This window comes from Anolis sagrei, chromosome 8 (genome assembly GCF_037176765.1).
Source record: "Anolis sagrei isolate rAnoSag1 chromosome 8, rAnoSag1.mat, whole genome shotgun sequence".
NCBI classification, from domain to species: Eukaryota; Metazoa; Chordata; class Lepidosauria; order Squamata; family Dactyloidae; genus Anolis; species Anolis sagrei.
The window spans coordinates 9,263,962-9,408,140 of record NC_090028.1 but is presented as its reverse complement, the minus strand read 5'-3'; the positions used below and the strand labels follow the sequence as shown (position 1 = coordinate 9,408,140).

Here is a 144,179-nt window from a genome sequence, read left to right as displayed (position 1 = left end):
GAATTTCTCAAGAGTGAAATACTCAAGGCGCAATTGCAAACTGTGCCAACAAAGAGAGAGAAACAGGACAAGTGCAAAGAAGCCAGAATGGATGTCCAAAGAACTTCTAACTGTGCTAAAACACAAAAGAGACATGCACAAGAAGTGGAAAAAGGGAGAAATCACCAAAGAAGAATTCAAACAAATAGCCAACACCTGTAGGGAAAAGGTCTGCAGGGCTAAAGCACAAAACGAGCTCAGACTTGCCAGGGACATTAAAAACAATAAAAAGGGATTCTTTTCTTATGTCAGTAGAAAAAGGAAAAACAAGGAGGCGATAGGGCCTCTTCGAGGAGAAGATGGGGCAATGCTGACAGGGGATAGGGAAAAGGCAGAACTACTTAATACCTTCTTTGCTTTGGTCTTCTCACAAAAAGAAAGTCATCTTCAACCTCAGCAAGATGGAGTGGATGAGGGATTAGAGGACATCCAACCCCAAATTGGGAAACAATCGTCCAGGAATACCTGGCCGCTCTAAATGAGTTCAAGTCCCCAGGACCAGATCAACTACACCCAAGAGTATTGAAGGAACTAGTGGAAGTCATTTCGGAACCATTGGCAATCATCTTTGAGAGTTCTCGGAGAACAGGAAGCTTTTAAACAGAAGCTGGATGGCCATCTGTCAGGGGTGATTTGAATGCAATATTCCTGCTTCTTGGCAGGGGGTTGGACTGGATGGCCCATGGGGACTCTTCCAACTCTTTGATTCTATGATTCTATGATAAGGACAATGATATGTTGCATGTTCCAGAGTAGGCAAACCAGACACTTTCCACATCAACACTGACAAAGAAACAACAAGAAATACTGTTTACCCACAAGCATAAAGAAATTACATATATCAGAAACCAACACATTCTCATTACTCTATTTTCCAGATCACTAGAATGGGCCACAGCAACGCCTGGCAGGGGATGGCTAGTTAATTATATAATGTAGATGTACGCTATAACATGTTTACATCCAAGTTGATGATATCTCACCCAACCTATTTACTTTCTCCAGAAATCCAGCACTCATTTCCATCCCACAGTGAGGCATCTTTTCGAAACAGAGAGCCTCCAGGATGATCTCCTGGCAAGGAGACTGCTGCGATTGCAAAATGGGGTGATGATCAAACATCTCGCCGGCGCCAGGATGTGACTGGCAGATTTAATCTTGAATCCACTTTGCATGGTCCAGAAGGATCTGGTGAAAGGAAGCAAGCCAAAACCGGGGAGCCTTTGATGAAATTCAGTTGGGAAGAGCAATATACATCTTTTAGGGTTGCCAAGACTATTCCAGGCCATGAGATTTTGGATGCAACTACAGGAGCGTCACGCTTATAAAGCATAAACGGGATGCCAGAATGTCAGATGAATACCCGATACGCCCAAATCTGAGTACTGGTGGAATTGGGGGAGGGGGTTGATTTTGTCATTTGGGAGTTGTAGTTGTTGAGATTTATAGTTAACCTACAATCAAAGAGCATTCCGAACTCCACCAAGGATGGAATTGAACCAAACTTGGCACATAGAACTGCCATGACTAACAGAAAGTACTGAAAGGGTTTGGTGGGCATTGACCTTGGGTTTTAGAGTTGTAGTTCACCTACATCCAGAGAGTATTGTGGACTCAAACAATGATCGATCTGGACCAAACTTGGCACGAATACTCAATATGTCCAAATGCAAACACTGGTGGAGTTTGGGGAAAATAGACTTTGACATTTGGGAGTTATAGTTGCTGGGATTTATAGTTCACCAACAACCAAAGAGCATTCTGAACCCCACCAACGATAGAGTTGGGCCAAACTTCCAACACAGACTCACTGGCATAAGAGACTCACTGGCACAAGCCTCCCTCCCACCTCGCACGCTCTCAGTCACCCACACATGCACACTGTACTGCCATGCGCTAAGCACGCCTGCTCTCCCCTCCCTGCTTGGAGCCTCAAAAACAGCCCTCCCCTTGACTGAGAGGCCAGTCCATCATAGCGGAGGAAGGCTTTTGGTCTAGAATTCACCATCTGTTTCCAAAATGGAAGAGAAGGAGAGGCAGAGAGATCTTCAGCCTTCTCTGCCCAAGAGGTTCCTAAGACCATCAGAAATATATGTTTTCTGATGATCTTTGGTGATACCTCAGAAACCCCCTCGTGACCCCCTAGGGGTCCCAAACCCCAGGTTGAGAAACACCAATCTAGATACACTTTCCAAGGTAGCACTTTGTGGTTTGACAACAGTTTAACAGTGTACATGCACCCAAAATTAATTTTGTTGTTCATTCGTTCAGTCGTTTCCAACTCTTCGTGACTTCATGGACCAGCCTACGCCAGAGCTCCCTGTCAGCCGTCATCACCCCCAGCTCCTTCAAGGTCAAGCCAGTCACTTCAAGGACACCATCCATCCATCTTGCCCTTGGTCAGCCCCTCTTCCTTTTTCCTTCCATTTTCCCCAGCATCATTCTCTTCTCTAAGCTTTCCTTTCTTCTCATGATGTGGCCAAAGTACTTCATCTTGGACTCTACTATTCTTTTCTCCAATGAGCGGTTGGGCTTTATTTCTTGAAGTATGGACTGGTTGGATCTTCTCGCAGTCCAAGGCACTCTCAGAACTTTCCTCCAACACCACAGTTCAAAAGCGTCTCTCTTCCTTCGTTCAGCCTTCCCTATGGTCCAGCTCTCACATCCGTAGGTGACTATGGGGAATACTATTGCTTTGACTATGCGGATCGTTGTTGCCAGTGTGATGTCTCTACTCTTCACTATTTTATCGAGATTGGTCCTTGCTCTCCTCCTAAGAAGTAAGCATCTCCTGATTTCCTGGCTGCAGTCTGCATCTGCAGTAATCTTTGCACTTAGAAATACAAAGTCTGTCTCTGCCTCCACGTTTTCTCCCTCTATTTCCCAGTTGTCAATCATTCTTGTTCCCATAATCTTTTTTTTTATGTTTAACTGCAGCCCAGCTTTTGCGCTTTCTTCTTTCACCTTGATTAGGAGGCTCCTCAGCTCCTCCTTGCTTTTGGCCATCAAAGTAGTGTCATCTGCATATCTAAGGTTGTTAATACATTCAACATTGACCAGGGCGGGTCAGCGCTGCTCGTGCTATTGGATCTCACAGCAGCATTTGACACAGTCGACCACAATCTCTTGACCCACCGCCTTGCTGTTGCTGGAATCAGGGGGACAGCTTTAAACTGGCTGTCCTCCTTTCTTCACAACCGTGGACAGCGAGTGGAGAGGGGAGGCCTGGTCTCTGAGAGGTCCCCTCTCTCTTGTGGGGTTCCTCAGGGGGCCATTCTCTGCCCTCTGTTGTTTAACATCTATATGCGACCACTTGCTCAGCTGGTTCGAGGTTTTGGGCTTGAGTGTTATCAGTATGCCGATGACACTCAGCTGGTGCTGAAGATGGAAGGCCAACCGGACTCTGTACCCGATTGTTTCCATCAGTGCCTCATTGAGGCCGTGACTGGATGGCTGAGTGCCAGCAGGTTGAGGGTGAATCCAGCAAAGACGGAGATCCTATGGCTGGGTGGACCGGGCAGTGGGGACATCCATCTGCCCACCCTGGATGGCGAGGCGTTATGCCCGTCATCATTGGTAAAGAGTCTGGGAGTCCTTTTGGACCCTCTGCTGACAATGGAGGCCCAGGTCTCCGCCGTGAGCAGAACCGCCTTCTTTCACCTGCGGCAGGCTAGACGGCTGGCCCCCTCCCTGTCCAGGGACGACCTAGCTACGGTGATCCAGGCCACGGTCATCTGAAGACTGGACTACTGTAACGCCCTCTACATTGGCCTCCCTCTGTCGGTGATTCGGAAGCTCAAGTTGGTACAAAACGCAGCTGCTCGGCTTTTTGCGGGAATTCCGATGAGATGCCACATAACACCAATCTTACTACAGCTGCATTGGTTACCAATTGAGCACCGGATCACTTTCAAAGTGATGGTACTCACCTTTAAGGCCTTGCATGGTCTGGGGCCAATGTATCTGAGGGATCGTCTCACCCCCTACCAACCCCAGAGATCCCTCCGTTCTGAGGACCAAGATCTATTGGAAGTCCCCAGTGTCAAGACCTTGCGTCTAACGGCAACCAGACGTAGAGCCTTCACAGCAGTGGCACCATCACTCTGGAATGCTCTGCCACCTGAAGTTTGTGCCCTACGGGACTTACCAGCTTTCCGCGGGGCCTGTAAGACATACCTGTTCCGACAGGCTTTTAATGTTTGATACTGTTGTTTTTAAATTGTTTTAAATTGCTTTTAAACTTTGTTAGATTTTAGCTATTCTTGTAAGCCGCTCCGAGCCCCAGGGGAGTGGCGGCATATAAGTTTAAATAATTAATAAATAAAAAAAAACATATTCCTGAATTTTGCTTTTTAACAAAAAATATTGGTACCCAAATACAGACACAACATGGAGAGCAGAAGGGCAGGAAGAGAAGGAGGACTAAGAATACATCTACATTAGGCCTTTCTTCTAGAGAACCATTATAAAAGTATTGGAGGCCTCTCCCATGTTTAACCCAATGGAGGAGGGTGGAAAAAAAAGTAGTTCATCAAGTTTTGGAGGAACAGTTTCTCTGGCTCCGATGGCGAAGGAAATTTTCTGCTTTCAGGATCAAATTATATTCTTATTGCCTTCATTATACAGTGACTGGGAATTAATTATAGTTGGTGCATATGAGAGAGGATGAAAGAAAATTGCACAAGCGTTAATGGATTGCCTCAGCTTATGTTTACAAGCAGTGAATGAATGAAAGGTTGAGCAATGTGGCAATCCTCCAAGGCATGTGTCGCCTGGGGAGAAGGAATATCGTAGAGGGATATAAGGAGAGCCATGTTGAAGTCGAACATGACACCCCCCCTCCCAATAAAAGATAGTAACTTATAGTTTTGCTAAGGACAAGGACACCAGACTGGATAATAAGGATTAAGCCTTGGTCAATTTGCCAAGACACTAACAACAACAAGGACCCTTCCCATGTTAGATAGTGTGTATCATTTAATCAAGGTTTTATGCCCTAGGTTTCATATATAGCAGAAGGTAACATATTTATTACTGAGAAACCACCTCCCTTTACACTTATGTACTTTCTTGAACTTCTATGGGACTCTGGTGGGAGGGATAAGTGGGTATGTTTTCTATATCATGATTTCTATATTTCTCCCTATGTATCTGACCTTTTCCTGACCCTTTTTGCCCAATTCCCCTTTATTGAAAAAATGTATAAAAGTATAAGAAGCAACCTCTGTGGCCCTGGAAAGAAGGAAATCCTGAGTTATAAAAAATGCTTATCAAAAGACACTTTTTGCATGGACAATAACAAAGGATCGTGACCTTTGGGGCTCGGAGTTGGTCCCCTCAGGGGAGGAGGTCGCTTGGCATTAATGATCCTATCTCAATAAGACAAAGGAGGCCTTTGGAAAGCCACACTTTGTCCTGATCTGTTACTCATTCAGCTCTTCCTCCACTGAAACTTCAGCCAAAATTCCCTCATTGTTTCTATATCTCAGCACGGGAAAAATCTGGATTATGGCAGGCTTGCCAGACATCAACATTTATTGCAGCCATTCAAAGACAATAGAAAAGGCTGGCTCGCTTGGACATTTCATATCACCATAATCCACGCAATAATGCATTGTTTCCCCCTTGTCCCGCCTTCTCTCCTGATTCGTCAGGATGCCGAGGTGGCAGAAGCCCAGTGATTGGCTCAGGTGCTCGGCGATTGGCCCAAGCCTCCTCCCAGCAGTAGAGTGCCAGCCAATCATCGTCAAGCTGGCAGAGGGGCGGGGAATGGGAGATTCAAACCTGACAACTCTGTTTTTGTATTTAAAAAAGGCTTTTATTTGTACACATGTTATGCTCAGCATGGCGAAATATTGCTGCTTTGAATCCTTTTCAGCTGAATTGCAGTAAAATCATCTCGGTGGCGCTTCCTTCAACTTTGGTGAGATTTCTTTTGGGAACTTAGGAAAAACCTTTTAAATTGGGCTTCTCTTTGTAGCGATCCCTCTTTGGTGGATCTGCAGGGTCTCTCCTACAGGGTCAGACCCTTCTAAAATCCTCCATGATTTCAATGTTGGATCAGGCCAAAAGGTTGGGATCTTGACCCTTCCAGATGTTTTGCCCTAGAGCTCTCACAACTCCCTGTTGCTGGCTGAGTTTGATCACAATCATAGACCAAGAGTTGTTCTATTGATGACATTTCAGGAAAAGATGTCTAGCTATACATTTCTGCATGACATGGGGTTGGACTAGGTGACCCTTATGGGCTTGTTCAACTCTCTGGTTGCATCTACACCATGACTTCTCATCTAGTGCAGTGTTATGAGGCTCATGTAGTGAAACACTGAGAGGGAGGGTGCATCTACATGGTCTCCAGAGTCATAGGGTACATCAACACTGTAGAATGAATGCAATTTGAGACCACTTTAACTGCCATGGCTCAATGCTATGGGCTCCTATAATTTGTAGTTTGGTAAAGCACCAGCATGCTTTGGCTGGGAAGACAAAAAAAAATTGTGAAAGTACAACTCCAAGGATTCCATAGTATTGAGTCCTGGAAATGTAAGTGGATTTATAGTTCATCCACAATGAAATAGCATTCTGAACCCCACCAACAATAGAATTGGACCAAACTTTCCACACAGGACCCCCATGACCAACAGAAAATACTATGTTTTCTGTTGGTCTTTGGCGACCCCTCTGACACCCCCTCGCGACCCCCACAGGGTCCCGACCCTCAGGTTGAGAAACATTGCCATAAACAATCATTGTTTCATGATGGCAGGTTTTGCCATGCTGGCTCGCCGATGCTTCTACCTACGCTTTGTAAGCCTGAATGATGGGATATGCTGCAGGTCTGGTGGAGATAAGACAGTTAAACTGCATTATAGGAATCTATAATTTTTCAGACTATCATCCGAAGCTTGGAATCATGAGCGGATGGGAGGAACTCCAAGTTGCCAAGGTCATTCCGGTGAGATGACTTGGTATAAGAGAGGAGCGAGAAGGTTTGGGAAGACTGAATACTTCAGGTTGTTGGCAAATGATGACTACCTTTATTTATATTCCACCCTATCTCCCTGAGGGAGATAAAATCTTGAATGTACTGGGTAAGGCCCCATCTGCACTGCCATATATAGCAGTTTGAAATATCATTATATGTTTAATGTAGATCATCTAAGTCATTTAAACTGCATTATACAAGCCTGTAATGTTTCAGTCTCAACAACAGTGCTGTGCCGAGATCAACTCTATTTCCTGAAGGAAACTATTTGAAAAATGGTGTTGACAGGACATTACACATTGCCAGCGGTGAGCAGCTCCAGGGGAGAAGGATGGCTGGGGAAAACATGACCAAAGGGCCCAGGGCACTTCTGCTGAAGGTTCTCTTAGCAATCTGATATCTGTATGATTTGCTTAGAGCTTCTGAATGATGCATGACATCTTCCTACCTATGGTTGAGCAAGTGCATTTCCCAGGCAAAGGACACACCTCTGGCAGGTGGAAAATGCTGTCTGCTGGGTGATCTTGTCTGGAGGGATGCACACTTGGCAAGACGTTTTGCAAGTGTGCATCCCCAGGCGCGATTCTATTAACTCGCTTTGAAAAGATACCTCCATGGAAGAATCTATACCAGAGTTTCTTCACCCTGTTGGGCAGTGGTTCTCAACGTTCCTAATGCCGCGACCCCTTAATACAGTTCCTCATGTTGTGGTGACCCCCAGCTATTAAATTATTTTCATTGCTACTTCATAATTGTAATTTTGCTACTGTTTTGAATCATTATGTAAATATCTGATATGCAGGATATATTCTCATGCACTGGACCAAATTTGGCACAAATACCCAATATGCCTAAAATTGAATACTGGTGGGGCTGAGATGGGAGGATTGATTTTGTCATTTGGGAGTTGTAGTTGCTGGGATTTATAGTTCACCTACATTCAAAGAGCATTCTGAACTACACCAACAACACCATGACCAACAGAAAATACTGGAAGGGTTTGGTGGGCATTGACCTTGAGTTTTGGAGTTGTAGTTTGCCTACATCCAGAGAGCACTGTGGACTCAATGATGGATCTGGATTAAACTTGGCACGAATATTCAAAATGCCCAAATGTGAACACTGGTGAAGTTCAGGGAAAATAGACCTTGACATTTGGGAGTTGTAGTTGCTGGGATTTATAGTTCACCTACAATCAAAGAGCATTCTGAACTCCACCAACGATGGAATTGAACCAAACTTGGCACACAGTTCTCCCATGACCAACAGAAAATACTGGAAGGGTTTGGTGGGCAGTGTCCTTTGGTTTTGGAGTTGTAGTTCACCTACATCCATAGGTCAGTGTGCACTCAAACAATGATGGATCTGGACCAAACTCTACACGAATACTCAATATGTCCAAATGTCAACACTGGTGGAGTTTGGGGGAAATAGAATCTTGACATTTGGGAGTTGTAGTTGCTGGGATTTATAGTTCACCTACTACCAAAGAGCATTCTGAAGCCCACCAATGATAGAATTAGGCCAAACTCCCATGACCAACAGAAACTACTGTCTGTGATGGTCTTTGGTGACCCCTCTGACACCCCCTCGTGACCCCTTCAGGGGTCCCGACCCCCAGGTTGAGAACCACTGCTGTAGGGGTCACAAGGTGGTTTCAGAGCGGTCACCAAAGACCATCAAAAAAACATCTATTTCTGATGGTTTTAGGGACCCCTGTGGCAGAGAATGCGGAAGATCTCTCCACCTGTCCTTCTCTTCCTTTTTGGAAACAGACGCAAATCCTCCCATCAAAAGCCCTCCTCTGCTGTGAATGGCGGCCTCTCAGTTGGCCTTTCAGCCAAGGGGAGGGCTGTTTCTGAGATTCCAAGCAGGGAGGAGAGAGAAGGCATGCTCGGCACATGGCAGTGTGGTGTGTATGTGCGTGTGAGGCTGGAGGAAGGCTAGTGCCAGTGAGTCCCTTCAAGGCATGGGGGTTCTGTGTAGAAAGTTTGGCCCGTGTCCTGAGTTGCCCTTCAAAAACAGCCTTTAGACAATGTTGAAAGTAAAAGAAAATGCTTTACTTCAGTTAACACAAAGGATAAGGAAATGCAATTGAAAAGTGCAAAAGAAAACAAGGAAGTCTTAATCCAGACACATATTAAAGTCTCTTACAAGGTCCCAAAAGAAACATCAGTCTTCCATCAGACAACGGATGATGAACTAAGTTTTTAGCAGCAGACACAAAGCAGATTCCATTGGAGTGAAAACGACAGTATCAGGTTCATTGTTACCAGCATAAGCTGACTGCTCCTGCTACTGATTTATAGGCCTAAATTCCTCATGAAGGAGTTGCTAGGGAGTCTCCCAATTAGTTCAGCGTTTTTAGCAGCTATGCCAGCAGAATGCCGTCTGTGCTCTGTCTCTTTTCGTCTCTCTAGAAATGTGGGCACTTTCAAACCCTCATTGTCCGATTCTTCTTCTCCCTCCAATTCCTGAGCACTTTCCTGCTCCCCTTCCTCCTCTGAAGATGAGGGATCCCTAACAGCCCAATTCTATCGTTGGTGGGGTTCAGAATACTCTTTGATTGTAGGTGAACTATAAATCTCAGCAACTAAACTTCCAAATTTCAAGATCTATTTTCCCCAAACTCCACCAGTGTTCACATTTGGGCATTTTGAGTATTTGTGCCAAGTTTGGTCCAGAACCATTATTGTATAGGTCCACAGTGCTCTCTGGTTGTAGGTGAACTACAACTCCAAAACTTAAGGTCAATGCCCACCAAATCCTTCCAGTATTTTCTGTTGGTCATTGGAGTTCTGTGTGCCAAGTTTGGTTCAATTCCATCAGTGGTGGAGTTCAGAATTCTCCTTGATTGTAGGTGAACTATAAATCCCAGCAACTACAACTCCCAAATGACAAAATCAATCCCCTCTCCAGCCCCACCAGTATTCAAATTTGGGTGTATTGGGTATTTGTAAATTTGGTCCAGTGAATGAAAATACACCTTGCATATCAGATATTTACATGACGATTCCTAACAGTAGCAAAATGACAGTTATGAAGTAGCAACGAAAATAATGTTATGGTTGGGGGTCACCACAACATGAGGAACTGTATTAAAGGGTCACGGCATTAGGAAGCGGTTTGACTCTACTTGAACTGCTATGGCACAATGCTATCATTGGAGTTGTATATTCTTTAGCCTACTCTGCGAAAAAAGATTGATGCCTCACCAAACTATAACTCCCAGGATTCTATAGCAACAAGTCATGAATGTCAAAGTGGTTTCAAAGTGCATTAATTCTAGGGTGTAGAGGCACGCCTACTTGGGCTCCAAGTCATTTGTACCAACTTCTATTTAAGTCCTCAGTTCTGCAAAGAGGCATTTTAGGGTGTTACGATGCATGGTGTTCAGCCAATCCCTCCCTCCCCTGAGTCCATTAGGAGACTAAAAGCATTGGCTAGTTGGTTGTACTGCATTTCCCATACTTGTGCTTTACAATTACTTCTAGGTTTTCTGGAAAGACGCAACTAGGGATATTGAGATGGGCATTGAGAACTTCCCCTTTATGAGAATCGATCCATTTCCAACAAACCACCACACCGTACCTCTTCAGAGAGAGCAGAGTTGAATACTAAATGCATCTAAAAGATGCATATGGAACACTAGGTGCTTCTGCTTCATAGTGTTATCTTTGAATGCGGTTTTATTGTTACTGTTGGCATACTACCATGCTTTAAGCAGAAAAGTTACGAAAACAGAAACACTGCCAGGGATAATCCTGGGGAAGAGAGTGGGGGAAACTCTTTAGGTCAGTGGTTCTCAACGTTCCTAATGCTGCGACCCCTTAATACAGTTCCTCATGTTGTGGTGACCCCCAACCAGAACATTATTTTCATTGCTACTTCATAACTGTAATTTTGCTATTGTTACGAATCATAATGTAAATATCTGATATCCAGGATGTATTTTCATTCACTCTACCAAATTTGGCACAAATACCCAATACAACATTTGAATACTGGTGGGGTTGGGAGGGGGGTTGATTTTGTCAACCCCAGAGAGCAGTGTGGACTCAGTGATGGATGCAGACCAGACTTGGCATGAATATTCAATATGCTTAAATGTGAACACTGATGGAATTTGGGGAAAATAGACCTTGACATTTGGGAGTTGTAGTTGCTGGATGTGGTGAAGTGTGAATTTTAATCTACAGTTATGTATGATTATGGTGTTTAAAAGGGCAAGTATTTAAACTAGCATAGCTGGGTAAGATGGTAGCCAGCTCAACTCACTTTGAGCTGGGTTGCCATGGAAAAGGGGGCGGAGCCACCTGTCATTTGGCAGGGCAGTCATTTTAAAACGGTTAGTCTGTAGTCAGCGAACTACAGGGAAGGCTGGTTCTGTTGTGTGCTGAGAACCAGTAAGGTAGTCTGTAGCCAGCGAACTACAGGGAAGGCTGGTTCTGTTGTGTGTTGAGGACCAGTAAGGTAGTCTGTAGTCTAAGAACTACAGGGAAAGGCTGATTCTACTGTGTTGAGAATCAGGAAGGTTTTGGCTTTTAGCCTGTGTAGTTTAGATAGGTTGAGTTGACTTATTTATATTATTAGTTAGCGTATGAGCAAAAAGGGGGAGAGAACCCTAATAAGAATCTTTACGGCAACAGAAATAACATAAGGAAAGAATAAGCTTGTGCCTGAAGTAATCTGTTAAAGAAAGAAACACATTTTGAAGGAAAATAAGTTTGAAACCTCTTTAGTGGAAGGAATAGTCATCTTAAGAGTTGTTTTATGAAAAGTTATAAATGTAACCTCTGAAGATATGTGCCTCTAAGAGTTAAGAAACATTGAAACCATCAATCTCCTTCTATACTTCAATAAACTTGTTACAGTTTCTTCTAAAGCCAAGTCTCTGTTACAAATACTTCCAAGTTAAGCCACACTACACATTGAAGAAAGACCAAATCAACATTACAAATTGGAGGCATTGTTACAAACTGGTGGCCTCTTTACACTGGGATTTATAGTTCACCTACAATCAAAAAGCATTCTGAACCCCGCCAAGGATAGAATTGGGCCCAACTCCCCACACAGAACCCCCATGACCAACAGAAAATACTAGAATGGTTTGGTGTGCATTGACCTTGAGTTTTGGAGTTGGAGTTCACCTACATCCAGAGAGCACTGTGGACTCAAACAATTATTTATTTATTTATTTTATTTCTGCTACTTATACCCCGCCCTTCTCACCCCCGAAGGGGGACTCAGGGCGGCTTACAAAGAAGGCACAATTCGATGCCCTTATACAAATACATACAAATATAAAAACAGTAATTAAATAATTAACAGATTAAAAACATCAATATATAGCACCATAGCACAACAGTAAGCAATCTCATGGTCAGTGTTTCGCGTTCCATAGGTCCAATAGGTTAAAATAGGTTCCTACAATATTTGCCCTTCATTATGGTCCTTCTTTTTAGCTGCCAGAGTTTCCGAAAGCCTGGTCCCACATCCAAGTTTTCAGCTGTTTCCTGAATGAGAGAAGGGAGGTCGCTGTTCTAATCTCCCCGGGGAGTGAGTTCCACAAGTGGGGGGCCACCACTGAGAAGGCCCTGCTCCTCGTCCCCGCCAGTCTCACTTGTGATAAAGGCGGGGTCGATAGCAGGGCCTCCCCAGAGGATCTTAAACTCCGAGGTGGGGTGTAGAGGGAGATCCGTTCGGACAAGTACACTGGGCTGGAGCCGTACAATGACGTACCTGCACCAAACTTACCACAAATACTCAATATGCCCAAATGTGGAGTTTGGGGAAAAGAGATTTGACATTTGGGAGTTGTAGTTCTTGGGATTTATGCTTCACCTACAATCAAAGAGCATTCTGAACCCCACCAATGATGTTACTGAACCAAACTTGGCACACAGAACTTCCGTGACCAAGAGGAAATACTGGAAAAGTTTGGTGGGCATTGACCTTGAGTTTGAGAGTTGTAGTTCACCTACATCCAGAGAGCTTTGTGGACTCAGTGATGGGTCTGGACCAAACTTGGCATGAATACTTAATATGTCCAAATGTGAACACCGGTGGAGTTTGGGGAAAATAGACTTGACATTTGGGAGTTGTAGTAGCTGGGATTTATAGTTCACCTACAATCAAAGAGCATTCTGAACCCCACCAACAATAGAATTGGGCCAAACTTCCCATGACCAACAGAAAATACTGTGTTTTCTGGTGGTCTTTGGTGACCCTTCTGACACCCCATCACAACCCTCCCAGTGGTCCTAACCTAACTCCCAGTTTGAGAAATGCTGCCTTAAGGCCATCAAGTCCAACTCCTTTCACCAGGGAAGAAAATATAATCCCGGTGGCACAGTGGGTTAAAGCGCTGAGCCGTTGAGCTTGTTGACTAAAAAGTTGCAGGTTCGAATCTGAGGAGAGGTGTGAGCTTCCGCTGTCAGCCCCAGCTTCTGCCAACCTAGCAGTTCGAAAATATGCAAATGTGAGTAGATCAATAGATATCGCTCCAACGGGAAGGTAATGGTGCTCAATGCAGTCATGCTGGCCATATGATCTTGGAGGTGTCTACGGACAACGCTGGCTCTTTGGTTTCGAAATGGAGAAGAGCACCACACCTCAGAGTTGGACATGACTGGACATGACTGGACCCCATGTCAGGGGGAAAACCTTGGCGATCCCTCTGACATCCCCTTGAGACCCTCCCGAGGACCCGACCCCCAGGTTGTGAAACACTGCAGTAGATGGAGTTTTCTCATTTCATTTTAAATATATTGCTGGAGTGAATTGCCATCAAATTGGCTTCGACTTATGGCAACCCTTTGAATGAGAGAATGCCTGTGAGTGCATCTATACTGTAGACTCAATATAGTTTGATACCACTTTAACTGCCATCGCTCAATGCTGCAGAATCCTGAGAGTTATAGGTTTACAGTATTTTCCCTTCTCTGCCAAAGAGTGTGGGTGGCTCACCAAACTACAAATCCCATGATTTCATAGCATAGTGGCATTTCTTCCTGGTAAGGCGTTATACTTTTCTTAGGTGTCATCAATTTCAATCTCAGTTGGCAAACCTTTAGTTGCAGTACACAAATTAAATCGCATAAAATTATGCTCCTGAGTCTGGACTTCATTAACTGAATGTAAATTAGATTTTTTAAAAACAGTTTCCCACTATTAAGGCTGCATTTTGTCACCCGGTCTGCTTAATTTCCATGCAGATCGTATGTAAAATGTGACTAGACTCAGAGGAATGAGATGTGAAAATGACCGAAAGGGAACAGTAACTAAGATATGCAGGTGACTCCACCAGACTCCATGGTTTTAAATAAGTGGTTTGAATGTTTGATATGCTTTAATGTATGTTTTATTTGATTTTATGTATGTTCATGTTGGCATCGAATTGTTGTCTATAAATGTATATATGTATGCTGCTCTGAGTCCCTTAAGGGATGAGAAGGGTGGGGTATAAATATGGCAACTAACTAACTAACTAAATATTGTTTGTGTATGTCACACCACTTGGACTGTGATGGCCCAAGGCTATGGAATCCTGGGATTTTTAGTTTGCTGAGGCACCAGCAGAGAAGGCTAAAGACCTTCTGAAAACTAACAAAATGAAGTTCAACAGTGACAAATGCAAGATACTCCACTTAGGCAGAAAAAATGAAATGCAAAGATACAGAATGGGTGACGCCTGGCTCGAGAGCAGTACGTGTGAAAAAGATCTTGGAGTCCTCGTGGACAACAAGTTAAACATGAGCCAACAATGTGATGTGGCGGCAAAAAAAGCCAATGGGATTTTGGCCTGCATCAATAGGAGCATAGTGTCTAGATCTAAGGAAGTAATGCTACCCCTCTATTCCGCTTTGGTTAGACCACACCTCCAATTCTGGGCACCACAATTCAAGAGAGATATTGACTCTAAGCTGGAATGTGTCCAGAGGAGGGCGACTAAAATGATCAAGGGTCTGGAGAACAAGCCCTATGAGGAGCGGCTTAGGGAACTGGGCATGTTTAGCCTGAAGAAGAGAAGGCTGAGAGGAGATATGATAGCCATGTATAAATATGTGAGAGGAAGCCACAGGGAGCAAGCTTGTTTTCTGCTTCCTTGGAGACTAGGACGCGGAACAATGGCTTCAAACTACAAGAGAGGAGATTCCATCTGAACATTAGGAAGAACTTCCTGACTGTGAGAGCCGTTCAGCAGTGGAACTCTCTGCCCCGGAGTGTGGTGGAGGCTCCTTCTTTGGAAGCTTTTAAACAGAGGCTGGATGGCCATCTGTCAGGGGTGATTTGAATGCAATATTCCTGCTTCTTGGCAGGGGGTTGGACTGGATGGCCCAAAAGGTCTCTTCCAACTCTTTGATTCTATGATTCTATTATTCTGAAGTAACAGCTCCCAGGGTTCCACGGCCTTGAGCCATGGCAATTCAAGTGGGGTAAAACTACATTAACTCTACAGTGTAGATGCACTCTGAGTCCTCCATGGTCATTTCTGGCTAATGTATAGTCAAAATAAGATTTGCTATTATCGATGGACAGTCTTGGAATGTAACCCCTATAGACATGAGGGTTATGCATTTTATTTGTATTGCTTCACACTCTATTGAATATATACTTACTTACTTTACTTACTAAGGTGATCCCTCTTTGTCTGAGTTAGATTATCCTCCAAGGTCGGTGTCCTGGCGGTGAATCCGTAGGTAACTGTGGAGCCATGTTCTTGACCTGCATGTTCTCGGTCAAAGTTGGAGTTGGCTTGATGTGCCTTCCTCTTGGCATGTTTCTCTCTTTCGCCCTTCATTTGTGCCTCTTCAAATTCTACAGCACTGCTGGTCACAGCTGACCTCCAGCTAGAGCACTCAAGGGCCAGGGCTTTCCAGTTCTCAGTGTCTATGCCAGTGGTTCTCAACCTGGGGGTCAGGACCCCGAGGGGGGTCACGAGGGGGTGTCAGAGGGGTTGCCAAAGACCATCAGAAAGCACAGTATTTTCTGTTGGTCATGGAGTTCTGTGTGCGAAGTCTGGCCCAATTCTATCGTTGGTGTGGTTCAGAATGTTCTTTGATTGTAGGTGAACTATACATCCCAGCAACTACAACTCTCAAATGTCAAGGTCTATATTCCCCAAACTCTACTAGTGTTCACATTTGGGCATATTGGGTATTTGTGCCAAATTTGGTCCAGATCCATTATTGTTTGAGTCCACAAGTGCTCTCTGCATGTAGGTGAACTACAACTCCAAAACTCAAGGTCAATGCCCACCAATCCCTTCCAGTATTTTCTCTTGTTCAATTCCATCATTGGTGGAGTCGAGAATGCTCTTTGATTGTAGGTGAACTTTAAATCCCAGCAACTACAATTTCCAAATGACAAAATCAATCCCCCCCCCCCCAAGTATGCAAATTTGGGCGTATCAGGTATGTGTGCCAAATTTGGTCCAGTGGATGAAAATCCATCCTGCATATCAGATATTCATATGACGATACATAACAGTTGCAAAATTACAGTTATGAAGGAGCAATGGAAATAATGTCATGGTTGGGGGTCACCACAACATGAGGAACTGGATTAAGGGGTCGCGGCATTGGGAAGGTTGAGAACCACTGGTCTATGCCATTGTTCACAGATATAGTATGATAAATTTGAAAGGGATCCCTAAATAAGGACAATTCTATGTTGCATGTTCCAGAACAGGCCAACCAGACAATAACTGCATCAACACAAGCATAAAGGAATTACATATTTTAGAAACCAACACTTTCTCATTACTTTATTTTCCAGATCACCATACTGGGCCACAGCAACGCGTGGCAGGGTACAGCTAATATTACAATATACAATGGTATAGTACAATATAGTAATATATAATTCTGATATGGTACTATGCTAATAACATAATATATTCTATGTATATATATTTTGTAAGCTGCTCTGAGTTCCCTTCGGGGTGAGAAGGGCAGCATATAACTGTTGTAAACAATAAATAAATAAATATCCTTGACCTGCATCATCTCCCGCAGTGAGGACATTGGTTTCCAGGTGGAAGGTGGTCCCGGTCGGGGTTGGCTTGACGCGCCTCCCTCTTGGCACATTTCTCGTTTTTGCCCTCCATTCGTGCTTCTTCAAATTCTGCAGCACTGCTGGTCACAGCTGACCTCCAGCTCAAGCGCTCAAGGGCCAGGGCTTCCCAGTTCTCAGTGCCTATGGCAGAGTTCTTAAGGTTGGCTTTGAGCCATTCTTTCAATCTCTTTTTCTGCCCTCCAACATTCTGTTTTCCATTTTTGAGTTCGGAGTAGAGCAACTGCTTTGGGAGATGGTGGTTGGGCATTTGGACAACGTGGCCGGTCCAGCAGAGTTGATGGCGGAGGACCATCGCTTCAATGCTGGTGGTCTTTGCTTCTTCCAGCACACTGACATTTGTTCGCCTGTCATCTTTCTTTCGCTCTCCATTCGTGCCTGTTCAAATTCTACAGCACTGCTGGTCACAGCTGACCTCCAGCTCGAGCGCTCAAGGGCCAGGGCTTCCCAGTTCTCAGTGCCTTAAGTTTCGCTTTGAGCCAATCTTTAAATCTCTTTTTCTGCCCACCAACATTCTGTTTTCCGTTCTTGAGTTCAGAGTCGAGCAATTGCTTTGGGAGACGGTGGTTGGACATTTGGACAATGTGGCCAGCGGGGTTGATGGCGGAGGACCATCATTTCAGTGCTGGTGGTTTTTGCTTCTTCCAGCACACTGACATTTGTTCGCCTGTCATCTCTCTTTCACCCTTCATTCGTGCCTGTTCAAATTCTACAGCACTGCTGGTCACAGCTGACCTCCAGCTGGAGCGCTCAAGGGCCAGGGCTTCCCAGTTCTCAGTGCCTATGTCAGAGTTCTTAAGGTTGGCTTTGAGCCCATCTTTAAATCTCTTTTTCCGCCCACCAACATTCTGGTTTCCGTTCTTGAGTTCGAAATAGAGCAACTGCTTTGGGAGACGGTGGTTGGGCATCCCGACAATATGGCCAGTCCAGCGGAGTTGATGGCAGAGGACCATGGCTTCAATGCTGGTCATCTTCCAGCACGATGGCATTTGTCCACCTGTCTTCCCAAGAGATTTGCAGGGTTTCCCGGAGGCATCTCTGATGGAATTGCATGTGACGTCTGTAGATAGTCCACATCTTGCAGGCTTATAGCAAGGTTGAGAGGGCAATAGCTTTGTAAACGAGCACCTTGGTATCCCCAAGGATGTCCCAGTCTGCAAACACTCTGTGCTTCACTTGGAAAAATTCTGCACTCGCAGAGCTCAGGCGGTGTTGTATTTCATTGTCAATGTTGACTTTTGTGGAGAGATGTCTTCCAAAGTAGTGGAAATGGCCAACATTTTCTAATATTACACCATTAAGCTGTATTTCTGGCACTGCAGGTGGTTTGGCCAGTGACTGCTGGAAGAGCACTTTGGTTTTCTCAATGTTCAATGATAGGCCAAGCTTCTCGTATGCTTCTGCAAAGGTTTTTAGATTATATGTTGAATATATAATGTATACAATCAATATAGTTATTGTGCTTGCCAAAGGCCATGACGAAGAGCTGCAGAATGTACAGAACAGTCAAGAGATTGAATACAAATATAGAATCATAGAATCATAGTGTTGGAAGAGTCCTCAAGGACCATCCAGTCCAGCCCCCTGCCAAGAAGCAGGAAAATTGCATTCAAAGCACCCCTGACAGATGGCCATCCAGCCTCTGTTTAAAAGCTTCCAAAGAAGGAGCCTCCACCACACTCTGGGGCAGAGAGTTCCACTGCTGAACAGCTCTCAAGGTCAGGAAGTTCTTCCTCATGTTCAGATGGAATCTCCTTTCTTGTAGTTTGAAGCCGTTGCTCCATTGCATCCTAGTCTCCAGGGCAGCAGAAAACAAGCTTGCTCCCTTCTCCCTATGACTTCCTCTCACATTTATACATGGCTATCATGTCTTTTCTCAGCCTTCTCTTCTTCAGGCTAAACACGCCCAGCTCTTTAAGCCGCTCCTCATAGGGTTTGTTCTCCAGACCCTTGATGATTTTAGTCGCCCTCCTCGGGACCTATTCCAGCTTGTCAATATCTCTCTCCAATTGGTGTGCCCAGAATTGGACACAATATTCCAGGTGTGGTCTAACCAAAGCGGAATAGAGCATGGGTAGCATGACTTCCCTAGATCTAAACATTATACTTCTATTTATGCAGGCCAAAATCCCATTGGCTTTTTTTGCCGCCGCATCACATTGTTGGCTCACGTACACATTAATATTCATGTTGCACACTTATGTAAAAGGTAAATGTAAAGGTAGTCCCCTGACATTAAGTCCAGTCATGTCTGACTCTGGGGTGTGGTGCCCATCTCCATTTCTAAGCCGAAGAGCCAGCGTTGTCCGTAGACACCTCCAAGGTCATGTGGCCGGCATGACTGCATGGAGCGCCGTTAGTATCACATATGAATTTTTGTGTTATTGTTGTGTACCACTCTGAGCATTGGATCTATGTTTAGGTGATAAAAGTAGCCTGTTGGTGTTGATGTTTATAAAGAAATAATAAATAGCAGCTCAAACGTCCTCCATTCATCCAGGGAAGGGAATATTCAACAAGATCAGGAGAATGCCAAGGATTGCAGAAGTGTTCGCAGATTCATTTTAATTTCTCAAACAGGCTTAGAGTGGGAGGAATAATGAAGACATGAGCAAACTCAAGGGTTACAGGATGTCACCGGTTGGAGGGGAAAAACCAGACAATCTGGCGAATGGGGAAATGGAGCGGAGGCTGTTTGAGCAAGTAGTCCGTGCTGCAGCATTTTGTGACAGGACTCACATCTAACATTGTAAAGAAGCCTTTTTCAAGTTGGATGTCTATGAAGCCTTTGTTCTTCTGACCACTCGCTAGCCATAAGGGGAAAATGATCTTAGGTTGAGTATGCGCACACAAGCATGCGGAGGGAAGCAACCTTATCTCCTCCTCTTCCATTTCCACCTCATTGAAGCCTCACCTTGAGGAAACTCTGGGCACATCTGCAGAATTAATGCAGCTTGACACCAGTTGAGCTGCAATGGAATCCTGGAAGTCATAGTTTTACAAGGGCTTTAGCGTTCTCTGGCCAAAAGTGCTGGTTCCTCATCAAACTACAATTCCCAGGATTTCAATGCATCAAGACCTACGGCAAGCCCACCTTTCCTCTGAAAATATCTTGCTTTTGTAAGTCCTGTGGAATTCATGGGATCAAATAAGTTGGCAGGCAGATCAAAATCTGGGGCCAGATTTAGTTAGTTTTGAGATTTTTTTTTCGTGTCAAGAGTGCTTTGAGAAACTGCAAGTCTATTCTGGTGTGAGAGAATTGGCCATCCACAAGGATGTTACCCAGGGGATGCCCAGATGTTTTAACATCCTGTGGGAGGCTTCTCTCATGTTTCCGCATGAGAAGCTGGAGCTGACAGACAGGAGCTCACCCCGCTCCCCAGATTTGAACCTCCAACCTTTCAGTCAGCAGTCCTGCTGGCTTCATATCCCACCTGAGAAGATACTGTGTGGCTGATATTTCAGTCTTAACCTGCATGAAAATGAACCAATACTCTGGATTGGTTGTCAGATACCTTGAGCAAGACACATTGACTGCCCACATTGGCCAGGTGGAGCCATTTTTCAAAAACATTGTTGCATTCCAGGACAGGAAAAGCCCCCTGACTGTAAACACCACACCGTTGATTGGAAAACAATCCTTTTATTGAAGATATTTTTTTAAAAAACAGCAAACTAAAAAGCACTTTAAAGAAATAGGTAAATCCAATTCAGTAAGAAGATAAGCAGGAGCAAAAATAGTCCAGGGTAAAGTTCAGCAAAGTTCATAAAAGCAAAGTCCACACTTCTCTAATATAATTCAGAAAACCAGGAAACATTAATCCAAGGCATGAGTAGGCATTCATACAATCCAAAAATCCAAACCATGAAACAAGAAAGACTTAGACAAGAATCTTCCAAGCAAGGCTTCCATGAAACAAGGGCGAGAATTACACTTGATTCCAAACGATGCTTCATCTGACTATATTTCCCATACTTAGAACTTTTATCCCCTCATCAAGCAATCCCAAGCACTCAGAAATTGGTTTCACTTTAATTGAGATTCCCTTATCTTTTTCTGTCGGATCCTGACAGACCACTGAAGGCACTGTTCGCTTTGCCTGTTTTGACTAATCTCCTGCTGCCTATCTATTTGCTCATTAAGTTTTCCAGCAGGACCAGGTGTCCAGTTGTTTTCAAGCCCCAAATCCTGGGAACTCTCTGGTAGCAATTCAGAGAGTACTCTATCATCCCCACACCCTTCAGGGACATTCTCATGGGAAACTACACTTTGCACAGGGGCCTCCTGGTTCTTCTCTGCATCAGTTCCATTGACTAAACCATTGCCATCTTGAAATTCATTGGCATTACTTCCCACATCCAAAGCACCCTGATCCTGAAACACAATCACAGACTGAACTCCAACAAACATAAGCATCTTTTCACATCCAGTAGTTTCTGAGTATTTTCTTTTCTCAACCACACATTGCTTCATGTTCAAACAGGACGAGTGTTCCCAGAAGCTGACTGACATCAGAAACAGATGCTCGTAATTAGCATTCGAAACAGGTGTTTCCTATCCTTCAACGGTTCACAGTTGAAAACCAGGAGATGTGTGGCCAAGATGGCAAAAATTATTGAGAAATGGCAGAAGGTTGCATCTGTCTGAACCTCATGAAAGACGCATGATTTTGTCCTCTCTTTTACTCCCTGCTGAATAAGCTGAGTGTACGCGATATTAACCTTTTGAGCTCAATTTGCAGCGATACTTACTTACTTACTTAGGCGATCCCTTGTTGGCTGAGTAGGATAGTCTTCCAGGATGAGTATTCTTGTGGTTCCGTAGGTGGCTGTGGAGCCCTATTTTTGACCTGCATCTTCTCCCGCAGTGAGGACATTGGTTTCCAGGTGGAAGGTGGTCCTGGTTGGGGTTGGCTTGACGCGCCTTCGTCTTTCAGCCTCCATTCGTGCCTCTACAAATTCTGCAGCACTGCTGGTCACAGCTGACCTCCAGCTGGAGTGCTCAAGGGCCAGGGCTTCCCAGTTCTCAGTGTCTATGCCAGAGTTTTTAAGGTTAGCTTTGAGCCCATCTTTCAATCTCTTTTCCTGCCCTCCAACATTCCATTTTCCATTCTTGAGTTCAGAGTAGAGCAACTGCTTTGGGAGACGGTGGTCGGGCATCCGGACAACGTGGCCGGTCCAGCGGACTTGATGGTGGAGGACCATCGCTTCAATGCTGGTGGTCTTTGTTTCTTCCAGCATGTTGACGTTTGTCCGCCTGTCTTCCCAAGAGATTTGCAGGATCTTCCGGAGGCAGCGCCGATGGAATCGTTCCAGGAGTTGCATATGACGTCTGTAGACAGTCCACGTTCTGCAGGCGTATAGCAGGGTTGAGAGGACAATAGCTTTATAAACAAGCACTTTGGTCTCCCTACAGATGTCCCGGTCCTCAAACACTCTGCTTCATTTGGAAAAATGCTGCACTCACAGAGCTCAGGCGGTGTTGTATTTCGGTGTTGATGTTGACCATATAACACAGAGCAAACTACATTTCACAGCAGTGTAGATTCCGCCTATGTAAGCATCACCCTAAGGAGAATGGGATCATAATTAATATGCTAATATATGGTAAAGTAACATAAATCCACATAAGTGCCATTCCGTGCCTGTCTCGCGATTTCCATTTTAAAGGGCAGAGGATCTCCATATTGCAAAGCAGAAAGAGTGAGTCAGGTGTGTCATTGCTAAACCTGAAACTGCCTGTCTGGACAATTGAAATGATATATTGAAAAATATTCCTGATCTCCTTGATGGGTGAGCCTTAAGGATAGTGTGCCGTAATAACATTAATACCTATCGAGTTGGAGATCTAAAGAAGTGTTGAAAATTTGCTTTATATTTAATGTATATCCCACTGTTTCCTCAATAAGGGATCCAAAGCACTTTGCAATATTGGGAAACATGACATCACATTTTTGCATGTAAGCAAATTCAATGAGGACGTTTGGAGATCTTTTAAACATGCTTGTGTGCTTTTGCCATAGCTTTTTATTAAGGTCTCACCAAACCATTTGTGAACATCCTGAGGCTCCTCCATGATGACATGATGGCAACAGTCTTGGACAGCGATGGCTCCCAAAGCGACCCATTTAAGGTGGAATCAGGTATCAAACAGGGATGTGTTATTGCCCCAACCTTATTTTCCATCTTCATCACTATGATACTCCGTCTTGTTGATGGGAAGCTTCCCACTGGAGTGGAAATTATCTATCAGACAGATGGCAAGCTATTTAACCTCAGTAGACTGAAAGCCAAAACTAAGGTTACAACAATATTGGTTATAGAACTCCAATATGCTGATGACAATGTTGTTTGTGCACATTCAGAAGACCTACAAATCACTCTAAACACCTTTGTGGAAGCATACGAAAAGCACGGCCTGTCATTGAACACTGAGAAAACCAAAGTGCTCTTCCAGCAGTCACCAGCCAATCCCTCTCCAATGCTAGAAATACAGTTTAACGGTATAACATTAGAAAATGTTGATCATTTCTGCTACCTTAGTAGCCACCTCTCCACAAAAGTTAACATTGACACTGAAATACAACACTGCTTGAGCTCTGCAAGTGCAGCATTTTTCCAAATGAAGCAGAGAGTGGACATTTGAGCTGCTACTTATTATTTCTTTATAAACTTCAACATCAACAGGCTACTTTTATCACCTAAACGTTTAGACCCAATGCTCGGAGTGGTACACAACAATAACACAAAAATTGATATGTGATATATAAGTGTGCAACATGTATATTAATGTGTACGTGAGCCAACAATGTGATGCGCGAGCAAAAAAATCCAATGGGATTTTTGCCTGCATAAATAGGAGTCTAGTGTTTAGATCCAGGGAAGTCATGCTACCCCTGTACTCAGCCTTGGTTAAACCACATTTGGAATACTGTGTCCAATTCTGGGCACCACAATTGAAGGGTGCTCAGAATTGACAAGCTGGAATGTGTCCAAAGGAGGGTGACTAAAATCATCAAGGGTCTGGAGAACAAGCCCTATGAGGAGTGGCTTAAAGAGCTGGGCATGTTTAGCCTGAAGAAGAGAAGGCTGAGAGGTGACATGATAGTCATGTATAAATATGTGAGAGGAAGTCATAGGGAGAAGGGAGCAAGCTTGTTTTCTGCTGCCCTGGAGACTAGGATGCAATGGAACAATGGCTTCAAACTACAAGAAAGGAGATTCCATCTGAACACGAGGAAGAACTTCCTGACTGTGCAGTGGAACTCTCTGCCCCTGAGAGTGGTAAAGGCTCCTTCTTTGGAAGCTTTTAAACAGAGGTTGGATGGCCATCTGTCAGGGGTGATTTGAATGCAATATTCCTGCTTCTTTGCAGAATGGGGTTGGACTGGATGGCCCTTGAGGTCTCTTCCAACACTATGATTCTATATTTGTATTCGATCTCTTGACTGTTCTGTATATTTTGCAGCTCTTTGACATGGCCTTTGGCAAGCACAATAACTATATTGATTGTATACATTATATATTCAACATATAATCTAAACACCTTTGCAGAAGCATACGAGAAGCACAGCCTGTCATTGAACATTGAGAAAACCAAAGTGCTCTTCCAGCAGTCACCAGCCAACCCCTCTCCAATGCCAGAGATACAGTTTAATGGTGTAACATTAGAAAATGTTTTGTCGAAGGCTTTCATGGCCGGAATCACTCAGTTCTTGTGGGTTTTTTCGGGCTATATGGCCATGTTCTAGAGGCATTTCTCCTGACGTTTCGCCTGCATCTATGGCAAGCATCCTCAGAGGGTCTGGTTGCAATTAGTACAATGGGTTTATATATCTGTGGAATGGTTGGGGTGGGGCAAGGAGCTCTTCCCTGCTGCAGTTAGGTGTGAATGTTAGCTAATCACCTTCATTAGCATTTGAAGGCCTGCCTGAGTCTGGGAAAATCTGTTGCTGGGAGTTGTTAATCTGTGCCTGGTTTCTTCCTCTCTGATGTTTAGCTGTTAAAATTTTAGAGTTTTTTAAAACTGGTAGCCAGATTTTGTTCATTTTCATGGTCTCTTCCTTTCTGTTGAAATTGTCCACATGCTTGTGGATTTCAATGGCTTCTCTGTGTAGTCTGACATGGTGGTTGTTGGTGTGGTCCAGCATTTCTGTGTTCTCAAATAATATGCTGTGTCCAGGCTGGTTCATCAGGTGCTCTGCTATGGCTGACTTCTCTGGTTGAAGTAGTCTGCAGTGCCTTTCATGTTCCTTGATGCGTGTCTGGGCGCTGCGTTTGGTGGTCCCTATGTAGACTTGTCCACAGCTGCATGGTATACGGTAGACTCCTGCAGAGGTGAGAGGATCCCTCTTGTCCTTTGCTGAACGTAGCATTTGTTGGATTTTCTTGGTGGGTTTGTAGATTGTTTGTATGTTGTGTTTCCTCATCAGCTTCCCTATGCGGTCAGTGGTTCCCTTGATGTATGGCAGGAACACTTTTCCTCGGGGTGGATCTTCATCTTTACTCTTGTGGTTTGTTCTTGGTCTTGTAGCTCTTCTGATGTCTGAGGTGGAGTATCCATTGGCCTGGAGAGCCCAGTTGAGGTGGTTCAGTTCATCTTGGAGGAGGTGGGGTTCGCAGATTCTTTTTGCACGGTCTGCCAAGGCTTTGATGGTGCTTCTTTTTTGACTTGGGTGATGGTTGGAGTTTTTATGTAGATATCTATCTGTGTGTGTGGGTTTTCTGTAGACGGTGTGACCCAATTGTTGATCTGGTTTGCGGATGACTAGGACATCTAGAAAAGGCAGTCTTCCTTCATTTTCTTTTTCCATGGTGAACTGGATGTTTGGATGGATGCTGTTAAGATGGTCCAGGAACCTGTTGAGTTCTTCATCTCCATGGCTCCAAATGGTGAAGGTGTCATCCACATATCTGAACCATATCGTGGGCTTTTTCGTTGCTGTCTCCAGGGCTTGTTCTTCAAAGTGTTCCATGTAGAAGTTAGCTATGACTGGGCTGAGAGGGCTCCCCATAGCTACTCCATCTTTCTGTTCGTTAGGGTTAGGGTTAGGGTTAGGGTTAGGGTTAGGGTTAGGGTTAGGGTTAGGGTTAGGGTTAGGGTTAGGGTTAGGGTTTGAAGAACAAGCCCTGGAGACAGCAACGAAAAAGCCCACGATATGGTTCAGATATGTGGATGACACCTTCACCATTTGGAGCCATGGAGATGAAGAACTCAACAGGTTCCTGGACCATCTTAACAGCATCCATCCAAACATCCAGTTCACCATGGAAAAAGAAAATGAAGGAAGACTGCCTTTTCTAGATGTCCTAGTCATCCGCAAACCAGATCAACAATTGGGTCACACCGTCTACAGAAAACCCACACACACAGATAGATATCTACATAAAAACTCCAACCATCACCCAAGTCAAAAAAGAAGCACCATCAAAGCCTTGGCAGACCGTGCAAAAAGAATCTGCGAACCCCACCTCCTCCAAGATGAACTGAACCACCTCAACTGGGCTCTCCAGGCCAATGGATACTCCACCTCAGACATCAGAAGAGCTACAAGACCAAGAACAAACCACGAGAGTAAAGATGAAGATCCACCCCGAGGAAAAGTGTTCCTGCCATACATCAAGGGAACCACTGACCGCATAGGGAAGCTGATGAGGAAACACAACATACAAACAATCTACAAACCCACCAAGAAAATCCAACAAATGCTACGTTCAGCAAAGGACAAGAGGGATCCTCTCACCTCTGCAGGAGTCTACCGTATACCATGCAGCTGTGGACAAGTCTACAGAGGGACCACCAAACGCAGCGCCCAGACACGCATCAAGGAACATGAAAGGCACTGCAGACTCCTTCAACCAGAGAAGTCAGCCATAGCAGAGCACCTGATGAACCAGCCTGGACACAGCATATTATTGGAGAACACAGAAATGCTGGACCACACCAACAACCACCATGTCAGACTACACAGAGAAGCCATTGAAATCCACAAGCATGTGGACAATTTCAACAGAAAGGAAGAGACCATGAAAATGAACAAAATCTGGCTACCAGTTTTAAAAAACTCTAAAATTTTAACAGCTAAACATCAGAGAGGAAGAAACCAGGCACAGATTAACAACTCCCAGCAACAGATTTTCCCAGACTCAGGCAGGCCTTCAAATGCTAATGAAGGTGATTAGCTAACATTCACACCTAACTGCAGCAGGGAAGAGCTCCTTGCCCCACCCCAACCATTCCACAGATATATAAACCCATTGTACTAATTGCAACCAGACCCTCTGAGGATGCTTGCCATAGATGCAGGCGAAACGTCAGGAGAAATGCCTCTAGAACATGGCCATATAGCCCGAAAAAACCCACAAGAACTGAGATTAGAAAATGTTGACCATTTCCGCTCCCTTGGCAGCCACCTCTCCACCAAAGTCAACATTGACACTGAAATACAACACCGCCTGAGCTCTGCGAGTGCAGCATTTTTCCGAATGAAGCAGAGAGTGCTGTGGACCGGGACATCCGTAGGGATACCAAGATGTTTGTTTATAAAGCTATTGTCCTCCCAACCCTGCGAAAGGTGGATGATCTACAGCTGTGACATGCAACTCCTGGAATGATTCCATCAGTGTTGCCTCTGAAAAATCCTGCAAATCTCTTGGGAAGACAGGCGTACACATGTCAGTGTTCTGGAAGAAGCAAAGACCACCAGCACTGAAATTATGGTCCTCCACCATCAGCTCCACTGGACCGGCCACATTGTTCGGATGTCCAATCACCGTTTCCCACAGCAGTTGCTCTACTCCGAACTCAAGAACGGAAAATTGAATGTTGGAGGACAGGAAAATATATTTAAAGATGGGCTCAAAGCCAACCTTAAAAACTGTGGCATAGACACTGAGAACTGGGAAGCCCTGGCCCTTGAGCACTCTAGCTGGAGCTCAGCTGTGACCAGTAATGCTGTAGAATTTGAAGAGGCATGAATGGAGAGCGAAAGAGAGAAACATGCCAAGAAGAAGGCGCATCAAGCCAACCCGGACCGGGACCGCCTTCCACTTGGAAACCGATGCCCCTCACTGTGGGAGAAGATGCAGATCAAGAATAGGGCTCCACAGTCACCTACGGACCCACCCCCAAGACACCGGACTTGGAGGACAATCTTACTTGGACAATGAGAGATCACCTAAGTAAGTAAATAAGTAGCAAGCCATCCATTTTGGGGTTTTCATTGGGATGTTTATCCTTTCAGGGAATTTCCACCCCAAAGAGTTCATTTGTTTGTCACTAGTTAAACACTGGGGGATTCAGCAAACAGATTAAACAAGTCACGTGTTCTGCAGTGTTGGCTTTTTCACAGCAAAGGTTGGTGAACTCCTCGCTGTACTGAGTCATGGTGCATCTACACTGCAGAATTAAAGCAGTTTGACATCGATGACTCAATGTTATGGAATCCTGTGAATTGTAGTTTGATAAAGTCACGGTCTTGAGCCTTCTCTGGCACATCATGCTGGTGCCTCACCAAACCACAACTCCCAGGAATCCATAGCATTGTGTATGGTAGTTAAAGTGATGTCAAACTGCATTAATTCTACAGTGTAGATGCAGTACAGCTTAACAAAACTTCCACTGCTCCTATATCAAAGCTTAACAAAACTTCCACTGCTCCTGAAGATGCAGGTTCGCAGCTTGGGTGTGACCCTGGATTCATCGCTGAGCCTGGAGCCCCAGGTCTCGGCGGTGGCCAGGGGAGCATTTGCACAGCTTCGGCTCGTGCGCCAGCTGCGCCCGTACCTCGGGAAGTCTGACTTGGCCACGGTAGTCCATGCTCTGGTCACATCCCGCATAGATTACTGCAACGCGCTCTACGTGGGGCTGCCCTTGAAGACTGCCCGGAAGCTTCAGATGGTCCAGCATTCGGCAGCCAGGTTGCTAACAGGAGCGGCACTCAGGGAGCACACCACTCCTCTGTTGAGCCAGCTCCACTGGCTGCCAATCTGCTACAGGGCACAATTCAAGGTGCTGGCGCTAGCCTACAAAGCCCTAAACGGTTCCGGCCCCACTTACCTCTCTGAACGCATCTCCACCTATGAACCTTCGCGGACACTAAGATCTTCCGGAGAGGCCCTGCTCTCGGTCCCGCCTGCGTCACAGGCACGGTTGGCGGGGACGAGAGACAGGGCCTTCTCGGTGGTGGCCCCTCGGCTATGGAATGCCCTACCCACTGACATCAGACAGGGCCCTTCGCTGCTGGCGTTTCGGAAGAAGATTAAAACCTGGCTCTTTGAGCAAGCGTTTGGCTAATCAGTACAATCGAATATAGGAAGACGGTAAATTGAACATAGGAATGGCACAAGGATTATGAGAATGGATTTTGTTTTGTTATCGAGGCATCATGAATGGATAATAATTGTGTTTTTTGTTATTGTGTATGATGTGTTTTAACTGTTAGTGTTGTGATAATTTACATTGTGTAAACCGCATTGAGTCGCCTAATAAGGCTGAGAAACGCGGTATAGAAATGAAGCAAATAAATAAATAAATAAATAAATATATCAGAGCCAGGGAATCAATATCAGGAGCCGGAATGCACAAAAGGAATAATCTGACTCTGTATAAAGGGTTTGGATTACACATTTACTTAACTCATTCAGCCATGAGCTCACGGTCACCTGAATGCAATGGATTTATTTATTTATTGTGTTGGTAAAATCATTTATTTGGCTGTTAACCCGTGCTCAACCATGGAAAACTACTGGAGTCATTTGGGCAAATCATGCTGTCTCAGTTTCAGTAAACCAATGCCGCCTCCTGAGAAAAATGTATAATATCACAAAGGATTACCACCTCACCCGCCTCATAGGAAACCTGCTACAAAACAGGAGCTTTTTTGGAGAGTCCAGGGCCAGAGAAGCAGATGGCGGAAACAGAAGAACGGCCTGCCTCAGGGGAGCGTGCTGTTCCATCCATGTTCAACATTTACACAAATAACCAGCCACTGCCAGAAGGGACAGAGTTTCATCTATGCTGATGATCGTGCCATCACTGCTCAAGCAGGGAGCTTTGAAATGGTTGAACAGAAGCTCTCCAAAGCTCTAGGTGCTCTTACTGCCTATTACAGGGAAAACCAGCTGATCCCTAATTCATCTAAAACACAGATATGTGCCTTTCACCCCAAGAACAGACAAGCATCCCAAGCTCTGAGGATCACGTGGGAAGGAATCCCACTGGAGCATTGCAGCGCACCCAAATACCTGGGGGTCACCCTCGACCGTGCTCTGACCTACAAGTAGCATTGCCTGAACATCAAGCAAAAAGTGGGCGCTAGAAACAATATCATACGAAAGCTGACTGGCACAACCTGGGGATCACAACCAGACACAGTGAAGACATCTGCCCTTGCGCTGTGCTACTCGGCTGCTGAATATGCATGCCTAGTGTGGAACACATCTCACCACACTAAAACAGAAGATGTGGCTCTTAATGAGACATGCCGCATTATCACGGGGTGTCTGCGTCCTACACCACTGGAGAAACTACACTGTCTAGCCGGTATTGCACCACCTGACATCCACCGGGAAGTAGCAGCCAATAGTGAAAGGACCAAGGCAAAGACGTCTCCAGCTCATCCTTTGTTTGGGCATCAGCCAGCACGCCAACGACTTAAATCAAGAAATAGTTTTCTAAGATCTACAGAGACACTCACTGGAACACCTCAGCAAGCGAGAGTCCAAAAGTGGCAGGCTCAAACCCAGAACCTCAACCAATGGCTGATACCAAATGAGAGACTCCCCCCTGGGTACACAGAAAACTGGGTGACTTGGAAGGCACTGAACAGACTGCGCTCTGGCACCACGAGATGCAGAGCCAACCTTCAGAAATGGGGCCACAAAGTGGAATCCTCGACATGCGAGTGCGGAGAAGAGCAAACCACTGACCACTTGCTGCAATGCAACCTGAGCCCTGCCACATGCACAAGGGAGGACCTTCTTGCGGCAACACCAGAGGCACTCCAAGTGGCCAGATACTGGTCAAAGGACATTTAATCAACTACCAAGCTTGCAAACTGTGTGTTTTGTCTGTTTGTTTGCTTGTTTTTGTTAAAAATGTAATACAAATGTCTGGTTGCTGATGACACAATAAATAAATAAATAAAAATAAATGAGCAGATGGGAGGAAATCCAAGTTGTCAAGGTCATTACGGTGAGATGACTTGGTATAAGAGAGGAGCGAGAAGGTTTGGGGAGAGTGAATACTTCAGGTTGTTGGCAAATGATGAATACCTTTATTTATATTCCACCCTATCTCCCTGACGGAGATAAAATCCTGAGTGTACTGGGTAAGGCCCCATCTGCACTGCCATGTATTGCAGTTTGAAATGTCATGATATGTTTAATTCATACGAGGCTTGAATGAAAAGTAATGCCTCCACCTTTGTAACTCCTCAACAGACGGCAGTACTGGTATGCGGCAGGTACTGGCTTGTTCAGAAGTAATGGCTTGTTCAGTGGACAAGTCAACATAGGGGCCACCAAACGCAGCGTGGGTCAAACATGAATCAAGGAACATGAAAGGCACTGCAGACTACTTCAACCAGAGAAGTCAGCCATAGCAGAGATCCTGAGGAACCAGCCTGGACACAGCATATTATTTGAGAACACAGACATGCTGGACCACACCAACAACCACCATGTCAGACTACACAGAGAAGCCATTGAAATCCACAAGCATGTGGACAATTTCAACAGAAAGGAGGAAACCATGAAAATGAACAAAATCTGGCTACCAGTATTAAAAAAAACTCAAAAATTACAACAGCAAAGCCACAGATATGAAACAATCAGGCACATCTAATCACCTCTCAAAAAATGACTGCCCCAGACACTGCCAGGCCATCAAATGCTAATCAAGGTGGTCGGTTGAGACATTCACACCTAGCTCCAGCAGACAAGAGTCCTTTGTCCCACCCTGGTCACTCCACAGATATATAAACCCACTTTCCTAGTTCCAACAGACCTCACAACCTCTAAGGATGCCTGCCATAGATGTGGATGAAACATCAGGAGAGAATGCTTCTCGAACATAGTCAAACAGCCCCGAAAATTAACAGCAACCCAGTGATTCCAGCCATGAATACCTTCAACAAGACATAATTGGTAATGACAGGGGCTCATCTAATCACCTCTCAACAAAAGATTGCCCCAGGCACTGCCAGGCCATCAAATGCTAATCAAGGTGGTCAGTTGAAACATTCACACCTAGCTCCAGCAGACAAGAGTCCTTTGTCCCACCCTGGTCATTCCACAGATATATAAACCCTTTTTCCTAGTTTCCAACAGACCTCACTACCTCTGAGGATGCTTGCCATAGATGTGGATGAAACATCAGGAGAGAATGCTTCTTGAACATAGTCAGACAGCCCCAAAAACTAATAGCAACCCAGTGATTCCAGCCATGAATACGTTCGACAACACATAATTGGTAATGATAGGGACTCATCTAATCACCTCTCAACAAAAGATTGCCCCAGGCACTGCCAGGGCATCAAATGTTAATCAAGGTGGTCAGTTGAAACATTCACACCTAGCTCCAGCAGACAAGAGTCCTTTGTCCCACCCTGGTCACTCCACAGATATATAAACCCTTTTTCCTAGTTCCAACAGACCTCACTATCTCTGAGGATGCTTGCCATAGATGCAGGCGAAACGTCAGGAGAGAATGCCTCTAGAACATGGCCATATAGCCCTTAAAAAACCTACAACAACCCAATAACAACCTTCTTGCAGGAGTTGAGCTTGACTCGGTTTGCGATTGCTTTTCCTTGGGAGAGACTAGCAGGCGGTGTTTTTGTTTTGGTCCTGTTCGATAAGCTCCGCCTCTCGACTTATCATTCTGGGGTGAAGTGGAATAGCAAAAAAGAGGAAATAGGCGGACCGCCCCCTGCTCGCTGATTGGCTGTTGCGCCGCCGGTGAGAACGGGATTGGCTGGCGCGCCCCCCTTATAGAGGTCCCCGGGGCGCGCGCCGCCTCAGTCCGCTCTCCGCCGCCGGAGGAGGTGGTTGTCGTGTAGAGGGAAGGGGAAGGTGGAGTTTCCCCGTTACTGCGCGATGTGCTGAGGCGATGGTGCCGCCGTCCTCCCCGCTCCTGGCCCTCCTCGTTCTCCTCCTTCTCCCCGGCGACCAAGGCCTCTCCCAGAGACGCCTGAGGGGCGGAAGAAGAAGGGCCCCGGGGCCCCCCGTCGTCTTGGGTAAGGGCCCCTGCCCACGCGCGGGTTTCTGGGTGTGTGGGAGGCCCCTGGAGTGGGCATTGCGCGTGGGAATGGAGTGCTCGTGTGCCTTTCAGGGGGAGGTGGCGTGTATGCCTGGCTGGAGCTACGCGGGCAGAGAAAATACGGATTATCTGCTTTGAATCGGATTATATTTCAGAGTAGGCTCATATAATCCGGTTTAAAGAAAATCCGGATTATCTGCTTTGAATCGGATTATATGTCAGTGTAGGCTCATATAATCCAGTTTAAAGGAGATCACCTGCATTATTTGCTTTGATAATCTGAATTATGTGATAGTGTACAACGGGCCAAGGAAAATCGATTATCTGCTTTGAATCGGATTATATTTCATCATATATATCATATAAATCAGAGGATTAAACCGGATTATATTTATATTTGGAGGTGTCTATGGACAACACCGACTCTGGTTTAGAAATGGAGATGAGCACCAACCCTCAGACTCGGACCCGACTGGACGTACTGTCAGGGGAATATCTTGACCCTGCATATGGAGGTTGTGTTTATGTGTGCATGTATGTGTGGGAGGTAGGTTGTGTAGATATTTTTATGTAGAGGATGTGTAGATTTACAAGAAAGCCCAGTGCAATTATAGATATAGGGAGAGAGAAAACGGCACGTCTATATAAATAAAAATGTAATATTCGTTTGTGGGATTAACAGAACTCAAAAACACTGGATGAATGGACACCAAATTTGGACACAAGACACCTAATAACCCAATGTATGTCCTTCACTCAAAAAAATTGATTTCGTCATTTGGGAGTTGTAGTTCCTGGGATTTATAGTTCACCTACAATCAAAGAGCATTCTGAACACCACCAAAGATGGAATTGAACCAAACATGGCGCACAGGAAACACTAGAAAACACTAGAAGAGTTTGGTGAGCATTGACCTTGAGTTTGGGAGTTGTAGTTCACCTACATCCGGAGAGAACTGTGGACTCAAACAATGATGGATCTGGTCCAAACTTGGCATGAATATTCCATGCGTCCAAATATGAACACAGATGGAGTTTAGGGGAAATTGACCTTGACATTTGGGAGTTGTAGTTACTTGGATTTATAGTTCACCTACAATCAAAGAGCATTCTGAACTCCACCAACGATAGAATTGAACTAAACGTGGCACAACAGGACTCCCATGACCAACAGAAAACACTAGAAGGGTTTGGTGGGCATTGACCTTGAGTTTTGGAGTTGTAGTTCACTTCCATCCAGAGAGCACTGTGGATTCAAACAATGATGGATCTGTACCAAACTTGACACGAATATTCCATATGCCCAAATATGAACACTGGTGGAGTTTGGGGGAAATTGACCTTGACATTTGGGAGTTGTAGTTACTGCGATTTATAGTTCACCTACAATCAGAGAGCATTCTGAACCCCACCAATTACAGAAATGGGGCAAACTTCCCACACAGAACCCCCATGACCAACAGAAAATACTTAATGCCATCCAGTCCAACTCCCTTCACGAGGGCAAGAAAACGTAATCAAAGCCCTCCTGACAAAGAGCCATCCAGCCATAGATAGAGATAGATATGATTCACACACACACAGAGATATAGTATCATAGATTTGAAAGGGACCCCTAAAGAAGGACAATGATATGTTGCATCTTCCAGAGTAGGCAAATCAGACAATTTCCACATCAACACTGGCAAATAAACAACAAGAAATACTGTTTACTCACAAGCATAAAGGAATTACATATATTAGAAAACAATACTTTCTCATTACATTATTTTCCAGATCACCAGACTGGGCCACAGCAATGCGTGGCAGGGGACGGCTAGTAAATAAATATAATCACGATCTGTCAACTGCAAAAGGCCACCTTACTTGGATCATTTGAAAATACATCACACAGTTCTAAATGCTTGGGAAGTGTTCGAATTGGGATTTTGTGATTCAAAATCCAGTATATATCTCTCATTTGCTGTGTTATACTGTGTTTTTGTATCAGTAAAACAACAACAATAATAACAGACCTTGGCCTGCACTTAAACACAATTGGCCCTGACAGAATTACCATCTGTCAGCTGCAGAAGGCCACACTACTGGGATCTGCACACATTATGCGCCGATACATCACACAGTCCTAGACACTTGGGAATGTCTGATGTGTGATCCAATTCAACAGCCAGCAGAGTGTCTGCTGTGGGCTCACCTTGTTGTGTTTCAAATAATAATCTATATAAATAAAAATGTAATGTTCGTTTGTGGGACTAGCAGAACTCAAAAACCACTGGACAAATTGACACCAAATTTGGACACAAGACAGCTAGTGAATGCATGTCCTTCACTAAAAAAAAATTGATTTTGTCATTTGGGAGTTGTAGTTGCTGGGATTTATAGTTCACCTACAATCAAAGAGCATTCTGAATCCCACCAATGATGGAATTGAACCAAACTTGGCACACAGTTCTCCCATGACTAACAGAAAATACTGGAAGCGTTTGGTGGGCAGTGTCCTTTGGTTTTGGAGTTGTAGTTCACCTACATCCAGAGAGAACTGTGGACTCAAACAATGATGGATCTGGACCAAACTCTACTTGATTACTCAATACGCCCAAATGTGAACACTGGTGGAGTTTGGGGAAAATAGAATCTTGACATTTTGGACTTGTAATTGCTGGGATTTATAGTTCACCTACAATCACAGAGCATTCTGAACCCCCACCAACAATAGAATTGGGCCAAACCTCCCACACAGAAACCCCATGTGGGCCACAGCAACGCGTGGCAGCGGATAGCTAGTTTGTATAAATAAAAATGTAATGTTCGTTTGTGGTATTAACGGAGCTCAAAAACCACTGGACGAATTGACACCAAATTTGGACACAAGACACCTATCAGGCCAATGTATGTCCATCAAAGCCGGAATTGAAAACTTGACTACAGATTCCAAGTGTAGACTCTTCAAGGAAGCAGATGAAACAAAAGATCACACCCTGAGCTGCTGCAAGAAGATTGCGCAGATAGACTACAAGCAGAGGCACAATACCGTTGCTCAGATGGCCCATTGGAACACAAACACCATCTGCCTGCAACAAAGAACTGGTGGGATCACAAGCTGGAAAAAGTTACTGAGAATGAACACGTCAAGCTACTCTGGGACTTCCGAATTCAGAGAGACAAGAGTTTTGGAGCACAATACTCCTGACCTCACGATCGTGTTAAAAAACAAAGTATGGATTGTCAATGTCGCAATCTCAGGTGACAACAGGATTGAAGAGAAACAAGTGGAAAAGCTGACAAGATATGAGGATTTAAAGATCGAACTGCAAAGACTCTGGCACAAGCCAGTCAAAGTGGTCCCAGTGGTGATTGGTATACTGGGTACAGTGCCTAAAGACCTTGGCCTGCACTTAAACACAATCGGTACTGACAAAAGGCTGCAAAAAGGCCACCCTACTGGGATTTGCACGCATTATTTGCCAATACATCACATAGTCCTAGACACTTGGGAAGTGTCTGACGTATGATCCAATACAAAAACTAGCATAGTGATCTTAGAATCATAGAATCATAGAATCAAAGAGTTGGAAGAGACCTCATGGGCCATCCAGTCCAACCCCCTGCCAAGAAGCAGGAATATTGCATTCAAATCACCCCTGACAAATGGCCATCCAGCCTCTGCTTAAAAGCTTCCAATGAAGGAGCCTCCACCACACTCCGGGCAGAGAGTTCCACTGCTGAACGGCTCTCACAGTCAGGAAGTTCTTCCTAATGTTCTTCCTAATCTTGTTTGCTATGTACTACTCTTGTTGTTTTTCATAATAATAATAATAATAATAATAATAATAATAATCAAACTGCAAAGACTGTGGCACAAGCCAGTCAAGATGGTCCCAGTGGTGATCGGCACACTGGGTGCAGTGCCTAAACACCTTGGCCTGCACTTAAACACAATCGGCACTGACAAAATTACCATCTGCCAGCTGCAAAAGGCCACCTTACTGGGATCTGCAGACATTATTCGCCGATACATCACACAGTCCTAGACGCTTGGGAAGTGTCCGACGTGTGATCCAGTACAACAGCCAGCAGAGTAATCTTGTTTGCTGTGGACTAATCTTGTTGTGTTTCAAATAATAGTAATAATGAAATCAGAGTACGGTTAGAAAGTGGAATTGGTTGAAAAGCGGAACTCAGGTTATTTTAGTATTCAGATGCATTCAGGTTGCAGAAAAATAGAAATGGCACCCTCTAGGCAAGAAGAATGGATGAAAGATCGGACCTCTCATTAAATTAACGGCACGTCTCTATAATTTGCAAGCTTTGCAAGGCAGGAGACGCCTGCATCCTGTCATTGCTTATTTCTCAAGGTTGAAATCCCTGGTAAAAGCATTGTGAGACAACGGTTGAATTTCTCAAGCAGCTCTTCAGAAGGAACTGGGGGGGATAGAGCCTTGACAGTCAAATCTCCAGAGTGCTGCTGCCACTCAGTTCCGAATTGCCCAGTGTTCTTGTATGCAAATGGGCAAAAGTTCTAAATCAGAGTTGGAAGAGACCTCGTGGGCCATCTAGTCCAACCCCATTCTGCCAAGAAGCAGGAAAATTGCATTCAAAGCACCCCGACAGATGGCCATCCAGCCTCTGTTTAAAAGCTTCCAAAGAAGGAGCCTCCACCACACTCCGGGGCAGAGAGTTCCACTGCTGAACGGCTCTCACAGTCAGGAAGTTCTTCCTTGTGTTCAGATGGAATCTCCTCTCTTGTAGTTTGAAGCCATTGTTCCATTGCGTCCTAGTCTCCAGGGCAGCAGAAAACAAGCTTGCTCCCTCCTCCCTATGACCCTCTCACATATTTATACATGGCCCTAATCATGTCTCCTTTCATCTTTCTCTTTTTCAGGCTAAACATGCCCAGCTCCTTTAGCTGCTCCTCATAGGGCTTGTTCTCCAGACCCTTGATGATTTTAGTTGCCCTCCTCTGGACACATTACAGCTTGTCAATATCTCTCTTCAATTGTGGTGCCCAGAATTGGATACAATTCTTTGATTGTAGGTGAACTATAAATCCCAGCAACTACAACTCCCAAATGTCAAGGTCTATTTCCTCCAAAATCCATCTGTGCTCATGTTTGAGCACATTATTGAGTATTCATGCCAAATTTGATCTACATCCATCACTGAGTCCACACTGCTCTCTGGATGTCGGTGAACTACAACTCCCAAAATCAATGTCAATGCCCACCAAACCCTTCTAGTGTTTTCTGTCAGTCCTCCTCCCTATGACTTCCTTTCACATATTTATACATGGCTATCATGTCACCTCTCAGCCTTCTCTTCTGCAGGCTAAACCAGCCCAGCTCTTTAAGCCACTCCTCACAGAGCTTGTTCTCCAGACCCTTGATCATTTTAGTCTCCCTCCCCTGGACACATTCCAGCTTGTCAAGGTCCAGTTGTGGTCTACTTACTTACTTAGGCGATCCCTTGTTGGTTGAGTAGGATAGTCTTTCAGGATCAGAATTCTTGTGAGTCTGTAGGTGACTGTGGAGCCCTATTCTTGATCTGCATCTTCTTCCACAGTGAGGGCATTGGTTTCCAGGTGGAAGGCAGTCAGGGTTGGCTTGATGCACCTTCCTCTTGGCACGTTTCTCTCTTTCGCCCTCCATTCGTGGCTCTTCAAATTCTGCAGAACTGCTGGTCACAGCTGATCTCTAGCGGGAGCGCTCAAGGGCCAGGGCTTCCCAGTTCTCAGTGTCTGTGCCAGAGTTTTTAAGGTTGGCTTTTAGCCCATCTTTAAATCTCTTTTCCTGTCCACCAACATTCCATTTTCCGTTCTTGAGTTCGGAGTAGAGCCACTGCTTTGGGAGACGGTGGTCGGGCATCTGGACAACGTGGCCGGTCCAGCGGAGTGGATGGCGGAGGACCATCGCTTCAATGCTGGTGGTCTTTGCTTCTTCCAGCACGCTGATGTTTGTCTGCCTGTCTTCCCAAGAGATTTGTAGGATTTTCCGGAGGCAGTGCTGATGGAATCGTTCCAGGAGTTGCATGTGACATCTGTAGACAGTCCACGTCTCGTAGGCATATAGCAGGGTTGGGAGGAAAATAGCTTTATAAACAAGCACCTTGGTATCCCTACAGATGTCCTGTCCTCAAACACTCTATGTGTCATTTGGAAAAATGCTGCACTCGCAGAGCTCAGGCGGTGTTGTATTTCATTGTCAATGTTGACTTTGGTGGAGAGCTGGCTGCCAAGCTAGAGGAAATTGTCCACATTTTCTAATGTTACACCATTAAGCTGTATCACTGGCATTGGAGACGGATTGGCTGGTGACTGCTGGAAGAGCACTTTGGTTTTCTCGGATGTTCAATGACAAGCCGAGCTTCTCGTATGCTTCTACGAAGGTGTTTAGAGATGCTTGTAGGAGAGCGACTAAAATGATCAAGGGTCTGGAGAACAAGCCCTATGAGGAGTGGCTTAAGGAGCTGGGCATGTTTAGCCTGAAGAAGAGAAGGCTGAGAGGAGATATGATAGCCATGTATAAATATGTGAGAAGAAGTCACAGGGAGGAGGGAGCAAGTTTGTTGTCTGCTTCCCTGGAGACTAGGACACGGAACTACAAGAAAGGAGATTCCATCTGAACATGAGGAAGAACTTCCTGACTGTGAGAGCCGTTCAGCAGTGGAACTCTCTGCCCTGGAGTGTGGTAGAGGCTTCTTCTTTGGAAGCTTTTAAACAGAGGCTGGATGGCCATCTGTCAGGGGTGCTTTGAATGCAACATTCCTGCTTCTAGGCAGGGGGTTGGACTGGACGGCCCATGAGGTCTCTTCCAACTCTTTGATTCTATGTTTCTTCTGAATGCGCACATACTGTGTTGTCATCAGCATATTGGAGTTCTATAACATGTTGTAACCTTGGTTTTCAGTCTGCTGAGGTTAAATAGCTTGCCATCTGTCTGAAAGATGATTTCCACTCCGGTGGGAAGCTTCCCAACAACAAGATGAAGTATCATATAAATGACTAGCCATCCCCTGCCACGTGTTGCTGTGGCCCACTCTTATGATCTGGAAAATAAAGTAATGAGAAAGTGTTGGTTTCTAATATACGGAATGTCTTTCTGCTTGTGGGTAAACAGTATTTCTTGTTGTTTCTTCGTCAGTGTTGATGTAGAGATTATCTGGTTAGCCTATTCTGGAACATGCAACATATCATTGTCCTTTAGGGGTCCCTTTCAAATCTATGGTACTATATCTGTGTGTGTGGGAATCATATCCATCAATCTATATCTATGGCTGGATGTCTCTTTGTCAGGAGGGCTTTGATTACGTTTTCTTGTCCTGTTGAAGGGAGTTGGACTGGATGGCCTTAAGTATTTTCTGTTGGTCATGGGGGTTCTGCCCCAATTCTGTCGTTGGTGGGGTTCAGAATGCTTTTTGATTGCAGGAGAACTATAAATCCCAGTAACTACAAATCCCAAATGTCAAGGTCTATTTCCTCCAAACCCCATTTGTGTGCATATTTGGGCGCATGGAATATTCACGCGAAGTTTGGTCCAGATCCATCATTATTTGAGTCCACAGTACTCTCTGGATGTAGGTGAACTACAACTCCCAAACTCAAGGTCAATGCCCACCAAACCCTTTTGGTGTTTTCTGTTGGTCATGGGAGTTTTGTATTGAATGTTTGGTTCAATTCCATCATTGGTGGAGTTCGGAATGCTCTTTGATTGTAAGTAAACTAAAAATCCCAATTGTAAGTAAACTACAACTCCCAAATGACAAAATCATAATGTTTTGAGTGCGATTTCGTTCATTGGTTCTTTTGTTTTTAAGGTACTCATTATGCACAGAGCATTTTTATATATATAGAAGATGGAAAAATAACGTGTTCTTGTATGCAAACGGGCAAAAGTAGGGTGCATTCTTTTTGTTCTAATTCCCGTGTTTGCAAGGAAATGCCAGCCATAAATCTGGAGAGCTGCTGCCAGTCCGTGCCAGTACTGAGCTTAAGGGCTCTGTGTCTGACTCAGTGCTAAGCAACTTCTTATGCTTTTGTAACAACAACAACAAAAATTCCCATAGCATAGTAAACATTGATACATTTATTTTGACAGAACCTTTAATGGACCTGAGTCTCCACTTCGTGAGCGAAGGGCAATGGCATTTTGTTTAGATCTCCGGAGAGTCAGCAAATACCTTGGCTGAACTACTCAGGGATGCCTTGTTTTTGCGCATGGGAATTGTTAGAGTCACTGTTGTGGGGAAACCGTTCGGAAGTAAACTCTAGGTTACTTTCGGACAGTGCTCCTCAACCTTTGGCCTTGCGATGTTCTGACCGGCCAGTGCGGCCAATGCTCAGGCATTATGGGAGCTTATGTGCAAAACATGGTGAGGGCCAAAGGTTGGGAATCACTTGGGTGATTGTTTTTTTGTGTCACAGCTCAGCAGATCTGTGGTATGGGGCAGGGCCAGTCTTATCAGAGGTTAGATGATCTCTTCAGGTGTGTGTGTGTGTGTCTTGTGTATACTTGTGCACACATAGTACGGTATTTTGCATTTAAGAGTGAGATCCATTAGAATTGAATGGGCACAGTATGTACTGTAAATACTCGAGTATAAGCCTAGTTTTTCAGACTTTTTGGAGGGCTGAAAAAGTCCCTCTCAGCTTATACTCGAGTCAAGGTTATTTATTATTTTACTCTGTGCGGTGTTATCTGTACGCAGATGACGTCCAACTCTGTCACTCCTTTCCACCAACTACTAAGGTCCTGAACCGGTGCTTGGCCGCTGTGTCGGACTGGATGAGGGCTAACAAATTGAAACTGAATCCAGACAAGACAGAGGTACTCCTGGTCAGTCGAAAGGCCGAACAGGGCATAGGGTTACAGCCTGTGCTGGACGGGGTCGCACTCCCCCTGAAGACGCAGGTTCGCAGCTTGGGTGTGACCCTGGATTCTTCGCTAAGCTTGGAACCCCATGTTTCGGCGGTTTCCAGGGGAGCATTTGCACAATTAAAACTTGTGCGCCAGCTGCGCCCGTATCTTGGGAAGTCTGACTTGGCCACGGTAGTCCACGCTCTGGTTACATCCTGCATAGATTACTGCAACGCGCTCTACGTGGGGTTGCCCTTGAAGACTGCCCGGAAGCTTCAGATGGTCCAGCGTTCGGCAGCCAGGTTGCTAACGGGAGCGGCACTCAGGGAGCATACCACTCCGCTGCTGAGCCAGCTCCACTGGCTGCCAATTAGCTTCCGAGCACAATTCAAAGTGCTGGTGTTCACCTATAAAGCCCTAAATGACTCCGGCCCTGTTTACCTCTCCGAACGTATTCTCCCCTACGAACCATCAAGATTATTAAGATCATCTGGTGAGGCCCTGCTCTTGATCCCATCGGCCTCGCAAGCGTGCCTGGTGGGGACGAGGGACAGGGCCTTCTCGGTGGTGGCCCCTCGGCTATGGAATGCCCTACCCGTAGACATCAGGCAGGCCCCTTCGTTGCTGGCATTCCGGAGGAAGGTCAAGACGTGGCTCTATGAACAAGTGTTCGGCTAACAATGCAACTGAACTCATGAAGACGGTATATATGAACAAAGGAACGGTAGAAGGATTATGAGAACGGAATCTGATTTTTACTGAGGCGTTGATGACTATGTTGTGTTGCTTGTATTGTCTGTCGTGTATGTTGTGTTTTAACTAATTGTTATTGTTATATAAATTGTATTGTAAACTGCATTGAGTCGCCGAATTAGGCTGAAAAATGCGGTATAAAAATAAAGCAAATAAATAAATAAATACTATTATATTTATTACATTTATTACATATTTATAACATTTATTATTTTACTTTATTGTTGTTATTATTACATTTATTATTTTACTCTATTTATTTTTATTGGAAGAGTACGCAAGCACATTGAAGACGGTCAGAACGATTTACTCGAGTATAAGCCTAGTTTTTCAGCCCCTTTTTTAGACTGAAAAAGCTCCCCTCGGCTTATACTCGGGTCAAGGTTATTTATTCTTTTACTCTGTTATTAGTATTATTTTATTACATTTATTATTTTACTCTATTATTATTATTATATTTACATTATTTTGCTCTATTATTATTCTTTTTATTATTTTGTTCTGTTATTATTATTATTATTACATTTACAGTATTTCACCCTATTATTATTGCATTTATTATTTTAATCTATTTATTATTATTATTATTATTACATTTACAGTATTTTACAATATTATTACATTTATTATTTTACTCCATTATTATTGTTTTTATTGCATTTTCATTATTTTGCTCTTTTTTATTATATTTATTATTTTAATAATAAGTACATTTACATTGAAGGAGGTTAGAATAATGCCTTAATAAGAGTTGGACAGTCTTATCTTAAATTACAGTTTTATGTAAATATTCAAAAACATTTAACCTCCTGATGCCTCAATTAATGTAATTTTATTGGTATCTATTTTTATTTTGAAATTTACCAGTATCTGTTGCATTTCCCGTCCTCGGCTTATACTCGAGTCAATCTGTTTTCCCAGTTTTTGTGGTAAAATTAAGTGCCTCGGCTTCTATTCGGGTCGGCTTATACTCGAGTATATACGGTAAGTTACTAGCAGTCTCCTGCCACACATTGCTGTGGCCCAGTCTGGTGATCTCATTACTTTAATTTCCAGTCTGGAAATTTAGGGGTTCCTTCCAAATCTTTGATACCGCATCTGTCATGTATATATGTGTGTGTGTGAATGGCTGGATGGCCCTTTGTCAGGAGGGCTTTGATTATGTTTTCTTGCCCTGGTGAAGGGAGTTGGACTGGATGGCCTTAAGACAGCATTTCTCAACCTGGGAAGTCAAGACCTGGGGGGGGGGGGGTCACCAGGGGTGTGTCAAAAGGGTCACCAAAGACCACCAGAAAACGCAGTATTTTCTGTTGGTCATGGGGGTTCTGTGTGGGATGTTTGGCCCAATTCCATCGTTAGTGGGGTTCAAAATTTATTTATTTATTTATTTATTATTTAAACTTACATGCCGCCACTCCCCTGGGGCTCGGAGCGGCTTACAAGAATAGCTAAAATCTAAAAAAGTTTAAAAGCAATTTAAAACAATTTAAAAACAACAGTATCAAACATTAAAAGCCTGTCGGAACAGGTATGTCTGACATGCCCTGCGGAAAGCTGGTAAGTCCCGCAGGGCACGAACTTCGGGTGGCAGAGCATTCCAGAGTGATGGCGCCACTGCTGTGAAGGCTCTGCGTCTGGTTGCCGTTAGACGCAAGGTCTTGACACTGGGGACTTCCAATAGATCTTGGTCCTCAGAGCGGAGGGATCTCTGGGGTTGGTAGGGGGTGAGACGATCCCTCAGATACATTGGCCCCAGACCATGCAAGGCCTTAAAGGTGAGTACCATCACTTTGAAAGTGATCCGGTGCTCAATTGGTAACCAATGCAGCTGTCGTAAGATTGGTGTTATGTGGCATCTCATCGGAATTCCCGCAAGAAACCGAGCAGCTGCGTTTTGTACCAACTTGAGCTTCCGAATCACCGACAGAGGGAGGCCAATGTAGAGGGCGTTACAGTAGTCCAGCCTTGAGATGACCGTGGCCTGGATCACCGTAGCTAGGCCGTCCCTGGACAGGGAGGGGGCCAGCCGTCTAGCCTGCCGCAGGTGAAAGAAGGCGGTTCTGCTCACGGCGGAGACCTGGGCCTCCATTGTCAGCAGAGGGTCCAAAAGGACTCCCAGACTCTTTACCAATGATGATGGGCATAACGCCTCGCCATCCAGGGTGGGCAGATGGATGTCCCCACTGCCCGGTCGACCCAGCCATAGGATCTCAGTCTTTGCTGGATTCACCCTCAACCTGCTGGCACGCAGCCATCCAGTAACGGCCTTGAGGCACTGATGGAAACAATCGGGTACAGAGTCCAGTCGGCCTTGATTGTAGGTGAACTACAAAATGCTCCTTGATTGTAGGTGAACTACAAATCCCAGTAATTACAACTCCCACATGTCAAGGTCTATTTCCCCCAAACTCCATATGTGTTTATATTTGGGCATATTGAGTATTTGTGCCAAGTTTGGTCGAGATCCATCATTGTTTGAGTCCTCAGTGCTCTCTAGATGTAGGTGAACTACAACTCCAAAACTATGTCCTCTCGTTCAAATCCTCATCTGTTCCATCGTCTTGGCCAATGAACGGATCATTTTCTGATTCAAGTTTGTCTGTTTATCCTGAGATTCCGAATGCTTGCTCGAAGAGCCAAGTTTTCAGTCTTTTTCAAAAGGTCAGGGGGGAGGGAGTTGGTCTAATATTCCTAGGCAAGGAGTTCCACAGCTGAGGGCTCACCACAGAGAAGGCCCTGTTTCCCGTCCCCGCCAAACATGCAGGATCGAGAGCAGGATCTCCTCCGACGATTTCAAGTTCCTGGTGGGTTCATAGGAAGAGATGTGTTTGGATAGATAAGCTGGGCGGGAACCGTTTAGGGTTTTATAGGCTAAAGCCAGCACTTTGAATTATGCCCAGTAGCAAACTGGTAGCCAGTGGAGCTGATGCAACAGCACCGCTCCTGTCAGCAACCTGGCTGCCGCACGCTGGACCATTTGGAGCTTCCGAGCCATTTTCAAAGGCAACCCCACGTAGAGCGCGTTGCAGTAGTCTATACGGGATGTAACCATTACTGTGGATTACTGTGGCCAGGTCAGACTTTCCAAGGTACGGGTGTAGCTGGCGCAAAAGTTTTAACTGTGCAAATGCTCCCCGGGTCAACACCAAAACCTGGGGATCCAGGCTTCCTCTTTTTGATCAAATCTCCAACATTTTCTTGTATTTCTTTATGGTGCCATTGAAATACCTTCCTGCTGAAGCGGTACCTATTTATCTACTTACAGCTATTTTCAATCTGCTAGGTGTGCAGTGAGCCTGGCTGAAGGTCAGGCACTCACCCCTGACCCGAGCTTCGAACTGCCAACCTTTCAATTGGAAAGATTTATTGCAGTTGGTGGTTAACCTGCTGTGCTAAAACCCTGGTTGGTCTTTAGGTTGCCACAATTCAGAAATAATTTGAAGAACACCATTAATCTTACTGTTATACTCATAACGTTCAACACCTATGACCTACTTTGCACTGACATAGTAAAAGGAGAATTCAAGGTTGCATCTGTCTGCGAAGTTAGGAAAATGGAAATTGGTTTTAAAAAAAGAATAATGGGGAAACCGGGTCAGTAGTCAGGGAAATGGTAATTACCGTATATACCCGAGTATAAGTCGACCCAAATATAAGCTGAGGCACCTAATTTTACCAAAAAACCCTGGGAAAATGTACTGACTTCAGTATAAGCCGAGAGTGGGAAATGAAGATGCTACTGGTAAATTTCAAAATAAAAATAAATACCAATAAATTATATTGAGGCATCAGTAGATTAAATGTTTTTGAATATTTACATAAAGCTGTAATTCAAGATAAGACTGTCCAACTCTGATTAAACCATTATTCTAAACTTCTTCAATGTAAATATGCTTACATATCCTTCCAATAATAATGAATAAAGTAAAATAATAACAAAAACAAATAATAGTGTAAAATAATAACTGTAATAACTGTTCTGGGACGACTGTTCCAGGGGCTCCAATTTTGTGCTTTGCACTGAGTGTTTGTTCATAGTCCTAAGTTGCAGGGATTTTGCAGATAGGTGGCTCCTTTGGCTGCATTCATAGGGCAAGCCACCTGTCAATAATAGTTAGGATCCCTGGTCCCGCCCCTCTCTGGGTCTTTTGGAGTTAGTCTCAGCAAAGGAAGTCTATGCAGAGGATGTATACAGACATCCTCCTGTACAAAGGCTTCGTTCCTTAAGACTTCCCAGGGGAGAACAGTCTTAAGAGCCTCTAAAGATTCCCAAAGGTTCTGGGGAAACAGCCTTACAGCCCTGAGGAATTCCGGAGGGAATAACAGCTCTAACCATCAAGATCTCCAGCCAAGTGACTACAGGCCTGCTGGTATGTCTGCTCGGTTCTGAGACGCAGTTCAGCCAGTGGTAGATCGAAATCAGTCAGGTTTAGGTTCACAGTAGCCTGGGAGGAGCGAAAAAAGGGGAATTTTCCTTTGAACAAAGTTATTGAAGATAGTGCCTGTTCCCTGTGAACAAATTTGAGAGAACTGGTTTCTTTACCAAGCAAACTTTACAATTCCTGTTTGTTCATCAATAAAAGACTTATATTTAAGCTCAAGCCTCCTAAAGACTGTTTAATGAGGGAAATTTCTTTAAAGGCTCCTTTTCGGGGGCCCTGGCTTCCCACTGGATTCAAGCCATACATCCTCTCTTAAAGGCACTTCATTTCAGGTCCAGCAACGACAGAACAATAGCAATACAGTAAAATAATAAATGTAACAGTAACAACAATAATGAAATAATACATTTAATAATAACAACAAAGTAAAATAGTAAATAACCCTGACTCGAGTATAAGCCGGGGAGACGTTTTCAGCCTTAAAAAAGGACTGAAAAACTAGGCTTATAATTGAGTATATACAGTAAAATATGCTTGTGTGATGACTTTTTGGATAAGCAGCTGAAAAAGGACAGTCAGCACCTGTGACAGTTGGAACAGAGAAGAATATTCAGGCAGTTTAATGATACACACCCATTCTGCAATATCTTTAAATGGTTTGGAATATGTTCATTAACCGCTTGTAAATTTGCCTGTAGGCGATACCATTGCTTTATTATGGTGTAGATGCTTCAGCATGCAAATGAACTGGAATCAGTTTCAGTTAATGATGTGTGTGTGTACGCACACACACTATTTCAGCAATCTAAAGCATTTTAAGATCATATAGTCATGCAGATTTGAAGCCAAGATCCTTACATTCCAAAGAATTTTTATTTTGGGGCCAAAATGCAGACATCATTGGCAATAAATAGGCCTTCAAGAGTCAAATGTTCAACAATCTGGGTGTAGAAGCAACATAAGCCTGCCTCATATGTATATTTCCACAAATCAGGGCCCCCAACAAAAGCTGGGACATAGAACAGGTCAAGGTTTACCCTGAATGCATGTCTACTACACATACACAGTTTGCTAGATACAGAAACTGCAACACTTCCCTCTACCTCAGTGGGTCTTAACCTGTGGGCTGTAGACACCAGTGGACCATAAGGATGTAAATCTGAACCGCGAGCCTCCTTCCTCTTTATTTAATTTCCGCTCCTTTCACGCCACCTGCCACTATTTCCCTGTCACTAACTATGGCATTTGTTCTGTATCAGAAATTAGAGTTGATGTGGTCTATACAATGCAATTTTCTAAATCAGCACCCCAAACCAAATCTAAAGTTGACCAAAAACTGATTCGTAACCCTTTTGGTTGGAAAGTTATTTATTTATCGTCTTGGGAGCGAACAAAAACAGTTGTGTTAAAAAAAAACTCGACAATGTTTGCAAACTTGGCATTCTATTAAATGTCCTTTGACCAGTATCTGGCCACTTGAAGTGCCTCTGGTGTTGCTATAAGAAGGTCCTCCATTGTGCATGTGGCAGGGCTCAGGTTGCATTGCAGCAGGTGGTCAGTGGTTTGCTCTTCTCCACACTCCCATGTCGTGGACTCCATTTGGTAGCCCCATTTCCCAAGGTCGGCTCTGCATCTCGTGGTGCCAGAGCACAGTCTGTTCAGCACCTTCCAAGTCGCCCAGTTTTCTGTGTGCCCAGGGCGGAGTCTCTCATTTGGTATCAGCCATTGATTGAGGTTCTGAGTTTGAGCCTGCCACTTTTGGACTCTCGCTTGCTGAGGTGTTCCAGTGAATGTCTCTGTAGATCCTAGAAAACTATTTCTTGATTTAAGGCATTGGTGTGCTAGCTGATATCTAAACAGGGGATGAGCTGGACATGTCACTGCCTTGGTCCTTTCACTATTGGTTGCTACTTCCCGGCGGTGGTGCAATACCAGCTAAACAGTGTAATTTCTCCAGTGGTGTAGGGCGCAGACACCCTGTGATAATGCGGCATGTCTCATTAAGAGCCACCTCCATTGTTTTAGCGTGGTGAGATTTGTTCCACACTGGGCATACATACTCAGCAGCATAGTAGCATGGCGCAAGGGCAGCTGTCTTCACTCTGTCTGGTTGTGATCCCCAGGTTGTGCCAGTCAGCTTTCGTATCATATTGTTTCTAGTATCATATTGTCTTTACTAAAAATGTAATATAGTATACTGTATAAAAAAGGTAAAGGTAGTCCCCTGACATTAAGTCCAGTCATGTCTGACTCTGGGGTGTGGTGCTCATCTCCATTTCTAAGCCGAAGAGCCAGCGTTGTCCGTAGACACCTCCAAGGTCATGTGGCCAGCATGACTGCATGGAGCGCCGTTACTGTACTACAATATAATACTAGTAATAATAATACAATACTATAGTTATAATTATATATTTACATTACATGTAACATTGCTAATGATATTACAATATAATGGCATAGAGCAATATAGTAATATATAAACTGATATTGTACTATGCTAATAATATACATTGTATGAAAATATATATTGTAAGCTGCTCTGAGTCCTCTTCAGGGTGAGAATGGCAGCATATAAATGCTGTAAATAAATAAATAAATAATAGTACCCACTTTTTGCTTGATATTCAGGCAGTGCTTCTTGTAGGTCAGAGAACGGTCCAGGGTAACTCCCAGGTATTTGGGTGTGTTGCAATGCTCCAATGGGATTCCTTCCCAGGTCATCCTCAGAGCTTGAGATGTTTGTCTGTTCTTAAGATGAAGAGCACATATCTGTGACGGTTGAGCAATGTTGGAGAGTGGCCCCTGGTCAAAAAAAGATTGGGATCCATTGTATTAGAGAGTCCAAGAATCATAGAATCATAGAATCAAAGAGTTGGAAGAGACCTCATGGGCCATCCAGTCCAACCCCCTGCCAAGAAGCAGGAATATTGCATTTAAATCACCCCTGACAGATGGCCATCCAGCCTCTGCTTAAAAGCTTCCAAAGAAGGAGCCTCCACCACACTCCGGGGCAGAGAGTTCCACTGCTGAACGGCTCTCACAGTCAGGTTCTTCCTCATGTTCAGATGGAATCTCCTCTCTTGTAGTTTGAAGCCATTGTTCCATTGCGTCCTAGTCTCCAAGGAAGCAGAAAACAAGCTTGCTCCCTCCTCCCTGTGGCTTCCTCTCACAATTTATACATGGCTATCATATCTCCTCTCAGCCTTCTCTTCTTCAGGCTAAACATGCCCAGTTCCCTAAGCCGCTCCTCATAGGGCTTGTTCTCCAGACCCTTGATCATTTTAGTCACCCTCCTCTGGACACATTCCAGCTTGTCAATATCTCTCTTGAATTGTGGTGCCCAGAATTGGACACAATATTCCAGATGTGGTCTAACCAAAGCAGAATAGAGAATGGGGAGCATTACTTCCCTGGACCTAGACACTATGCTCTTATGGATGCAGGCCAAAATCCCATTGGCTTTTTTTGCCGCCACATCACATTGTTGGCTCATGTTTAACTTGTTGTCCACGAGGACTCCCAAGATCTTTTTCACACGTACTGCTCTCGAGCCAGGCATCCCCCATTCTGTATCTTTGCATTTCATTTTTTCTGCCAAAGTGGAGTATCTTGCATTTGTCACTGTTGAACTTCATTTTGTTAGTTTTGGCCCATCTGTCTAATCTGTCAAGATCGTTTTGAATTCTGCTCCTGTCCTCTGGACTATTGGCTATCCCTCCCCATTTGGTGTCGTCTGCAAACTTGATGATCCTGCCTTCTAGCCCTTCATCTAAGTCATTAATAAAGATGTTGAACAGGACCGGGCCCAGGGGGGAACCCTGCGGCACTCCACTTGTCTCTTCTTTCCAAGATGAAGAGGAAGCATTCGTGAGCACTCTGTGTTCGTCCACTTAACCAAGAAGAGTGGTGTTCTCTAGAAATCTATAGGTCCTCCAGCATAACCACATTGTCAAAGTGGTGAACCTAGAGAGATGTTTTTTTAGAGAGAACATTTTAATCATACCTACAAAAGTCAAATTTGCAAATGTGGAGTAATGACAGTGCTTAAATGGGAAATACATTTTGAATGACAACACTGAGAACATCCTGGTGAGAAGGATCCTCATGATAACTTATATTAAAAGCAAACAATCTATCAGCCATGGATATTTGATATGATTAATTACTAACATGCCTTTGGCTTGTCTGCCTGGGTGGTTTAAAAGGGCGAGTCTTCCCCATCAGATGCATTGGATCAGTATGTAGATGGTTTTAATCTACATTGGTTAGGATGAATGGTTGCTTTTGAATAATGCAAAATGCAAATGTTGGGTGCGTTTTATGGATAGCAGTAAGGTATTGGGGGGCCGGAGGAGTAGGGCTTTGCATTTGTGGAAGGAAAAGTTGAAGACAAGAGCATTTCAGAATGTCTCCTGGAATTCGGATAGTACATATGCTTCCTGAGGTATGAGAAATACAAGTGAAGGAATGAATTCTCTGAGCCCTTTCAGGCATCTAAGCAATTGAGATATAGGGTTGTTGTAGGTTTTTCGGGCGGTATGTCCATGTTCTAGAAGCATTCTCTCCTGACGTTTCACCTGCATCTGTGGCAGGCATCCTCAGAGGTTGTGAGGTCTTTTGGAAACTAGGAAAATTGTGTGTGTGTGTGTGTGTGTGTGTGTGTGTATATATATATACACACACACACACACACACACACACACACTCAATAGCCGTCCCCTGCCATGTGTTCTGTGGCCCAGTCTGTGTATTTGTTTTGTTTGTATGCAAACAGACATATATTTGTGTATATGTCTGTTTGCATGTATGTATGTATGTATGTATGCATATGTATGTAGTTTGACGCATATATTGTAATGTAATTGTTGTTTTTTGGCTTTCTAAGTCTCTTCTGCTGTGTTTTTAATGTTTTTATGAGTGATGGTCGTTTGTTGGCCTGATAGGTGTATTGTTTCCAAATTTGGTGTAAATTCGTCCAGTGGTTTTTGAGTTATGTTTATCCCACAAATGAAAATTGCATTTTTATTTATATAGACTAGCTGTCCCCTGCCTCGCGTTGCTGTGGCCCAGTCTGTGATAACGTGTTTTGTGGTGTGTATATATGTGTGTATATGTGTGTTTGTGTATATGTGGTTTTGTGCATGTGTTGTAAAGTACTTTTTCTTGTTTTTTGGCTTTTAAAGTCTCTTCTGCTGTGTTTTTCAGTGTTTTCAGTGTTCATTGTGGCAGCCGTCCCCTGCCACACATTGCTGTGACCCAGTGTGGTGATCTGGAAAAGAATGAGAAGGTGTTGATTTCTAATAAATGTAATGTCTTTATGCGTATGGGTAAACAGTATTTCTTGCTCTTGATTACGTTTTCTTGCCCTGGTGAAGGGAGTTGGACTGGATGGCCTTAAGTATTATCTGTTGGTCATGGGGGTTCTGTGTGGGAAGTTTGCCCCAATTCTGTCACTGGTGGGGTTCAGAATGCTCTTTGATTGTAGGTGAACTATACATCCCAGAAACTACAACTCCCAAATGTCAAGTTCTATTTTCCCCAAACTCTATCTGTGTTCATATTTGGACATATGGAATATTCGTGCCAAGTTTGGTCCAGATCCATCATTTTCTGTGTCCAAAGTGCTCTCTGGATGTAGGTGAACTACAACTCCCATACTCAAGGTCAATGCCCACCAAACCCTTCTAGTGTTTTCTGTTGGTCATGGGAGCCCTGTGTGCCATATTTGGTTCAATTCCATCATTGGTGGAGTTCAGAATTCTCTTTGATTGTAGGTTAACTATAAATCCCAACAACTCCAACTCCCAAATGACAAAATCAAGTTTTTTAAGTGATGGTCACTCCTTGGGTTAGTAGGTGTCTTGTGGCCAAATTTGGTGGCAATTCGTCCGGTGGTTTTTGAGTTATGTTAATCCCACAAATGAACATTAAATTTTTATTTATATAGATTGGATAAATAAACCCAATTTTACTAGTTTCCAACAGACCTCACAACCCCTGAGGATGCCTGCCATAGATGCAGGCAAAACGTCAGGAGGGAGTGCTTCTAGAACATGGCCATACAGCCCAAAAAACCCCACAACAACCCAGTGTTTCCGGCCATAAAATCTTTGACAATAAACTGATATAGACAGAGAAGTGAGAAGTTACAGGCGGTTTTTGTCTTGCTCTTCTGAATTTGAAAATGCAATTATGAAAGAGCAACAGAGGCAGGTTTGAGGTTCTCTTAGATCCTGAGACTGAGAAGAAAGAGTTATTGGGTGAGGTTTAAATTGTTTTTTTTTTTTAAGGAAGAGAATATCTGAGTAGGATTACTTGGGCATATGACTGGGTGAGGATAGACAATCTTGCAAAGGGTGGAGTCCCTAGAATCACTGGGTTGTTGTGGGTTTTTTCGGGCTATATAGCCATGTTCTAGAGGCATTCTCTCCTGACGTTTCGCCTGCATCTATGGCAAGCATCACCTCGCTACCTCTGAGGATGCTTGTCATAGATGCAGGCGAAACGTCAGGAGAGAATGCCTCTAGAACATGGCCATATAGCCCGAGAAAACCTACAACAGCCCAGTATTTTCTATTGGTCATGGGGGAAGTTTGGTCCAATTCTATCATTCAGAATGCTTGTTGATTGTATAAATCCAAGTAACTACAACTCCCAAATGTCAAGGTCTGTTTTTTCCAAACTCCACCAGTGTTCACATCTGGGCATATTGAGTATTGGTGCCATGTTTAGTCCAGAACCATCATTGTTTAAGTCCACAGTTCTCACTGGATGTTGGTGAACTACTACTCCAAAACTCAAGGTCAGTGCCCACCAAACCCTTCCAGTATTTTCTGAGGGTCATGGGAGTTCTGTGTGCCAAGTTTGGTTCAATTCAATCGTTGGTAGAGTTCAGAATGCTCTTTGTTTTAGGTGAACTATAAATCCCAGCAACTACAACTCCCAAATATCAAGGTTTGTTTTCTCCAAACGCCACCAATGTTCACATTTGGGCATATTGAGTATTGGTGCCATGTTTGCTCCAGAACGATCATTGTTTGAGTCCACAGTTCTCTATGGATTTTGGTGAACTACTACTCCAAAACTCAAGGTCAATGTCCACCAAATCCTTCCAGTATTTTTTGTTGGTCATGTGAGTTTTGTGTGCCAAGTCTGGTTCAATTCTGTTCCTGGTGGTGTTCAGAATGCTCTTTGATTGTAGCTGAACTATAAATCCCAGCAACTACAACTCCCAAATGACAAAATCAATCCCCCCAACCCATCCGGTATTTAAATTTGGGCGTATCGGTTATTTGTGCCAAATTTGGCCCAGTGAATGAAAATACATCCTGCATGTCAGATATTTACATGACAATTCATAACAGTAGCAAAATTACAGTTATGAAATAGCAACGAAAATAATGTTATGGTTGGGGGTCACCATAACATGAGAACTGTATTAAGGGGTCACGGCATTAGGAAGGTTGAGAAACACTGTCATAAGTTAACTTTTGCTTTGTCATTGGGAAGTAGGCTGTTAGACTACCATCGGCATTCCATATTCCAGTGGTTCTCAACCTTCCTAATGCCGTGACCCCTTAAATAGTTCCTCATGTTGTGGTGACCCCCAACCATAACCCTAACAGTATGAATCGCCATGTAAATAATGATCTGCAGGATGTGTTTTCATTCCCTGGGGCAAATTTGGTACAAATACCTGGTATGCCCAAATTTGAATACTGGTGGGGTTGGGTTGTTGTAGGTTTTTTCAAGCTATATGGCCATGTTCTAAAGGCATTCTCTCCTGACGTTTCGCCTGCATCTATGGCAAGCATCCTCAGAGGTAGTGAGGTCTGTTGGAACTAGGAAAAAGGGTTTATATATCTATGGAATGACCAGGGTGGGACAAAGGACGCTTGTCTGCTGGAACGAGGGGTGAATGTTTCAACTGACCACCTTGATTAGCATTTGATGGCCTGGCAGTGCCTGGAGCAATCTTTTGTTGAGAGGTGATTAGATGTGCCTGATTGTTTCTCCTCTGTATTGTCAAAGGCTTTCATGGCCGGAATCACTGGGTTGTTGTAGGTTTTTTGGGGCTATATGGCCATTCTCTAGAGGCATTCTCTCCTGACGTTTCTCCTGCATCTATGGCAAGCATCCTCAGAGGTAGTGAGGTCTGTTGGAACTAGGAAAAAGGATTTATATATCTGTGGAATGACCAGGGTGGGACAAAGGATGCTTGTCTGCTGGAGTCAGGTGTGAATGTTTCAATTGATCACCTTGATGGCCTGGCAGTTCCTGGACCAATCCTTTGTTGATACTGGTGGGGTTGGCGGGGGGATTGATTTTGCCATTTGGGAGTTGTAGTTGCTGGGATGTATAGTTAACATGTAAACAAAGAGCATTCTGAACCTCACCAACAATGGAATTGAACCAAAGTTGGCACAGAGAACTCCCATGACCAACAGAAAATACTGGAAGGGTTTGGTGGGCATTGATCTTGAGTTTGGGAGTTGTAGTTCACCTACATCCAGAGAGCACTGTGGGCTCAAACAAGGATGGATCTGGACCAAACTTGGCACAAATACTCAGTATGCCCAAATGTGAACACTGCTGGAGTCTGGGGAAAATAGACTTTGATATTTGGGAGTTATAGATACTGGGATTTATAGTTCACCTACAATCAAGGAGCGTTCTGAACCCCACCAATTATAGAATTGGGCCAAATTTCCCACACAGAACCCCCATGACCAACAGAAAATACTGTGTTTTCTGATGGTCTTTGATGACCCCTCTGACACCCCTTTGCGACCCCCTCAGGGGTCCCGACCCCCAGGTTGAGAAATACTGCCATATTCACTTATTTTGTATCGTCCTCCATTTCCCTCTTCCTCAACACTTGTGAATTTCCTAGGTTGTGAGGCAAAGATTCTGTACTTGCATGTCTCTTTATAAACATGAGCTCCTAACTCAGCTCTCCCTTCTTATTGTTTTGCCTCTGCCGAAAACAAACATGCTTTGTTATTGATTTCAGTGCAGGGATCTGCGGAGATACTCAGGTTACAGCCACATGAGAAGTAAATGTTGTTAAATAAGTCATGTGCTGCGCAAATGCTCCCTGTGTGGTTGTAATTGTAGCTAATCAATCCATTATGTCTACACAGAGGAAAGTTCTGTGAATGTGTCTTGTTTATATGACGATTAGAAATATCCTAATCCTTTGTCCAGGAGTAGTTGAGGAAGCCACCTATCTTTGCATACACACAATGAATCTGATGATTATCTGGCTTGGGAAATAGCCAGTGGGATTTGCCCAACATTTTCCATTCCCAGGAGATTATCTGAACGGGATCACAGTGGGTGGCTTTTTCTAAGTTATGTTTTGATACATTTCTAAGAAGAGTTTATAAACATTCCATATGTAAGAAATAGATACAGTACACAGTTGAAAGATACAAATTACACAAAATCATAAAGTAAATGCAATTTATAGGGCTGGGCAACCACGGAAAAATTCGTTTCTAAACTCGATTTGTTTTAAGGGGGTTTTTGCGTTTCGTTTTTTAAAAGAATTCCGAAATTTTTCTTTAAAAAAGTTCGAAATATACGAAATTTCGTAAAATTACGAAACAATAACGAATCGATTCGTTAATGGCGGACGCGATTGCGCAATATGCTAAAAAACCCTCCAAATGGGACAGGGGGAACTTCTGAAGCTTCCCTCTCCCTCTGTTGTTGACTGTTCGTGTGATAATTTATTTTTTATCACTGATAAAACAAACAATAACCCTAAAACAGACATACGGAAATAATTACGAAACAATTTCGAAACAATTTCAAAACAATTACGAAACAATTACGAAATAAATTGAAAAATTTGTTTCGATTTTTAATTACTCCTGCATGGCTCAATATCGGATCGTAAGCTAATTTAAATACGAATTACGAAATTAACGAATGAAACTGCCCAAGCCTAGCAATTTAGTAAAGGGTTAGATATGATAGAGTTAAGAGGTTTACCGCTGCTGCTGGTTCGGTCTCGATCTTCTGATGCTTTGAACTTGTGCAAGTCTGGAAAATGTTTATAACTAAAATGTTGAGCTCAATATCCATTACAAATACAATTGAGTTCTAGGATATAGATTTTGAATGACTGCTGAAGACATGTACACTTGGTTCTCCACATTTGCGGGTATAACTTCTGTGGATTTGATTAATATGTTCTCTGTAGTAATCTCTCTAGATCAGTCTTTCTCAACCTGGGGGTCGCCAAAGACCAGCAGAAAACACAGTATTTTCTGTTAGTCATGGGAGTTGTGTGTGGGAAGTTTTGCTCAATTCTGTCGTTGGTGGGATTCAGAACACTCTTTGATTGTAGGTGAACTATAAATTGCAGCAACTACAACTCCCAAATGACAAGTTCTATTTTCTAAAACTCAGCCGGTGTTCCTATTTGGGCATTGAATATTCGTGCCAAGTTTGGTCCGTAGTACTACAACTCCAAAGTTCAAGGTCAATGCCCACCAAACATTTCCAGTATTTTCTGTTGTTCATGGGGGTTCTGTATGGGAAGTCTGACCCAATTATGTCATTGGTGGAGTTCAGAATGGTCTTTGATTGTTGGGGAACTATAATTCTCAGCAACTACAACTCCCAAATGACAAAATCCACCCCCCCCCCCACTATACAAATGTGGGTGTATTGGGTATTTGTGCCAAATTTAGTGCAGTGAATAAAAATACATCCTGCATATCTGATATTTACATCACAATTCATAACAGTAGCAAAATTACAGTTATGAAGAAGCAACAAAATAATTTTATGGTTGGGGGTCACCACAGGGGTTGCAGCATTAGGAAGGTTGAGAACCACTGCTCTAGATCTTCTACTAGGACCACACTGGACAATTTAGTGATTCCTAGAGAGAACCATTCTATAGGAACCTATGAGTCCCCTTGGCTGATTCTGTTGTCAGCTTCGTGGCTTTCCCACTTTTGTGGGGATCTTGTCCCACCAACTCTTCCGAATGTGGAGGTCTATAGTACTGTCATGCTTGAAGCTGAATGTACATTATCAACTCATTGAATTCATTATCAACTGATTCTTAACCTGCTGCTTAAGTGTGAGTTGATATTAGCTTTTTCTGTCGCTCAGAGTAACAGAATAGTGCTGTCTGGTCATAAGGCAGCTGGAACTTTTTGAAAAAGAAATTAAAATTATTCATTTTTTTGTAAAAAAAAGAAAAGAAGGATGTATTGTATTTAAATTTTGCTTAATAATACTATGGGAGTAGCTATTAAAGTGTCCTTACAACCATGAAACCATTGTTAAGTTCATTAACCGTTTCAGCGTAGAAAAGCTATAATCCTCTTAGTATTCTGTTTCTTAAGCTGCAGTCCTCTGCACACTTCTCTGGAAGCAAGTTCTATTTAACTCCAGAGTAAAGAGGTACACAGCTGCAGGGTGTTGGAGGGGCAAAATAACCTTAGAAATACTCTTAGAAAAGCACATTTCCTCCTCTTCTGATGACTCCGGAGTACTGATTTGTTGGAAACAACCTCAATGCCTTTGAGCGAAGTTCATATCGTTGCTTTCGTTTTAATTTGTTGCTTCATTCTTAAATGCGGTTAAGCAATTGGTGATTTACGTCATGGCGTTTTTGATGGGTTCATTGAGTTATTTCTGTGCTGTTGAATGTCAGGCATTTAGAGCTACGTTTTTTGACCAGGGACCACTCTCCAACATTACTACCAAAAGGGTTATGATTCAGTTTTTGGTCAACTTTAGTTTGGTTATTGGTGGTGCTGATTCAGAAAATGGCATTGGATAGACCACATCAGCTCTAGTTTCTGATACAGAATATATGCCATCCTGTAGTCACCATCTGCTCGCCCACAGAAAACCATATTTAATAATCTAGAGCTGAATATCAATCAAAAAGCGGGCGCTAGAAACAATATGATATGAAAGCTGACTGGCACAACCTGGGGATCACAACCAGACACAGTGAAGACATCTGCCCTTGCGCTATGCTACTCTGCTGCTGAGTATGCATGCCCAGTGTGGAACACATCTCACCACATTAAAACAGTAGATGTGGATCTGAATGAGACACGCCACATCACGAGGTGTCTGTGCCCTACACCACTGGAGAAGTTACACTGTTTAGCTGGTATTGCACCACCTGACATCCGCTGGGAAGTAGCAGCCAACAGTAAAAGGACCAAGGCAGTGACATCTCCAGCTAATCTCCTGTTTGGGCATCAGCCAGCATGTCAACGACTTAAATCAAGAAATAGTTTTCTAAGGTCTACAGAGACTTGCTGGAAGACCCCAGCAAGCGAGAGTCTAAAACTGGCAGGCAAATACACGGAACCTCAAGCTATGGCTGATACCGAATGAGAGAATCCTCCCCTGTGCAACTTGGAAGGTACTGAACAGACTGTGCTCTGGCACTACGAGATGCAGAGCCAACCTTAAGAAATGGGGCTACAAAGTGGAATCCACGACATGCGAGTGTGGAGAAGAGCAAACCACAGACCACCTACTGCCATGCAACCTGAGCGCTGCTACATACACAAAGGAAGTATAGTAACACCAGAGGCACTCCCAAGGACATTTAATCAACTACCAAGCTTGCAAACTTTGTGTTTTGTTTGTTTCTTTGTTAAAAAATGCAATACAACTGTTTGGTTTGCTCCTGACACAATAAATAATAAATAAATAAATTTAGAGCTGATGTATAAGTAATCTTTTGTGGGTAGTCAACCTGTTGCCTTGGCACTATAAGTGGTTTTCATGAGACCAGTCGCTCTTGTTGCCTTTGAACATTTTTGTTTATTTATTTACGACATTTCTATGCCGCCCTTCTCTCCCCGAAGGGGACTCAGAGCTGCTTACAAGATATACTGTATATACTCGAGTATAAACCTAGTTTTTCAGCCCCTTTTTTAGACTGAAAGGCTTATACTCGGGTCAAGGTTATTTATTCTTTTACTCTGTTATTAGTATAATTTTATTACATTTATTATTTTGCCCTATTATTATTATATTTACATTATTTTGCTCTATTATTATTATATTTACTTTATTTTGCTCTATTATTATTCTATTTATTATTTTGTTCTATTATTATTATTATTACATTTACAGTATTTCACCCTATTATTATTGCATTTATTATTTTAATCTATTATTATTATTATTATTATTACATTTACACTATTTTACCCTATTATTACTAAATTTATTATTTTACTCCATTATTACTGTTTTTATTGCATTTTCATCATTTTACACTATTATTTTTATTATATTTATTATTTTAATAATATGTACATTTACATTGAAGGAGGTTAGAATAATGGTTTAATAAGAGTTGGACAGTCTTATCTTAAATTACAATTTTATGTAAATATTCAGAAACATTTAGCCTATTGATGCTTCAATTAATGTAATTTTATTGGTATCTATTTTTATTTTGAAATTGACCCATAGTGGATGCATTTCCCACCCTCGGCTTATACTCGAGTCAATACGTTTTTCCAGTTTTTTGTGATAAAATTAGGTGCCTCGGCTTATATTTGGGTCGGCTTATACTCGAGTATATACGGTGTGTGTGTGTATATATATATATACACACACATACATACATACACACAATATATTATATTATTAGCATAGTACAATATTAGTATTAAATATTATCATATTGTATGATACCATTATATTATAATAATATTATTAGTAGTATTACATGTAATATAAATATATAATTATAATATATTATTAGCATTATATTGTATTACATTATAATATAAATATTATTTGTATATACAATATATTATATTATATTAGCATAGTACAATATTAGTATTAAATGTTATCATATTGTATGATAGTACTATACTATAATATTATAAGTAGTATTACATGTAATATAAATATATAATTATAATAATATATTATTAGCATTATATTGTATTACATTATAATATAAATATTATTTGTATATACAATATATTATATTATATTAGCATAGTACAATATTAGTATTAAATGTTATCATATTGTATGATAGCACTATATTATAATATTATAAGTAGTATTGTATGTAATATAAATATATAATTATAATAATATATTATTAGTATTATATTGTATTACATTATAATATAAATATTATTTGTATATACAATATATTATATTATATTAGCATAGTACAATATTAGTATTAAATATTATCATATTGTATGATAGTACTATACTATAATATTATAAGTAGTATTACATGTAATATAAATATATAATTATAATAATATATTATTAGCATTATATTGTATTACATTATAATATAAATAATATTTGTATATACAATATATTATATTAGCATAGTACAATATTAGTATTAAATATTATCATATTGTATGATACCATTGTATTATAATATTATTAGTAATATTACATGTAATATAAATATATAATTATAATATATTATTAGCATTATATTGTATTACATTATAATATAAATATTATTATATTATATTAGCATAGTACAATATTAGTATTAAATATTATCATATTGTATGATAGCACTATACTATAATAAGTAGTATTACATGTAATATAAATATATAATTATAATAATATATTATTAGCATTATATTGTATTACACTATAATATAAATATTATTATATTATATTAGCATAGTACAATATTAGTATTAAATATTATCATATTGTATGATAGCACTATACTATAATATTATAAGTAGTATTACATGTAATATAAATATATAATTATAATAATATATTATTAGCATTATATTGTATTACATTATAATATAAATATTATATGTATATACAATATATTATATTATATTACAATTATATTATTAGAATAGCACAGGAGACAAGGTGGAATATGAGAGGTCAACATCTTTAAAATAATTAAATCCATGGTTCAGTTTTGATACTGTCGTCTTATTCAACCCTGTGAACTAACAAAACTTGTGAAAGAGGAAGTAAAAGAAGATGACATAAATGGTTCCATTTTTCCAAGAACCATGGCCATTTCCTTATTATTCAACATTTTACGCAAGGACTTAATTCTCATATGCAAAAGTAGAGTTTGGCAATGGGACATCTGCAGCAATGTTAGGCATGTGATCTTCGGGGAAATCTGCACATCATGTGTTAGATATCCTTCTATCACATGATAGCCTTCCTGCTTCTAATGATAGCCTCACTTAGCTTTTAAGTCAATTTATGACAGAGTAGGCAAAGTGCGCCCGTCCAGATGTTGTTGAGCTGTACCTTCATCAGTCCTAGTCAGCATAAGCAGGGATGAGGAATGCTAGGAGTTGTAATTTTGGGGAATCCAAAGGGCCACATTGTGCTCAGCCTGTGGTAGGAATGGTTTTTGGCTAATGGTAGTAAGTAACATTCTGTGACTCGTGAAAAAATGAAATCAACGCAGATCCATTACCTCTTTTTTTCCCTGTTACTTCTCTTTACATCTCTGCTTTGAGCAATAAATTCACACAGGTGGGAAGAAAAAATCTGGAGAACTGTTATTTATTTATTTATTTATTTATTTATTTACTATTTATTTATTTATTTATTACTTGCACTTATTGACCGCCACTCTCAGCCCTAGGGCAACTCGTGGCGGTGAACAGCAACATAGAAAAGACAGTATACAATAAATCACGACAATACATACAAACTACTACTACATAACATATACTTATGCTAAAAATCCGCTTCGTCAAATCCCGGGGTCATAGTCAATTTCATAGTCATAGTCCATTGCAGTATCGTTCCAATGATAAACACTCAGTTGAAGGCCTGCTCGAAGAGCCAAGTTTTCAGGCTCCTACGAAAGGCCATCAAGGAGGGCGCCTGTCTAACTTCAACAGGGAGGGTGTTCCACAGTCTACACTTGTAGACCGCCGTTCTCAGCCCTAGGGCGACTCACGGCGGTGTACAACATATAAAAACAATTTACAATAGAGGCAATATCACAAATAACAATAACAACATCACTATCAATAATACAATTACACTAAATCATTCGCGACGTCTCATCATAGAATCACAATCCAATCTCGTCCATATTCCGTTCCAATCATCATTACCAATTGTTGTAGCACTTAGTCAAACGCCTTCTCAAATAACCATGTTTTTAGTCTCTTGCGGAATGTCATAAGGGAGGGTGCCTGTCTGATGTCTACAGGGAGGGTGTTCCACAGCCGGGGGGCCACCACCGAGAAGGCCCTATCCCTCGTCCCCGCCAGGCGCGCCTGTGAGGCAGGCGGAATCGAGAGAAGGGCCTCCCCAGACGATCTCAAAGTCCTCGTGGGCTCGTAGGCCGAGATGCGGTCAGACAGGTATTTTGGGCTGGAACCGTTTAGGGCTTTGTAGGCCAACACCAGCACCTTGAATTGGGCCCGGTAGCAGATCGGCAGCCAGTGGAGCTGGAACAACAAGGGCGTTGTGTGCTCCCTGCGTCCCGCTCCTGTTAGTAACATGGCTGCCGCGCACTGGACTAGCTGGAGTTTCCGGGCCGTCTTCAAGGGCAGCCCCATGTAGAGAGCTGTACCTTCATCAGTCCTAGTCAGCATAAGCAGGGATGAGGAATGCTAGGAGTTATAATTTTGGGGAATCCAAAGGGCCACATTGTGCTCAGCCTGTGCTAGGTATGGTTTTTGGCTAATGGTAGTAAGTAACTCATGAGAAAATGAAATCAACGCAGATCCGTTACCTCCTTTTTTCCCCCTCTTACTTCTCTTTACATCTCTGCTTTGAGCAATACATTCACACAGGTGGGAAGAAAAAATCTGGAGATCTATTACCCATCATTGAAGCAGATGTGGCAAAACCTCAGCATAAAGGACAGGGAATAATAATAATCTATATAAATAAAAATGTAATGTTCGTTTGTGGGATTAACAGAACTCAAAAACCACTGGGGGGGGGGGGAATTAACACCAAATTTGGACACAAGACACCTAACAACCCAATGTATGTCCTTCACTCAAAAAAATACTGAAAAACACAGCAGAAGGGACTTAAAAAGCCCCAAAAAGCTAAATGATGGAAAGCTAAACGACAATACAGAAAAAGGGAAGAAAGAGGTAGGGAAGGGGAGAAAAAAAGAAAGAAAAGAAAGAGAGAGGGAGGGAAAGAAAGAAGGGGAGAAGGAAGCATGGAAGCCAAGAGAAGAAAGGAAGGAAGGAGAGAAAGAGGGAGGGAAAGAAAAAGGAGGAAGGAAAGAGGGAGCGAAGGAAGGGGGGAAACATGTAGAGAAAGAGGGAGGGAAAAAAAGTGACAGCAGAAGAGAAAGAAAAAGGGGGAAGGAAGGAAAGAGATAGAGAAGGAAGGGAGAAGAGGAGGAAATAGGGGAAGGAAAGGGAGTGAAGGAAGGAGTAAAAGAAGGAGAGAAAGAGGCAAAGTTGGCCACAGATTGCAACTCCCATCGTCTCTTGTTTTGTTCTGCTGGCTGGGATTGCTGGACCACACATTCGACTCCCATTGATACCACAGCTAGCCGGTTGAGGGAGTTAAAAAGCAAAAAAGAGTGGATTTTCTGTAATCTTCACCCCTTTTGCCATCTTTACAGTGCCAGGAGATTTGGGTAATCAGCTAGAAGCGAAGTTGAACAAACCATCAGTTGTGCACTACCTCTGCTCCAAGAAGACGGACAGCTACTTCACCATATGGCTGAACTTGGAACTGCTGCTTCCGGTCATCATTGACTGCTGGATCGATAATATCAGGTAGGGCTGTAGCATTGTTATAACAACTCAGTTTGAAATTGGAAAAAAATGATTCTAACATTGTCGAAGGCTTTCATGGCTGGAATCACTAGGTTCTTGTGGGTTTTTTCGGGCTATAGAGCCATGTTCTAGAGGCATTTCTCCTGACGTTTCGCCTGCATCTATGGCAAGCATCCTCAGAGGTTGTGAGGTCTGTTGGAAGTAGGAAAAATTGGTTTATATATCTGTGGAATGGCTGGGGTGGGGCAAGGAGCTCTTCCCTGCTGCAGTTAGGTGTGAATGTTTAGCTGATCACCTTCATTAGCATTTGAAGGCCTGCCTGAGTCTGGGAAAATCTGTTGCTGGGAGGTGTTAATCTGTGCCTGGTTTTTTCCTCTCTGTTGTTCAGCTGTTATAACAGAGAGGAAAAAACCAGGCACAGATTAACACCTCCCAGCAACAGATTTTCCCAGACTCAGGCAGGCCTTCAAATGCTAATGAAGGTGATCAGCTAAACATTCACACCTAACTGCAGCAGGGAAGAGCTCCTTGCCCCACCCCAGCCATTCCACAGATATATAAACCCATTTTTCCTACTTCCAACAGACCTCACAACCTCTGAGGATGCTTGCCATAGATGCAGGCGAAACGTCAGGAGAAATGCCTCTAGAACATGGCTCTATAGCCCGAAAAAACCCACAAGAACCTAGATTCTAACATTGCTTTTCTTTTTTTTCTTCACCACCTCCCTTGTTAAGGCTTGAATTGGATCTTTGCTCTCTTAAGGCCGGAGTGCATAAGCTTAACATTTCATATGAGAAGAGACTTCTGGAAATGGAAGATGAGAGTATAACACAACAATGCTTTTTGGAGCAATATAAGCAAGGAGGTTGGGCTCAACACTGGTCAACTCTGCTCCACCAGTATTTTGATGGGTCAACAACAACCCTAATGCAGTTGAACAAGAAGGCAATTAGAGACAAAATTTTTGAGATAGATGTAATTGACAACTTGCAGACTAGTAAACAGCAAGGTTTCTCCACTTGGTATCCTCTACTAAAGAGTGACCAATATTGCTAACAATATCTTCGAGATTAAACATCTGTAGCCCTTAGAAAAGCATTTACAGCCCTGTGCTTTCAAACAATGCCATCAGGCTGGTTAGAGGGAAAATATAGAGGGATCCCTCATGTTCAACGTCGTCGTATTTGTGGGTCCGGGGAAAGACAGGATTTAACACACTATCTGTTACATTGCCCACTGTATAATGACTCTCGAAACAATCTTCGGGGAGCCCACAGATAACTGCTGACTGGCAACAGTCAGCAGTTATCTGTGACTTGTTAGCGGATTATTCCAAAAATATAAGATTAAAGGTTGCCACATTTGCAGTTGCAGCCCAAAAAATCTGAGCCAAACTACTAAAGTCCACAGCAAAAGCTAGAAATGGAAATTAAGATATTGTGGGGATGATACAAATCACTACTACTATAATTTTAAAGAGCCAGTATACTGAACTTGTTTTAATACTTGTATTGGAAAGTGCTTATTGTACTTTTAAAGGTTGTATATTTTATGTCATGGCCTATGGCTAGTACAATAAACCATTCATTCATTCATTTCTTTTTTTTCCATCTCAGAAAATTTATTTGTGGAATTCTACTGACATAAAACTCAAGTCTATATAATTAAACTCTTTTTCCAAATTCTTTGATTCAAAGTTGGCGACCATGCTTGTGTTAGAAGTACCAAGTATTTCCATTGTTATTCTTCTAAAGTTTGCTAGCACAAATCATTGTTTAGGGTTTGTATTGTCAGAAATATTAAAAAATAACTAGGTATTTTTAATTACAAAAATGTGAGTCAAGCACTGAAAGGGTTAAATGAATACAATGACTCAGCAAAAGCTGCAGTTCTATAGAAGCAGGAGTGCGTGTAGCTTAGTAGCAGTCAGTCTGAGGTAAACCTCAGTGGGAGAAAGCTCTTAGTCTGTGAGAAGGGCTCACAGTGTGAGGTAGGCCTTAGTCTGGGAGAAAGTCCTCAGTGTGAGAAGCTTTGGTGAAAGAAGAAGCTCCAGGTTGACAGCCTCACGTGTGAAGCTTCAGTATAAAGCAGTGGTTCTCAACCTTCCTAATTCCGTGACCCCTTAATACAGTTCCTCATGTTGTGGTGGTGCAGTGGGTTAAACCCCTGCGCTGGCAGGACTGAAGACCGACAGGTCACAAGTTCCAATCCGGGGAGAGGCGGATGAGCTCCCTCTATTAGCTCCAGCTCCTCATGCGGGGACATGAGAGAAGCCTCCCACAAGGATGATAAAAACATCAAATCATCCAGGCGTCCCCTGGGCAACGTCCTTGCAGATGGCCAATTCTCTCACACCAGAAGCGACTTGCAGTTTCTCAAGTCGCTCCTGACACGACCAAAAATGTTGTGGTGACCCCCAACCATAACACTTTCAGCTACTTCATAACTGAAATTGTGCCACTGTTATGAATCGTAATGTAAATACCTTATATGCAGAATGTATTTTCATTCACTGGACCAAATGTGGTACAAATACCCCATACACCCAAATTTGAATACTGGTGAGGTTGGTGGGGATTGATTTTCTCATTTGGTGGGCATTGACCTTGAGTTTTGGAGTTGTCGTTCATCTAAATCCAGAGAGCACTGTGGACTCAATCAATGACAGATCTGGACCAAACTTGGCATGAATACTCAATATGCCAATATATGAACAGTGATGTAGTTTGGGGATAATTTACCTTGGCATTTGGGAGTTGTAGTTGCTGGGATTTATAGTTCACCTACAATCAAAAGAGCATTCTGAATCCCACCAATGATAACATTGGGCCAAACTTTCTATACAGAACTCCCCATGACCAACAGAAAATATTGTTTCCTGATGGTCTTTGGTGACCCCTCTGACACCCTCTCGCGACCCCTCCAGGGGTCCCGACCCCCAGGTTGAGAAACACTGGTATAAAGGCTACTGTGTGAAGCTCCAGTGCAAGTTCGTTGTGAGAGGTGCCTCTGTGAGAGTGTAGCTGTTTATCTGCATGAGGATTAAGCCCAGCATGAAAGCAAAGAAGGAAGTATAAAGGACTTTATTTGTGTAACAGAAAACCTGTTCTTGTAAATAGTGCAACCATATTATTTTGCTATAAAGAAAAATCTCCTATGGAAGAGATAACATTGTTCTGTGTGTTTTTTTGTTCTTTTTATCTCTTTGGGCTACTGGTGCTAGGTCACGCTGCTGCTGATAAGTTACTCTGCTGTGCATTTACGAGGAGGGTCTTTTGTTACTAAGCCCACTCACCCAACATGCATTACTCCTGAAATAAGCCAGCATAAGAAAATTTGTAGGATTCCTATTATTGCCATTACATTCTGCCTGATTAAGGAAGAAACCTCCCATTTCAATTGCTACTGAAGAATGAGTACACACTATTTACTTAGACTGTGGTTTAGTAGCTTTTACGCTTTTGAGTTAAGTGTCGATAACACTTAAATGCTGTTCCTCATGCTTGTCAGACTGCTAGCAATGAATGAAATGATACATCAATCTGTCATTTGTACATGGAAGTCTTCAAAAGAGCAAACATTACAAGCAAGGTATTGGAGATGAAAATGTAATCTGTCCTATTTGAAAAGTAAATATATGTCCGCGGAACTCATTTTGAGAACGCATTGGTTAACACTTCCATTTAAATTCTAGAATAGTTAAAACTGAACCATTAGTATCTACATTTGCCGATAATTTCTGATTGTGAAAATCAAAATTGATTACTAGCAGTTTGAAGCCAGCATCCCCACTGCTTGCATGTATTTGTTGTTGTTGTTGTTGTTCATTCGTTCAGTCGTTTCCGAGTCTTCATGACCACATGGACCAGTCCACGCCAGAGCTCCCTGTCGGCTGTCACCTCCCCAGCTCCTTCAGAGTCAAGCCAATCACTTCAAGGATGCCATCTTGCCCTTGGTTGGCCCCTCTTCCTTTTTCCTTCCGTTTTCCCCAGCATCATTGTCTTCTTTAAGCTTTCCTGTCTCCTCATGATGTGGCCAAAGTACTTCAATTTTGTCTCTAATATCCTTCCTTCCAATGAGCAGTCAGGCTTTATTTTCTGAAGTATGGACTGGTTGGATCTTCTCGCAGTCCATGTATTTATATTCCATAAAATAAACTGAAGCAGAATTCTGGTGACCAGAAAAAAACTAAAAAATAATAATAAAAATAAATAAATAAATAAATAAATATTTTTTATTTATATTCCATAAAATAAGGCAGAACTCTGGTGACCAGAAAAAACTAAACATAAATAAATAAAAATAAATAAACAAGAATAATAAAAATAAATAAATAAATAAATAAATAAATAAAATGTATTTATATTCCATAAAATAAATTGAGGCAGAACACTGGTGACCAAAAAAAAAACTATTTGGCATTGGAGATGAAAACTCACCCATTGTTTTTCCAGAAGCCCTTTCAATGATTAGAGTTGGCTTTTTCCAACTGTACTTTACAGCTAAGTAGATAATTATCTTAAACTACGCTATTCTTATAGTGAGTTTATAGCCTTATGTATAGGGAGTCTTATAGCTGAACTGCTGAACTTGCTGATCGAAAGGTTGGTGGTTTCAATCTACTGTTAGGTCTACCTTCTGCCAACCTAGCAGTTCGAAAACATGCAAATGTGGGTAGATCAATAGATATGCGGGAAGGAGCTTGACCTTGGAAGTGTCTACGGACAACGCTGGGTCTTTGGCTTAGAAATGGAGATGAGCACCATCCCCCAGAGTTGGCCACAACTAGACTGAGGGAGCTCTGGAATAGCCTAATGTTGTCTACCATTTTTTTTTGCTAACTTTATGGTAAACCACTAAAGAGTGTTGATGGCTTTAGACTTAGTGCCAGGACTAGAGACTGAAGCTTGATTTCACCTGGGAGAGGCCTAAAAGTAGGTTTTCCAAGCCTGATTTAAATATATTTAAGTACAGTTTAAGCAGATAGGTATGTTTTTTAAGGTGATACTACTTAAATACATCCTTATCTTCTTGTTGTTCTTTCTTTTCAGGCTTGTATACAATCAGACTAGTGGTGCCACTGGACCACCAGATGGGGTTGACATCAAAGTCCCTGGATTTGGACACACTTTCCCCTTGGAATTCCTTGACCCCAGCAAAAGAAGTGTTGGTATGTATTTTAAAATCCAAACAGTATCCTATATAAATGTTTCAAAGCACAGTATCCCATTTGTTCACATATTTTTGAACACAAAACTACTGCTAATAGTTTGCATGTATTCTGGAACGGTTTGGAATATGTCGTCCTTCGAGGAGAAAAGAAACAGGTCTTCTTGTTTGTTTATGCCCAAATGTGCACACTAGTGGAGTTTGGGGAAAATATACCTTGACATTTGGGAGTTGTAGTTGCTGGGATTTATAGTTTACCTAACATCAAAGAGCATGCTGAACTCCACCAACGATGGAATTGAACCAAACCTGGCACACAGCACTCCCATGACCAACAGAAAATACTGGAAGGGTTTGGTAGGCACTGACCTTGAGTTTGGGAGTTGTAGTTCACCTACATCCAGAGAGCACTGTGGACTCTAACAATGATAGATCTGGACCAAACTTGGCACAAGCACTCAATATGCCCAAATATGAACACAGATGGAGTTTAGGGAGAATAGACCTTGACATTTGGGAGTTGTAGTTGCTGGGATTTATAGTTCACCTACAGTCAAAGAGCATTCTGAACCCCACTAATGATAGAATTGGGTCAAACATCCTACATGGAACCCCAATGATCAACAGGAAATACTGTGTTTTCTGATGGTCTTTGACACCCCTTCGTGACCCCTCCAGGGGTCCTGACCCCCAGGTTGAGAAACGCTGTCATAGAGAGTGTTTCAGGCAATTTATGTGTGGAGGGAGAAGAGGTTGGGCTCTCCCAAGTTTCCTTTGAAACGCAAATGCTAGTAGGGATCATACAGTTCATTGTTTCTTCTGTGAGAAGTTAGTGCAGCAGGGAGAAAGTGAATATTAGAAGGCGTTGACATTTGGATTAAAAAAGAAGTGTTCCCCCTCCCACTGAACAAATGTGCTATTTCAATTTGTGTCGTCATTGCTTAAAATAACCCATCTGCAAGTACACTGCCTTTTCTCTTCTGCAAATGCAATACCCTGAGACGCCTATTTATTGTTTTACGACATTTATATGCCACCCTTCTCACCCAAAAGGGGACTCAGAGCAGCTTACAAGGTATATAACATACAATATATTATATTATTAGCATAGTACAATATTGGTTTTAAATATTGCTGTATTGTACTGTACCAATTATATTGTAATATTATTAGTAAGATTACATGTAATATAAATATATAATTATAATATATTATTATTAGTAGTAGTATAATGCGTTACATAGAATCATAGAATCAGAGTTGGAAGAGACCTCATGGGCCATCCAGTCCAACCCCCTGCCAAGAAGCAGGAATATTGCATTCAAATCACCCCTGACAGATGGCCATCCAGCCTCTGCTTAAAAGCTTCCAAAGAAGGAGCCTCCACCACACTCCGGGGCAGAGAGTTCCACTGCTGAACGGCTCTCACAGTCAGGAAGTTCTTCCTCATGTTCAGATGGAATCTCCTCTCTTGTAGTATTATAAATATTATATGTATATACAATATATTATATTATATTATATTGTTAGAATAGCACAGGAGACAAGGTGGAACTGCTTACAAGTGGGGAAGTAATACTACTACTTTGGTTAGACCACACCTGGAATATTGTGTCCAATTCTGGGCACCACAATTCAAGAGAGATATTGACAAGCTGGAATGTGTCCAGAGGAGGGCGACTAAAATGATCAAGGGTCTGGAGAACAAGCCCTATGAGGAGCGGCTTAGGGAACTGGGCATGTTTAGCCTGAAGAAGAGAAGGCTGAGAGGGGATATGATAGCCATGTATAACTATGTGAGAGGAAGCCACAGGGAGGAGGGAGCAAGCTTGTTTTCTGCTTCCTTGGAGACTAGGACGCAGAACAATGGCTTCAAACTACAAGAGAGGAGATTCCATCTGAACATGAGGAAGAACTTCCAGACTGTGAGCTCCGTTCAGCAGTGGAACTCTCTGCCCCGGAGTGTGGTGGAGGCTCCTCCTTTGGAAGCTTTTAAACAGAGGTTGGATGGCCATCTGTCAGGGGTGATTTGAATGCAATATTCCTGTTTCTTGGCAGAATGGGGTTGGACTGGATGGCCCATGAGGTCTCTTCCAACTCTTTGATTCTATGATTCTATTCTATAATTCTAAGTGCAGTATCAAATACCTGGTGTGAATATCCGGTTTAAGAATAGAGTTACTTTGCCACAGTCCTTTGAAATAATAATAAGAAAAAGTTTGAATTGGAAGAATTGCACTGTATCGTTCCTGCAGGGACAATGCATCTGTATGACAGCTAACTTCAGTGGACAGCATTATATTGCTGTGATGCATTCTCCTCTCCAAGTTGACCCTGCAATTCCAGTATTTTATGTTAGTCATGGGAGTTCTGTGCGCCAAGTTTGGTTCAATTTCAACATTGGTGGAGTCCAGAATGCTCTTTGATTGTTGGTCAACTATAAATCCCAGCAACTACAACTCCCAAATGACAAAATCATTTTTTTTGAGTGAAGGACATACATTGAGTTGTTAGGTGTCTTGTGTCCAAATTTGGTGTCATTTCGTTCAGTGGTTTTTGAGTTCTGTTAATCCCACAAACAAACATTACATTTTTATTTATATACTTGCTATCCCCTGCCAGGCGTTGCTGTGGCCCAGTCTGGTGATCTGGAAAAATAAAGTAATGAGAAAGTGTTGGTTTCTAATATATGTAATTTCTTTCTGCTTGTGGGTAAACAGTATTCCTTGCTGTTTCTTTGTCAGTGTTGATGTGGAGATTGTTTGGTTTGCCTACACTGTAACATTCAGCATACAATTGTCCTCCTTTTGGGGTCCCTTTCAAATCTGTACAATATCTCTCTGTTTGTGGATCATATATATCTATGGTTGGATGTCTCTTTGTCAGGAGAGCGTTGATTACGTTTTCTTGCCTTGGTGAAAGGAGTTGGACTGGGTGGCCTTTCGTATTTTCTGTTGGTCTTGGGAGTTCTGTGTGGGAAGTTTGCCCCAATTCTTTCGTTTGTGGGGTTTGGCCCCATTCTCTAGTTCAGGGGTACACAAACTTTTTAAAGAGAGGGCCAAGTCATAGTCCCTCAAACTGTTGGAGGGCCGGACTATAATTTGAAAAAAATATGAATGAATTCCTATGCAGAGTGCACGTATCTTATTTGAAGTGCAAAAAACACTTTAGAACAATACAGTTATTAAAATGAAGAACAATTTTAACAAATATAAACTTATTATTATTTCATTGGGAAGTGTGGGCCTGCTTTTGGCTGATGAGATAGGATTGTTGTTGTTCTTGTTGTGTGCTTTCAAGTCTTTCAGACTTAGGTTGACCCTGAGCGAGGGCCGGCTAAATGACCTTGGAGGGCCGTATTTGGCCCCTGGGCCGTAGTTTGAGGACCCCTGCTCTAGTTAGTGAGGTTCAGAATGCTCTTTGATTGTAGGTGAACTATAAATCCCAGCAACTACAACTCCCAAATGTCAAGGTCTATTCTCCCTAAACTCCATCTGTGTTCATATTTGGGCATATTGAGTGCACGTGCCAAGTTTGGTCCAGATCATTGTTAGAGTCCAGTGCTCTCTGGATGCAGGTGAACTACAACTCCCAAACCCTTCCAGTCAGTGCCTACCAAACCCTTCCAGTATTTTCTCTTCTGCTGTCTCTCTTTTCTTTCCTTCCATCTTTCCTTTTCTTTCCTTTTCTTCTTCCTTCTTTCTCTAACTTTCCTTCCTTCCCCCTTTTTCTTTACCTCCCTTTCTCTTTCTTCCTTCTTTCCTTCCTTCCTGTCTTTCCTGGATTTTGATGGGGCGGGAAGGGGCGGGGTGGGGTTTGGAGGTGGCGTGAAGTAAAAGGAGGTAAGATTGCGGCAGGGTAGTGATGGAGCGTGGGGTTGTGTATGTGTGTGCGGCGGCGGGGGGAGTGATGGAGCGTGGGGTTGCGTGTGTGTGCGCGGCGGCGGGGGGAGTGATGGAGCGTGGGGTTGTGTGTGCGTGTGCGGGAAGCGGCGCGGCGGGGCTTGGAGTGGGCATGGCTTCCGCAGAGGGAACGTTGGCTGGAAGGCTGTGTGCGCGTGCCAGGGAACTTGCGGCTGGGCGCCAATGCGCATGCTCAGTTGTTTTGCCGTTTTGTGAGTGTGTTGTTGTGTTGTTTTTCATTTTGAGTAGATATGTTTGTACCTTGTGGGTTGTGTTATGGGCATGGGAATTTTGGTTAAGTTTCGTTGGGGGGGGGTTGAGTTTTGTTGTTTTGCCATTTTGTGAGTGTGTTGTTGTGTTGTTTTTCATTTTGAGTAGATATGTTTGTACCTTGTGGGTTGTGTTATGGGCATGGGAATTTTGGTTACGTTTCGTTGGGGGGGGGGTTGAGTTTTGTTGTTTTGCCGTTTTGTGAGTGTGTTGTTGTGTTGTTTTTCATTTTGAGTAGATATGTTTGTACCTTGTGGGTTGTGTTATGGGCATGGGAATTTTGGTTAAGTTTCGTTGGGGGGTTGTGGAGTTTTGCTGTCCCGTTGAACCAACCTAACAGATTTATATATATAGATTGCTCATTGCCAACAAAAAAAAAAAGGGGGGGGGGGAATCTGATTCGTAAGATTGATATGTATAGTACTGACTTAACTAACATTTCTGCTGTTCCATTTCTTCTTTGTCTATAGGGACCTACTTCTATACCATGGTGCAGCATTTGGTTGACCTGGGCTATCAGCGGGATGAAGATATTAGAGGGGCGCCATACGATTGGCGGAAGGCACCAAGTAAATAAAACTTCTTTATGGGGATTAGGGTCTTATCACGGGATGAATTGAAGATCTAGTTTAAAAGGCCTGACTTGAACTGGCTTGTTCAAACCTACTTAACAACCAATCGTGCTGCGTCCCATCTAGACTTAGAAGTTTGATCCCTTGCTTTGAAATGTAGATTCTAAGGGGGGAAGGTTTATATTTTTCAAAATGCTTCAAATCCTTGTGAGTTGTGTTATCGAAGGCTTTCATGGCCAGAATCACTGGATTGTTGTGTGAGTTTTTCGGGCTGTATGGCTATGTACCAGAAGCATTCTCTCCTGACGTTTCGCCCACATCTGTGGCAGGCATCCTCAGAGGTTGTGAGGTCTGTTGGAAACTAAGCAAGTGGGGTTTATATATCTCTGGAATAATGTCCAGGGTGTGGGAAAGAACTCTTGTCTGTTGGAGGCAGGTGTGAATGTTGCAGTTGGCCACCTTGATTAGCACTGAATGGCCTTGCAGCTTCAAAGCCTGGCTGCTTCCTGCCTGGGGGAATCCTTTGTTGGAAACTGGGCAAGTGAGGTTTATATATCTGTGGAATAATGTCCAGGGTGGGAGAAAGAACTCTTGTCTGTTGGAGGCAGGTGTGAATGTTGCAGTTGGCCACCTTGATTAGCACTGATTATCACTAAATAGCCTTGCAGCTTCAAAGCCTGGCTGCTTCCTGCTTGGGGGAATCCTTTGTTGGAAACTGGACAAGTGAGGTTTATCTGTGGAATAATGTCCAGGGTGGGAGAAAGGACTCTTGTCTGTTGGAGGCAAGAGTGAAAGTTGCAACTGTCCACCTTGATTATCATTGAATAGCCTTGCAGCTTCAAAGCCTGGCTGTTTCCTGCCTAGGACAACACTCAGAACACAGGGGAATTCCAGACAAGAAACAATCAGGGATAGCTAACACCTCCTAACAAAGGATTCCCTCAGACAGGAAGCAGCCAGGCATTGAAGCTGCAAGGCTATTCAATGATAATCAAGGTGGCCAGTTGCAACATTCACTCTTGCCACCAATAGACAAGAGTTCTTTCTCCCACGCTGGACATTATTCCACAGATACATAAACCTCTCTTGCCCAGTTTCCAACAAAGGATTCCCCCAGTCAGGAAGCAGCCAGGCTTTGAAGCTGCAAAGCTATTCAATGATAATCAAGGTGGACAGTTGCAACATTCACTCTTGCATCCAACAGACAAGAGTTCTTTCTCCCACCCTGGACATTATTCCTCAGATATATAAACCTCACTTGCCCAGTTTCCAACAAAGGATTCCCCCGGGCAGGAAGCAACCAGGCTTTGAAGCTGCAAGGCTAATCAGTGATAATCAAGGTGGCCAGTTGCAACATTCACTCTTGCCTCCAACAGACAAGAGTTCTTTCTCCCACCCTGGACATTATTCCACAGATATATAAACCTCACTTGCCTAGTTTCTCACAGACCTCACAACCTCTGAGGATGCCTGCCATAGATGTGGGTGAAATGTCAGGAGAGAATGCTTCTGGAACATGGCCATACTACCTGAAAAACTCACAGCAATCCTCGTCAGTTAACTGTATGTCTTTGAGACGATTTTTTCGGGACTTTCTGTGTGTAAACATATGTTCTGTTACTGGTTATGATCCTTTTTTTTTGCAAAGCAGGGCTTTTTCTATTGCAATACTCACTGTAATCTGCAGAGAAGTTCACTTAAATAAGCAGAAGCCTTCCAAGTGAACGAGAATGGAGCTGCTTACATCAGTTTTTTTAGATAGACTTCTGTGATCAGTAGGCAAATTTGAGATCAGTGCAAATAGTGGAGATATGCATGTTGAGATATACAAATGCACTTGAGCCAAAGTTTCCAAAAGTGTTTTTAATGCTTCTGTATTGTGTGCTTTTTGCCATGATTTTAAAGGCTGTGAACAGGCATGAGAACTTAGTCGTGGCTCAAAAACTGAGCAATAGAAGTCCTAAAATAGAAAGATTCCTCTGTCTGAATGGATTGTCATCATGCTTCCCTTTTTTCCATACAACACTATCTCCTTTTTAGTTTTTGAGAGGAGAAATCGGAAAGCATGCTTCTCGTTCAGTCCGCCCTCTTCTCGAAATAGATTTGAGCTTTGAAATAATTCTAGGGAGCCTCTCACTCTTTCAAGCTTCCTGCCCTCAATTGCCAAAGCTGAAACCAAGTTCGGAACATGGCATTCTCGAAAAGATCTTGACAAACACTCCAGCTGGCTTCAGCTCCTGATGCAATGGAGTGTCACCTGATCATTCCACGGTTACAGGCCTGCTGACATTTATGCTTCATTGAGCCAAGATGTTGCAACAAGCCCGGTTTCTACCATAGAATTCAGAGCTGAAGATGTTGGAAAAGGGATGGCTTTCGAATACAGTAACTTGATTTCAACTTGGATAGAATGTATAACATGCAGCTACGGACAAATCAGGAACCTCACATGGTGCAGTGGATTAAACCGCTGAGCTGCTGAACTTGCTGACCAAAAGGTAGGCAGTTCTAATCCGGGGAGTGGGGTGAGCTCTGTCTGTTAGCCCCAGCTTCTGCCAACCTAGCAGTTCGAAAACATGCAAAAGGGACATGCAAAGTCAATGGTGGCCCCTCGACTTTGGAACTCCCTGCCATTAGAGATCAGAACTGCCCCCTCCCTCATGACGTTCAGGAAACTAACAAAGACCTGGTTGTGGAACGCGGCATTTGACAACTGATTTAATTCTTTGCCCACATGAAAGAAGGATGATGAATGGGATTGTGATGGTGTCGGACGATTTGGCTCTTTTAACTGTGATGATAATGTTTTAACATGTATAGTGCTGATATTTTAACCGTGTAATGAAGTAGCATTGTGTTGTCTTTGTATATTTTTTGTATGTTAACACATGTTGTGAACCGGTCCGAATCCCTCTTTGAAGGTGAGAGGATCGGTATATAAAACCTCGAAATAATAATAATAATAATAATAATAGATCAATAGGTACTGCTTCGGCAGGAAGGTAACGGTGCTCCATGATGTCATGCTGGCCATATGACCTTGGAGGCATCTATGGACAACGCCGGCTCTTTGGCTTAGAAATAGAGATGAGCACCACCCCCAGAGTTGGACACAACTAGACTTAATGTCAAGGGGAAATTTATTTAATTATATATTTACAGTATTTATATACTGCTTTTCTCACCCTTAGGGGGACTCAAAGCGGTTTACACATAGATAATGGCAAAATCATAGAATCATAGAATCAAAGAGTTGGAAGAGACCTCATGGGCCATCCAGTCCAACTCCCTGCCAAGAAGCAGGAATATTGCATTCAAATCACCCCTGACAGATGGCCATCCAGCCTCTGTTTAAAAGCTTCCAAAGAAGGAGCCTCCACCACACTCCGGGGCAGAGAGTTCCACTGCTGAACGGCTCTCACAGTCAGGAAGTTCTTCCTCATGTTCAGATGGAATCTCCTCTCTTGTAGTTTGAAGCCATGGTTCCGCGTCCTAGTCTCCAGGGAAGCAGAAAACAAGCTTGCTCCCTCCTCTCTGTGGCTTCCTCTCACATATTTATACATGGCTATCATATCCTCTCTCAGCCTTCTCTTCTTCAGGCTAAACATGCCCAGCTCCTTTAGCCGCTCCTCATAGGGCTTGTTCTCCAGACCTTTTATTCAATGCCTTACAACTACAATAGTACAATTACAACTACAATAGTACAATTACAACTACAATAGTAAAACTACACTTTGAACATAAATCAGATTAAAAACAGTACATCATCAAATATCAAAACAGTCATTAAAACCATAAAGCAATCCCATCAGTTGAGTCGCCGTTCCAGTCCTTGTCCCACTAAAAGCTGCATACATCTATTGTCCAAAGGCCTGGTCCTAGAACCATGATTTTAATTTTTTTCTAAAGGTCAGGAGCGAGACAGCAGATCTTACCTCCTTCGGGAGTGTGTTCCATAGGTGGGGGCCACAGCCGAGAAGGCCCTGTCTCTTGTCCCCGCCAGGCGCATTTGCGCTGTTGACGGAAGCGAGAGCAGGGCCTCCCCGGATGATCTTAAATTGCGAGGTGGGACATAAGGGCAGATGCGTTCAGACAAGTAAGCTGGGCCCAAACCTTATAGAGCTTTATAGGTCAAAACCAGCACTTTGAATTGGGCTCGGAGATGGACTGGCAGCCAGTGGAGCTGGCATAACAGGTGGGTGGTATGCTCCCTGTATGCCGCCCCAGTTAGTAATCTGGCTGTCGCCCGTTGAACTAACTGAAGTTTCCTAACCATCTTCAAAGGCAGCCCCACATAGAGCGCCTTGCAATAATCTATTCGGGATGTAACGTGAGCATGGACCACCGTGGACAGATCAGACTTCCCAAGGTACGGGCGCAGCTGGCACACAAGTTTTAATTGTGCAAAAGCTCTCCCAGCCACCGCTGAGAACTGGGGTTCCAGGCTCAGCGATGAGTCCAGGATCACTCCCAAGCTGTGAACCTGCGTCTTCAGGGAGAGTATAACCCCATCCAACACAGGCTGTCTAGCTCCTGGCATAGATCATCTACTAAGGCGACCAAGGCGGTTTCAGTGCCATGTCCCAGCCTAAAACCAGACTGTGCCTATGGACAAGTCTACATAGGGACCACCAAATGCAGCAATGTCCAAACATGAATCAAGGAACATGAAAAGCACTGTGAATGAGCTCATCCCCCCCCCCCCCCAACACACACAGTGTATCAGTGTTAGATTATATCCTAACTTAAAAAACCAACAGTAGCCGAATTTCTTTTATTATTATTATTATTATTATTATTATTATTATTATTATTATAACTTTATTTGTACCCCGCTAGCATCTCCCGAAGGATTCGATGCGGCTTACAACAAGCCGAAGCTCACACAATACAACAATACAATACATAGCAAATAAAAACAGTTAAGCAGAAAACAAATACAATAGCAATACGGCAAGACATTATTAAAAACTGAGCCGGCCGGAGTAGGGGTACAGGATTAAAAGTGCTGATGTGTCTGAGGGATATGGGATTAAATATAGGTGCGGTGTGCAGTGTGCGGTGGTCTTGGAACTGACTAAAGTGCTTCTGGGATTTGGAACTGGGGTTTCTAGTCTGAGAAGGCACATTTGAACAGCCAGGTTTTAAGGTTCTTTCTGAAGACTGCCAGTGTAGGGGCTTGTCTGAGGTCTTTCGGGAGGGCGTTCCAGAGGCGGGGGGCCACCATGGAGAAGGCCCTGTCCCGCGTCCCCACCAAACGCGCTTGTGACGTGGGCGGAATCACGAGCAGGGCCTCTCCAGATGACCAGAGTGAGCGTGTGGGTTCATAGACAACGATGCGGTCACGCAGGTAGGGTGGTCCCAAACCGTTCAGGGCTTTGTAGGTAAGCACCTGCACCTTAAATTGGGCTCGGAAGATAAACGGCAGCCAGTGGAGCTCTTTAAACAGGAGGGTTGACCTCTCTCTGTAATGGGCCCCAGTTAACATTCTGGCCGCTGCCCGCTGGACCAATTGGAGTTTCCGAGCCGTTTTTAAGGCCAGCCCCACGTAGAGCGCATTGCAGTAATCCAGTCTAGAAGTGACTAAGGCATGGACCACCCCGGCCAGATCATCCTTAGCGAGGTACGGTCGCAGCTGGCGCACAAGTCTCAGTTGTAGCGATATGCAAAGGTCCAGTTTATGCCCTGGTCTGGTTATTTGAGATCAGTGCAAATAGAGCAAACATGCATGTTGACATATGCAAATGAACATGAGACAAAGTTTCCAAAAGTGTTAAGGTAAAGGCTTCCCCTGACATTCAGGCTAGTCATGTCCGACTCTGGGTGCTCATCTCCATTTCTAAGCCAAAGAGCCGGCATTGTCTGTAGACACCTCCAAGGTCATGTGGCCAGCATGACTGTTACCTTCCACAGAAGGAATACCTATTGATCTACTCACATTTGCATGTTTTCGAACTGCTAGGTTGGCAGAAGCTGGGGCTAACAGTGGGAGCTCACCCTGTTCCCCGGAATTGAATCGCCAACCTTTTAGTCAGCAAGTTCATCAGCTCAGCAGTTTAACCCGCTGTGCCACCAGGGCCTTCCAAAAGTGGTAGGCTGGATGATTTCCAATTCTCTCACACCAGAAGCGACTTGCATTTTCTCAAGTCGCTCCTGACACTGAAAAAAAACCTTTTGTAATCACACTATTATTGCAAACTAGCAGTGATTCCATTAAGAAAAAAGAAACATTTGGGCATTTTGTGACTCTTAATTCTTTAATGGTAAACTAGAAATCGAGATGTGGAATGAAGTCATTTAGTTAATTGCATAAATTGTTTTTAATGCTTTCAGATGAGAACCAATACTACTTTGTGGCACTCCGCAAGCTGATTGAGAGCATGTATGAAGAGTATGCCGAACCAGTGGTCTTAATTGCCCACAGCATGGGGAATATGTACACCCTTTACTTCCTCAAGCACCAGCCTCAGGACTGGAAAGACAAATACATCCGGGACTTTGTGTCGCTGGGTGCTCCATGGGGTGGAGTGGCCAAAACGCTCCGAGTGCTGGCGTCAGGTAGGTGTGTCTGGACGAACGGAGGGTAAACAGGTGTTCCTGTGACGCAACCTGGGCATATTTGTCAGCACCATGTGCGGCTCTGTTTACCAGGAAACACCCATGTTGGCAACTCATCAAAATACAACAAATTCAACAAGCAGCAATACTTTTAGTGGGCCAAAGCAGAAAATGCATTATGTAGACTTTCAAAATTTACCTGTCTTCTTCATTCAGCAAAGATGTTACACACAGGAGGAAAAAAAAGGTGACACCTAAAACGTTTTCTAGATGTAACTATTTGTTTATTTATGTACGACATTTATATCCCACCCTTCTCACCCCAAAGGGGACTCAGATCGGCTTACAATATGTACAATATATTATATTATTAGCATAGTACAATATCAGTATTATATATTACTATATTGTACTAAACCATTGTATTGTGATATTATTAGCAATATTACATGTAATATAAAATATAAAATTATATTTGTAATTATATAATATAATAAAATGTAAATACAATATATTATATTATTACCATAGCACAATATTAGTATTGTGTATTACTATATTGTACTATGCCATTATACTGTAATATTATTAATAATATAATATATATAATTATAATATTGTATTATTAGTATTATATTGTATCACAGAATAATATTATTAGAATCATAGAATCATCAAGTTAGAAGAGACCTCCTGGGCCATCCAGTCCAACCCCATTCTGCCAAGAAGCAGGAATATTGCATTCAAAGCACCCCCAACAGATGGCCATCCAGCTCTGTTTAAAAGCTTCTAAAGAAGGAGCCTCCACCACACTCCAGGGCAGAGATGTAAATACAATATATTATATTATTACCATAGCACAATATTAGTATTATGTATTACTATATTGTACTATGCCATTATACTGTAATATTATTAATATTATATATATAATTATAATATTGTATTATTAGTATTATATTGTATCACATTATAATATTATTAGAATTATAGAGTTGGAAGAGACCTCGTGGGCCATCCAGTCCAACCCCATTCTGCCAAGAAGGAGGAAAATTGCATTCAAAGCACCCCCGACAGATGGCCATCCAGCTCTGTTTAAAAGTTTACAAAGAAAGAGCCTCCATCACACTCCAGGGCAGAGAGTTCCACTGCTGAACAGCTCTCACAGGAAGTTTTTCCTGATGTTCAGATGGAATCTCCTTTCCTGTAGTTTGAAGCCATTGTTCCATTGCGTCCTAGTCTCCAGGGCAGCAGAAAACAAGTTTGCTCCCTCCTCCCTATGACTTCCCCTCACATATTTATACATGGCTATCATGTCTAATCTCGGTCTTCTCTTCTGTAGGCTAAACAAGCCCAGCTCTTTAAGCCGCTCCTTATAGGGCTTGTTCTCCAGGCCCTTGATCATTTGAGTCGCCTTCCTCTGGACACATTCCAGCTTGTTAATATCTCTCTTCAATTAATAGATGGCATATGTTCTGTACCTCAAAAGCTAGAGCTGAATGGGGAAAACTGTTTATTAATTATTTATGACATTTATATGCCACCCTTCTCACCCCGAAGGGAACGCAGAGCGGCTTACAAGATATATTATATGATTAGCATAATAAAAGATCAGTATTATATATTACTATATTGTACTATACCATTATATGTATGCACAATATATTATATTATATTATATTATATTATATTAGCCGTCCCCTGCCAGGCGTTGCTGTGGCTCAGTCTGGTGATCTGGAAAATAAAGGAATGTGAAAGTGTGGGTTTCTAATATATGTATTTCTTACTGTTTCTTTGTCAGTGTTGATGTAGAGAGTATCTGGTTTGCCTACTCTGGAACATGCAACATATCATTGTCCTTCTTTAGGGGTCCCTTTCAAATCTATGATACTATCTCTCTCTGTGTGTGAATCATCTATATCTATATCTATGGCGGGATGGCTCTTTGTTAGGAGGGCATTGATTATGTTTTCTTGCCCTGGTGAAGGGAGTTGGACTGGATGGCCTTAAGTATTTTCTGTTGGTCATGGCGGTTCTGTGTGGGAGGTTTGGCCCAATTCTATCATTGGTGGGGTTCAGAATGCTCTGTGATTGTAGGTGAACTATAAATCCCAGCAGCTACAACTCCCAAGTGTCAAGATTCTATTTCCCCCAAACTCCACCAGTGTTCACATTTGGGCATATTGAGTATTTGTGTAGAGTTTGGTCCAGATCCATCATTGTTTGTGTCCACAGTGATTTCTGGATGTAAGTGAACTACAACTCCAAAACCAAAGGACACTACCCACCAAACCCTTCCAGTATTTTCTGTTGGTCATGGGAGAACTGTGTGCCAAGTTTGGCTCAATTCCATCATTGGTGGAGTTCAGAATGCTCTTTGATTGTAGCTGAACTATAAATCCCAGCAACTATACCTCCCAAATGGCAAAAACATTTTTTTCAGTGAAGGACATACATTGGGTTGTTAGGTGTCTTGTATCCAAATTTGGTGTCAATTTGTCCAGTAGTTTTTGACTACAAATCCCACAAACGAACATTACATTTTTATTTATATAGACTAGCTGTACCCCCCTCGCTTTGCTGTGGCCAACCTTCTCTCCCTCTTTATCCTCCTTCCCTCTTTTTCTTTCCCTTCTTCTTTCTTCCTTCTCTACCTGTTTCTTTTCTCACTTCCATTGCTCTTTGGTGCCATCCTTCCTTGTCTCTTTCCTTCCCTCCTTCTTCCTCTCTTTCATTCCTTCTCTCCTTCCTTCCCTCTTTCACTTTTTATTTCTTTCCTTCTTTCTCTACCTTTCTTTCTTTCCTTCTCTCCTTTGCCTCTTTCCCTCCTTCTCTCCTCCCTTCCTTCTCTACCTTTCTTTCCTTCCTTCTCTCCTTCCCTCCTTCCTTCTCTCTTTCTCTCCCTCCTTCTCTCCTTCCTTCTCTACCCTTTTTTCTTTCCTTCTTTCTCTGCCCTCCTTCTCTCCCTCATTCTCTCTCTCATTCTTCCTTCCCCCTTTCTGTGTTTATATGTGTGTTTGCATGCATATATATATGGTTTTGCGCATATGTAATTTTTGTTTTTTGGCTTTTTAAATACCTTCTGCTGTGTTTTCCAGTGTTTTTATGAGTGATGGTTATTCGTTGGCCTGAGAGGTGTTTTGTGTCCAAATTTGGTGTCAATTCGTCCACTGGTTTTTGAGTTATGTTAATCCCACAAACAAACATTACCTTTTTATTTATATAGATTATATTGTTAGTAAAGCACAGGAGACAAGGTGTAACTGTCTTCTGCCCCCCTCTCTTTTCACTTGTTTTTTTTTAATTGGCTGGTCAAATATAACCTGAAACAAATCTAACATTTGAAGCACAAAAATGTGTGTCGCCCAATGCATTGAACAGTTACTTTTAATATACTTCCAACAGGTGACAACAACCGGATCCCGGTCATCAGCAGCCTTAAGATCAGAGACCAGCAGCGTTCTGCCGTTTCGACCAACTGGTTGCTCCCTTACAACTACACATGGCCTGAAGACAAGATCCTTGTCAGCACGCCAACTGCTAACTATACGCTACGAGATTACCACAAGTTCTATTCCGACATTGGTTTTGAGGACGGCTGGCGCATGAGGGAAGAAACGGAGGCCTTGGTCTATGAGATGCCACCTCCAGGGGTGCGCATCCATTGTCTCTACGGCACTGGCGTGGACACCCCAGACTCCTTCTTCTACGACAGTTTCCCAGACAAGGAGCCTAAAATCTTCTACGGCGACGGGGATGGGACAGTGAACCTGCAGAGTGCCTTACAGTGCCACAGGTGGGTGGGTCGGCAGAAGCACGAAGTGAGGCTCCAGGAGCTGCCGGGAAGCGAGCACATCGAGATGCTCTACGATCCTCAGACCATTTCCTATGTGGAAAAGGTTCTCTTTGGCTCCTGATGCATTGCAGAACATTTCTTTGACACTTGACGGGGGTCTCTTGAAGAGGAAAAGTCGATTATTTTGGACCCATATTGAAAAGCCGGCTTGTTGGGACTTGCTGGGAATCTGTGTTGATGTCAGTTAGGGATCACTCATCTCTGATTAGTGCTCATAACACTGTAGCGTCCTACATTGAAAAGGCTCAGCCCAGCTGCATTTAGGCACCTCTAGTGCAATACCCACTGTACATATAGTTGAATGTATCAGGGAGGACTTTCTATACGTACAGAGCAACAGAGACAATGTTAGGACTGCACAAGGCTCCTCGAATGGTCCTAAATGGTGGAAGCTGCCATTAAATGAGCACACACATGATTCAATATTACAATGGTGCCATCCAGTCAGGTATTGCTCTTGGAGGAGATGAACATTCGTGTCCTGATAGGGTCTTTACACCACTAAGGTGTTTGTAAGGTGGAGGTAAAGAAGCAGAAGGCTCCAGACTTCCGTAAGTGCATCTCTGAAACTCTGATTTGTCTGTCTGTGGTCCTAAAGATTCATATTGTAAACGCTTTCTGGAAGGAAGTGGATTTTCAGTGTTGTTGAGGGACATTAGCTGCTGTTTGAATGCTTGTATGACTGTTATTTATTGTTCCAAAAGACCAAGGCTGCTCCAGGAATGTTCTGGGTGAGATGTGTCCTTCTTTGCAATCTAGAGTGGCCACTTGACAGCATTTGCAAGCTGCCGGCTGCACTGCTTTTGTTACTGGAGTGAGTTTCCTGAATTCCTGGCTGTTACTTGGATACAGCGTCTTGAAGGGAGAGTCCATTTTTCTTACACTATGAACCTTCTTCTGTATTTTACTGACTTTATTTCCTAGGAAGGGGAGCACATGTGGAGCTGCAATTGGAGGACATGCCCCTAGAGAACACATTAGAGCAGGCGTGGGCAAACTTTGGCCCTCCAGGTGCTTTGGGCTCCAACTCTCACCATTCCTAACAGCCGGTAGCCTGTTAGGAATGGTGGGAGTTGGAGTCCAAAACACCTGGAGGGCCAAAGTTTGTCAATTTTACACATCATGCTGTAATGACCCGCAGAAGGCCTTATGGCTGAGATGTGCCAAAATGACCAGCAAAAAGAATGTCCAGCAGTTGCCCGGCACAAGTAACCCCGATGCCTTGAATCCAGCACATTACTGAGCGTGGGTCGGAATCTAGCTAAGGCCTGAACAATGTACCAGAGAGCTAAAAGTTTTGAGCTTGCCGAACTCGATAACAACAATGTACCGGAGAGCTAAAAGTTTTGAGCTTGCCGAACTCGAAAACAACAATGTCCTGGAGAGCTAAAAGATTCGAATGAGCCAAACTCAATAATAACAATGTACCGGAGAGCTAAAACTTTCGAGTGAGCCGAAATTGAAAACGACAATGTCCTGGAGAGCTAAAAGTTCTGAGTGCGCCAAACTCGAAAACAACAATGTCCCGGAGAGCTAAAAGTTTCGAGTGAGCCGAACTCGAAAACAACAATAGACCAGAAAGCTAAAAGTTCTGAGTGAGACAATGTCCCGGAGAGCTAAAAGTTTCGAGTGAGCCGAACTCGAAAACGATAATGTCCCAGAGAGCTAAAAGTTCCAAGTGAGCCGAACTAAAAAACAACAATGTCCCGGAGAGCTAAAAGTTCCGAGTGAGCTCAACTCGTAAACAACAATGTCCTGGAGAGCTGAAAGATTCGAGCAAGCCGAAATCAAAAACGAATGTTCTGGAGAGCTAAAAATTCTGAGTGCGCCAAACTCAAAAACAATAATGTTGCGGAGGGCTAAAAGTTCAGAGTGAGCCGAACTTGAAAACGACAATATCCTAGAGAGCTAAAAGTTCTGAGTGAGCCAAACTCGAAAGTGTCAATGTCCTGGAGGCCTAAAAGTTCCGAGTGAGCCGAACTTGAAAACAACAATGTCCTGGAGAGCTAAAAGTTTCAAGTGAGCCGATCTGACCCTGATCTCAAGTGAGCAAACGGGGGAGGGGGGGGGGATTTCTTGAACCAGACCTTTAGACAGATAATAAGATTAAGCAGATTCTTCAGTGATGGGTCATGGCACAAAAGCTGATTCCTCTTGTTACGCTCCTGTGCATCACTTCCTTTAATAAATGTCCGAATCGTAATGATGTTGTTACATTGCAAAATTTTGTAGTATAATCTCAATGCTCCCAAGAAATTATATATTTAAAATAATTAGAGAAATGCATAACACTCATTTCCTTTTTTTCCAATAATGCTGGAACCAACTGAAACATCGAACCACTTGATGGATTGTACGGCAATGACATTTTTGCCATATTTCCACCTGACATCTTCTGACAGTTGGATTTGATTTGTCAGCAGAAAAGGGCTTTTTGATGTGACTTGCAAGTATTGTGGTGTGCAAAGATTGCGATGCAAATGCAACCTGCCAAACCAGCCCGGTCACTAATTAAACTTCTAAACTTGGCTGCAAATCTGATTGCAATGTGTACGTTAAGATATTTTCCATCTTGCCCTGATTTGTCCTACAGCTTTAAGGCCACCATGGTACTTGCTATCTTCAGAGGATGTAGAGCAGTGGTTCTCAACTTGTGGGACCCCAAATGTTTTGGCCTACAACTCCCAAAAATCCCAGCCATTTTACTAGCTGTTAGGATTTCTGGGAGTTGAAGGCCAAAATATTTGGGGACCCGCAGGTTGAGAACTACTGATGTAGAAAGAGCAAGGGTTCTTTTCCATGCAAACTTTGAACGTTGCTGTTTACTGAAATGGTCTGTGTTGTAGCAGAAAACTGACTAAAATATATCACTCAGAAACTATTGAGTGACTTTCTGATTTATTTATCACGTGCCATCAGTAGGTTTGGCACTTGTATGGGTAAGATAAGCAAAACAATAGGCAACTGACCTTGGGGAGCTTCTAGTCTAAATTACAACAGAAAGAAGGGAGTGAAACAGATTTATTCTGTCTACTTAGAGTTGGTTTAAGTTGTAATAAAAATAAAATTTTATTTATATTCCTCCCTGTCTCCGCAAGGGGACTCAGGGCGGATCGCACTTCACATACACGGCAAACATTCAGTGCCGTTTTGGATAGACAGGACAGAAAGAAGGTATGTTGTGTCGATGCCCAGCTTTTTGGCGCCCTGGAGGTTGTACTCAAATCCAGCCACAGGAGGGTGCTGTCGCTCCATCCTCTTGACAAAGAGCCATCAGGACTTCCTCCTTCCTTTTGGTTGCTGGGCATTTTCTGATTTTTATGGTGTTGTAAAATACCTCCCCCGCTCGTTTTAGCAGTACCTAATTTCTCTACTTACAGCACAAGCTGTTTTCGAACTGCTTAGGTCAGTGGTTCTCAACCGGTGGGTCCCCAGGTGTTTTGGCCTACAACTCCCAGAAATCCCAGACAGTTTACCAGCTATTAGGATTTCTGGGAGTTGAAGGCCTAAACATCTGGGGACTGACAGGTTGAGAACTACTGGCTTAGGTAAACAGTAAACTGGGCTGACAGTTGGGAGTTCACACCAACCCGGGGCTTTGAACTGGCAATCTTTCGGTCGGTAGATCTTATCATTGCTGGTGATTTACCAGCTGTGCTAAAGCCCGGCCCACATGTAGATGGAAAGGCTTAGCCCTGAAGAGCAGGTCAAGTTTGTGAGCTGACAGTCGGGAGCTCACACCAACTCGGGGTGTCAGACTGGCAACCATTCAGTTGGTAGATCTTTTCATTGATGATTTACCAGCTGTGCTAAAGTCCGGCCCAAATGTGGATGGAGAGACTTAGCCCTGAAGATCAAGTCATGTTTGTGAGCTGACAGGAACACACACAAACATGGGGTTTTGGACTGGCAACCTTTCAGTTGGTAGATCTTACCATTGCTGGGGATTTACCAGCTGTGCTAAAGCCCAGCCCAAATGTAGATGGAAAGGCTTAGCCCTGAAGAGCAAGTCAAGTTTGTGAGCTGACAGTCAGGAGCTCACACCAATCCAGCGCTTTGAATTGGCAACCTTTTGGTCGGTAGATCTGATCATTGCTGGTGATTTACCGGCTGTGCTAAGGCCCAGCCCAAATGTAGATAGAAAGGCTTAGCCCTGAAGATCAAGTCCAGTTTGTGAGCTGACAGGAACACACATCAACATGGGGTTTTGGACTGGCAACCTTTTGGTTGGTAGATCTTACCATTACTGGTGATTTACCAGCTGTGCTAAAGCCCGGCCCAAATGTGGATGGAGAATCTTAGCCCTGAAGATCAAGTCAAGTTTGTGAGCTGACAATCAGGAGCTCACACCAACATGGGAATTTGGACTGGCAACCTTTCGGTTGGTAGATCTTATTGCTGGTGATTTACCAGCTGTGCTAAAGCCCAGCGCAAATGTAGATGGAGAGGAAGTCAAGTTTGAGGGCATTCACCTTATTCCACTATATTGGAGAACTAGCACCTGCTGCTTTGACTTCTCTAATCCCTTTCCAGCGTGCCATACGTTGTGTTCCAAGTGAATCTCAATGCCTCACCTGCGCAGATGTCCATCTTGCTCACTCTTGTTTAGTCCAATCTACCTGCCAGTGTTTGCTCCAGCTAGCTGCAGTTGAATTGAATACGACCAGGCAGACCATGTTAGGTGTTTTTGTGGATGACGTGACTGTTCTTTCTCCTCTTGGTTCTGTGTAGTGACATTATAACTTGATCCAGTGATAACCGTAATGTCGCTGAAACATCCTTTTGGCTGATTTTTTCCTCTTTCGTCAGCTTAACAACTCTGAATATGTGTAGCATGGCGGAACAACTCAAAGTGACTTGTGTCTACATCTTGATATTGTGAATGATGGTCACTTCCAAATCCCAACGACAGAGTACTGGACGCTTTGAAATTCTTTCAAACTTTTAGTCTTGGCCTGAATCTCACAAGTTGAGGAACTACCAATGTATTGAAGGCTTTCATGGCTGGAATCACTGGGTTGTGAGTTTTCCGGGCTGTCTGACCATGTTCTAGAAGCATTCTCTCCTGACGTTTTGCCCACATCTGTGATGGGCATCCTCAGAGGTTGTGAGGACTGTTAGAAACTAGGAAAACAGGGTTTATATATCTGTGTAATGTCCAGAATGGGAGAAAGAACTCTAATCTGTTTGAAGTAGATATAAATATATCAATTAGCCACCTTGATTAGCATCAAATAGCCTAGCAGTTTCAAGGTCTGGCTTCTTACTGCCTGGGGGAATCCTTTGTTGGGAGGTGTTTAGCAGGCCCTGACTGTTTCTTGTCTGGAACTGCTAGGTCATTCAAGGATGCCTGCCATAGATGCAGGCGAAACGTCAGGAGAGGATGCTTCTGGAACATGGTGTGAGTTTTCTGGGCTGCCTGGCTATGTTCCAGAAGCATTCTCTCCTGACGTTTTGCCCATATCTATGGCAGGCATCCTCAGAGGTTGAGGGATCTGTTGGAAACAAGGCAAGTGGGGTTTATATATCGGTGGGAGAAAGAACTCTTGTCTGTTGGAGGTATGTGTGAATGTTTCAATTGGCCACCTTAATTAGCATTGAATGTCCTAGCAGTTTCAAGGTCTGGCTTCTTACTGCCTGGGGGAATCCTTTATTGGGAGGTGATTAGCTGGCCCTGATTGTTTCTTATCTGGAACTGCTAGGCCATTCAAGGATTCCTGCCATAGATGCAGGCGAAATGTCAGGAGAGAATGCTTCTGGATTCTATACAGCCTGAAAAACTCACAACAACCCTGTCTTAAAACCTTTTTTTTTTCACAAACAACAACCTTTCTCAAACAACTCCAGTCCCCTATTGATTTTGTGATACAGCCCGAGAATTGAGTATTCAGAAAAATTAGATTTCCCCTGAAATGCAAAATATTGATCGATGATCATAAAAATATCTCTCTGAATCCCGAAGGCTGCTGTTGAGCTGAGCTTATGAAGGGATGGTATGGTTCGAAATGTATTGTTTTCAAATGCAAATGACTTTCTTCCTCAATGTTTTTCTTTTTAAAGTCAAATACTTTCTGTGGACCAAATGTACTTAACTCCTGATCCGAGAGAGATGGAGCTGGATGGGACTTCAGCCTTGTGCGTATGTGTGTGCGAAGTTACGAATGCTGCTGCAAAGTGTCAGGGTCACAGTGTGATCCTGTTTACAAAAGGGCAAGCAATAAGTGCAAAGGAGTTTTTAGGCCAAAGTTGCAAAATCCTGCCATTTAAGCTACTTTGTGGAGTCCATAATAGTGTTTGAGCTCTTCGGATATTCAGGGACAAAGCAACACCTTTGCTGTTCTCTGCTTGACAGTATTTTGTATGGAACACTGCCCAGTAAGGCCTGTCGTTTTTATACACACCTTTGAATCTGTGTTCTGTAGAATTTTTTGCCTATCTGATTGTCATACTTTGATAACACAATAAAGTCGATCAAATGATTCAGGTTATTCTTGTGTTCCGAGAGCTGCATCTTTTCTGTGGTGTCTGAATGGCTACGAGGGTTGAATGAAAAGTGATGCCTCCTCTCTATTTACCATGGTCCCGGTAGCAGACACCATGGCACTCATCAACCAGAGGTTCCCAGAAGACATCACGGCTCTGTTTCACCATTGCCTCACCACCAGTTACTTTCAGTGGGACAATGAATTCTACGAACAGAAAGATGGAGTAGCTATGGGGAGCCCTCTCAGCCCGGTCATAGCTAACTTCTACATGGAACACTTTGAAGAACAAGCCCTGGAGACAGCAACCAAAAAGCCCACGATATGGTTCAGATATGTGGATGACACCTTCACCATTTGGAGCCATGGAGAAGAAGAACTCAACAGGTTCCTGGACCATCTTAACAGCATCCACCCAAACATCCAGTTCACCATGGAAAAAGAAAATGAAGGAAGACTGCCTTTTCTAGATGTCCTAGTCATCCGCAAACCAGATCAACAATTGGGTCACACCGTCTACAGAAAACCCACACACACAGATAGATATCTACACAAAAATTCCAACCATCACCCAAGTCAAAAAAGAAGCCCCATTAAAGCCTTGGCAGACCGTGCAAAAAGAATCTGCGAAGCCCACCTCCTCCAAGATGGACTGAACCACCTCAACTGGGCTCTCCAGGCCAATGGAGACTCCACCTCAGACATCAGAAGAGCGGCAAGACAACCGAGAAGAAGCCATGAGAGTCAAGATGAAGATCCACCCAGAGGGAAAGTGTTCCTGCCATACATCAAGGGAACCACTGACCGCAGAGGGAAGCTGATGAGGAAACACAACATACATACAATCTACAAACCCACCAAAAAAATCCAACAAATGCTACGTTCAGCAAAGGACAAGAGGGATCCTCTCACCTCTGCAGGAGTCTATCATATACAATGCAGCTGTGGACAAGTCTACAGAGGGACCACCAAACGCAGCGCCCAGACACGCATCAAGGAACATGAAAGGCACTGCAAACTACTCCAACCAGAGAAGTCAGCCATAGCAGAGCACCTGATGAACCAACCTGGACACAGCATATTATTTGAGAACACAGAAATGCTGGACCACACCAACAACCACCATGTCAGACTACACAGAGAAGCCATTGAAATCCACAAGCATGTGGACAATTTCAACAGAAAGGAAGAGACCATGAAAATGAACAAAATCTGGCTACCAGTATTAAAAAACTCTAAAATTATAACAGCTAAACAACAGAGAGGAAAAAACCAGGCACAGATTAACACCTCCCAGCAACAGATTTTCCCAGGCTCAGGCAGGCCTTCAAATGCTAATGAAGGTGATCAGCCAAACATTCACACCTAACTGCAGCAGGGAAGAGCTCCTTGCCCCACCCCAGCCATTCCACAGATATATAAACCCATTTTTCCTACTTCCAACAGACCTCACAACCTCTGAGGATGCTTGCCATAGATGCAAGCGAAACGTCAGGAGAAATGCCTCTAGAACATGGCTCTATAGCCCGAAAAAAACCCACAAGAACCTAGTGATGCCTCCACCTTCGTTACTGTTGCAACCCAGATCAGGGAACAAGACCATAAGATTAAATCCACCGCACTTGATTGTGGGAAAAACAATCCTTTTTATTGATGAAAAAATGGTTACAAAATAGAGGAAAATGCAAAGTCAAAAAGCCTCAGGAAAATCTCTGAACTAGATCAAAAGTCCAAAAGCAACACGATAGAAAACCTGGAACCTGTTAGTATCTCACTAACCGTACTTGAAACTAGAATCCTCTGGGAATTCAGGCCATGGGAAATCGGAACTCAGCCAAGGTAATGTCTCAGTCTCAATGATGCTTGATCTGGAGAACAAGCCCTATGAGGAGCGGCTTAAGGAGCTGGGCATGTTTAACCTGAAGAAGAGAAGGCTGAGAGGGGATATGATAGCCTTGTATAAATATGTGAGAGGAAGCCACAGGGAGGAGGGAGCAAGCTTGTTTTCTGCTTCCCTGGAGACTAGGACGCGGAACAATGGCTTCAAACTACAAGAGAGGAGATTCCATCTGAAGATGAGGAAGGACTTCCTGACTGTGAGAGCCGTTCAGCAGTGGAACTCTCTGCCCCGGAGTGTGGTGGAGGCTCCTTCTTTGGAAGCTTTTAAACAGAGGCTGGATGGCCATCTGTCAGGGGTGATTTGAATACAATATTCCTGCTTCTTGGCAGGGGGTTGGACTGGATGGCCCATGAGGTCTCTTCCAACTCTTTGATTCTATGATTCTATGATCTGACAAGACAGCCCGGGGGGAGACACTTTAAACTAAAGAAACTGTTTCGGGACACGCCTCCAGGCTTGGAAGCCTCCTTTTCCTTTAATCTACTTGACCTTTGCAGACTCTGTGATTCATTCCTGTTTCCCCAAATCTGCCTTCTTCTATCCTCATTAAAAAAGGCAGGTGTTAACTCCTCTGGAGTTATCACCGCTCAACTCTGAAACATCCTCATCAGGATGTTTAGTTTCACTTTCCCAGCCACTGCCCTCAGAATCAACAGTTTCCAAACCATCAGGGAAAATATATATGTTCAGTAGCCTGTTCAGTTGCATCAGGAAATGCAATCATAGAATCAGGTTCAAGTTCACATGGAGGCCGAACCCCAACAGTTACTTGGGTTTGGATGGGAACGTTTTAATTTATGGGTTGTTGTAGGTTTTTTCAGGCTATATGGCCATGGTCTAGAGGCATTTTCTCCTGACGTTTCACCTGCATCTATGGCAAGTATCCTCAGAGGTAGTGAGGTCTGTTGGAACTAGGAAAAAGGGTTTATATATTCTATATAAAATATTATATATTTTAATTTATCAAACGCGGAAATAATCCTTAGAATGTCTAACTTGTCCACGTTAGTCCACGCTCTGGTTACATCCTGTATAGACTACTGCAACGCTCTCTACGTGGGGTTGCCTTTGAAGACTGTTCGGAAGCTTCAAATGGTCCAGGATACTGACAGGAGTGGCGCTCAGGGAGCATACAACTCCTCTGTTGTGCCAGCTCTACTGGCTGCCAGTTTGCTACTGGGCACAATTCAAAGTGTTGGCATTAGCCCTAAACCAGTCTCAACCTGGGGGTCGGGACTCCTGGAGGGGTTGCGAGGGGGTGTCAGAGGGGTCACCAAAGACAGTATTTTCTGTCTGACCACAGTATTTTCTGTTGGTCATGGAGGTTCTGTGTGGGAAGTTTGGCTCAATTCTATTCTTGTTGGGGTTCAAGGGGCCCTTTGATTGAAGGTAAACTGTAAATCCCAGTAACTATAAATCCCAGTAACTACAACTCCCAAATTTATTTATTTATTAATTATATTTATACCCCGTCCTTCTCCCCACCGAAGGGGGACTCAGGGCGGCCTAACAAAAGCATCATAGGATGCTAGCATCATAAAAACAACCACAGTACAATCAAAATATTAAAAATATTGAAACAACAATTAAAACAATTAAGACACATCCATTAAAATCGAGATCCAAAAAACCAGTCCGGGTCAATTCATTGCCATACGTTGTGTGATTTTTTCTTCCACTTGCGGCTCACTGATCAAACGCTTGGTCCCATAACCAGGTCTTGATTTTCCTTCTAAAAGACAAGAGGGAGGTGGCCAATCTGGGAGGGTGTTCCATAGGCAGGGAGCCACTACTGAGAAGGCCCTGTCTCTCATCCCCATCAACCGCGTTTGCGATAGTGGTGGGACCGAGAGCAGGGCCTCTCCTGAAGATCTTAAACTTCGTGATAGTCCGTCAGTGTCTCCCCCCCCCCCCCCCCCCCGCCAAACTCCACCAGTGTTCACATTTGGGCATATTGCGTATTCATACCAAATTTGGTCCAGATATGTTTGAGTCCACAGTGCTCTCTGGATGTAGGTGAACTACAACTTCAAAACTCAACACCAAACCCTTAAGGTATTTTCTGTTGGTTGTGGGAATTTTGTGTGCCACGTTTGGTCCAATTCCGTCATTGGTGGAGTTTGGAATGCTCTTTATCGTAGGCTAACTATAAATCCCAGCAACTACAACTCCCGAATGACAAAACCAATCCCTTTCCCACTTTACCAGTATTCAAATTTGGGCGTATCGGGAATTTGTGCCAAATTTGGTCCAGTGAATGAAAATCCATCCTGCATATAAGATATTTACATTATGAGGGCGACTAAAATGATCAAGGGTCTGGAGAACAAGCCCTATGAGGAGCGGCTTGGGGAGCTGGGTATGTTTAGCTTGAAGAAGAGAAGGCTGAGAGGAGATATGATAGCCATGTATAAATATATGAGAGGAAGCCACAGGGAGGAGGGAGCAAGCTTGTTTTCTGCTTCCTTGGAGACTAGGACGCGGAACAATGGCTTCAAACTACAAGAGAGGAGATTCCATCTGAACATGAGGAAGAAATTCCTGACTGTGAGAGCCGTTCATCAGTGGAACTCTGCCCCGGAGTGTGGTGGAGGCTCCTTCTTTGGAAGCTTTTAAGCAGAGGCTGGATGGCCATCTGTCTGGGGTGCTTTGAATGCAATATTCCTGCTTCTTGGCAGGGGGTTGGACTGGATGGCCCATGAGGTCTCTTCCAACTCTTTGATTCTATGATTCTATGATTCATAACAGTAACAAAATTATAGTTATGAAGTAGGAACGAAAATAATGTCATGGTTGGGGTCACCACAATAGGAGGAAGTGTATTAAGGGGTTGTGACATTAGGGAGGTTGAGAACCACTGCCCTAGGTGATCCTTTGGTCCAGCCTTTTGCCGAAGGTGACTCCAGGGGCAAGGGTAACGTTACATATTTTGGGAACACAACACGATAAGGTTCCAGCAGCTGCGGCAGAACAGAACGCTTCCTTTGCCATGCAATTCCCGTGTGTGTGTGTTCCTGCCTTTCCAGGAAAAAGACCTTGTCAAACAGTGCTTCCTTTGCCACTATAATAATAATAAAACTATATTTATACCCCGCCACCATCTCCCCAACGGGACTTGGAGCAGCTTACATAGAATCATAGAATAGAATCATAGAATCAAAGAGTTGGGCCATCCAGTCCAACCCCATTCTGCCAAGAAGCAGGAATATTGCATTCAAATCACCCCTGACAAATGGCCATCCAGCCTCTGCTTAAAAGCTTCCAAAGAAGGAGCCTCCACCACACTCCGGGGCAGAGAGTTCCACTGCTGAACGGCTCTCACAGTCAGGAAGTTCTTCCTCATGTTCAGATGGAATCTCCTTTCTTGTACTTTGAAGCCATTGTTCCACGTCCTAGTCTCCAGGGAAGCAGAAAACAAGCTTGCCCCCTCCTCCCTGTGGCTTCCTCTCATATATTTATACATGGCTATCATATCTCCTCTCAGCCTTCTCTTCTTCAGGCTAAACATGCCCAGCTCCCCAAGCCGCTCCTCATAGGGCTTGTTCTCCAGACCCTTGATCATTTGAGTCGCCCTCCTCTGGACACATTCCAGCTTGTCAATATCTCTCTTGAATTGTGGTGCCCAGAATTGGACACAATATTCCAGATGTGGTCTAACCAAAGCAGAATAGAGGGGTAGCATGACTTCCTTAGATCTAGACACTAGGCCAAGCCTGACAATACATCAATAAAACAAAAAACAATAAGCAAAAACGATACAATTAATATAACTCACATGTAAACAGTAACGCACAAGGATTTAAAAACCTATGGCCGGGCCAAATATAATAATTTAAAATTTTAAAAAATAAACACTGGGCATGAACAGAGGAAGGATGTATCTGATAGGAGGGTTTTAAAAGAAGAGAGAGCAACCCAACGAGTAGTTAAAGTGCTTCTGAGGACATTTTGCTGGGGATTATTTCCTTATCCAGGGAAGGCACACTGGAACTGCCACGTTTTCAGGCTCCTCCTAAAGACTGCCAATGTGGGGGCTTGCCTGATATCCTTGGGGAGTGAGTTCCAGAGTCGGGGGGCCACTACAGAGAAGGCCCTCTCCCTCGTTTCCACCAATCATGCCTGCGATACGGCCAGGAGCAAGAGCAGGGCCTCTCCAGATGATCGAAGTGATCGCATGGGTTCGTACACAGAAATGCGGTCACGCAGGTAGGCGGTTCCCAAACCGTTCAGGGCTTTGTAGGTAACAACCTGCACCTTGAATTGGGACCAGAAAATGAAGGCAGCCAATGGAACTCCTTAAACAGAGGGGTTGACCGCTCCCTGTAAGTCTCTCCAGTTAGTAGCCTGGCTGCCGCCTGTTGTAACAATTGAAATTTCCGGGCTGTCTTCAAGGGCAGCCCCACATAGAGGGCATTACAGTAATCCAATCTGGAGGTGACTAAGGCATGGATCACCATGGCCGGGGGGGGGGGGGCTGTGAGGGGGTGTCAAAGACATTGCCAAAGGCCATAAGAAAACACAGTATTTTCTGTTGGTCAAAGGGGAAGTTCGGCCCAATTATATCATTGGCAGAATTCAGAATCCTCATTGATTGTAAATGAACTATAAATCCCAGCAATTACAACTCCCAAATGTCAATGTCTGTTTCCCCCAAATTCACCTGTGTTCACATTTGGGCATATTGAATATTGGTGCCATGTTTGTTCCAGAACCATTATTATTTGAGTTCACAGTGCTCTCTGTATGTAGGTGAACTACAACTCCAAAACTCAAAAATCAATGCCCACCAAACCCTTCCAGCATTTTGTGTTGGTCATGGGAGTTCCGTGTGCCAAGTTTGGTTCAATTACATCATTGGTGAAGTTCAGAATGCTCTTTGATTGTAGGAGAACTATAAATCCCAGAAACTACAACTCCCAAATGTGAAATCTATTTTCCCCAAACTTCACCAGTGTTCACATTTGGGTATATTGATGATTCATGTCGAGTCTGGTCCAGATCCATTATTGTTTGAGTCCACAATGCTCTCTGGATGTAGGTGAACTACAACTCCAAAACTCAAGGTCAGTACCCTCCAAACCCTTCCAGTATTTTCTGTTGGTGATGGGAGTTCTGTGTGGCAAGTTTGGTTCAATTCCATCATCGGTGGAGTTCAGAATGCTCTCTGATTGTAGATGAACTATAATTCCCAACAACTCCAACTCCAAAATAGCAGGTGGAACAGACTCCTCAGGTCAGCCACACTTTGAGCATTATTAGACTGAGTCTTTTATAGGAATATTCTGCTGATGTCATCCCAAAGTTGTGAATTAAAGATAGACGTCTTCCATTCTGGATCCATCTCAGTTTCCTGGCCAGATGTTGATCTTCTTGATTGGTGTCGATCTTATGTTGACTTCCTTCTTAACATTGTAAACATTTCTGTTATCACTGTCCCAATTCTTATCAGAGTTTACTTTTCAGCTCTCATTGGCAACTTTTAATTACAGTCCAGCAAGCAGGTAGTTTAGTCATTGCAGGCCTGGGTCTTTTAGTGGTGTTTCCAAAAGTATTAGCGTCATGCATCTTTCCATTCTTCCATTCATTTCCACACATCATATTAAATCCACATTTATAAAATCTGCACATTTAATTTCTTATTACACACCAGTTTTCCCTGCCTCAGGGAAGTGTGCTTGCTCCATCCATGTTCAACATCTACACAAATGACCAGCCACTGCCAGAAAGGACAGAGAGCTTCATCTATGCTGATGATCGTGCCATCACTGCTCAAGCAGGGAGCTTTGAGATGGTAGAACAGAAGCTCTCCGAAGCTCTAGGTGCCCTTACCACCTATTACAGGGAAAACCAGCTGATCCCTAATCCATCTAAAACACAGACATGTGCTTTTCATCTCAAGAACAGACAAGCATCCCGAGCTCTGAGGATGACCTGGGAAGGAATCCCACTGGAGCATTGCAGCGCACCCAAATCCCTGGGAGTCATTCTGACCTACAAGAAGCACTGTCTGAACATCAAGCAAAAAGTGGGTGCTAGAAACAACATCATACGAAAGCTGACTGGCACAACCTGGGGATCACAACCAGACACAATGAAGACATCTGCCCTTGCGCTTTGCTACTCTGCTGCTGAGTATGCATGCACAGTGTGGAACACATCTCACCACACTAAAACAGTGGATGTGGCTCTTAATGAGACATACTGCATTATCACGGGGTGTCTGCGCCCTACACCACTGGAGAAATTACACTGCTTAACCGGTATTGCACCACCTGACATCCACTGGGAAGTAGCAGCCAATAGTGAAAGGACTAAGGCAGTGACATCTCCAGCTCATCCCCTGTTTGGGTATCAGCCAGCATGTCAACGACTTAAATCTAGAAATAGTTTTCTAAGATCTACAGAGACACTTGCTGGAACACCTCAGCAAGCGAGAGTCCAAAAGTGGCAGGCTCAAACCCAGAACCTCAATCAATGGCTGATACCAAATGAGAGACTCCCCCCTGGGCACACAGAAAACTGGGCGACTTGGAAGGCGCTGAACAGACTGCTCTCTGGCACCACGAGATGCAGATCCAACCTCAAGAAATGGGGCTACAAAGTGGAATCCATGACATGTGAGTGTGGAGAAGAGCAAACCACTGACCACCTGCTGCAATGCAACCTGAGCCCAGCCACATGCACAATGGAGGACCTTCTTGCGGCAACACCAGAAACACTCCAAGTGGACAGATACTGGTCAAAAGGACATTTAATCAACTACCAAGCTTGCAAACTTTGTGTTTTGTTTGTTTGTTTGCTTTGTTCTGTTAGAAATGTAATATAATTGACTGGCTGCCCTGACACGACAAATAAATAAATAGTATTCAAATTTGGACATATCGGGGTATTTGTGCCAAACTTGGCCCAGTGAATGGAAATGTGTAACAGTAGCAAAATTACAGTTCCTCATGTTGTGGTGACCCCCAACCATAACATTATTTTTGTTGCTACTTCATAACTGTAAGTATAATAATATGTGGTGACCTCTCTGAAGCCCCCCTTGAGACCCCTCCGCAAGTTGAGACATATTGATGTAATCTCTTCTTTAAATCCTTATAAAGAGAATTATTGAATAGCTGAAGATCCTTCTGCAACCACTGGAGTGCAGTATTTCACCTGAAACCTGTTTTGAAAGCACTTTCAGGACAGCAAGGTTGAAAGAAACACCTTCTTTAGGTTAAAAAGGAATGAAAACAACATCTCAAGATGCTGTCAGATGATGAGTAGAGGCCTTCATTAATTTTTATAGGCTGCCTATATCCAAGCGCAGTACAAAAATCAATAGAAATACACCATCAAAGAGCCTGCCTGAAGCCATGTTATCTTTGGTGGGAGGAAAAGATGGAGAAGGAAACATAGAAGGAGACAGGAAAATCTGGAGCCAAGAGACATAGTCACTCTAGGCCAGTGTTTCTCAACCTGGGGATCGGGACCCCTGGGGGGGGGGGGGTCACGAGAGGGTGTCAGAGGGGTCGCCAAAGCCCATCAGAAAACACAGTATTTTCTGTTGGTCATCTGGGTATTCCCTGTAGTAACCTACGGATGTGAGAGCTGGACCTTAGGGAAGGCTGAGCGAAGGAAGATCGATGCTTTTGAGCTGTGGTGTTGGAGGAAAGTGCTGAGAGTGCCTTGGACTGTGAGAAGATCCAACCAGTCCATCCTCCAGGAAATAAAGCCCGGCTGCTCATTGGAGGGAAGGAGACTAGAGACAAAGTTGAAGTCCTTTGGCCACATCATGAGGAGACAGCAAAGCCTAGAGAAGACAATTATGCTGGGGAAAGTGGAAGGCAAAAGGAAGAGGGGCCGACCAAGGGCAAGATGGATGGATGGCATCCTTGAAGTGAATGGACTGACCTTGAAGGAGCTGGGGGTGGTGATGGCCGACAGGGAGCTCTGGCGTGGGCTGGTCCATGAGGTCACGAAGAGTCGGAGACGACTGAACGAATGAACAACAACATCTGGGTTTGAATTGACACCAACTTTGGACACAAGACACCTAACAACCCAATGTATGTCCTTCACTCATAGAAACACTGAAAAACACAGCAGAAGGGACTTAAAAAGCCCCAAGGAGCTAAATGACGAAAAGCTAAATGACAATACACAAAAAAGGGAAGAAAGAGGGAGGGAAGGGGAGAAAAGAAAGAGGGAAGGAAAGAAAGAAGGAAAGGGAGAAGGAAGGAAGGAGAGAAAGAGAGAGGGAAAGAAAAAGGGGGAAGGAAGGAAAGTTAGAGAAGGAAAGAAAAGAAAGAAGGAAGGAAAGGGGGGAAGATGGAGAGAAAGAGGGAGGAAAAGAAAGAGAAGGAATAAAAGAGAGGCAGCAGAAGAGAAAGAAAAAGGGGAAAGGAAGGAAAGTGATAGAGAAGGAAGGAAGAAGAGAAGGAAAGACAGGAAGGAAGGAAAGAGGGAGGGAAAGAAGGAGAGAAAGAAGGAAAGTTGGCCACAGCAACATGTGGCAGGTACAGGTAGTCTATATAAATAAAAATGTAATGTTCATTTGTGGGATTAACAGAACTCAAAAACCACTGGACAAATTGACACCAAATTTGGACACAAGACACTTATCAGACCAACAAGTGATCATCACTCATAAAACACTGAAAAACACAGCATAGGGGACTTAAAAAAAACAAAAAATACATTACAAGGCATGCACAAAACCACACACACACACATGCAAACATACATATATACAAATATACACGGATGTATACACATATATACACACAGAAAACACATAAACACAGACTGGGCCACAGCAACGCGTGGCAGGGGACGGCTAGGAAGAAGAAGAAGAAGAGGAGGAGGAGGAGGAGGAGGAGGAGGAGGAGCTGACATGATATGAGGATTTAAAGATCAAACTGCAAAGACTCTGGCACAAGCTAGTCAAGGTGGTCCCAGTGGTGAACGGCACACTGGGTGCAGTGCCTAAAGACCTTGGCCTGCACTTAAACACAATCCGCGCTGACAGAATGACCGCGCTGACAGAATGACCAGAAGAGTGACCTTGTTTGCTATGAATTAATCTTGATATGTATCTAATAATAATAATCCTAATAATAATAGCAGAAACTCTAGGAACCAGAGGAGGGAAAGCTTGAGGAGAGGAGAAGGGAACCGCAGAGCCCCTCAATATGCTTCATGGAGCTCCCAGGGCTCCACAGAGCACACTTTGAGAACCACAGCTCTAGATTATATCCCGACAATGACCTCCTTTGATAAGTGTTTTTAGGAGTCTTGTAGAGGTAACTCATAAGTTTGGCTTTATTGATTTTAACCTTTCTCTTTTCTTTTGTGAAAAGAGTGAATTTAGAGACCACAAAGACCACAAAAGCATCCATGAATGGCTCATGTAACACCAGGACCCCTCCTTTGTGCCGGATATTAGGAGCCCCATTTAAATCTGGATTGATTTTCCATGGATGTAGAGATGAAAGACTCTTGGAAATATATTTTGGTTGAACTGCGTCATTTCAGGGAGTGATTGGCAGTCCCGCCCATCCTCAAAGCGACCTTGGATTCTGCATATTATGTCCTATGCTTATCAATATGTTGGTAAGTTCTGGCAGGTGGGTTGGTCTTATCCATCTCTATATTTGCACAGCTGGTTGTTCACCCAACAGAAGTTCACCCAACCGAAGTTCCTCTTGAAGTTCTTCAGAAACACCTTTGGAAACCCAAGCTTGGAGACATTTTATTTTTTACTTCCACAATGTCCCACGAGAGCAAATATATGTAACTTCTTCCCCATGAGGTTATATGTAATCTTAGGGTGCTATCTATAAAGTTTGGGAACATGGATTTATTTTTGGGATTGGTGTTGTATGCCTTCAAGTCATTTCTGACTTCTAGTGACTCTAACGCAGTGATTCCCAACCTGTGGTCTGTGGACAACCAGTGGTCCACAAGAATGAAAATATGGTCCGCGGCCTCACCATTACTACATTGTTGCCTCAAATCCACGCAGCAACAAGAGTGACTGGTCTCCCAAAACCCTCTTATAGTGCCGAGGCAATGGAAATGTCAGGAGGGGAGAGGCTGACTACCCACGAAAGATTACGAGTACAACATCAGCTCTAGATTATTAAATATGGTTTTCTGTAGGCGAGTAGATGGCGACTACTGGATGGCTTGTGTTCTGTATCAGAAACTAGACCTGATGATCATGTGGTCCATCCAAAGCAATTTTCTGAATCAGCACCCCAAATAACCATACGAAATCTAATGTTGACCAAAAACCGATTTGTAACCCTTTTGGTAATAATGTTGGAGAGTGGTCCCTGGTCAAACTAGTCCCTGGTCAAGTGGTCCCTGGTCAAAGTGATCCCTGTTCAAGTGATCCTTGGACAAGTGGTTCCAAGTGGTCCCTGTTCAAGTTGTCCTTGGTCAAAGTGGTTCCTGGTCAAGTGATCCCTGGTCAAAGTGGTCCCTAGTCAAAGTGGTCCCTGGTCAAACTAGTCCCTGGTAAAGTGGTCCTTGGTCAAAGTAATCCCTGTTCAAGTGGTCCTTGGCCAAGTAGCTCCTGCTCAAATGGTCTCTGTTCAAGTAGTCCTTGGTCAAGTGGTTCCTGGTCCAAGTGGTCCCTAGTCAAAATGATCCCTGGTCAAACTAGTCCCTGGTCAAGTGGTCCTTGGTCAAAGTAATCCCTGTTCAAGTGATCCTTGGTCAAGTGATCCCTCCTCAAATGGTCCCTGTTCAAGTGGTCCTTGGTCAAAGTGGTCCCTGGTCAAGTGATCCCTGGTCAAAGTGGTCCCAGGTCCAAGTGGTTCTTGGTCAAAGTGGTCCCTGTTCAGGTGGTCCCTGCTCCAAGTGGTCCCTGTCCAAGTAGTCCTTGGTCAAATAGTCCCTGGTCCAAGTGGTCCCTAGTCAAAGTGGTCCCTGGTCAAACTAGTCCCTGGTCAAGTGGTCCTTGGTCAAAGTGGTTCCTGGTCAAGTGATCCCTGGTCAAAGTGGTCCCAGGTCCAAGTTGTCCTTGGTCAAAGTGGTCCCTGCTCAAGTGGTCCATGATCAAAGCGGTCCCTGCTCCAAGTGATTCCTGTTCAAGTGGTCCTTGGTCAAGTGGTCCCTGGCCTAGTGATCCCAGGTCCAAGTGGTCCCTGATTAAAGTGGCCCTGATCAAAAAAAGGCTTTAGAGAAACCCTATGATGGTGTTTTCTTCATGGAGGCAGAGGCTGAATCTACACTGCCTATAATCCAGATCATCAAAGTAGATAATGTCATGAGTTGATTCTGCACTGGCACATGGTGTAATTACAGCACTGGGATTTCCCTTTCTCTGGCATGCTTCCATCCACGGGAATCCTGGGATTTGCAGTTTAGAAAAAAGCGTTTAGAATTCTCTTCCCAAATACTCTAGTGCTACCAGTCTCAGGATGCCGTAGGAATCAACCATCGTAGTGAAAATAGAAACAGAGTGCTACAATTTTGTCATTTGAAAGTGTCCATGGTTATAATCATGTAAGAACAACACCTGTGTCCGTGGGGAATGTGTCCCAAGACCCTCCGTGGATACGTGAAACTACAGATGTTAGCAAATGCTACATTTTGGGGTGTGGGTACGTGAAATTGTGGACATTGAGTCTGTGGATAAAGGTCATACTGTAGTGTGAAAGGTGACCATATCTGATTCTATGGAAACCCTCCCATACTTTCCACCACATGTTCTGTATTTCCGTCTTGCGGTTGAACCTGCTGAACTCTGACCCTAAATGCTCCCTGATCTTTAAACATTAACCCAGAATCTATTATTGGCCAAATGTATTCTCCGTCTGCTTCTGGACCTGAAACGTTGAAGGGTTCCAAGGCTGGATCATGATATATGGTTCCTATCTTATTTCCATTTGCTCTGGTATACATCTAGAGCAGCTCCCTCCCTTCACTAAGCTGCGTTGACCTTGATGCAGGACAGACTCTCTGTTGACTTGAGCACATGTCCAAGCGCAAAGATATATATAATGAGCTTTCCCAGGGGAGTGCCCAACTCCATGGCATTCTGAAGATGTTAGTGTGTTTCTGTGTGATTGTTTGCGAGTTATAAATTGCCACAATTTCTTTGGTCTCTGTGTGGTACATCTAAATTGGGAAACAAGGCCGGGAATATATAAAGGAAGGCTTGCCTTAACAATTCGTCTTGGAAGATGTTCCTCCTCCTCTTGGTTCTGGTTGGTGCAAGTAAGTATACCCTCCACTTTTATTTATGTATTTATTTATTTTATTTATGACATTTATATGCTGCCCTTCTCACCCCAAAGGTGACTCAGAGTGGCTTACAAGATATATGTTGGAGAGTGGTCCCCGGTCCAAGTGGTCCCTGGTCAAGTGGTCCCTGTTCAAGTAGCCCTTGGTCAAGTGGTCCCTGGTCCAAGTGGTCCCTGTTCAAGTAGTCCTTGGTCAAGTGGTTCCTGGTCCAAGTGGTCCCTAGTCAAAATGGTCCCTGGTCAAACTAGTCCCTGGTCAAGTGGTCCCTGGTCAAAGTGGTCCCTGTTCAAGTAGCCCTTGGTCAAGTGGTCCCTGGTCCAAGTGGTCCCTAGTCAAAATAGTCCCTGGTCAAACTAGTCCCTGGTCAAGTGGTCCCTGGTCAAAGTGGTCCCTGTTCAAGTAGCCCTTGGTCAAGTGGTCCCTGGTCCAAGTGGTCCCTGTTCAAGTAGCCCTTGGTCAAGTGGTTCCTGGTCCAAGTGGTCCCTGTTCAAGTAGCCCTTGGTCAAGTGGTCCCTGGTCCAAGTGGTCCCTGTTCAAGTAGTCCTTGGTCAAGTGGTTCCTGGTCCAAGTGGTCCCTAGTCAAAATGGTCCCTGGTCAAACTAGTCCCTGGTCAAGTGGTCCTTGGTCAAAGTGGTCCCTGTTCAAGTAGTCCTTGGTCAAGTGGTTCCTGGTCCAAGTGGTCCCTAGTCAAAATGGTCCCTGGTCAAACTAGTCCCTGGTCAAGTGGTCCCTGGTCAAAGTGGTCCCTGTTCAAGTAGCCCTTGGTCAAGTGGTCCCTGGTCCAAGTGGTCCCGGTTCAAGTAGTTCTTGGTCAAGTGGTTCCTGGTCCAAGTGGTCCCTAGTCAAAATGGTCCCTGGTCAAACTAGTCCCTGGTCAAGTGGTCCTTGGTCAAAGTGGTCCCTGTTCAAGTAGCCCTTGGTCAAGTGGTCCCTGGTCCAAGTGGTCCCTAGTCAAAATAGGACCACTTTGGTCCCATTTTATATTTGTTCTCAATATTATATTACTAGTATAGTACAAATCAGTATTATATATTACTATATTGTACTATACCATTATATTGTAATATTATTAGTAATATTACATGTATTATAAATATATAATTATAATATCATAATATTATTATTAATATTTTATTGCATTACATTATAATATTATAAATATTATAAGTATATACAATATATTATATTATATTATTAGAATGGCACAGGGGACAAGGTGGAACTGTTTCCTGGTCCCCTCTCTCTTCACTCTGACCCAGAGCAGCAGTTGGTGTAGGGGGGAGAGGTCCCCAGCTGATGACATATGCAGGAGACAAGATGACACTGTCCCCTGGCCCCCTCTCTCTTCACTCTGGCCCAGAGCGGCTGTTGGTTCTGGGGGAAGGGGTCTCCAAAATATGCCATATGCAGGAGACAAGATGGAACTGTCCCCTGGCCCCCTCTCTCTTCACTCTGGCCCAGAGCAGCAGTTAGTGCTGGAGGGAGGGGTCTCCAACTGATGACATATGCAGGAGACAAGCTGGAACTGTCCCCTGGCCCTCCCTCTCTTCACTCTGACCCAGAGCGGCAGTTGGTGAAAGGGGAGGGTCCCCAACTGATGACATATGCAGGAGATGTGATGGAACTATCCCCTGTCCCCCTCTCTCTTCACTCTGGCCTAGAGCGGCAGTTGGTGCTGGGGGAAGTGGTCTCCAAAATATGCCATATGCAGGAGACAAGATGGAACCGTCCCCTGGCCCCCTCTCTCTTCACTCTGGCCCAGAGTGAAGTGTCCCCAAAGATGACATATGCAGGAGACAAGATGGAACTGTCTTCTGCCCCCCTCTCTCTTCACTCTGGCCCAGAGCAGCAGTTGGTGCTGGGGGAAGGGGTCCCCAAAATATGCAATATGCAGGAGACAAGATGGAACTGTCCCCTGGCCCCCTCTCTCTTCACTCTGGCCCAGAGCAGCAGTTGGTACTGGAAGGAGGAGTCCCCAACTGATGACATATGCAAGAGACAAGCTGGAACTGTCCCCTGGCCCCCTCTCTCTTCACTCTGGCCCAGAGTGAAGAGAGGGGGGGCCAGGGGACGGTTCCATCTTGTCTCCTGCATATGGCATATTTTGGAGACCCCTTCCCCCAGCACCAACTGCCGCTCTGGGCTGGAGTGAAGAGAGAGGGGGACAGGGGACAGTTCCATCTTGTCTGGCTCCGAGTGAAGTGTCCCCAAAGATGACATATGCAGGAGACAAGATGGAACTGTGCCCTGGCCCCCTCTCTCTTCACTCTGGCCCAGAGCGGCAGTTGGTGCAGGGAGGATGGGTCCCCAATTGCTGACATATGCAGGAGACAAGATGGAACTGTCCCCTGGTCCCCTCTCTCTTATCTTTGTCCCAGAGCGGCAGTTGGTGCTGGGGGGACCGGTCCCCAGTTGATGACATATGCAGGGACAAGCTGGAACTGTCCCCTGGCCCCCTCTCATTTTTAATTTGCACTGATTATGGATGCATCTACACTGTGGAATTAATGCAGTTTGACAGCAGTTTAATTAAACAGTGCAAAATTAGTCTCAGTGCAATGGAATCCTGGAAGTTGATGTTTTAGGTTGATACTTCATAATACTAAAATAAGGGTATGTGGGCAGAGCAGAAAACCTGTTGTTAAGGGGCTTTTCTTGCTAAACTTCCCTTTCGCAGCTAGCACAGTCACGCCTTCCCCCGTGCCAAGGGCTCTGTGGCAGTTCCGGTCAATGATCCTATGCGCCATTCCCAAGAGCAAGCCGCTCAGTCAGTACAATCATTACGGATGCTACTGCGGCTTCGGAGGTTCTGGGACACCGGTGGACGATCTGGACAGGTTAGTGGCCATTCAAAGGCACATCATGTTTTGCTTTGTGTGATGTGAGAAACGTGGAGACACCAGACCATTTTAGTGATACCTACAGAGATGTTTTGAAATGAGCTCTGAAGCTTAGGACTTTAGGGCGTGAAGCTGTTGTCCCACTGGGTTGAGAGCCTTCGATATTTCACCCTTCTTCAGTTGCACAATTATTTATTATTATTTATTTATTTACAACATTCATATGCCGCCCTTCTCACCCCGAAGGGGACTCTGAGCTGCTTACAAGTAATATATAAATACAATACATTATATTATTACCATAACACAATATTAGTATTATATATTACTATATTGTACTATACCATTATACTGTAATATTATTAGTAATATTACATGTAATATAAAATATCTAATTATAATATCATATTATTATTATTATTAGCATTATGGTTTATCACATTATAATATTTTCAATAGTATGTGTATACACATTATATTATATTATACTATAATTATACTATATAATGTGTATTGTAATATGTATACACATTATATTATATTATATTATATTATATTATATTATATTATATTATATTATATTATACTATACTATACTATACTATACTACAGGTGCTGCCCGGGTTATTAGAGAAAGGCATTGTGTGGGAAAGGTGTTCTTTATCAGTTTTCAGTTAGTGAAGGTACTGCAAATGCCATCATGCATGGTCCATCCTCCTCCAAACAGCACCTGGATGTAGAGTGGGTCATGGGGGCTCTGTGTGTCAAGTTTGGTCTTGATCAGTCATTGGATGAGGGTCACAGTGGTCTCAGAAAGTGAGTTATGGTACTGTAAGTCCCATCATCCATAATCTGTTCTCCTCCAAACCTCACCAGAATGTTGAGTTGGCCATGGGAGCTCTCTGTGCCAAGTTTGGTCTTTATTAGTCACTGTGGTTTCAGGAAGTGAGTGAAGGTACTGCCATCATCAATTGTCCACCCTCTTCCAAACAGCACCGGGATGTAGAGTGGGTCATGGATACTCTGTGTGCGAAGTTTGGTCTTGATTGGTCATTAGATGAGGGTTGCAGCAGTCTTGGGAAGGGAGTGGAGGTACTTGAAGTCCCATCATCCATGCAAGGAAGCAGATGAAACAAAATATCACATCCTCAGCTGATGACACAGGAGACAAGGTGGCTCTGAAAAGAAATAATACGGCTCTGACAGCTTCACAACAACAACATTTTATTGTGATCCAAAGACTCTTATTGCACCATAGGTGTACAAGGTATCCAAGTAATGAAATTAAGAACATCCGGGTGGTTAAACACACAAATGGATAAAAATTACAACACTTAAACACTGTTTAAAACGTATGTTGTGTTTCAAGCAGCTTCAAAGCCTGGCTGGTTGCTGCCCAGGGGGAATCCTTTGTTGGGAGGTGTTGGAAGCTCCTATCTAGTTTGATAGGAAGACACAATCAAAGCCTTGATAGATCACCATCCAGGCTCTGCTTAAAAACCTCCGGAGATGGAGACTCCATAACACACCAAGAGCCACACGTGCTGTTGGGTTGCAGTTTCCATAATCATCATCATCATCATCATCATCATCGAATCATAGAATCAAAGAGTTGGAAGAGACCTCATGGGCCATCCAGTCCAACCCCATTCTGCCAAGAAGCAGGAATATTGCATTCAAATCACCCCTGACAGATGGCCATCCAGCCTCTGTTTAAAAGCTTCCAAAGAAGGAGCCTCCACCACACTCCGGGGCAGAGAGTTCAACTGCTGAACAGCTCTCACAGTCAGGAAGTTCTTCCTCGTGTTCAGATGGAATCTCCTTTCTTGTAGTTTGAAGCCATTGTTTCGCGTCCCAGTCTCCAAGGAAGCAGAAAACAAGCTTGCTCCCTCCTCCCTTTGGCTTCCTCTCACATATTTATACATGGCTATCATATCCCCTCTCAGCCTTCTCTTCTTCAGGCTAAACATGCCCAGCTCCTTAAGCCGCTCCTCATAGGGCTTGTTCTCCAGACCCTTGATCATTTTAGTCACCCTCCTCTGGACGTATTCCAGCTTGTCAATATCTCTCTTGAATTGTGGTGCCCAGAATTGGACACAATATTCCAAGTGTGGTCTAACTAAAGCGGAATAGAGCATGGGGAGCATGACTTCCCTAGATCTAATAATAATAATAAGGCTGTGGCTCACAAATGGAACTCTGAAAAAGGAGACAAAGGAGGGCCTGATTCTGGCAGCCCAAGAACAAGCCATGCGAACCAATGCTATCAAAGCCAGAATTGAAAAGTCGACAACAGAACCCAAATGTAGACTCTGCAAGGAAGCAGATGAAACAAAAGATCACATCCTCAGCTGCTGCAAGAAGATCGTGCAACTCCGGGAACGATTCCACCAGCGCTGCCTCCGGAAAATCCTGCAAATCTCTTGGGAAGACAGGCGGACAAATGCCAGCATGCTGGGAGAAGCAAAGACAACCAGCATCAAAGCGATGGTCCTTTGTCATCAATTCCACTGGACCGGGCATGTTGTCTAGATGCCCGACCACCGTCTCCCAAGGTGGTTGCTCTACTCTGAACTCAAGAACGGAAAACGGAATGTTGGAGGACAGGAAGAGAGATTTAAAGATGGGCTCAAAGCCAACCTTAAAAACTCTGGCATAGACACCGAGAAATGGGAAAACCTGGCCCTTGAGCGCTCCAGTTGGAGGTCAGCTGTGACCAGCAGTGCTGTAGAATTTGAAGAGGCATGAATGGCGGGTGAAAGAGAGAAACATGCCAAAAGGAAGGTGCGTCAAGCCAACCCTGACCAGGACCACTTTCCATCTGGAAACCAATGCCCTCACTGCAGGAGAACATGCAGATCAAGAATAGGGCTTCATAGAAGCTCCTACGTACTCATGGCCAGTACACCGATCTTGGAAGACAATCCTACTCAGACAATGAGGGATCACCATAAGCACTGGAATTTACCCTGTTAACCACTTTGAGTCGCCTACGGCAGTGTTTCTCAACCTGGGGGTCGGGACCCCTGGAGGGGTCACGAGAGGATTTCAGAGGGGTCGCCAAAGACCATTAGAAAACACATATTTCTGATGGTCTTAAGAATCCCTTTGGCATAGTCATTTGGGTTCACAGTGCTCTCTAGATGTAGGTGAACTACATCTCCCCTAAATCACTGCCAGTTCATCCAAAATCCCTCCAGTATTTTCTGTTGGTTATGGGGGTTCTGTGTGGGACGTTTGGCCCATTTCTATCAGTGGTGTGATTCAGAGCACTCTTTGATTGTAGGTGAACTATAAATCCCAGCAACTAGTACAACTCCCAAATGTCAAGATCTATTTTCCTCAAATTCCACCAGTGTTCACATTTGGGCATATTGAGTATCCGTGCCAAGTTTGATCCAGTTCTATTATTGTTTGAGTCCACAGTGCTCTCTGGATGCAGATGAACTACAACTCCAAAACTCAAGGTCAATGCCTACCAAGCCCTTCCAGTATTTTCTCTTGGTCATGAGAGTTCTGTGCGCCATTTGTGTTCAATTCCATCATTGGTGGGGTTCAGAATGCTCTTTGATTTTAGGTGAATTATAAATTCCAGTAACTACAACTCCCAAATGACAAAATCAATTCTCCCTCCAACCCCACCAGTATTGAAATTTGGCATATTGGGTAAGGTAAGGTAAAAGTTTTCCCCTGACATTAAGTCCAGTCGTGTCCAAGACTCGGGGTTGGTGCTCAATTTCTAGGCTGAAAGAGCTGGTGTTGTCCATAGACACCTCCAAGGCCGACATGACTGCATGGAGCTCAGTTATTGGGTATTTGTGCCAAATTTGGTCTAGTGAATGATATTTTCGTTATGATTCATAACAGTAACACAATTACTGTTAAGAATCCCTAATCCATCTAAAACACAGACATGCGCCTTTCACCTTAAGAACAGACAAGCATCCCGAGCTCTGAGGATTACCTGGGAAGGAATCCCACTGGAGCATTGCAGCGCACCCAAATACCTGGGAGTCACTTTGGACCGTGCTCTGACCTACAAGAAGCACTGCCTGAACATCAAACAAAAAGTGGGCGCTAGAAACAACATCATATGAAAGCTGACTGGCACAACCTGGGGATCACAACCAGACACAGTGAAGACATCTGCCCTTGCGCTATGCTACTCTGCTGCTGAGTATGCATGCCCAGTGTGGAACACATCTCATCACACTAAAACAGTGGATGTGGCTCTTAATGAGACATGCCGCATTATCATGGGGTGTCTGCGCCCTACACCACTGGAGAAATTACACTGCTTAGCCGGTATTGCACCACCTGACATCCGCCGGGAAGTAGCAGCCAATAGTGAAAGGACCAAGGCAGAGACATCTCCAGCTCATCCCCTGTTTGGGTATCAGCCAGCACGTCAACGACTTAAATCAAGACATAGTTTTCTTAGAACTACAGAGATACTCGCTGGAACACCCCAGCAAGCGAGAGTCCAAAAGTGGCAGGCCCAAACCCAGCACCTCAATTCATGGGTGATACCAGATGAGAGACTCCCCCCTGGGCACTCAGAAGACTGGGTGACTTGGAAGGCGCTGAACAGATTGCGCTCTGGCACCACGAGATGCAGAGCCAATCTTAAGAAATGGGGCTACAGGGTGGAATCCTCGGCATGCGAGTGCGGAGAAGAGCAAACCACTGACCACCTGCTGCAATGCACCCTGAGCCCTGCCACATGCACGATGGAGGACCTTCTTGCGGCAACATCAGAGGCACTCCAAGTGGCCAGATACTGGTCAAAGACATTTAACCAAATACCAAATTTACAAAATCTGTGTGGTTTTTTTTCTTTCTTTTTTTTTCTTTTTAATTTCTGTGTTTGTTTTGCTCTGTTAGAATTGTAATACAATGGTTGCTGATGACACGATAAATAAAAAAAATAAAATAACTGTTAGGAAGCAGCAACGATGATTATCTTATGGTTGGGGGTCACCACAACATGAGGCGCTGTATTAAGGGGTCGCGGCATTAGGAAGGTTGAGGACCACTGGCCTACGGGCTGAGAAAGGCGGTATACAAATTCAGTAAATAAATAAGTAAATAAATAATAAAGGGAAAAGTGAAGGTTTTCCCCTGACATTAAGTCAAGTCACGTCTGACTCTGGAGTGGGTTCTCATCTCCATTTCTAAGCCGAAGAGCCAGCGTTGTCCGCAGACACCTCCAAGGTCATGTGGCCAGCATGACTGCATGGAGCGCCATTAAGTCCCTGCTGGAGCTTATTATTATTATTAACTTTATTTATACCCCGCAAAATCTTCCGTAGGACTCGATGCGGCTCACAAAGGCCAAGGCCGCCGACAAACGACAACATACAATACACAATAAACTCATAAGCAAATAATAAAACATCAAGCAAAACAATAGAACAGTAAGACAATGACACCGTGACACAAATTAAAAACCTAAAGGCTGGGTCAAATGTAATGGACAAAATTTAAAATACTGAACTTGACAGGTAATATGTAGAGGTATATGGAGGTAGGTGCAAGTGCAGATAATCCTGAGTCTCTAGCAAAGTGCATTTGGGATTTGAAGCCAGGAGTTTCCTATTCTGGAAAGCCACACCGAAACAGCCAGGTCTTCAGGCTCTTCCTAAAGACAGCCAATGTTGGGGCTTGTCTGATGTCCTTGGGGAGAGAGTTCCAGAGTCGGGGGGCCACCACAGAGAAGGCCCTGTTCCTCGTCCCCACCAAATGCGCCTGCGACGCAGGTGGGATCGTGAGTAGGGCCTCTCCAGATCATAGAATCATAGAATCAAAGAGTTGGAAGAGACCTCATGGGCCATCCAGTCCAACCCCCTGCCAAGAAGCAGGAATATTGCATTCAAATCACCCCTGACAGATGGCCATCCAGCCTCTGCTTAAAAGCTTCCAAAGAAGGAGCCTCCACCACACTCCGGGGCAGAGAGTTCCACTGCTGAACGGCTCTCACAGTCAGAAAGTTCTTCCTAATGTTCAGATGGAATCTCCTCTCTTGTAGTTTGAAGCCATTGTTCCGCGTCCTAGTCTCCAAGGAAGCAGAAAACAAGCTTGCTCCCTCCTCCCTGTGGCTTCCTCTCACATATTTATACATGGCTATCATATCTCCTCTCAGCCTTCTCTTCTTCAGGCTAAACATGCCCAGTTCCCTAAGCCGCTCCTCATAGGGCTTGTTCTCCAGACCCTTGATCATTTTAGTCGCCCTCCTCTGGACACATTCCAGCTTGTCAATATCTCTCTTGAATTGTGGTGCCCAGAACTGGACACAATATTCCAGATGTGGTCTAACCAAAGCAGAATAGAGGGGTAGCATTACTTCCTTAGATCTAGACACTAGGCTCCTATTGATGCAGGCCAAAATCCCATTGGCTTTTTTTGCCGCCACATCACATTGTTGGTTCATGTTTAACTTGTTGTCCACGAGGACTCCAAGATCTTTTTCACACGTACTGCTCTCGAGCCAGGCATCCCCCATTCTGTATCTTTGCATTTCATTTTTTCTGCCAAAGTGGAGTATCTTGCATTTGTCACTGTTGAACTTCATTTTGTTAGTTTTGGCCCATCTCTCTAATCTGTCAAGATCGTTTTGAATTCTGCTCCTGTCCTCTGGACTATTGGCTCTCCCTCCCAATTTGGTGTCGTCTGCAAACTTGATGATCCTGCCTTCTAGCCCTTCATCTAAGTCATTAATGAAGATCCTGAACAGGACCGGGCCCAGGACGGAACCCTGCGGCACTCCACTTGTCACTTCTTTCCAAGATGAAGAGGAAGCATTAGTGAGCACTCTCTGATTGAAGGGAGCGTGCGGGTTCGTAAATGGAGATGCGGTCATGCAGGTAGGCAGGTCCCAAACTATTTAGGGCTTTGTAGGTGAGCACCTGCACCTTGAATTGGGATCGGAAAATGAACGGCAGCCAATGGAGCTCCTTGAACAGGAGGGTTGACCTCTCTCTGTAAGGAGCACCTCTCTGTAAGGAGCACCTCTCTCTGTAAGGAGTACCTATTGATCTACTCACATTTGCATATTTTTGAACTGCTAGGTTGGCAGAAGCTGGAGCTAATAACAGGAGCTCACCCGGCTCCATGGTTTCGAACCACCAATCTTTCAGCCAACAAGTTTAGCAGCACAGCGGTGTAACCCACTGCGGTCATGGCATTTAATTATGAAACCTTTTGGATTTTTCTGTGATGGACCCACCAAATGCCTTTTGCTTTTCACATTCACCCACTATTTTGCGCTGCTTAGAGGCAGCCGGCAAGCCTCAAAGAAGAAAGCATTTGTTTCAGGACAGTCTTGACTCCAGAGCGTCGTTCCGGATTGGTTTGGAACTCTATTCTGCTTTGGTTAGACCACATCTGGAATACTGTGTCCAATTCTGGGCACCACAATTCAAGAGAGATATTGACAAGCTGGAATGTGTCCAGAGGAGGGCGACTAAAATGATCAAGGGTCTGGAGAACAAGCCCTATGAGGAGCGGCTTAGGGAACTGGGCATGTTTAGCCTGAAGAAGAGAAGGCTGAGAGGAGATATGATAGCCATGTGTAAATATGTGAGAGGAAGCCACAGGGGGGAGGGAGCAAGCTTGTTTTCTGCTTCCTTGGAGACTAGGACGCGGAACAATGGCTTCAAACTACAAGAGAGGAGATTCCATCTGAACATGAGGAAGAACTTCCTGACTGTGAGAGCCGTTCAACAGTGGAACTCTCTGCCCCGGAGTGTGGTGGAGGCTCCTTCTTTGGAAGCTTTTAAACAGAGGCTGGATGGCCATTTGTCAGGAGTGATTTGAATGCAATATTCCTGCTTCTTGGCAGAATGGGGTTGGACTGGATGGCCCATGAGGTCTCTTCCAACTCTTTGATTCTATTCTATGATTCTAATTAAAATCTGAACTTCAATAAGGCAACTTTGCTGGGGAATTCGAAATGAGTTGAAAGCTACAAGGGGCAGGGAGCCGAGCGAGCGTGCTCACAGTCCCAAACCAATTCCAAATTGCGATGTTCCTCCCAGCTCTAATTTGTACACCTGACAGCTTTGTCTCGCCCGACACTTCTAATAGAAACTTACTGTAGCAGAAACGCAGCTGGCATGTTCAGGAAATTTCAGCGGGATTAAAAACGATCAGGAATAGCACTCAAATGCCATGGCTGTCGGATGCGACAGCTGGATTTACCCAAGCAGCCGCAGCGGAGACACAAAGGTGAATCAATTCTTGTTGGAAGTTGTCAAATCACCAGTCTGTCGGATTTCAACGGGGCTCGCTTCTTCCAGATGAGCCATTTCGAACAGAAGTGGGTTTCTTTAAAAAAAGGGTTCATAGGCCTGTTCGATCAATAAAATATTATTTATTTATTTGTATTGTCGAAGGATTTCATGGCTGGAATCACTAGGTTCTTGTGGGTTTTTTCGGGCTATAGGGCCATGTTCTAGAGGCATTTCTCCTGACGTTTCGCCTGCATCTATGGCAAGCATCCTCAGAGGTTGTGAGGTCTGTTGGAAGTAGGAAAAATGGGTTTATATATCTGTGGAATGGCTGGGGTGGGGCAAGGAGCTCTTCCCTGCTGCAGTTAGGTGTGAATGTTTAGCTGATCACCTTCATTAGCATTTGAAGGCCTGCCTGAGCCTGGGAAAATCTGTTGCTGGGAGGTGTTAATCTGTGCCTTGTTTTTTCCTCTCTGTTGTTTAGCTGTTATAATTTTAGAGTTTTTTAATACTGGTAGCCAGATTTTGTTCATTTTCATGGTCTCTTCCTTTCTGTTGGACAATTTCAACAGAAAGGACAATGTGGACAATTTCAACAGAAAGGAAGAGACCATGAAAATGAACAAAATCTGGCTACCAGTATTAAAAAACTCTAAAATTATAACAGCTAAATAACAGAGAGGAAAAAACCAGGCACAGATTAACACCTCCCAGCAACAGATTTTCCCAGGCTCAGGCAGGCCTTCAAATGCTAATGAAGGTGATCAGCTAAACATTCACACCTAACTGCAGCAGGGAAGAGCTCCTTGCCCCACCCTGGTCATTCCACAGATATATAAACCCATTTTTCCTACTTCCAACAGACCTTCTCAACCTCTGAGGATGCTTGCCATAGATGCAGGCGAAACGTCAGGAGAAATGCCTCTAGAACATGGCTCTATAGCCCGAAAAAACCCACAAGAACCTATTTATTTATTTGTTACATTTGTATACTGCCCCTCTCAGCCTGTGCTGGTACAGCTATACCAGGAACTCCAACATTATTTGCTTTGTATTGAGTGTTTGCTTGCAGTCCAAGGTTTCAGGGACTCTGCAGAAAGGTAGCTTCCTTTGGTTGCAGTCATAGGGCAAGTCACTAGGGCTGGGCAACCACGGAAAAATTTGTTTCTAAACTCGATTCGTTTTTAGGGTGTTTTTGCGTTTCGTTTTTTAAAAGAATTCCGAAATTTTTCTTTAAAAAAGTTCGATATTTACGAAATTTCAGAAATTACAAAACAATTTCGAAACAATAACGAATCGATTTGTTAATGGCGGACGCGATTGCGCAATACGCTAAAAAAACCTCCAAATGGGACAGGGAGAACTTCTGAAGCTTCCCTCTCCCTCTGTTGTTGACTGTTGGTGTGATAATTTATTTTTTTATCACTGATAAAACAAACAACAACCATAAAACTTGCACCAGACATACGGAAATAATAACGAAATAATAACGAAACAATTTCGAAACAATTACGAAACAATTACGAAACAATTACGAAATAAATTTTAAAAATTCGTTTCGATTTTTAGTTGCTCCTGAATGGTTCAATATCGCTTTGTTATCAAAAAAAAATAACGAATTAATAACGAATTATGAAATTAACGAACGAAACTGCCCAGCCCTACAAGTCACCTGTCCATCATTGTTAAGTTTTGGTTCCGCTCCTTGCTCAGGGCAATTGAAAAGGGAAGGGAGCCATTTTTTAGTTAGTCTCAGCAAGGAAAGCTAATGTACAGGACGTGTGCAAGCTTCCCCTGTACAACAGCTTCTACCCTTAAGACTTTTTGGGGGAAAACAGTCTTAAGAGTCTCCAAAGATTTCCAGGAAAACAGCCCTAAAGACCAAAGAACTCTATCTAAGCCTTTACTGGTAGGTCCACTTGGTGCTTCGAGACGCAGTTCGACCCGGTAGCAGGTCCCACATCAGTAAGGGTTAGATTACAGTCAGCCTGGGAGAAGTTAAAAAGATGATTTTCCATTTAAAGTAAAGAAGAAGTTCTTGAAGACAGTTGCCTGTCCTTCGTGGGCAAGATTAGGAAGTCACCAGTTGCATAAAGCTTGGAAGCATTTGTTTAGCTTTATTGAAGACAAGAGAAGTTTCTGTTTGATTGTTCATTAATAAAGAACTTTGTTATACTTCACAAGCCATCTAAAGATCATTTGTGGTGGAAAACCTCTGAGAACTTCTCCTTGGGCCCCCTGGTTTCCCGCTGGGCAAAGGTTGCACATCCTGTTCTAAAGGAAATTCTTTACAGGCCCAGCACGCAACAGAACACAGCCCATAGGAGACTTGAGGCGGTTCACAAGGCAACAATTCAGACTTCGAGCATGCCCTCCCCCCTAACAAGGGATGGTGACTTATAGTTCTGCAAAGGACAAAGGTACCAGACTGCACAATAGGGGTTAAGTCTTGGTCACATTGCCAAGGCACTGACAGCAACAAGGACCCCACGAGGCTTTTGGGAAACGACTTGTATCAATGCTTGTATCAATGCTTTTGTTGTTGTATTGGGCTCGGACTCATGTAAGCCACACCGAGTCCCTTGGAGAGATGGTAGTGGGGTACAAATAAAGTTAATAATAATAATAATAATAATAATAATAATAATAATACTCATATTTGCATGCTTTCAAACTGCTAGGTTGGCAGAAGCTGGGGCTAACAGCAGGAGCTCATGCCGCTCCTCGGATTCAAACCTGCGACCTTTCAGTTAAAAAGCTCAGCAGCGTGTGTGTGTATATATATATATTAGGCTTGGGTGATCAAGAAAAAAAATGTTTCTAAACTTGTTCCGGATGTAGGGGGAGCTGGCGATTCGATTATGAAATAATTTCTGAAATTTTCTTGAAAAAAAGATCAGAAATGGCAGAAATCCGAATTGCTTTGTTTGCTTCGTTAATGGAAGGTGTCCCTTCCTCCCTCCAGAACCATTAAGTAACTTTGACAAAGTCAGAAAACCTAAACAAACAGTTTTAAAATCTTGCAGTTTCCCTTCCCTGGCGGTGATGAAGAGGGACGAGCTGGAATGTGTCCAGAGGAGGGCGACTAAAATGATCAAGGGTCTGGAGAACAAGCCCTATGAGGAGCGGCTTAAGGAGCTGGGCATGTTTAGCCTGAAGAAGAGAAGGCTGAGAGGGGATATGATAGCCATGTATAAATATGTGAGAGGAAGCCACAGGGAGGAGGGAGCAAGCTTGTTTTCTGCTTCCCTGGAGACTAGGACACGGAACAATGGCTTCAAACTACAAGAAAGGAGATTCCATCTGAACATGAGAAAGAACTTCCTGACTGTGAGAGCCGTTCAACAGTGGAACTCTCTGCCCCAGAGTGTGGTGGAGGCTCCTTCTTTGCAAGCTTTTAAACAGAGGCTGGATGGCCATCTCTCAGGGGTGATTTGAATGCAATATTCCTGCTTCTTGGCAGAATGGGGTTGGACTGGATGGCCCATGAGGTCTCTTCCAACTCTTTGATTCTATGATTCTATGAGGTGGGCGTGGCTAAGCACTGAGCTCTTCCTGAATGTCACTGGGGGCGTGGCCTTCAGGAAGAGCTATTCTTAGCCACGCCCAACTCGTCCCTCTTCAGCACCATTCACCGCCAGCCGTGGAAGGGAAACCGCGAGATTTTAAAATGTGGCCTTCAATGGAAACCGCGAGGCTTTGCCAAAGTTGCTTGATTGTTCTAAAAATCAAAATAACTGTGGGAGACATCCGAAAATAATTCCGAACAATGGGTAAGTGGTTTAAATTCAGAATTACTCCTCCCACTATTTCTGCATGGCTCGAAATTGGTTCGAAAGGTAATTTTTTTCCGAAATAATTCCTATTTAAGAAGATAACAACTGTACCTACTAGGGCTGGGCGGTTTCGTTTCGTAATTTCGTAATTCGTTAAAAATTCGTTATTTTTTTTGGTTACGAAGCGATAACGAACCATTCAGGAGCATCTAAAAAACGAACTGAATTTTTCAATTCGTTTCGTTATTGCTTCGTATTCGTTTCGTATTTGTTTCGAAATCGTTTCAAAATCGTTTCGTTATTATTTCCGCATGTCTGGGGCAAGTTTTATAGCTGTTGTTAGTGAAAAAAAATTATAAATATCACACCAACAGTCAACAACAGAGGGAGAGGGAAGCTTCAGAAGTTCCCCCTGTCCCATTTGGAGGTTTTTTAGTGTATTGCGCGGTCGCGTCCGCAATTAACGAATCAATTCGTATTCGTTTTGTATTCATTTCGTATTGGTTGGTAATTTTACGAAATTTCGTAAATATCGAACTTTTTAAAAGAAAAATTTCGGAATTCATTTAAATATCAAAACGCAAAAAACCCCAAAAAACGAATCGAGTTTAGAAACAAATTTTTTCGTGGTTGCCCAGCCCTAGTACCTACCTATGCCTAATATATATTAATGGAATGTGAGAAATCTGATCTAAAGCATCTGGAAGGACAATGATTCCTGCAGTTTGTTAGACTTTGTGTGTTTTTAGATTTAAATAATGGGTACAAGCAAAACTGCTTAGTTTGGAGGAAGTCAGCAAAGCCACCAGCCAACTAAAAAACAACAAAGCCAGTGGACCTGATGGGATCCCTGCTGAAATCTTTAAAGAGAGTGGACCTGAGCTGACACAACAACTATATATATATCTAAGGTGAACTCTTAGATTAATAAAAATATACTGGGGAAAAAGATACAGAAGGTTAGCAAAAGAAGTGGAAAACTACGTCAATGCCCTCTGCTCAAACATTTCCTAAAGGCGCATCCAGAATGGGGAAAATCTAGAAATTAGAATACTGACTTTCTTTGCAGGTGTTGTCAAATCCACGACGACTGCTACGGTGCTGCCAGCGACATCCCAAATTGCTATACATGGCTTCACAACCCCTATATCGAGATGTATTCCTACACCTGCTCCGAGACCAACGTCACCTGTGCAAGTAAGAAAGTCAGTTGAGTCCTCTGTCGTCTTCCTTTGAGAGCTCCAAATATCTGCTATCTTGGTTGTAGCCATGGGGCCTATAGGCAGCTCAGCTTCCATGTGTACCATTAAATGCCGTGGTTGGGAAAGATGAGGCCTACCAGCTATTTTAAACTACAACTCCCATCGTTCTTTACCATTGTTCATAATGTCCTAGGCTTTGTTCATAATGTCCTAGGAACAATTGGACGATGCGACTGAATTTTAGTAATGAGACGCTGAGGACTAGTGTTTTTATTGTTTTTACTAGCCGTCCCCTGCCACGCGTTGCTGTGGCCCACATGGGGGTTCTGTGTGGGAGGTCTGGCCCAATTCTATCATTGGTGGAATTCAGAATGATCTGTGATTGTAGGTGAACTATAAATCCCAGCAACTACAACTCCCAAATGTCAAGATTCTATTTTCCCCAAACCCCACCAGTGTTCACATTTGGGCATATTGAGTATTCGTGTAGAGTTTGGTCCAGATCCATCATTGTTTGAGTCCACAGTGCTCTCTGGATGTAGGTGAACTACAACTCCAAAACCAAAGGACACTGCCTCCAAACCTTTCCAGTATTTTCTGTTGGTCATGGGAGAACTGTGTGCCAAGTTTGGTTCAATTCCATCGTTGGTGGGGTTCAGAATGCTCTGTGATTGTAGGTGAACTATAAATCCCAGCAACAACAACTCCCAAATGTCAAGATTCTATTTTCCCCAAACTCCACCAATGTTCATACTTGGGCATATTGAGTATTCGTGTAGAGTTTGGTCCAGATCCATCATTGTTTGAGTCCACAGTGATCTCTGGATGTAGGTGAACTACAACTCCAAAACCAAAGGACACTCCCCTCCAAACCCTTCCAGTATTTTCTGTTGGTCATGGGAGAACTGTGTGTCAAGTTTGGCCCAATTCTATCGTTAGTGGGGTTCAGAATGCTCTTTGATTGTAGGTGAACTATAAATCCCAGCAACTACAACTCCCAAATGACAAAATCAAGTTTTTTGAGTGAAGGACATACATTGGGTTGTTAGGTGATTATGGCAAGGCCGTGAGCACAGCCCTTGGAAAGGTGCGGGGGGTGGGCAGCCCTCCCTTGCCCAAACGGCAAGGATCGGCAGCCATTTTGGTGGGGGCGGGGCCAACCAAGGCAGCTTTGCGACCCCCTGAAAATGGCCCAACGACCCCCCTGGTGGTCACAACCCCCAGGTTGAGAACCGCTGGTCTAGTCGTTTCCAACTGGGGGGTGGTGCTCATCTCCATAAGCTGAAGAGCCAGCATTGTCTGTAGGTCATGTGGCCAGCATGACTTCCTGCAGAAGATCCTATTGATCTACTCACATTTGCATGTTTTCGAACTGCTAGGTTGGCAGAAGCTGGGGCTAACTCACTCTGGTCCCCGGATTCGAATTGCCAACCTTTTGGTGAGCAAGTTCAGCAGCTCAGCAGTTTAACTCACTGCACCACCAGTGGGCCCACACAGTGATTGAAAATGCTCTCTTCCTAAATGTCTGAATAAATGGAATATGGTGACCCACCAAGCCTTAACAATTGCCTATCCATTGCCTAATGGTAGGGCTGACTCTGCCATCTGCTAATTCAGTTGAGTTATATATTATTTCTGTTATTCACTCCATTTTTTGGGTCAGCAAGGCTTTCTGCCTTCGCTAAGGTCCATCTGTTTCGCTCTCTTTCCGCGCATTCCCTCATTCCATGACATCACTGGGACATGATTTTTTCAAAACACAACCCCATATTTTGTTTACAAGGCACCGACGCTGACGCAATGCTTTCCAGATGCCATTTCCAATCGCCGGTGGGTGGCTTGATCTGCCAGTGGAAACTGCTTCTCCCGTTGGAAAAGATCAGTCGCTGCTGCCGGCGAGAGGAAGCGCATCAAGGGCTAGGAGCCCACATTTCTGAGATGCCCCTTCTGCATCACAGCCAAAGCAATGGGGACTGAGTGGCCACATCAATTGCTTGCGCTTTTTGCCACAAGACAAATCTGGCTTCATATTCCTTTCCATTCCAACACAACAGTATCAAGGAGAGCACAAAACGCAAGTTCTGAAAGAGATGAAATGGAAACAGATTGTGCGCATGTAACATGAGATATTAATAGGATAATGGGCTGGCAAAATTTTGTTTTGTTCAGCCATTTCAGAAACTGTTTTTCTACCCTTTGGATAGCTTTGACGTGTTTCTAATATGTAGCTTTGTGCTGGAACGGCTGTACCAGGAGCTCCAACTTCCTTTTCTATCTTTGAGTGTTTGCATGTATTCCAAAGTTCCATGCATTTTGCAATAAGGTGGCTTCCCTTGGTTTGCAGTCATGGTGTGCTGGTACGGCTGTACCAGGAGCTCCAACTTCCTTTTCTTTATTTGAGTGTTTGCATGTATTCCAAAGTTCCATGCATTTTGCAATAAGGTGGCTTCCCTTGGTTTGCAGTCATGGTGTGCTGGTACGGCTGTACAAGGAGCTCCAACTTCCTTTTCTTTATTTGAGTGTTTGCATGTATTCCAAAGTTCCATGCATTTTGCAATAAGGTGGCTTCCCTTGGTTTGCAGTCATGGTGTGCTGGTACGGCTGTACAAGGAGCTCCAACTTCCTTTTCTTTATTTGAGTGTTTGCATGTATTCCAAAGTTCCATGCATTTTGCAATAAGGTGGCTTCCCTTGGTTTGCAGTCATGGTGTGCTGGTACGGCTGTACCAGGAGCTCCAACTTCCTTTTCTTTATTTGAGTGTTTGCATGTATTCCAAAGTTCCATGCATTTTGCAATAAGGTGGCTTCCCTTGGTTTGCAGTCATGGTGTGCTGGTACGGCTGTACAAGGAGCTCCAACTTCCTTTTCTTTATTTGAGTGTTTGCATGTATTCCAAAGTTCCATGCATTTTGCAATAAGGTGGCTTCCCTTGGTTTGCAGTCATGGTGTGCTGGTACGGCTGTACCAGGAGCTCCAACTTCCTTTTCTTTATTTGAGTGTTTGCATGTATTCCAAAGTTCCATGCATTTTGCAATAAGGTGGCTTCCCTTGGTTTGCAGTCATGGTGTGCTGGTACGGCTGTACCAGGAGCTCCAACTTCCTTTTCTTTATTTGAGTGTTTGCATGTATTCCAAAGTTCCATGCATTTTGCAATAAGGTGGCTTCCCTTGGTTTGCAGTCATGGTGTGCTGGTACGGCTGTACAAGGAGCTCCAACTTCCTTTTCTTTATTTGAGTGTTTGCATGTATTCCAAAGTTCCATGCATTTTGCAATAAGGTGGCTTCCCTTGGTTTGCAGTCATGGTGTGCTGGTACGGCTGTACAAGGAGCTCCAACTTCCTTTTCTTTATTTGAGTGTTTGCATGTATTCCAAAGTTCCATGCATTTTGCAATAAGGTGGCTTCCCTTGGTTTGCAGTCATGGTGTGCTGGTACGGCTGTACAAGGAGCTCCAACTTCCTTTTCTTTATTTGAGTGTTTGCATGTATTCCAAAGTTCCATGCATTTTGCAATAAGGTGGCTTCCCTTGGTTTGCAGTCATGGTGTGCTGGTACGGCTGTACAAGGAGCTCCAACTTCCTTTTCTTTCTTTGAATGTTTGCATGTATTCCAAAGTTCCATGCATTTTACAATAAGGTGGCTTCCCTTGGTTTGCAGTCATGGTGTGCTGGTACGGCTGTACCAGGAGCTCCAACTTTATTTTCTTTCTGTTATCTGTTTTGCAGTCATAGGGCAGGCCTCCTGTCCATCATAATTAAGCTTTGGTTCCGCCCCTTGTTCTGGGCTCTGGGAGGGATAGGAGCCATTTTTTGGGCAGTCTCACACAAGGTAGCTAAGCTATAGGACGTAGACCAGCTCGTCCCGTAGAAAAGCTTCCTTTCTCAATGACCATCCAGGGAAACTGAAGTCCAGGAAATTCCAGTAACATCCGGGGATACAGAAACAGAAATTCCAAGGGAAAGGTCCCAAAAGCTCTGGCTGAGAGCTCACAGCCTCTCGGCCTTACAGCATCAGAGGGAAAACAGCCCTGCAGTTTCTAAGAATTCTTGAAGGGAGAACAGCATTACAGATCCACGGAACTCCAGCTGAAATATCTGCAGGCCTTGGCTGGTAGGTCTACTCGATGCCCAGACACATTTGGGGTCGGTAGTGGGTCCCACATCAGCGAGGCCTGGATAGTGGACAGCCTAGGAGAGGTTAAAAAGGGTTTTTCTTACAAAGAAAGTACAGTTAATCAAAGTCAGGTACCAGTCCATTGAGGACTAGACTAAGAAAGCCTTGAAGTGTTGTTCGAACCTTTGAAGATTTGTTGTTTGTTCCATAATAAAGACTTTGTTGTATCATTAAAAACTCTAAAGACCATCACTTCAGAAAAATCCCTGAGAACCTTTCTTTGAGGCCCCCTGGCTTCCTGCTTGGCTTAAAGTATACGTCCTATAGAAAAGTACAGCTGTTACAGGCCCAGCGTGCGACAGAACACATGGGGTTAGCCACCTGCCTATCATCGTTGGGTTTTTTTTAGTTCCGCCCCTTTCCCCAGGGTTCAGGAAGGAAAGGGAGCCATTTTAGCTCAGTCTTATAGTTGAAAGCTTAGCTACAGGACGTGAATCAGCTCCACCGGTAGAAAAGCTTCGTTTCTTACGAAATTCCGGGGGGAAACAGTCTGGGGAATTTACAGCCTCACAGCTTTAAGGAAAAGCCTTTAAAAGAAACAGTTCCACAGCGCAACCCTTGTTGGGGTTAAAGAAACAAACCCACAATATGCGTGGAGAAAATCCAAAGGGCTCCAGCTGGAGAATCAACAAAGCCTTGGCTGGTAGGTCTACTCGGGACCCAAGAAGCAGTTTGGAGCTGGGAGTAGGGCCCACACCAGCAAGTTTAGAAAGTAGATTGCCCAAGGAGGGATTAAAAAGGGGTTTCCTCTTAAAGAAAAGAAACAGTTCACGAAGCCAGTTGCCTGTCCCTTGTGGACAAGATTAAGAAAGCCACCAGTTGATTCAAAGCCTTGAAGTATTTGTTTGACTTGCTGAAGATCTGAGAAGTATTTGATTGTTTTGTTAAAGACGTAAGCAATAATAAAGGACCTTGTTAAACTTTTCAAGCTTCTAAAGACTTTGTATAGGAAAATCCTTAGGGCCTCTCAGCTGAGGCACCCCGACTTCCCGCTGGGCACAAAGCCAATTGCTATAGGCCCACCGAGTGACAGCACAGGCTTTTTTCATTCAACTTCTTTGTTTCCTTCTATCTTTCCAGAGCCTTCCCATCCCTGTATCAACTGTTTCTGTTTTCCATCTAAAGTATCTTGTGGAGAACTAAGTCTCATTCCCATGTCAATAATAATAATAATAATAATAATAATAATAATAATAATAACAACAACAACAACAACTTTATTTATCCCCCCACCATCTCCCCAAGGGACTTGGAGCGGCTTACATAATATCTCAAAGACACTTTCATAATGCTTCTAGAAGTAGGAATTCCCACTTAGGATCCCCTTTGGAGAATCAAAAATATGAAATAGAGGTCCAGGCTTAGGTTTTATTGTCTGCCCGGTGGTACAGGTTGAGTATTTCTTGTCTGGAACACTGTGATCCAAAATGCTCCAGAAAGGTCCATATGGGTGAGTGAGAGCTTTTGCTTTCTGATGTTCTGAGAGTTACCAATTGAAACTGATCTAGTGTAATCCCACTCACAGAATTGCTGGACACCTCACTGTGGGCTTCTGCGTCAATGAAAGCATCTAAACCGGCTCTTATGTTTTATTTGCAAATTGGTTGTTAAAAGCATCACAGTGATCTACTAAATGTTCTAATAATGGGTTTGAAAGTAAGGGTACCTGAGTTAAGTTTCTCACCACTCTAAATAGCTCAGCTGGACATGAATTTGCAGAAGTATATGCAACATTATTAAAATTATTGCATATACTATGTGTATAAGGTGTATATGAAATACAAATGAATTTTATGTTTATACCTGGGTCCCATTTCCAAGAGATCTCACCGAATCATAGAAGTAAAAGAGATCACATCAGCCATATGATCTAACTCCTCACCATGCAAGGCTACGCACTTATTGTTGTATTCAAGAGCAGGAACACCTCTGTCCTTAAAATCAGCAAGCGGTTTATTGAAGGATATATGTAAGCAAAGCAGTAAAATGTTAAAAACAGTATAGTCCAGAGTAGTATAATCCAATAATAAGAAATAGTCCAAGAACTTCAAGATACTAAGGTAAAAACGCTAGATCCAAGGATGCAAAATCCAGAGATCAAGACAGCACGGAGATCCAATATCCAGAACAGGAACATGGCGAAACTTGAAACATGAAACTAGAAATTCACTTGGAAACAAGACCATTTTAAAAATCCCAAATTGATGAGGCTGAGCTAAAACCCTTTCCTAATTTCATATAAAACTTTTCCTATCCCCTGAACCAAAAGGAAAGCATTCAGTTTGCCCTTACAACCAGATAAGGATTTCTTATCTCTCTTTTCTAGCAGAAGGGCTGACCTTTGGTGATCTTGAGAACTTTGTCTTGGTTTACAAAAGTCTCATTTTCTATATTCAAACTCATTAAATTCTGCACCTGACAAATCATCCTCAGAAGACAATTTCTCAGAGAAAGACTGCAAATTGCTTTCAGGAATTTGACCTTGTGAATCTATAGGAGAAGCATTCCATTCAGGCCTCTCAGCAAAGCCCGGGCTTGACTCAGATCCTGAAAAACCCTTCATCCCCATTGACATCAGACACAATCACAGGCTGAACTACAACACTTATTAGGCACGCGCGCGTGTGTGTGTGTGTATGCAAAATCTAAAAATGTCTGAAAACCAACATTTTTTCTGGGCCCAAGCTTTTTGAATAGGCATACTCAACATGTACGATTTCAGAATCATCTATAAAGCATTTTCAAGTCACTCTTGTTTTCAACACATACATAACACATAAAGGCTCAACAGAAGTAGGTTTACTGTTAGTGTGGCTTTAAGTTTACAGTGAGACTGGTTTAAGCTGTCATGCGCAATATGGTAGCATTTAGTATTTTCATTTAAGTCCTTACTACTCTTACTGATAGAGCCCCCGGTGGCGCAGTGGGTTAAAGCACTGAGCTGCTGAGCTTGTTGATCGAAAGGTTGCAGGTTCGATTCCGGGGAGCAGCGTGAGCTTCCACTGTCAGCCCTAGCTTCTGCCAACCTAGCAGTTCGAAAACATGCAAATGTGAGTAGATCAATAGGTACCGCTCCGGCGGGAAGGTAACGGCGCTCCATGCAGTCATGCCGGCCACATGACCTTGGAGGTGTCTATGGACAACGCTGGCTCTTCAGCTTAGAAATGGAGATGAGCACCACACCCCAGAGTCAGACATGACTGGACTTAATGTCTGGGGACTACCTTTACCTTTACCTTTTACTCTTACTGATATCGTTTCTTCTCTCTTCTTCCTCCTTCTCCTTCCTCTTAATTTCTATTTCAGCCCCTTTAATCTGAACCCAGATGGGTTATTCCTATGACGAGGAGTTGTTGTGTCAGCTCAGGTCCACTCTCTTTAAAGATTTCATCAGAGATCCCATCAGGTCCACTGGCTTTGTTATTTTTTAGTTGGCTGGTGGCTTTGCTGACTTTCTCCAAACTAAGCAGTTTTGCTTGTACCAGTTATTAAAATCTAAAAACACGCCAAATCTAACAAGCTGCAGGAACCATTGTCCTTCCAGATGCTTTAGATCAGATTTCTCACATTAACATTAGCCATGGTGAGCAAGGATTATGGGCGTTGTAGACTGAAAACAAGGTTTCAATAATTCCCCACCCTTATCTTAATGTCTGGGCAAGAGTGCTTTGCAAGGTAGATATTTATGTGGGGAAAATGTCTAGATTTCTGCTTCATGGAGACTTCCCTTTCCTCTGTTTTGTCTCCCCTTAAAGGTGACAATGATGTTTGCAAAATGCATGTTTGCCAGTGTGACCGGGCAGCAGCGATGTGCTTTGCGAAGGCCCGCTACATCGAAGAGCACAAGAACCTGGACAAGAAGAAATATTGCCAATGAGGACCTTTGTTTGGGGTGGAGACTACCTTTCCACCTGTGGATTCCCCTCGGAAAGATGTTGGTGCTGCTTTGGATGGGAACTCTTATTTATTTACTCTATTTGTATCCTGCCTTTCTCTACCCCGAAGGGGACTCAAGGTGACTTGACCTTCCCGTATATCAGGGCCAGTGAAATGAAGCTCACATGAAGCTTTCAAGTTTGGTGGAAAGTATGAAAAAGGAGGCAAAGTCGACTCTTGGTTGCCCTTAAGTCAGGGCTGGGAATTGTGAAGATGCATGACAAGATACCAGTATCAGTGCCAAGATACCAAGATTAGTGTACCGATGCTCAAAGGGGCAGATGCACAATGCTCTCAAGGTGCATTGAGTCCCATTTTGCAGTGATCATGTTGATAGCTCCCCCATATAGTCATGGATGCAGCGAAATAAAGCAAAATACCAAACCTGTGGAAATAGCCATGCCTCAATGGGCCAAGCAAAATGCACAAAACACATCATGCTATTTATTTATCATGTCAGGAGCAAACCAAACAGCTGTATTGCATTTTAAACAAACAAACAAACAAACAAACAAACAAACAAACAAACAAACCACAAAGTTTGCAAGCTTGGTAGTTGATTAAATGTCCTTTGACCAGTAGCTGGCCACTTGGAGTGCCTCTGGTGTTACTATAAGAAGGTCCTCCATTGTGCATGTAGCAGGGCTCAGGTTGCATCGCAGCAGGTGGTCTGTAGTTTGTTCTTCTCCACACTCGCATGCTGCGGATTCCACTTTGTGGCCCCATTTCTTAAGGTTGGCTTTGCATCTCATGGTGCCGGAGCGCAGTTTTCTGTGTGTCCAGGGGGGAGTCTCTCATTTGGTATCAGCCACTGATGGAGGTCCTGGATTTGAGACTGCCACTTTTGGACTCTCGCTTGCTGAGGTGTTCCAGCAAGTGTCTCTGTAGATCTTAGAAAACTCTTTCTTGATTCAAGTCATTGATGTGCTGGCTGACACATCATGCTGACATTATGGAATTTCTCAGTTCTAAATCCCGCAGACATATGTCAGCATGCGAAGATGTGAGTCCCCAACAGGATGCTGGCCATTATCAATGACAAATGAAATAATTAATAGATGATACTCTTTTGAGGCACTCACATTATTATTATTATTACTGTTATTGTTATTATTAAAATCTGCAACAACCCCAAAATAATATATTTTATTTATATTATACTCAGAATGGATTACAGGTACATATATGGCAAACATTCAATGCCGTGATACAATGGATATAGACAGACAGTACATGAACAGAGGCAAGGCTTCCCTCTTTTCATCTCTGGCATCCAGCTGTGCTCGACTCGGCCATAGGGAAGTGCTGTTGTTTTGTTTTCCATGCCAAGGAGCCCGTCATCGATGGACTCCTTTTCTGGTTGTATTTTTGCCGGCATGCTTCTTGGCAGGGGGTTGGACTGGATGGCCCATGAGGTCTCTTCCAACTTCATGATTCTATGTTTTTTTCAGGGTGGCCTTTATATCCCCGCCAAAGTGGTACCTATTTATCTACTTTCCTCGTTGTTTTCGAACTGCTAGGTGAGCAGAAGCTGGGCTGACAGCGAGAGCTGACCCCAACCCAGGCTTAAACTGCCAACCTTCCGGTTAGCAGGATCTTGGCAAGATCTTCTATAGCAGGTGGTTTAAACCTCTGTGCTAGCCCAGCAATCTGCTCAGTAATAGCATTTTATAACATTGAGCCATGGCAGTACAAGTGGCATCAAATTGCATTAATTCTATAGAGTAGAAGTACCCCTAGTTCCATATCATGGAATTGTTGTAAAGCAATTTAGAATGGCTGTGCATTAGGCCCAAGTCATTGTGGGTTGCCTGGTGAGAAAAAAAGAAGCCAATATTGCAAAATAAATCTCACCAAGTTGAAGCAGAAGCCACCGAAATTTTTATTTCATTCCAGCTGGGAAGGATGACGATTGCAGTAATTCTGCTAAACTAATGGACATGTCTGCTAGGCAGGTAAATACAGAATATATAGATTTCAGATTCAAAAGTTTCCATGCCCACTCCCTGAGCCAGCTTTGTTGCGATTGGCTGTGACGTTGGCAAGCCAGCAGGATAGCCAATGGTGGTCTGAGCTCTGCTTTGGCCTCTCAACCAATGGGGTGGAAGGGAGGCAGCAACAGGAAAACAACGAAGAAATGCCTAGTTGACTGGTTTAAATGACTAATGTTTGCAAAATGGCCCAGTGATTGTGTAAGCCCTCAAGCTGACCAGGGTTTATTGTTTAAGTTCCTTGGAATCGTCATCTGTAGTCTGGCCTAAATGGCCAGGTCCTTTGTTTTTACAGTCCTGTGATATGGGTTTCATTGATGAAGCAGAGATTGGTTTTGCCCCAACCCGGGCTTGAACTGCCAACCTAACCCTTATTATCCAGTCTGATGCCCTTGTCCTTAGCAAAACTATAAGTTACTATCTTTTATTGGGGGGGGGGGAGGGGTTCATGTTCGACTTCCGAATCATGGCATTGGCAGTTCCTAGTGTATCTCCTAACTACAAATCCCAAGATTCCAGAAGATGCAGCCATGGCGGATAAAACAGAACATTAGTGCTACAATTCTGCAGTGTGGAAGCCTCCTTTGCTGCAACGTTGCAACCAAAGCAACGAAGATGGAGATATTCCTTTCTGAAGTTGCGGAGAGACCTGTCCTGCTTTTGCTTCAGCCTTGCTCTTCAAGTCAGCCTCTGCTTTAGCTCAAGCCTATTAAAGGCTTCTGACAGAGTGTAAAATCACACATTTGCCACAGACGCAGGTTGCGAGACGGATTCAGGGGCAGCAAATGCCTTCAGACAGGTCTGTTCCGCATTTGCATTGCTCAGCCTTCCTCTCGCTTCGGCACAAATAAAATACAGGACTGCAAAACAACTATTTCTTTACCAGCTGGAAATGCAGCTCCGCTGGATCATTTCGCAGCATGCAATGATCACACTAAGGATGCATCTACATTGTAGAATTAATGCACTTTAACTGCCATGGCTCAATGCTATGGGATCATGGGAGTTGTCGTTTGACAAGGTCTTTAGGCTTCTTTGTCAAGAAGTGCTGGTGCCAATTGAGAGCAATATCACTTTGGCCCCATCTACACTGCAGCCTGAACATGGATTCTATGGTCACTGTAGATTCATATAATGCAGTTTAATGCACTTAGACTGCATTATATGAGTCTGCACTGACCATACCATGCAGTTCAATTTCATTAGACTGCATCATATGAGTCTGCACTGAACATATCATACAATTCAATGCAGTAAGGCTGCATTATATGAGACCCCAAGCAGGGAGGGGAGAGCAGACGTGCTCGGCGCATGGAAGCGTGGTGTGTGCCGCAACTCAGGATAGATTCACCTTGCTCAGAACACCACACCACACCAAGGCTGAAGGTTTTGTAGTTTACTGAAGAAAAGGCAAAGTCTTTAACATAAAAGTAAAGTTTCAAAAGTTCAATGGCAAAAGCAGAGTCTTAAATGCAAAGGCAAAGTTTCCAAAGTTCAATGGCAAACAACATGAAGCATAATCCAAAGGCATTGATCAAACAAGATTCCATTACAGCATGACAGAGTCCCAAGGAGCCAAGAACAAGACAAAGTCCCAAGAAGCCAAAAGCACTGCCCAAAAGCCAAGGCAATCCAGAGAAGTTACCAGGGTGTTTGCAGAAGTTGCACTGACAAAGAGTTGACTTCAAAATGCTCATTTAATATGCTTTCCCAGTATGAAAGTATTCCTTTGACCTCTAACCTCTCTTTTGTTAGCAAGCCTGGCACTGCAGCGAACCTTGAATTGCAAACGATCCTCCCTATCTAAATCTGTAGAGTCTTCAAGGTCGAATAACTCATTAACCTGGGACTGGGAATTGGCAGCCTGAGAATCAGCAGGCTGAGAGCTCGCAGGCTGGGAGCTCACCTCCTCCACCTGCACCTGGGAAGTTTCACTAAGATCAGAAACATCTTCTAAAACAACATCCCTTGCCATGGGAAACTGGAACTCCTCGTCTTCAACATCAACATCATCTGTATCAACAACAGGAACATGTTCAAGAATCTGAAACCCATCATCCTCTTCCTGAGGCTGCAGCTGAGCCAGAACAGTGCGAATGTGCAGGTGAGGGAGAGTGTGCAAGGCTGAAGAGAGACTCGTGCCCGCAAATCCCTTCAAGGCATAAAGATTCTGTGTACGACGTTTGGCCCAATTCTATCCTTCATGGGGTTCAGAATGCTCTTTGATTGAAGGTGAACTATAAATCCCAGCAACTACAACTCCCAAATTTCAAGATCTATTTCCCCCAAACTCCACCAGTGTCCCCATTTGGGCATATTGTGTGTTTGTCTCAAATATGGTCCAGATCCATCATTGTTTTAAGTCCACAGTGTTCTCTGGATGTAGGTGAACTACAAAACCAAAATTCAAGGTCACTGTCCACCAAACCCTTCCAGTATTTTCTATTGGACATGGGAATTCTGTGTGCCAATCTGGTTCGATTCCATGATTGGTGAAGTTCAGAATGCTCTTTGATTGTAGGTGAACTATAAAACCCAGCAACTACAATTCCCAAATGTCAAAGTCTATTTTCCCCAAACTCCACCAGTTTCCACATTTGGACATACTGCGTATTTGTGCCAAATACAGTCCAGATCCATCATTGTTTGAGTCCACAGTGCTCTCTAGATGTAGGTGAACTACAGCTCCCAAACTCAAGGTCAATGCCCACCAAACCTTTCCAGTATTTTCTGTTGGTCATGGGAATTCTGTGTGCCAAGTCTGGTTCAGTTCCATCATGGTGGAGTTCAGAATGCTCTTTGATTGTAGGTGAACTATAAATCCCAGCAACTACAACTCTCACATGTCACGGTCTGTTCCCCCCAAACTCTACCATTGTTCACATTTGGGCATATTGCGTGTTTATGCCAAATATGGTCCAGATCCATCATTGTTTGAGTCCACAGTGCTCTCTGGATGTAGGTGAACTACAGCTCCCAAACTCAAGGTCAATGCCCACCAAACCCTTCCAGTATTTTCTGTTAGTAATGGAAGTGCCCACATTTGGGCATATTGCGTGTTTGTGCCAAATATGGTCCAGATCCATCATTGTTTGAGTCCACAGTGCTCTCTGGATGTAAGTGAACTACAACTCCCAAACTCAAGGTCAATGCCTACCAAACCCTTCAGTATTTTCTGTTGGTCATGGGAGTGTCCACATTTGGGCATATTGCGTGTTTGTGCCAAATATGGTCCAGATCCATCATTGTTTAAGTCCACAGTGCTCTCTGGATGTAAGTGAACTACAACTCCCAAACTCAAGGTCAATGCGTACCAAACCCTTCCAGTATTTTCTGTAGGTCGTGACAGTTCTGTGTGCCAAGTTTGGTTCAAATCCATCATTGGTGGAGTTCAGAATGCTTTTTGCTTGTAGGTGAAGTATACATCCCAGCAACTACAACTCCCAAATGGCAAAATCAATCCCCGCCAACCCAACAAGTATTCAAATTTGGGCGTATTTGGTATTTGTGAAAATACATCCTGCATATCAGATATTTACATAACGATTCATAACAGTAGCACAATTACAATTAGGAAGCAGCAATGGAAATAATGTTATGGTTGGGGGTCAACACAACATGAGGAACTGTATGAAGGGAGTCGCGGCATTAGGTTGTGAAACACTGTTCTAAGGTCACATTAGTTGGAATGATGAGACTTGTAGTCCAGCACATCAGGACTTATTTAGCCTTCTTTCATCCGCATCTTCTGAATAACTACAGTCGTGGCTTTTCAACCTTCCTGTAAAATAAAAGAGTTGACAATGCTGCCATGGAAACGCCAGATTGCTTCTTTTATGAGGAATAATTATTTTGTGCCAACTTGCAGATGATTTGGCCAGGGCTGTTATATTGGCACAATGGCCGCGAATGAAGGCCGCAATCTGACACGCCGATCTTCCTGCTTTTGTCCGCCTGGAAATGGGAAATTAAAAGCTGTGTATCTGTTGACACACCTCCTCTTGCCTTCTGAATTTTCACATTTCATTAGAGGCGAACAGGCAAATCCAGTCTATTTTTCGATAGTACACAACGGGCAGGTAAGAGTCAAGACCTCATTTTTATTTCTGGTTGCAAATCTATATAGTGTTTCCATTGTTTTGAGGAAGCTATTCAACTTCAGCAGACTGAAAGCAGAAACCAAGGTCACAACAACATCCGTTATAGAACTCCAATATGCTGATGATAATGTAGTCTATGATCATTCAGAATGTTGGGAATCTGAGCTGTGAGTGTTGTGGCTGAGCTATTTTCTGACAATGAGGATGATGGGATTCAGATTCCTGTTGGGTTTCAGCTTCCTGGTTCTTTGTCTGTGCCTCAAATCTCTGAGCCTGCTTCTGAGGCTCTCACAAACAGTGCAGTGTCAACACAGCTGTTTTCACCAGAAAGGAATTTTAACGAAGGAGATAGCGAGCAGGTGCCTTCCCACGACGATACTGAAAGTGTAGATAGTGGCTTGATCCGGGAAGCTCTGGGTCAGACAGAGTTCGCGTCTGGCAAGCAGACGGAAGGCTAGCTCGGTGAAAGGTCATCGCAATGCTTTTATGATGCTGAGAGCCTAATGTTTTGATGTTAGAAAGATATTTAGGCCTCCTGGAAATTCTGTGAAAGCGTCAGTTCAAGGTAGCTTACTAGCCTGAAAGCTTCATGGAATAATCTTAGCCTGGAAAGCAGTACGCTTGGGATTTCTTGCATGGTGATTCATGGGACAATTGTTTCGTTGCTTGTACCTGGGACTCTGGTTTGAACTTTGCCAATAGGATTATGTCTCCTGTTTTTGCCTGAAGATCTTTGGAACTATATTCTGCTTTTAACCTTAATCTTTGGAATTTTGCAATGCTTATTTTTTATTTTGACTTGGATTTTCTCCTCAATAAACTATAAAACTACAGCTCTTGTGTGGTGGTGTTTGGAAGCTAGGTGAAGCTTACTCTGAGTTGCAACAGTGAGGCTCAAAAATAACCCTCAGTTGGGGTGAATCCACCATAAACATAGCAGAGTGCTAAGGAGCCCCTGGTGGCACAGTGGGTTAATCTTGCTGATCGAAAGGTTGCAGGTTCAAATCCAGGGAGCGGCGTGAGCTCCCGCAGTTAGCCCCAGTGAAAGGGTCTTTGAGTGAAATTAGCAAAACTGAGCAAGGGGCTTTGAATGAAATTAGCAACAAACTTAATTAATATACCCTTTCTCTGTAAAAAAGGAGCAACACGGAAGAAAATGTTTGAAAAACAAGAGATGACATGTAGAGGTCATACAAAGTTCAAGCTTACATAGGAAGTTAGGTTGTGGTTAAGCGCAAAGGTTGTCTGCAGGTACAAGAAGGTACTTTCCATCAAAAGGGCTGGAAAGAGAGTGCTTTCCATGACCAAAAGACCCTTGTATTACTTGAGTATAAAGGTCAGCAGAAACAGAGGAGGGGGCAGCAGTCTGTGCAACTAATACAGAAGTTCTGTCTGTCCGCCTCATGCTGATCAGTTTGAATAAATGGTGTCTTACATGAACCTATTGGACTCTGTGGATTTATTTGAAAGGGGACCCCGCACCCTAAACCCATGATCCCTTACACCAGCTTCTGCCAAACTAGCAGTTGGAAAACATGCAAATGTGAGTAGATCAATAGGTACCGTTCCAGCGAGAAGGCAACAGGACTCCATGCAGTCATGCTGACCACATGGCCTTGGAGGTGTCTATGGACAACACCAGCTCTTTGGCTTAGAAATGGAGATGAGCACTAACATCCAGAGTTGGACATGACTGGACTTAATGTCAGGGGAAAAACCTTTACCTTTACTAAAAGCAAACTTCATAACCAGCAGAAACGTACATGTGGTGAGCCATGATAATAATAATAATAATAATAATAATTATTATTATTATTTATACCCCGCCACCATCTCCCCAAAGGAGACTTGGGGCAGCTTATTTATTTATTTATCGAGTCATCAGCAACTAGTCAATTATATTACATTTCTAACAGAACAAAGCAAACAAACCGACAAAATACAAAAATACAAAATACAGAATACAAAATTTGTGAGTTTGGTAGTTGTCCTTTGACCAGTATCTGGCCACTTGGAGTGCTTCTGGTGTTGCTGCAAGAAGGTCCTCCATTGTGCTTGTGGCAGGGCTCAGGTTGCATTGCAGCAGGTGGTCAGTGGTTTGCTCCTCTCCGCACTCACATGTCGAGGATTCCACTTTGTGGCCCCATTCCTTGAGGTTGGCTCTGCATCTCGTGGTGCCAGAGCGCAGTCTGTTCAGCGCCTTCCAAGTCACCCAGTCTTCTGTGTGCCCAGGGGGGAGTCTCTCATCTGGTATCACCCATGGATTGAGGTGCTGGGTTTGAGCCTGCCACTTTTGGACTCTCGCTTGCTGAGGTGTTCCAGCAAGTGTCTCTGTAGATCTTAGAAAACTATTTCTAGATTTAAGTCGTTGACGTGCTGGCTGATACCCAGACAGGGGATGAGCTGGAGATGTCTCTGCCTTGGTCCTTTCATTATTGGCTGCTACTTCCCGGCGGATGTCAGGTGGTGCAATGCCGACTAAGCAGTGTAATTTCTCCAATGGTGTAAGGCGCAGATACCCCGTGATAATGCGGCATGTCTCATTAAGAGCCGCATCCACTGTTTTAGTGTGGTGAGATGTGTTCCACACTGGGCATGCATACTCAGCAGCAGAGTAGCACAGCGCAAGGGCAGATGTCTTCACTGTGTCTGGTTGTGATCCCCAGGTTGTGCCAGTCAGCTTTCGTATGATATTGTTTCTAGCACCCACTTTTTGCTTGATGTTAAGGCAGTGCTTCTTGTAGGTCAGAGCACGGTCCAGAGTGACTCCCAGGTATTTGGGTGCGCTGCAATGCTCCAGTGGGATTCCTTCCCAGGTAATCCTCAGAGCTCGGGATGCTTCTCTGCTCTTGAGATGAAAGGGGATCAGCTGGTTTTCCCTGTAATAGGCAGTAAGAGCACTTAGAGCTTCGGAGAGCTTCTGTTCTACCATCTCAAAGCTCCCTGCTTGAGCAGTAATGGCACGATCATCAGCATAGATGAAACTCTCTGTCCCTACTGGCAGTGGCTGGTCATTTGTATAGATGTTGAATATGGATGGAGCAAGCTAACATGAGGCCAAGCCCAAAGATACAATACAGCAAAATAAAATACAGAATGCAGACAACAAAAATTACAGCAGAATAAAATACATTCAGTAGCAAAATAGGATAAATGAAACAAATTAACGCAATATAAAATCAAACAGAATGGACAGGCCAAATGGACGAGATAGCATCAAGCTGTAATAATTTTCTAATGTTACACCATTAAGCTGTATTTCTGGCATTGCAGAGGGATTGGTTGGTGCCTGCTGGAAGAGCAGTTTGATTTTCTTAATGTTCAATGAGAGGCTGAACTTCTCGTATGCTCCTGCAAAGGTGTTTAGAGTGGCTTGTAAGCCTTCTGAATGCACACAGACTATGTTATCATCAGCATATTGGAGTTCTATAATGGATGTTGTTGTGAACTTGGGTTTGGTTTTCTGTCAGATAGCTTGCCGTTTGTCCGAAAGATGATTTCCACTCTGGTGGGAGGCTTCCCATCAACAAGATGAAGTATCTTGGTGATGAAGATGGAAAATAAGGTTGCAGCAATGACACATCCCTGTTTGACAACTGATTCCACCTTAAATGGGTCACTTTGGGAGCCATTGCTGTCCAAGACTGTTGCCATCATGTCATCATGGAGGAGCCGCAGGATGTTCAGAAATTTGTCAGGGCACCCAATTTTTTGGAAGATGGAAGAGAATCCCAACCTCCACAATTATCCTCCACCCCCAAAATATGGAAGGGTGAGGTGGCCAAACATATATGTCACTAACTAGATATGAGACATTGCATTTCTCTTGCATTTCTTTAATCTCAGCTTTGTGATTAGGACCTTCTTCTTCTCTTTGCAACTTCTTAGCTAAATATCTGAGTCCTCAAGGCAGCTGATGGTGTGTCTCTGCTGTGCACAAAGACCTTTTGGTACCAAAGGTTTTCTGAATGTGACAGAGAAGCGAAACGAAAGGGCGGGTTTCAGGAAGGGGGGGATTGCTCTTGATAAAAATAATTGCCTTCCCAGGCAGTGCTAATGCTGCCCGCTTTGCTCTGTGGAGCATGACTCACAGCCTTGCTGTGCATACCAGGCCAAAGACAGAGGGGAAACGGTACGGTACATTCTCTCTGTCTCTCTCTTTCTCTCCGATTGTACTTTTAATTAGCTTAAGTTTTCCAGACATGATTAGAGTGGCTTTTGAGTTGGAAATGAAGCAACTCGGGACATTGGAACGTTTATGTGAGGCCAAGCAACATCAGACTGTGGCCAAGAAAGAAAGAAAGAAAAACCATAATAACGAAGAAGCAGACAAGATCTTGGAGAGGCTGCAGCAGTTTGCTTTTGCTTTTTCAAACTGGGGCAATACTCTGATGTTGCTAGGACACATATGTCTGGGTATTCATTTGTGAAATGTTGGGGGACATACATGAGAAGCCTGTTTCCTTGTGTTCATCTACACTAGAATGAATGCAGTTTGACAACACTTTTTCTGCCATGGCTCTATGTTATGGAATCCAGGGAGTTGTAGTTGTCAGTGACATCGGCAGCACAGCAAGGCAGGAACAGATCAATCACAGCCACCTTAGGCTATAAACTACTTTATTTTGCAGCTGTATACATTAGAAGCTACTTAATACTCAGCACATTGTAAACTTGCTTCTTCACCGTCCGATCTTAACATTGCAAACTCTCTAACTGTGCTGTCGCACGCTGGGCCTGTGCATAAGACTGTAGACAGGACATAAATTCTGTGTGCCCAACGGGATGCCGGGGCTGCCTCAGATTAAAGGCCTTTTGGATTTCCTTAAAACAGAGTCTTTAGATTGCTTAAAGGTTCAACAAAGTTCTTTATTAATGAAAACAAACAGGTACTTTAAGGCTTTCTTAACAGTCTATTGGCTCTTTCTCAATCTTGTCCACAGGGAACAGGCACTATCTTCTTAACTGTAACTAATGGGGAAATCCTTAACTTCTAATCTGGGCAGTCTGTCTTTGCCTCTGTTGGCGTGGAGCCCCTGCACCTGGTACCAACTACTTCTGGCTTCGGCGAGTGACCCTTACCAAGCAGAGCTTTGCAGATTTCCAGGGGAAAAGAAGGAGTTCAGGTTTCGGTGATGGCTGGCTGAAGTGCTGTGGGACCGGATTCCCTCAGCAAAGGAGCCGTGAGGCTGCAAAATCTTCAGCCAAGCTGTGGGCTGTATAACCCTGGCCAAGCTGTAGAAGACGAAGCTTTCTACAGGAGCTCTTGGTATTATGTCCTGCATGGAAAGCTTCTCTGTGTGGACAGAACTCAAACTGGCTCCTATTCCCTCCAAAACCCAAAAAGGGGGCGGGACCAGGGAACTATAATTGACAGGTGGCTTGCCCTATGATTGCAGCCAAAAGAAGCCACCTATCTGCAGAGTCCCTGAAACTTAGGATTACAACAAACATTCAATGCAAAGCAAACAATATTGGAGCTCCCAGTACAGCTGTACCTGCACACGAACTGCTATCAGTACTAGTCCACACCTCTTGCATTCCAAAGTGACGAATGACATACGACGCACGACACTGTGTCCATTTGTTCTATACACTTGATTTATGACCTCTCTAGGAATGCCATTCCCTCCATGGTTCAGTTAACTCTTTCCACACAGGAATACATTACACTCGGCACATAGCTACTGCATTTTAAACATACATACATTGAAATCTACATTATAAATTGCAAACAGCTTCAACAGTAGTTTGGTGATGTTGCACCCCAGGCCTGGAAACACCCATGACCACAGCACCACACAAGAATCCAGAGTATATTTATTTATTTATTTAGAAGTTTTATATACCGGTCTTCTCCACCTCCGGAGAGGGACTCAGGCCGGTTCACAACATATATTCAAACAACAGCAATACAAAAACAGTACAATAGATCATCATTAAACATTAAAACCTAAAATACAATAAAAATACCTCATCACATTACACAAGCAAAGTTGTCAAATACAGTTACGATTCATCACCATCCTTCCGTATGCACAGGGTTATTGACTCACTCGTCAAATGCCATATTCCAATGTCAGGTTTTTAGTAGCTTTCTAAACGACAGGAGGGAAGGGGCAGGGAGTTCCAGAGTTCCAGAGCCGGGGAGCCACCACCAAGAAGGCCCTGTCCCTCATCCCCACCAGACGCGATTGCGAAGGTAGTGGGACCGAGAGCAGGCCCCCTCCTGAAGATCTTAATAACCTTGATGGTTCATAGGGAAGAATCTGTTCAGACAGGTAATAGGCAAACCAAGTATAGGCAAAACACATAAAATATGAAAAAAATCAGGAATAAATTTATTTATTTATTTATAGTATTTGTATTCCACCCTTCTCACCCCTCAGGGGACTCAGGGCAGATTACAATGTACATATACAGGGCAAATATTCCATTCTATAGACACACAACATATATAGACAGACACTCAGAGGCTATTTAACATTCCAGCTTCTGGCCACCAGGGGAGCTGTCACTTCACCGTCCGTTTGTGACACTGATGAAGTACTTTCTCATTCTTTGCATACTTGCTGGAGATTTTTAAGGTCTTGTAAATTAGTTAAATTAGCATCTCCACATAAGTGGTACCTAAATTTCCTACTTGACAGATGTAACTGTCTTTCAGGCTGCAAAGGTTGACAACAAACTACACAAATTGGTCGGAAGCTCACTCCGACCCAGGTTGGCTTCTAACTCATGACCTTCCGGTCAGTAGTGATCTTAATACAGCTGACTCCCAGCCAGCTGCGTCACAGTCCCAGTCCCTAAAGGAATAAAGAAAGAACATGAATAATAATAATAATAATAGGTTTAGCAATAGATGGTAACCAAATAGTAATCCCAATGTCTCATACAGATCCAAAGATAACACATTCCAGGAATAGCCAACAATCACAAGTACAGCATAAGGTATACTAAGGTATACTTAGTAAAACTTGAGCAGGACTATAAACTTCAGAAAACTTCCAGGATACTGAAATCCAAAACCAAGGCTTGACTTGAAACAAGAACCAGAGAACTCAGGCCTAGCTTCTCACTTGAATGCTATGTTGCCTGAACTAAGCCTTAGATAAACAACTTGCTATTTAATAGGCACCCATGAAATCATTCCTTTCCCCATGAATTTTCTCTACAACTTTCCCACATAATCGTTCTGACCGGCACTGCCTATTTTCTGCTCTGATCTGTAAATAAAGACTTTTGTTGATCTCTGTAGCTCCAGCTGTTTTTTCCTGGGAGCCTTCCATATCACTTAACTCTTTGCCTGACTCCTTATCTAATGCTGCAGTTTCTGGCTCCTCTGACTAACCTTGAAGCCCTGGACTTTCTGAGTCAGTTTTCTCACAGAGAAAACCATCATTTCCCTGTCTTGAATCTTCATCATTTTGTGCCTCAGGAAATCCCACATTCATAGAATCCTAGAATCCTAGAGTTGGAAGAGACCTCATGGGCCATCCAGTCCAACCCCATTCTGCCAAGAAGCAGGAATATTGCATTCAAATCACCCCTGACAGATGGCCATCCAGCCTCTGTTTAAAAGCTTCCAAAGAAGGAGCCTCCACCACACTCCGGGGCAGAGAGTTCCACTGCTGAACGGCTCTCACAGTCAGGAAGTTCTTCGTCATGTTCAGATGGATTCTCCTCTCTAAATCATCAGTGAACACATCAGCCTCAGGCTGTGACATATGTTCTGCAGTTGATGGTGCTTGGTGTTGGAAGGGTTAATGTAAGTATTATTTCTAAAGGGTTTAGTAATCTGTAAGAGTTCATGGGTGAAAGCAATTAAGGGTGGATGTAGGAAAGAGATGGGTTGCAGCTCAGTGATACTGCTAACCTT

General features: G+C 43.6%; 2 protein-coding genes across 2 annotated transcripts; both read left to right on the top strand.

Annotated features, from left to right (window-relative positions):
* The first annotated feature begins 33,138 nt into the window (after window positions 1–33,138).
* Window positions 33,139–91,915, top strand: PLA2G15 (phospholipase A2 group XV). The gene is made up of 6 exons (XM_060788338.2): window positions 33,139–33,339; window positions 64,949–65,105; window positions 70,160–70,278; window positions 74,920–75,018; window positions 81,355–81,579; window positions 84,985–91,915. Exons 1-6 carry the CDS (start codon window positions 33,213–33,215, stop codon window positions 85,494–85,496), a joined length of 1,239 nt encoding a protein of 412 aa, XP_060644321.2. The 5' UTR covers window positions 33,139–33,212; the 3' UTR covers window positions 85,497–91,915.
* Window positions 91,916–105,699: 13,784 nt separating this feature from the next.
* On the top strand, window positions 105,700–130,627 carry LOC132783315 (phospholipase A2, minor isoenzyme-like). Its single transcript, XM_060788448.2, has 4 exons — window positions 105,700–106,030; window positions 108,736–108,895; window positions 121,972–122,099; window positions 130,029–130,627. The coding sequence occupies exons 1-4, from the start codon at window positions 105,997–105,999 to the stop codon at window positions 130,148–130,150; spliced, it is 444 nt and encodes a 147-aa protein (XP_060644431.2). The 5' UTR covers window positions 105,700–105,996; the 3' UTR covers window positions 130,151–130,627.
* The last annotated feature ends 13,552 nt before the right edge of the window (window positions 130,628–144,179 follow it).

Excerpts from the sequence above, each read along its gene's own strand:
- PLA2G15 (XM_060788338.2), top strand. The coding sequence starts at position 33,213 with ATGGTGCCGCCGTCCTCCCCGCTCCTGGCCCTCCTCGTTCTCCTCCTT. Across the intron at positions 33,340-64,948 it reads GGGGCCCCCCGTCGTCTTGG|TGCCAGGAGATTTGGGTAAT; the intron begins GTAAGGGCCCCT and ends CCATCTTTACAG. Across the intron at positions 70,279-74,919 it reads CCCCAGCAAAAGAAGTGTTG|GGACCTACTTCTATACCATG; the intron begins GTATGTATTTTA and ends CTTTGTCTATAG.
- LOC132783315 (XM_060788448.2), top strand. The coding sequence starts at position 105,997 with ATGTTCCTCCTCCTCTTGGTTCTGGTTGGTGCAA. Across the intron at positions 106,031-108,735 it reads CTTGGTTCTGGTTGGTGCAA|CTAGCACAGTCACGCCTTCC; the intron begins GTAAGTATACCC and ends TCCCTTTCGCAG. Across the intron at positions 108,896-121,971 it reads CCGGTGGACGATCTGGACAG|GTGTTGTCAAATCCACGACG; the intron begins GTTAGTGGCCAT and ends CTTTCTTTGCAG.